Source organism: Cydia strobilella, chromosome 2 (genome assembly GCF_947568885.1).
Source record: "Cydia strobilella chromosome 2, ilCydStro3.1, whole genome shotgun sequence".
NCBI classification, from domain to species: Eukaryota; Metazoa; Arthropoda; class Insecta; order Lepidoptera; family Tortricidae; genus Cydia; species Cydia strobilella.
The window spans coordinates 19,234,460-19,352,395 of record NC_086042.1 but is presented as its reverse complement, the minus strand read 5'-3'; the positions used below and the strand labels follow the sequence as shown (position 1 = coordinate 19,352,395).

The 117,936-nt window shown below is 40.1% G+C and overlaps 10 protein-coding genes across 11 annotated transcripts; 4 read left to right on the top strand and 6 right to left on the bottom strand.

Annotated features, from left to right (window-relative positions):
• The first annotated feature begins 5,070 nt into the window (after nucleotides 1-5,070).
• LOC134753188 (GDP-L-fucose synthase) lies at nucleotides 5,071-21,986 on the top strand. The gene is made up of 8 exons (XM_063688992.1): nucleotides 5,071-5,219; nucleotides 6,958-7,109; nucleotides 13,789-13,903; nucleotides 15,902-16,030; nucleotides 16,625-16,698; nucleotides 17,085-17,224; nucleotides 18,362-18,490; nucleotides 21,556-21,986. The coding sequence occupies exons 1-8, from the start codon at nucleotides 5,217-5,219 to the stop codon at nucleotides 21,789-21,791; spliced, it is 978 nt and encodes a 325-aa protein (XP_063545062.1). The 5' UTR covers nucleotides 5,071-5,216; the 3' UTR covers nucleotides 21,792-21,986.
• Nucleotides 21,987-22,726: 740 nt separating this feature from the next.
• On the bottom strand, nucleotides 22,727-38,173 carry LOC134753179 (glutamate dehydrogenase, mitochondrial-like). The gene is made up of 11 exons (XM_063688980.1): nucleotides 37,846-38,173; nucleotides 37,280-37,403; nucleotides 36,293-36,400; nucleotides 35,872-35,964; nucleotides 35,661-35,747; nucleotides 31,720-31,886; nucleotides 31,270-31,407; nucleotides 30,897-31,058; nucleotides 25,408-25,612; nucleotides 24,806-24,948; nucleotides 22,727-22,914 (listed from the first exon to the last, which is right to left on the bottom strand). Exons 1-11 carry the CDS (start codon nucleotides 38,092-38,094, stop codon nucleotides 22,798-22,800), a joined length of 1,593 nt encoding a protein of 530 aa, XP_063545050.1. The 5' UTR covers nucleotides 38,095-38,173; the 3' UTR covers nucleotides 22,727-22,797.
• A 1,905-nt stretch (nucleotides 38,174-40,078) lies between these two features.
• LOC134753169 (phenylalanine--tRNA ligase alpha subunit) lies at nucleotides 40,079-49,395 on the bottom strand. Its single transcript, XM_063688969.1, has 6 exons — nucleotides 49,041-49,395; nucleotides 47,441-47,795; nucleotides 46,525-46,802; nucleotides 40,997-41,137; nucleotides 40,706-40,913; nucleotides 40,079-40,345 (listed from the first exon to the last, which is right to left on the bottom strand). The coding sequence occupies exons 1-6, from the start codon at nucleotides 49,311-49,313 to the stop codon at nucleotides 40,125-40,127; spliced, it is 1,476 nt and encodes a 491-aa protein (XP_063545039.1). The 5' UTR covers nucleotides 49,314-49,395; the 3' UTR covers nucleotides 40,079-40,124.
• A 1,205-nt stretch (nucleotides 49,396-50,600) lies between these two features.
• LOC134753745 (uncharacterized) lies at nucleotides 50,601-62,535 on the top strand. Its single transcript, XM_063689685.1, has 11 exons — nucleotides 50,601-50,710; nucleotides 52,853-53,197; nucleotides 53,280-53,696; nucleotides 54,218-54,572; nucleotides 54,690-56,417; nucleotides 56,497-56,573; nucleotides 56,667-56,837; nucleotides 56,908-57,040; nucleotides 57,429-57,625; nucleotides 61,806-61,925; nucleotides 62,325-62,535. The coding sequence occupies exons 1-11, from the start codon at nucleotides 50,621-50,623 to the stop codon at nucleotides 62,508-62,510; spliced, it is 3,819 nt and encodes a 1,272-aa protein (XP_063545755.1). The 5' UTR covers nucleotides 50,601-50,620; the 3' UTR covers nucleotides 62,511-62,535.
• Nucleotides 62,536-64,274: 1,739 nt separating this feature from the next.
• LOC134755468 (chymotrypsin-1-like) lies at nucleotides 64,275-65,618 on the bottom strand. Its single transcript, XM_063692023.1, has 5 exons — nucleotides 65,454-65,618; nucleotides 65,223-65,369; nucleotides 64,898-65,145; nucleotides 64,663-64,809; nucleotides 64,275-64,454 (listed from the first exon to the last, which is right to left on the bottom strand). Exons 1-5 carry the CDS (start codon nucleotides 65,512-65,514, stop codon nucleotides 64,308-64,310), a joined length of 750 nt encoding a protein of 249 aa, XP_063548093.1. The 5' UTR covers nucleotides 65,515-65,618; the 3' UTR covers nucleotides 64,275-64,307.
• A 3,145-nt stretch (nucleotides 65,619-68,763) lies between these two features.
• LOC134755467 (uncharacterized kinase-like protein D1044.1) lies at nucleotides 68,764-70,312 on the bottom strand. Its single transcript, XM_063692022.1, has 3 exons — nucleotides 69,522-70,312; nucleotides 69,203-69,433; nucleotides 68,764-68,951 (listed from the first exon to the last, which is right to left on the bottom strand). The coding sequence occupies exons 1-3, from the start codon at nucleotides 70,275-70,277 to the stop codon at nucleotides 68,769-68,771; spliced, it is 1,170 nt and encodes a 389-aa protein (XP_063548092.1). The 5' UTR covers nucleotides 70,278-70,312; the 3' UTR covers nucleotides 68,764-68,768.
• Nucleotides 70,313-87,840: 17,528 nt separating this feature from the next.
• Nucleotides 87,841-90,022, top strand: LOC134753160 (mitochondrial transcription rescue factor 1). The gene is made up of 4 exons (XM_063688957.1): nucleotides 87,841-88,169; nucleotides 89,150-89,292; nucleotides 89,438-89,510; nucleotides 89,603-90,022. The coding sequence occupies exons 1-4, from the start codon at nucleotides 87,969-87,971 to the stop codon at nucleotides 89,798-89,800; spliced, it is 615 nt and encodes a 204-aa protein (XP_063545027.1). The 5' UTR covers nucleotides 87,841-87,968; the 3' UTR covers nucleotides 89,801-90,022.
• Nucleotides 89,893-101,478, bottom strand: LOC134753145 (stimulator of interferon genes protein-like). 2 transcript variants are annotated; one of them, XM_063688945.1, is made up of 8 exons: nucleotides 101,266-101,478; nucleotides 101,019-101,069; nucleotides 100,697-100,932; nucleotides 100,409-100,500; nucleotides 99,316-99,481; nucleotides 97,863-98,031; nucleotides 96,969-97,082; nucleotides 89,893-90,785 (listed from the first exon to the last, which is right to left on the bottom strand). In XM_063688945.1, the coding sequence occupies exons 1-8, from the start codon at nucleotides 101,336-101,338 to the stop codon at nucleotides 90,763-90,765; spliced, it is 924 nt and encodes a 307-aa protein (XP_063545015.1). In that variant the 5' UTR covers nucleotides 101,339-101,478; the 3' UTR covers nucleotides 89,893-90,762. The 2 variants fall into 2 exon arrangements, with proteins under 2 accessions (XP_063545015.1, XP_063545007.1); XM_063688937.1 differs by lacking the exon at nucleotides 89,893-90,785 and adding an exon at nucleotides 96,319-96,537.
• Nucleotides 101,479-102,140: 662 nt separating this feature from the next.
• LOC134754204 (pre-mRNA-splicing factor 18) lies at nucleotides 102,141-106,757 on the bottom strand. The gene is made up of 7 exons (XM_063690368.1): nucleotides 106,575-106,757; nucleotides 106,353-106,482; nucleotides 105,950-106,125; nucleotides 105,786-105,866; nucleotides 104,374-104,508; nucleotides 103,250-103,462; nucleotides 102,141-102,405 (listed from the first exon to the last, which is right to left on the bottom strand). The coding sequence occupies exons 1-7, from the start codon at nucleotides 106,635-106,637 to the stop codon at nucleotides 102,163-102,165; spliced, it is 1,041 nt and encodes a 346-aa protein (XP_063546438.1). The 5' UTR covers nucleotides 106,638-106,757; the 3' UTR covers nucleotides 102,141-102,162.
• Nucleotides 106,758-108,584: 1,827 nt separating this feature from the next.
• LOC134754104 (E3 ubiquitin-protein ligase arc-1-like) lies at nucleotides 108,585-116,252 on the top strand. The gene is made up of 9 exons (XM_063690183.1): nucleotides 108,585-108,791; nucleotides 108,874-109,115; nucleotides 110,315-110,399; nucleotides 111,571-111,857; nucleotides 112,645-112,725; nucleotides 113,306-113,431; nucleotides 114,569-114,712; nucleotides 115,678-115,769; nucleotides 115,975-116,252. Exons 1-9 carry the CDS (start codon nucleotides 108,734-108,736, stop codon nucleotides 116,132-116,134), a joined length of 1,275 nt encoding a protein of 424 aa, XP_063546253.1. The 5' UTR covers nucleotides 108,585-108,733; the 3' UTR covers nucleotides 116,135-116,252.
• Nucleotides 116,253-117,936: the final 1,684 nt, after the last annotated feature.

The following is a 117,936-nucleotide window of genomic DNA, read 5'->3' as shown; positions in this document are numbered from 1 at the left end:
CCTATGAGGAAATTACATACATATATTAGGTTTCAAAACATTATTATTTTAAGCAAAGATCGATACGGACAAAGTGCCAAAAATATGTACCTAGTACTTCTGGCATTTTGTCCGTATCGATATTTTCAGACGTGACTGTAGTGACAAATTAAAAGTACCTACAACTCATAATTACGTACCTAATATATTTTCAAAGACAGCAGCAAACACCTAAAATGATACAATGAAAATCAAGTACAATATTTTTGTAGATTTTTCTGGTAACAAATTAGCTCTTACCCTATATATTATACTACTCTTTGCTCTTACCCCTTTGAACCAAATCTTCGGAAAAACACTATAAAGACTGATATCACTTATATTTATTATTATAAAGTTATTGATTTAAACTAAGTATTTACAAATCTATACACAGTACAGAACCGCATAATTATGCTTTGTGAAATATTTGTACAAAACTTTTAAATATAAACTTTTTAAAATGCATAGACAAGTATGGCTGCGTTTAAGAAGACCTAAAATATCAAAATAAAAATTAAATTTATAGCGGGTGTAGGTATAATAATAACCGGCACTGAAGTTAAACAGTTTATTATACTTAAAGAACACGGTTTATGATACAATACAGTCCACTATACGTTAAAATTACTAAAACTATTACAATTCAATGCTATGATACTCGTGATCGGTCGTAGGGTCGGATACGCGCACACGTCTATACACAAAGGTACCGGCTACCAAACTCAACTCGCGCGCAGCGCTGTTGCCTTCCGCGCGATACTCAAACATGGCCGCGCACGCGACTACTATAAATTGACCCGCGGCTTAGTCTGTTAATACGCGAGCCGGGGTCTACTTAGATTAGCTCTATTGGGAAGATGCCCACTAGGCGTGCTATCTCGTACTAACGCACGCTTAGGCATCCCGTCTCTGTCACACGCTATAGACTCCCCCTCGAGTTCATGAAGACGCCCACGTCCATGGACTCGCACAACACCCTGGTCTTGGCTACGTGGACGACCTCTATTTCGTTTAGGCACTGTGGGAGAAGGAAGCACATCATCTCTACCATTAAAACGAACGAGCTGAGAGGAGTGATACTTGCCCAGAACCTCACCGGCTGAGTTAGGATCAGCGACCAGGTAAGTTGTCGGACTAACCTTCTTAACAACCTGGTAAGGACCACCTCTTTTCGGCACAAACTTGGCCGAGGCGTTCTTTGCTGCATTGCTAAGAACAAGTGACTTAATGAGAACACTGTCCCCGAAGTCAAATACGTCACCTGGCTGACGAGACTCGTCAGCATGTTCCTTACGCCTGTTCTGCTGAGCTTCTACCCGATCTCGTACCGCTGACAGGGAACTAATAAGCGAGCGAAGATATGGCGTAACCTGAGGAACAATGCTTTCCGTGTCGAGGACGGCTCTTAAATCATAACTAACCTTTATAATATCCGCCAGCATCGTCTCTATTTCCGCTTGCATCACCTCCTTCGCAGGCGTGACACGGTAAGGCGGCGCCGCGATAGGCGCATGGTCGCCCGTGTCGATCCTGTGCTTAGCAAAAGGAGTTGGCCCTCCCCCTGGCTCAAACAGGTCCTTGTTTCCAGGGAGCAACTGGGCAAGCAACTCGTGTTGTTGCGCGTTGAGCAAAGTGGCTTCATTCTCCCGAAGCACCTCTAAAGCAGCAACACACAGAGCTGGAGGTGACGCGCTTTCAAACTGTAACCCATACTTTTGTTTACTATTCTCAGCGAAATACCAGAAATCGTCGCGAAAATCAATGATTAAACCGAAATCCTTAAGGAAATCTATTCCTAGGAGAGACTCGTTACTAACGGCATCAGGAAAAATCACAAAACTAGTTTTTCTTGTCTTGTGTTTCAGTGTCACCTCCACCTCCGCGGTGAGTACAGTCATATTCCTACTAACACCGTCTGCCAACCTAACACTCATTGTTGACGACACTAACGGGTGTCCTTTACTTCGCAGGAAAGCGTATAACGTGTGACCGGCAACACTAGCCTTAGCCGCAGGATCAACAAGCGCAGAGCCGCGCGCCCCAAGAATATTTAAAATCATAATAGGGCGGGGAGAAGCCTTGACATTGACCTGACAAACATCAATTTTATCACCACAAACTTGATTTTTATTACAAAATAAAGTTTGACTAACATTATTACAAGACAGACTTTGACTATCGTCATTACAAAACAAACTTTGATTTTCATCATTACAAAATAAAGCCTGTACGTAACTAAAATCACCCACGGCATGCGTAGGGTTACCTCCTCCACAGTGCGCAGGCGAAGGGTTAGCGGGCGGCGCGGCGGCGGTTGTCCCTGGCACGGGCGCATCGCCCGCTCCGTGCGCCGCTGTACCGTCGCCGGCGGCGTAAGTATCGCTCTCTCGCGAACACTCGTGAGCGCGCGCAGGACCTTCGCTGAGCCGTATGGCGGGAGTTTCGCCGTGCCGTACACGCACCTTCGTGGCGTCGGGCGGCGGTGGTGATGCATGTTGCGACGAGTCGTGTCCGCTCGACCCGCCCTGGCGCGGGTTAGCGGCGTCGTCGACGTGACAGGATACTACGTCGAGCGAATAAAACGACAGCCCCGATTTAGAGTTACAATTAGGACACTTAGACCGAATAACATTAGGGGCACCGCAACCGTAACACTTAACTTGATTAACTTCCTTAACGACTTTATTTTCTACGCACTTATCACTTCTCTCTAACCTTTCACAATTGTCTTTACTGTGCCCGCCGCGACGACAGTAAACGCAATATAAACGACGAGGTTTGACGTCAGCTTGATCGGAAGAACGCGGCGACGACGCACGCGACGTTGAAGCGCTGGCTTCGTCGGCGGCGCGTTGCGTAGCAACGCCGCTCGCACCGCTGGCGCGCGACCTTGCGCGATTCGGCGAAACGCTCGCTGCCGTAGTACTTTGACGATCGCTCGACTTCTTTGCCGCAACGGGTACATGATTCTCTTTGCGTGAATCTTCAATACTTTGACAATGTTTCAATAATGTATCAAACGTATCTATGTTTTCTCTTTTTAACCTTTTACGTATGCGGCGGTCTAAGAGCCCGAATACCATATCTATTTGGACTCGCTCGCTTAAGTCTTCTGGTGGCAACTTAGCTAACAATGCTCTGGCTTTTGAAACAAAAATCTCTGTATTTTGTTCACCTTGAACCAAAGAGAAAAGCTCTGTGTATATTACAAAAGGAGGGCGGCGCTCGCCGAAAGCACTTCGCAGCTTGTCGAGCGCATCTTCCCACGTCCTTACTTGTGATTTTACACCTTGCCACCAAACTCCTGCATCCTTAGTGAGTAGCAGCGACAGACCGCGTACAGCATTTTCGTCCGTAATATGCATGCATGACTTGTAACTTTCCATGTTATCAATGAAACTTTCTAGATGCTCTTCTTTGCTGCCGCTGTAACGAGCCGTACATTGAGCAAAGTTACCATTAACTGAAGCGAATGTAGCAGCCGCAGCGATGGCAGCAGCCGTGGCGTCGGCCTGTGACGGAGTTGAAGACCTCACCTCGCGAAGCAGTTGCTGACAAAACTCGTTTTGAGATTGTTGCAAGGTGGTCAACATCGTCGTCAGGGTTTCCTGGTTCATTGTGATGTTCTCGTTGACTGACTCGGTGCTCCCGTGTGAACCCAACGAGAGTCTACCACCACGACGCCGACTTTTTGGAGGCATTTTCTAGACAAGTCACGGCCGGTAGGTACTCTTGGTGAACGCGCGATCGAACGTTCCAGACCCAAAAACGTTGGGCGGCCAGAATATAGCGGGTGTAGGTATAATAATAACCGGCACTGAAGTTAAACAGTTTATTATACTTAAAGAACACGGTTTATGATACAATACAGTCCACTATACGTTAAAATTACTAAAACTATTACAATTCAATGCTATGATACTCGTGATCGGTCGTAGGGTCGGATACGCGCACACGTCTATACACAAAGGTACCGGCTACCAAACTCAACTCGCGCGCAGCGCTGTTGCCTTCCGCGCGATACTCAAACATGGCCGCGCACGCGACTACTATAAATTGACCCGCGGCTTAGTCTGTTAATACGCGAGCCGGGGTCTACTTAGATTAGCTCTATTGGGAAGATGCCCACTAGGCGTGCTATCTCGTACTAACGCACGCTTAGGCATCCCGTCTCTGTCACACGCTATAAATTATTATTAGAATACAAGAAAAGTAATTTAAGCTTTTTTTAAATATTCATTTAGGGGTAAAAGGGTTAAAAAGGGGTTGAAAGTTTGAATCCATTACAAATGCTTTCAAACTAAGTTTATATGTAGTACAAGTTTTCGTTTAAGCAAAGAACATGAAACTTGGTAAAAGGGCATTAAAATAGACGAAAACTGATTGCACCGTGTTTGAAAAGTTTGTATTAATAAAGTTTGCATCGGGAGCGAACATTTTTTTAAAATAGTGGACTTGAAAATCTAAGTGTTGACAGATTATATCAAGAACAATTTTCTTCAGTTAGGGGCTTGAAACTTCGTACTTTGTGAAAGACAAATTTCATGCGTTGTATAATTATTAACAAATAATTACCCCCCCTACTGATATCTTTTGCTGCATAATGTTCTATGTAAAATATATAACCACGAACATACAAATCCACGCGTACGAAGTAGCGGGCAACAGCTAGTTATTCATATGAATGTAAATTTTGATTTTCCTTATCAAGACATATTTTTAACCTCTCGTGCGTATGCACACGGGCCTGACACTCTTTGATAGAGAAAGATAGTCTTATTGCGATTCCTATAAGAGGAAAGAGCAAATAGTACCATGCTTTGTCCTTATCACCGACCGGGTTTTTTTTTTTTCATGGTCGGGTTATGGCAGCATAGGTAGGAGGCGATGGCGAAATACCGAAATTTATAAGAGTGAAAGAGAAAAAGGATGATGCTGCCATACATGAATATGTCTTTCTCTTACCCCTGGTCGCTTGGTTTCATGTGTATAACCTATAACTACTATACTATGGCTATGTGCGTATGGGGTCTAACTGTCACTTTGACATTGACATTGACAAGTTCAAGCACAAAATATTAAACCTTCAATCAAACTTATCAAACATTATAAATTTCTGCCGGTACAGCAGGTTATTATTTGATTTTCGCCACGTATGCAGGTTTTAGTGCAAACAAACATACTAGAACTTCATTATGGTAAGGAAGCTATTTTTATTTTTATATTGATAACTGATTCGGGTAGAATGGTAGATAATAATTAATAGCGTTAAAAGAAATCAGTTTCTTGTTTTTTTTTTATTATCACTAATTCAATAATATATAAAAGAAGTATTTAGTTTTAGATTTAAGTGTTAAATACTAGATTTAAAGACACATACATAATGCGTAGAGTGGGGTTTTCTGTCACAAGCATATCTAATGCTTAAAAGAAGATCCCATCCCATGTTGTAAACTACTTGTATGGAACCAATAAACATTTTTTCATTTTAATTTTTTTAATTTTTTCATAATAAAAAAAACCGGTAATTTTTATATGCCCACAGCCCGTTATCAATGGTGCTACGTGGTACATAATATGGCCACTGCCTTGTTTAGCCATACAGAGTAGTTTTAATGGTTAGTCACGGGCACTTCACATTTACACTTGCGTCACAATATGCACAATCTGGGCGCACTTGCTTGGCTCGCGTGGATGTCGTGGCTCGTAAGATTGACCATTGAATAAATATTTAATTTAATATAAAATACATTACTTTTGTACTATGAGGGTATCTTACCCTTAAATGTCATGTAAACTCCCTGTAGGGCAGTGGCCACATAGGAATCACGTGTTCCAGACGGGCAGAGGGTTCATATGAACCACAAACTTTTAGAGTCAATATTTTATCAGAAAACAATAACTAAATAAATAAATTATGACATTTATGACTTACTAAACTTACATTATCTAATAATCTACCAAAAAAATACAACATAAAATACTAAACAATATTTTTTTGGTGTGGCGAAATTTTATAGCGGGAGAAACATACAAAAAGTCCATTTATTGTCCATTTCAACTTAACAACTAAAATGGCTAAGAAATTTGTTTTGACTGACACTTCCTTTTTTTTACGTTTGGAAATCACCCAATTTATAGACTTCACACTATATACATAGTATATACAAGTACAGTGTAAACTCTGTATAACGTAACTCTCTATAACGATAAACTCCCTATAACGTAGAAGTGAGCACAATTTGGTTGGTTTAACTTAAAACCCATACATTGTTAAACTCTCTATAGCGCAACCGCCATTCTCTATTACGACGAAATGTGTTCATTTTTTGACACAGTAAATATTTATTGTTCATGTTTTCTTATCATTTAACAAAAGATGCCCACAAAACTTTTGAGGTTCCGAAACTTCTGAGGTCAGAAACAGCCGTCTTTCTTTTATTATTGTTAATTGCCTTAAACACGTGCATCATTACGTTCTGGAAATGATGGACCCAAACTAAACACACCAGGTACCTATCGTAACAAAATAAGTACTGGCGATCTGGCGTAGCAAAAAACATCAGGCAAAATTAACAGACTATAAGTATGTAATAAGAATAATGTAATTACCAATTTTATCAAATAGGTACATACTTTTTTTGTGAATTTGGTTGTGTTTTTCTTCACTCCATATAACGATAACTCTCTATAACAATAAAAAATGCTCGGTCCCTTGAGATTCGTTATAGAGAGTTTACTTTACACTGTAGTTATAGACGTGCCACCGAGCGACGGGGGGTAAGAGAAAGAATATTTATATAAAATTTGGGCAGCATAGGATTTTTCTCTTTCACTTATAAATTACGGTTACGGGTTAAAACAGCTCAAGCAATTAGAGCTATTAAATAAGTATGTTTTTTGTGTATCAGATGAGATTTTTAATTTTATCTTTAGATGGATGGGGAATCACACATTATTTTAGTAACAGGAGGTTCAGGGCTTGTTGGACAAGCCATCAAAGCAGTTGTCGAAGAGGAGAAACGGCAGGGAAAAGGACACCAAACTGAGACATGGAATTTTTGTGGCTCCAAGGATGGTGATCTTAGGCAAGTGTATATTGTACTTCATAACTACTTAACAAAGAACAAAGAATCATAGGTGTCAAGGGCTGGTTTTGCAGAATGCAGACCACGGACAAAAATGAAAGGTTAAGAAAATAAATGACTTTTAATGGTAATCAGTTTTGATGGTCTACAGATTTAACAAGAATGCAGCGCAGGAATTGTGGTTAAATCTAACTAGTAAATCTCTTATTGTGCCATAAAGGCCGTCTTGGACAATTGTGTCCCTTAGATTTTAAAAACTCCTGAGATAAATGTGTATGTGACCCCTCTGGGGTTGAAGGCGTCCATATGCTATGTCCGTATGCAAATTACAATGACCGCTTTCCAATTTAATAAAATCAAAATTAATAACCCACTACGTATTATTTATTTATTTATTATTTCAAATAACTAATTGCACCTTACAGCTAATGCCAAAGCGACACAAATTGAAATAGATTAACAACATAAAGCTAGTAGAACATAATAACATACAACTAAGACACAGGTATAAATCAATTATGATATGGTACTCTCACGCATCTCTCTTTCTAATATCCACTTGCATTGTATTCCATTATCACTCGCCCCATCGCACTCTCAAATAGTGATGTACTGTTACCGTAAATTGCAAGAACAAAGAGAATCGTTGGGGAAATTACGCCGTAACGTTCTCCGTACGGGTAATTATATTGGTAATTATCGAGAAAGTTGTCTAAGTTTTCATTTTATTTAACTTTTTTTTTACAGAATTGATTTTTATTTAGGTAATACAATCTGTACTGAAATTTTCAAAAAATCTGTCTACAGGAACTAGTTTATTACCAAAATTACCGTAAATTACGGGGAATCTTCCCCGCGAATGTTCTCGGGTAATTTTCCTAAGAGAAATTTTAACTTTAATCAATGATATAATTATATGTTCCAGATGAAATACACAATAATATTAAATTATTTTAATAATTTTAATAATATTTCATAAGTTTCATTCGATGTGGAATTTAAAGTGTTTTTAATGAAAGTATAGGTACTTGCCTAAGGAAAAATAAAGTGAGTTTTCTATTATTTCAGCTTAATTGTATAAAATCCATCCGATAATTAATAAATTTATTCTTTATCTAAACTTATTACGGTAATTTTAATAATAATTATTATGTTGTGTTACGAAAAGACCATAAATATTTCCTTAAGTCATATGTAGGCAAGCATTGATGTGTAAGGTAAAGTTTGATTTGTAATGGCTTACATTACAACAAGTGTGTTTTAAGATATTTTATTACATTTCGTGTTTATTTTAAGGCGCTAGTCGCTATTTTTGGCCGTAAACTCTTACTTTCTATAGTATATATCTGCTTAACGGTTCAACAAAAACTTATGAAAAAAATATATATTAATCTCCATTTTATGTACAATATTCCTAACGTTTGACTTCTTCCCTGTGACTTATAGTTTCTCCATAAAAGGAACATTACGACAGGTCGTTTTGCGACTAACTTTGCTTATATCTCCTAAACGGTTTATTCGATTAAAGTTATTTTTAACCTAAAATAAATGATTTAACAGGCACTATAAATGCAACGTTTCATAATGTTAAAAAATAATATTTTTTTAAAGAAATCGAATATTATTCAACATTTCGTGCGTATGCAGCTCGAAAAAAGCGTGGCCGGCAGTCGTGTTCTAGCTTTCAGATGAGGAGGCTGTGTCGCTCGTCGCTCCGTGCCTTCCTTGTACTCTGTATGCGTGTTCTGAGTCCAAGTGCAATAAAATTGGAGTTATTGTGGCCAAAGACTAAATAACTGCAGAAAGTTGATTTGGTTCTGACGCGCTTTAGCGCTCCTAACACGGTGTTTCGCAGCCTATTCTAACGAAAATAATGACAATATTTCCACTTATGTTTGAGAAAGCTTCATTTAAAATATAAAAATAAATGTTTTCTAACATGCGCGGACATATTGCCATTTTTACGTTTTGAATAAAGTTCGATTCCTAACAAAACAATAATTAATTGATTAATATAGGCGATCAATTTAAGTTGTATATAGATATTTATTTATTCATTTTTAAGTTTAAATTTTTTAATTGTGTTGGGAGATTGGGTAATCTCCAATTGATTGGTGGTGGTTGATGATGAAAACGAACAGTGACAAGTAAGAGTCAATTGATATTCTTTTATAAGCTAATCAGAAATAAAAAGTAGGCATAACCCAAATATAAACTATTTATAAATCATGACCCTTACAATTGATTAAGCCGTTTAGTAAAAACACCAAAACGGCCTGTCGTATTCTTTTGGCGAAACTATAAATTAAGGCGAAAGGAAAAAATCAAACGTACTACTTACCACCAGGGACCGGACAACCCTTTCCGCGATAAAACCCTTTCAATGGGTGACACTTAAACACGGCTAACACATTGAAAGACTTTCCCTTTTGAACTGCAAGCCTATTCATACCCTTACCTTTGACTAACCCTTACCGAAAAGCTAACCAAAAATAAGGCTAGCTCTTAATAAGGGTTACCCTTATCTTTAAGCGCTTTTTATAAAGGTTTCCCTTTGCGTGAAAGAGACAGGATTAGTATATATCTACGGTAGTGTATGAAAAGGAAAGAAAATACGTGCCTAGTCAAAGAACGCCGCCGTCGCCGCCGACGATCGCTCGGATTCGAAGTAATGTGTGCTTTATGAACAAGGTAGACGACTTAAATTAGCACGCTTATATGCTAAAAGGGAAGCCCTTTATAAGGCTAACCCTTATAAGCAATATGCAAGGTGTTGGTGAGCGGATGATAGGGGGTTTTGTAAGGGTATTTGGGCTACCGATTACTCAAATGTGGTAGCTTTATATAAGGGTTTTTAAAACCAAAACAAAGGGTTTCGTCTGGCAAAGGGTATGGTGAGTTAAGCCTTATGCAATACCCTGTCCCTGCTTACCACCGCAACGATAATACGAGTACCTATGCTATAGTGTAATAGTTAGTTCGTACTTTACAAATGTTTTCTTGTTCAGATACGAATAGACCTTGCATTTCGTGGAGGTGGTAAATTATTATAATGGTAAATAATACCTCTTTAATTCAGAAACTATATACTTACTTACTGTTACGGTCTAGAGCGTATTTCTTTTAAATGGGTAAAAAAAAATTATGAAAAAAATATATAGCTATGAGTCTTTATTTATTGTTCAACAATTGTAACATTTAATATTTTTCTTGAAATTTATAGTTTATATAAATAATACAATGGGCCATTTTGCGGCGAACTTTGGTTATTTCTACTTAACGGCTAAATAAATTAAAATTATTTTTAAACTAACAATAATGTTTTAAGAGCTGACGGTCTTTCCACCGCGATAGAACCGGCCGACGATTTGTTTTATTAACAATATCATCTAAATTCTAAACTACCATCTGACAAAGTATAATGAAATGGGATGCGATGACTGAAAAAAAAATGTTTTACATGTTCATGTGACCAGCTGACCTTCCACCGAGATACAACCAGCTGACGATTTTTTTATTCACATTAGCATCTAAACTATCATCTGACAAAGTATCATGCGGGAGGCGATGACAATTTTTTTTGCTTGTTTCGCTGGCTGCCATTCCTCAACCCACCAACGGAACGGCAGCTGACGTCCACGGGGGTTCATCATACATAGCCGTTAACCACTATATCGGAGTTATTGTGGCCAATAAATAAAAAACTGCAGAGCGCTGATTTGGTTGTGGCGCGCTTGTAATATAAATTTCCCACGAATAATATTCCCACGTAATGTTTGATAAAACTACGAACTTCAAAAAATACTAGTTTATCACTAGTTCCCAAAATTTTATATGTAGGTAGACTAGGTAGTAGGTAATTAATTTTATAAGTTAACTTTGAATGGCATTATTTATATTTATTTATTACGGATAAAAAATGACTATAAAATAAACACTGTACGCCTCAATTTAGTACATACCGTACCGTACAGGTATTTATTTGTAAGAAACAGATAAAACACAAATTAACTAATTGAGGCTTGCAAAGTATAATGCATAAGGGAATGTATTTTTATTATAATTTACGACCTCCACTAAACGCATGATCTACTCATACTCAAACGACAAAATATCTGCAAAAGATACACAAATACGAGTATAGCGCCAATCGCGCGCCTCTGAGCTGTAGCTGTATCTTATTCTTTGAACCTCGTTGTGGTAAATTCACGTACGATCGCAGTGAGCGGGGTGCGGGTACAGAGACGCTGAGACGCTCAAGGACACATCAGCGACTATCGTCTTAAGTTAAGCTGTTATATTTTAAACAGGTATAAGCGCTTATCAGCCGGGTTCGCAATGTACTAGTTACAGCAGGTAAAAAAACATGTGGTAAATGCATTTTTGGTACAGTTTAGGTACTAACGGATTAGAATGGTTCCTGATGGCCCTCAAGAATCTCAAGATCCTGCATTCATAGTGCTCGACTTTTCTATGTCCTGTTACTCGTCTTGAGGTAGAGGATCTTTCAGAGTGGTCCTTATTACATTACTGACAAATTAAAAGAAGGCTTAGATGGTCCGGCCACATAATGAAACGAGATGATAGTTTGCCATTTAAATCCGCCTTAAACATGCCTACAAAACACGAGGTCCGACAGACTGCAGCTATGGAGAAACCTTCCACTGCTTCACCTACACATACAGCAAGATACATATGACATATGGTCTACCATATGTTGAGGGGGGGTTGTATATGTAGATGAAGCAGTGGAAGGTTTAGCTCCAAAATCCGATCCGAGGTTTACGAAGACTTTCCAATGCTCAGAGCAGGCACGAATCGGATTCATAAACAAACTAATATCTTCGACAAAAGGTACAAAATACAATGATTTGAGAACGACAATTACGGAGGACTTAATACCCGTGAACTGAGAATCTTCACTGATGCGTACAAAACAGACAGTGGGTCGGGCTCTGGAACCTTCTCTGAAGACCCGAACGTGTCCATTACCATTCCGCTAGGAGCTCATAACTCAGTATTCCAAGCTGAGTGCATGGGCATCTTCAATGCGGCGGCTGCCATCACTGCAAGGAAAGTAGTAGGATCCCTCCATCCACATACTATCCGACAGTAGAGCACTCCTAATGGCCCTAAGCCATATAGTTACATCAAAACTCATACATGAAGCCACGAACGACTAATGGAGACCTCCATATGACAAACCTGTATGTCATAATATGAAGCTCACCCTTCAATGGATTAAGGGCCACAGTGGATCCTGGGCTTACGACGATGCGGACGAGCTTGCCAGACAAGGATCAGGTGCGGAGGCGATTGACCCGGAATCGATTCTCCCGATGCCCTTTAGCAAGGTACACTCACACAAGGGACACAAAGACACAAGTTGACACAACACACAGCACCCTAGCTAAACCAGGCTGGAGGCCGACAGGCCATGCCTGGCATCAATGAAAGGCTGACGAAGTCGCTCTTCCATGCAGGATCCAGCAGGTCGTCCTTCCTCTTGAGAGGTTGGGTTGGCTGGACTAAGCCCCACCCCCCGTCACGAAAAATAGACGCCCGTAGTCAAGTTACGGAAACATGCCCGTGCTACAATACAATATCCTCACAACATTCCTGGGAAGACGAAGACCTCCTACACCTGGTAGTTCAATGTCAAGAGGGAGATAAAAGCCCAGAACCTAACCCTTTGGCTCCGCCGTACAAGGAAGCCCACATAGAGCTGGGACTAAGATAAGGAGAAATAAGACCATAAATTATACCAATCAACCACGTGTCAGATAACATTACTACACTTAATAATAATAACGTAAAAAACGTTTAAATATTTTAAAACCACAAAACATGTAAGCAAAATTCAATCTTAATTTACTATACTTCATGGGTAAGTTACCGTAAATTCTCGGTAATTTACGGTAATTTTCACTAATGAGAATTACGGTAAGTGCGTAATTTCACGTCTCAAACAAATCGCACTGTGGCTGCGCCTCGAGCAGGGAGTTAAGCAACGCGTGCGCTCGCGCGACCGGCGCCTGCGTGCAGCGGTTGCCGCCGCGCGCGGGTGTACTGGTTAGGTACAAACAGGCGCACACAAACTTCGACAAGTTTTATACTATCAATTTTATTTCTAAAGATTGCTAATATAAAATAAAAACTTGTCTATGGAGAGCGACTTTCGCAACTGTAAGGAGTCATACCCTAGCTGACCCTGTAAGAATAAGGTAGGATACATGTACGGATAATAGACGTATATCCTCATGTACAAAGCCCTTAGGTACATTTTCTGGACCTGTTCCAAATGAGAATATATTTATTCTCATGCTGACTCCAGACTACAGAATTCGTCTCCAGTACACTCCGGACGAGTGCAGCATAGAGCACTCAAGTGGCGTATATGCTCAGGGACCCAGAGTTGCGCATAACGAATCCCAGCCTCTTGTACGCCGCATCAGTCACTGCCTGGACATGATCGCGAAATAAAGAGCGCAGGGTCGAAGAGCACACCCAGATCGCGGACGCGGGCCGAACGCGCTATACAAACATCACCGATGGCATACTCGTACTCAATAGGACCATGCGATCGCGAAAAGGTCATCATCATTAAAATGGTTTTGAAAAAAAAACATAATTAATCAACCAGCCTTTAAACAGTGTTTGTGTTTGTTAATATTTACAGAGATAAGCAGCAAACTGAGGCCCTATTCAAGAAGCACCAACCCACACATGTTATTCACCTGGCAGCCATGGTTGGTGGCCTGTTCCACAACATGGCACATAATTTAGATTTCTTCGTAAGTTCTACATAATTATATTATTTTCATCACTCATTTAAGGCTTGGCCAAACACAAGGCACGACGCAGCGCCGCGGACGCGCGGCGCGACCGCCGCCCATGCTAACAGGTTAGCGACGTCAAACAGATAGTCTAACCAGGGGGGGTGTCACTGCGCAGTTTATGTATATTTGGCCGGCGCACCGCCCGGGCAGGTGTATGGCAGTGGGCTGCCGCTCGGCTCGCACGACAGTCGTGTCACGTGGCGCTCGCGCAAAATTGAAAATAAGCAATGGCTTCGAAACCTAAATCGCGATCTAATCTGTATAAAACTTATATATATGTCTGAATAAACGGAAGAACAAGGAAGCAGAAAAAACATTTTTTTTTAAATTCCGGACTATATTGACCGACATATTTTCAAAGGAATAAGTACTTCTGTGGCATACCTACTTCCGTGAGAATCAGACATACTATTCCCGGCAAAAATTTTTATGTTTACAGAATCAACGTTGGTAATTCCTACATATTTATCTTAAAAATAATAAATCAGTAGGTATAGGTACAAAAACTTGTCAAGTGACAACCCCGTGCCGACACCGCATCTGCAGTACAGTTCCATAAGTCTCGTGAAATAGGTATTGAAGTAGAACTGTGTCACTTTGTAAAATTAAAAAAAAAAAATGTTAATGATATTATTTTCAAAATTGCTTTCTTGGGGTTAGACATGAGGATATCACGTATCATTTGTGGTATTTTGTACAAAAAAAACAGCCATATCGTGTCTGGAGGAGCCCAAACTTGGTATGATTCGAAAATTCTTTTTGTTTTAATTTAAAAAAAAATGCCCGACATGTAATGATGTGATATATTTTTAGAATCGCCTCAAAAAGCCCTTTCGTATGATACCACACACGATAGGTTTTGGAATTTTTTTTTTTTCCATACAAAAAAAAATGTTTTACCACTCTTCCCCAGCGAAATTTTTTTAGGAACTGCGGGTCAAAAATTTTGTTTTGACCTCTAGTATGCGTGTGCCAAATGGCTAACCTGTACATCGATTTGCGGTATTCCTTTGAAATTGGGGTCGAGCGGCTTCCGCTAAGACTGCGTCCCGCCGGCCCCTTGCGTCCACGCGGCGCGGACGCGGCGCTGCGTCAAGCCTTGTGTTTGGCCCAGGGACCGGACAACCCTTTCCGCGATAAAACCCTTTCAATGGGCGACACTTAAACACGGCTAACACATTAAAAGACTTTCCCTTTTGAACTGCAAGCCCATTCATACCCTTACCTTTGACTAACCCTTACCGAAAAGCTAACCAAATATAAGGCTAGCTCTTAATAAGGGTTACCCTTATCTTTAAGCGCTTTTTATAAAGGTTTCCCTTTGCGTGAAAGAGACAGGATTAGTATATATCTACGGTAGTGTATGTAAAGGAAAGAAAATACGTGCCTAGTCAAAGAACGCCGCCGTCGCCGCCGACGATCGCTCGGATTCGAAGTAATGTGTGCTTTATGAACAAGGTAGACGACTTAAATTAGCACGCTTATATGCTAAAAGGGAAGCCCTTTATAAGGCTAACCCTTATAAGCAATATGCAAGGTGTTGGTGAGCGGATGATAAGGGTTTTGTAAGGGTATTTGGGCTACCGATTACTCAAATGTGGTAGCTTTATATAAGGGTTTTTAAAACCAAAACAAAGGGTTTCGTCTGGCAAAGGGTATGGTGAGTTAAGCCTTATGCAATACCCTTATAAAACCCCGATAAGGGATAGCGGGCCGGTCCCTGGTTTGGCCAAGCCTTATGAAAGCAAGAAATCCGGATTGCAGCTTGCTTAGGCTTATATATAATATATTAGATCTGTTATATGAACTACTCTCATCTGTTATTGGATACAGACATGTTAAAAATAATATATATACTTATAAATTACGAAATTGCATTTGGGTTGGTATCCAGGAGTTGCAAGTTTGTGACAAACAATTTTTCCTTTATTTTTACCATAACAATACTTGCAGAGAGAAAACATGGCGATTAACGACAATGTCCTAGCTGCCTGCCACACCAACAATGTGAAGAAGGTGGTCTCGTGCCTATCTACGTGCATATTCCCAGACAAGACCACATATCCTATAGACGAAACTATGGTAAGTACTCAACCACTAACCACTAGCATGTGCTATGTTTGTATGATTACTACAGTCTGAGCACAAACTCCGTGCATTGTCGAGCTGAGAAAGCAGAAGGGACGGCCGTGCACCGAGCCCACCGAGCGTGTGTGTACAGCCAAGGGCATAAATATATAAACATTCCCAAAGTTTCAGAAATATCTGTACGCTCTTACACCTTAGACAATAAAGTCGTGTTCTTATATATTTTTGAGCCATTTGTCTTTTGTTTTTGCCTTCGACTGTACCCCTGCAGCCTGCAGTTCCTCAGTGTTTCATGCAACTTATGCCATTTTACGAGTTACGTTACATACATTATAATGTCAATAGGGTTATGCTGCCAATCAGCTACGAAACATTCATAGAACCTGGTTCTCAACAGCTTCTAAAGTAATAAGTATAAATAACACAGCAATACGGGTGCGGGTGGCAGTTTTCATACGTACGCAACGCAAATGACTAAAAAAATAATATTTAATGTCATCTACAACATTGACGATTCTTGCGGCTTGTGTGGGGGTTGTCGATCTTCTTTATTTACTAGACTGATGAAATGTTATCTAAATATTTCAGGTTCACAATGGACCGCCACACTCGTCGAATTACGGATACAGCTATGCGAAGAGAATGATCGATGTTCTAAATAGGTAACATATTTTATCGTAAATTATTATGATAGTTTATACAATGCTGGAACTACCTACCTACCTATGTGGGCGCGCTTGCTAGTCCGGTTAGTACTGTTATCATAAAAAATGTCCTCACGTCGTGTAATTCTCACAATCGTTGTTATTAAAAATTGATCTTATTGATATTGAGCGCTTTTAAATAGATCCTTCTTCCTTGAACATTTGAAAAGAAGAGAATTGAAGGAATGATTCTCGTTTGCGTCGGTCAAGTAAAGCGGGACCAGATAGGAAGATACCTACCATTTGATATTATCATAAACTCTATATTATAAGCATCATGCAATTGGACGGATGCCGTGGCCCCTGTGCTTAGTTTTCCTGTGCTGTAAAGAAGTATTTTCCAGAGGCTACCACGATCAGCACGGACGCGTGTTCACGTCGGTGATCCCGTGCAACGTGTTCGGCCCGAGGGACAACTACAGCCTGCAGTCCAGCCACGTCATTCCAGCGCTCGTTCGTAGGATGGACGACGCTATGAGAAACGGTGGGTTACTGCACTTTTTGCTTGGTGTATTTCGAATAAATCCGGTCCAGTCTCCGAATCATCCCCGAAGGTTCTTCAAATCACCCGTAAGTCCATCAAGTCAGAGTCCCGGAAAGAGAGTTTTGGAATTATCACACTATGGATGGATTGAATACTATGCATAAAATAAAAATATAACCGTTTACTTTAAAAATTACTTTTCTTGTATTCTAAATTATTCTAATAATATGCCTTTATACACTGAAGTCCTATACTCAATAAAATGTTTGATCTCCATACAAACTTTCAACCCCCTTTTCATTTTCACCACCTTGGGGGATGAATTTTAAAAACGCTGAAATCAGTTTTCTTGTTTTTTAATATAATACCTTTGTGCAAAGTTTCAAGTTCCTAGCTTATAATAAAATTTGAACCCCAAGACAAACTTTCATCCCCTTTTTAACCTCCGTAGGGATTACATTTCCAACAACGTCGAAATTATGTCTTTCTAAGCGGCTATTATGCCTTTCTAAGAAGTTTCAAAGCCTTTATAATGGTTTCAAATTTTCAACCCCGTTTTAACCCTTTTTGGGGATGAATTTTTAAAAACGCTGAAATTACTTTTCCTGTATTCTTATAATATGCCTATATACAAAGTTTTAAGTCCCGCATTAAATAAAATTTTTGATCTCCATACAAATTTGCTACCCCTTTTTCACCACCTTAGGGGATGAATTTTCAAAAACGCTGAAATTAGTTTTTGTGTTTTTTAATAATATATCTTTTTCCCAAGGTTCGAATTCATAGCTTAAAATAAAACTTGAACCCCACACTAACTTTGGACCCTCATTTCATCCCCTTAGGGGTTGAATTTTGAAAAACCCCTTCTTAGTGGATACTAACGTTATAGAAACTACCTATTGTGAAAAATTCAGCTCTCTAGGTCCGGTTTGGGCTGGGCGTTGATTTAAGTGAGTCAGTCAGTCAGTCAGGACTTTTACGTTTATATATATAGATATAGATAAAACCACTAACATACAAATCCACGCGAACAAATATCCCTGAGACACAAGGAGTTAACACAGAACTCAAACGACACTAAGGTCTCTATTAGTTTTAGTTTAGTTGATGTATCTAACGGTGTTATTTCGTTTGCAGGCGACTCAACATTCACGGTACTAGGCAGCGGGCGGCCCCTACGCCAGTTCATCTATTCGCCCGACTTAGCCCGCCTCTTCTTGTGGGTGCTGCGGAACTACGACAGCGTGGACCCTATAATCTTATCAGGTAATCAACGCTTTATTCCGTGATACATTGGCTTAGGGCAGTAATTCCCATATAGTGGGCCAAGCAAAGCAAACATATTGGAATGGGTCGATTGGAAGGGAAGCGTCTAAGTTACATAAATAGCATGACAAAACAGGCCAAGTGCGAGTCGGACTCGCGCACGAAGGGTTCCGTACCATTACGGAAAAAACATTAAAAAAAACACGTTTGTTGTATGGGAGCCCCATTTAAATATTTATATTATTCTGTTTTTAGTATTTTTTGTTATAGCGGCAACAAAAATACATCATCTGTGAAAATTTCAACTGTCTAGCTATCACGGTTCATGAGATACAGCCTGGTGACAGCGAAGTCCATGTAATAGGGTCCCGTTTTTACCCTTTGGGTACGGAACCCTAAAAACGGCCAAGAGCATGTCGAGCCATGCTCAGTGTAGGGATCCGTAGTTACCCGTCCGTCACAATAGGCTGCCTTGAACGAAATTAGGAAGTATTAAAGTGCATAACAAGCAAAAGGGAGTACCTTCCCAGCGCTTTGTATTTATTTATTTATTTTATTTATTTATTTATTTATTTATTTAATCTTTATTGCACAAAAGAAAACCTTACAGTACAAAAGGCGGACTTAATGCCATAAGGCATTCTCTACCAGTCAACCTTAAGGCTAAGCAGAGAAATTGTGGGCGGTGCTACAAATACAACAGCAAAAATAAAATAAAAATAACATATAATCACATATATACAAATATAATATACATATATACTATATATAATATATATATATATATATATATATATATATATATATATATATATATATAAATAACGACGAGACTCATTATGAAACTAATAAAAATACACTAAGAAACTTTCTTTCCGCTAGCATAGAAAGCACGTAAGGATTTTTTGAACGCGAACTTATTTGGCGCATTTTTTATGTTAAAAGGAAGTCCGTTCCAAAGGCGCGCCACCTGCACAGTGAACGAATACGACATGAACCCGGTTCGGTGAAAAGGGATGGACAGAGACATATTGCCAGAAGAGCGAAGTTGGCGGTCGCGAGAAATGCCGTAGTATTGAAATAAGGATTTGAGGTACTCAGGAGAGTGTGGATCGTTAAGCACAGAAAAGAGAGTGGAAAGCAAGCGAATATTGCGACGTTGTCGAATTGGAAGCCAGCCAAGCTGAGAGCGAAAGGAAGAAATGTGATCATATTTGCGGAGGCAAAAAATGAAGCGAATGCAGTTATTCATCAGGCGATCCAATTTGTCGAGAAGCTCTTCGTTTAAGTCCGGATAACAAACATCACCATAATCAATAATGGGCAGTATAAGGGTGTTCATTAATGCAACTTTAGTTTTGATCGGTAAAAAGTGTTTCAGTTTGTTGAGAGAATGAAGTGAGCCCATGACCTTACGGCTGATTTCAGTAACCTGTGCCCTCCAACTCAGGGTATTGTCAAAAAGAACACCCAAGTCTTTAACGCTCTGACTAAATCTTATTGGGGAGCCGTTAAAGCTGTATTGAACGTCTTTTTACTAAGAAGGGAAGACTTTTTGCAATAAGTCAAAAATGGCGTAACCGATAATGTTCGCTATAGTTTTCATTGAATGTCTTTATTAAGCTCTACTTTCAAAAAAAAAATCTTATTTTTTGGACCTAACTATGGTTCAAAACTTAGAAGAGGGCGGAGACTTTTTTTCCGAAAATCTTCACTTTATCGAAACATGGTTGTTGAAGACCACTATTCGTTTTGAAAGACCTATCCATTTACTATTCAATGACAAAATCGAAAAAAAACCGCAATACCCACCTTTACATGTAGGGGAGGCACCATAAAACAATACTTTTATTTTACCACTTTGTCGGAATGACTGATTTATACATCCATGCCAAATTGCAGCTTTCGAGTAAAGCCTCGGACGGACAGTCAGACAGACGGACATGGAAAAACTATAAGGGTTCCACCTGACTATGGAAATGAAAATGAAATGAAAGCATTTATTTCGGATACAAGTAATCCATATTATGTTATAGTTAGTAATAACTTATATTAGGTGTGTTAGTAGAAATTTAGAAAGTATAATTATAATTACAATTGACATGCACGGACATCCAGTGAGCTAAAATAGGGCTGTCCATCCTCTCAGCGATCACCTTCAGGAGAGTGTTGGTACTGCCCCGCGTCCCGCGCCCCGCACGCGCTCGCCCAGGGACGCCACCCGCTTGAGCAGAACGGCTTGTAAACCGTCGCTCCTCCACGCGGCGAACATTCCTGACGCGCTGCAAACGCCAGGGCAGCCTCAACAACCCCCTGAAGGCGTTTATGAAACCCTAAAATAGTTATTTGTGCAACAAGAGAGGAAAGTTGGTTTTTCTTGCGAGTGTTTATTTTGAGTCCCGAGAAAGCGAAAGATTCTATAATTGAATCACGAGCGAAGCGAGTGATTCTAAGGTAGAATCTTGAGCGTAGCGAGGGACTCAAAAACACGAGATGTAAAATAACTTTGCTCTCGTGTTGCACACATAATTTTTCACCTCAGCAGTGAGAACATATTAAAGGTTAAAATGTATTTCGAATTACACAGAATAAACAGAAAAAAAAGTATTATAATATGTACGATGCGATACGGGACCGGACCGGACCGGCACGGACCGTGCCGTACTGTACTGTACCGTACCGTACCGTACCATACCATAAAAAAAAATGTAATAAAAGTATGAAGTTCATGGCCTTCACTAAATTAAAAAGCTACATTGTTTCACTCCCTGGAGTGAGGAAAGTCGCACTTTCCTCACTCCAGGGAGTGACGAAAGTAGGCTTGTTCGAGCTGCTGAGGTGAAAAATCTATTTCTCCCTCGGGAATAAAATCATGGCCGGGCCATGGTGCCATCGTATGGTAGCAGCTGTAATTGCTAGTTGACCCGAGCTAATCCGTCCGCTCCTGGACGATGTAAATTCCCCACCCACTCTTAGAAACTTACATACTTACATTTTTCCCACTATTCGCTTCGAAGAAAAAGGCTACGTTATCTTAAATTGCCCTTTCTATTCTGACCTTCCAGTGGACGAAGAAGACGAGGTGCCCATAAGCGCGGTAGCCGAAGCCATCAAGAAAGCCCACGGGTTCCAAGGCACTTTGGTTTACGACACGAGCAGCGCCGACGGGCAGTACAAGAAGACTGCCTCTAACAATAAGCTTCGCGCACTTTACAAGGATTTCACGTTCACGCCCTTTGAGCAGGCCGTACGGGAGACCGTGCAGTGGTTCCGGGACAACAGAGAGGTGGCCAGAACGTAGCGGTAACCGGCTAAGACCAGCGTAACCAAAAAGCAATAACGTTATAGTTTATAACTCGTAAACGTTAAAGAAAACATAGGTACGTATTACTTAATCATTATATTTAATTGATTTCAGAATGCAATATTGTTGCGATGTATATTTTATGAAAATGTTATCATGTTTTAAGAAATGTAATAAACGATAAATCAATGATTTTATGGTTTCTCCAACTTTGATTTACAACTAAAGCTCTGAGTCTACGACCGGTACAAGTGCAGTGGATATCTACAAACATACTACAACGCGCGTTATATACAACCATATTACAAAAAAACAACTAGTTACAATAAAAATAACTAAAATAATAAGTAATTATAATTAATACTTTTACCATATTGACTATGTGCTCGACTGTGGAGTCCGCCTGGCGGCTAAACGCTATGAAAATCAGAATATGACGTTTCACGGCTGTTTTCAATATCAGCTCCCCACAACGACAACGACAACGCACTGCGCACATAGTCAATTAGGTACAACACATTTTTTACTTGGATCACATTACTTACGTAAAAAAAACTTAATAGAAAAATTAAGCAAAGGATAAAAAAAGTTATACACTACAAGAGTAACAAAAGCAAACGCGGATGAAATTATAAAACTTATAACCGTCACTGCGTAATATGTTTGGTGCCAACACCTTGTATTACAGTGTGGCGAAACTGGGTGTGTAATAACGTGGTAGTGTAATACTTTGTGCGGTACACTGTAGCGTAGCATAGACAAAAAACTATAGCACATATACCTACATAGTTGAAAATTGTAACGTGGAGTGGACAAACTAGTTTTTGGCAATTGAGTTACCGCGAAATATACGGCAGCCAAACAGCGCCATCTGTTATAGGTATCAACCGCCACAAAGTATATTCTTGAACGATATATAGTGTGTTATCCTCAGTTATTTTGTAATGCCCGTAGGTATACCAATCGGTTTATAGCAATGTGTAATGACCGTTAATGGTCCGAGTTAAATCGTGAGGCCTTGTTCGTCGTATGTTAGAAAGATCCTCTCGATGGCGGTGACATAGGCCGCCGTGCGCACGTCCAAACCGAGGTCGTATTGCTTCGCAGCGCGCATCACATTCTGCAAGGAACCAGTTCAAATATGATGGTCGTTGGTGTCTACGTGACACCGTGATAATGGAGATGGATGGCTATGACTAGACTGCATGATAAGCATTCAGCATTTTGTTAGGGACATGAAACAGATAGGTAATTGTAAAGAAATTAAGAGTCAACTACACAGAACAGAACCAATGTTTGAGAGCTAAATATGACGAATCATGCCGTTTCTCCATGAAGTACGAGGGTTGATCCGTATGCACCACCCCTAACCCTCTTACAATGAAACTACATTCAAGATTTATTTTTTATTTTTCTACATAGTCTCCCTCAACAATATTAGACTTATTCCATCGGTGCTCCAGCATTTCAATAGCCTCCTGAAGAAAAAAATGTCCGACCTCTGGAAACCACTCCTCCACAACAGATATCATTCCTCTACCTCATACCTCATATCATACCTCTTGATTATCCAAAAAAAAAACCACGTAAAAATTCCTTTAATTTTGGGAATAGCCTGTAGCCGCTGGGGGCCAAGTCAGGCGAATACGGTGGGTGCTCCACCAATTCGAAGCCTGCTTGGTGTATGGCAGCCTTAGCGACATAGGACGTATGGACGGTAGCATTGTCTTGGTGGAAGAGTACGCCACTTGTCAACTTGCCCCGGCGTTTCTCTTTAATAGCCTCTCGCAATTTTACAATTAAGTTTGCATAATAGGCCCCTGTAATAGTCTCTACCTTTTTCAAATAGTCAGCCAGGATTATTCCTTGAGCATCCCAGAATACAGACAGCATAACCTTTCCTGCAGACGATGCCACTTTAAATTTACGTGGTGGCGGAGAACCACTGTGTTCACTGCTTACTTTGAATTTTAGTTTCGGGATCATAGTGATGTACCCAAGACTCGTCCATGGTTACGTATCTATAGAGAAAATTATCTTTATTAGCTTGGTACATATCCAACAGACGCTGGCAAATCAATACTCTATGTCTTTTCTGATCAATGGTCAACATTCGTGGCACCCATCTTGCACTGATCTTGTTCATACCCAATTCTTTAGTAAGTATCTGTTGCACTACATGATATGACAAGCCAGTCTCTTCAACAATTTGTCTGATACGTATTCGCCGGTTTTGTAACACCATATCGTGAACTTTATTAATGTTTTCGTCTGGAGTGACCGTTACAGGTGGTCCACCGCCATGTTGGTTTTCACAACTTGATCTTCGGCACTTAAACTCTCGACACCAACGTTTCACTATGTAATAGGATACTGCACACTCCCCTACAGTTGCCACAATATCTTAATGGATTTGAGTTGGTGTAAAATATTTTTTTTGTAAATATTTTTTTACCGCCCACTGCTCAACAAAATCCATTTTCATACAAAAAAACCACGACTCAACAATTACAGTAAGCTGTAGCTCAATAATAGTTCGACATTTAAAAATGTTTTTTTTTAATAACCTCTAAATGTCTATAAACCTACAGCAAAAAGGTTTTAATAACCAAGTGACAGCAAAGAGGTCAGGGGTGGTGCATACGGATCAACCCTCGTATGACGCGTTCTGTTTCGACTTGCTAGGGTTGTTAAGCTTACCTACACGGCATCCACGTTGTCAAGTCAAGTCATACTTAAAGCGGCGTTTCTCTATAGGGTTATTAACGATTACTATAATGAGTGTACAGTGGTTTATAAGTACTGGATGCTTGAAGCAGCCCAAAAACCGAGCGCCAATGAGCTAACCTAGCCCGATCGTTGCAGTAAAGAAAGCTTAGTTGAAGTGATAAAGTAATAAGTCTTGGACTACTCGAGCCCCTCATGAGAGCATATCATGGCCGTGAAATTCGGTATTGGCTCGATTTTCTCTTTAGTGGCCTTCTAGAAACACTCAACAAGCAGAAACTTACATTGCAGGCCTTCGTCATCGAATACTCCAACCCTGAGTTGACGAGCAGCTCCTCGTTCGCGCCGCATATCATGGCTTGGAACATCGGCGTTGGCTCAATCGTCGCGCTGATGTTCGCTTTCTTAAGTGACTGCTCAACAGAATCTGCAAAATGTTGTGGCAAAATATAAACCTATTTTTTTTTTTTTTGAATGAATGCTACGAGAAATTTGGACAGGCTCTTGCTCTAATAGGAAAGACCTGCTGCATAGTGCGTACGTCAACATTTTGCGTCTGAAAACGAAAACTCATTTCTGGAAGCGCACGTGGTTAAGGTTCTTGGGGGCTTTCGAAATAAGGACTGTGTGTGGCGGTGAGGAGCTAGGATGGCCGGAAAGGAGATTCAGTAACACTGTCTAAAAAACCAATTATGAGATATCTGCCTACCTAACAACGCAGCCATGTTGGAATACTACCAGAATTTGATGTTGAGCTTCCCGAAACATAGTTGACAACTTTAAAGAAGTACATAGACGGTGACGCCATTTGTGTCGGTCAGCATCACGAGGGCGCTCTCGCGATCGGAGAACAACGCCTGTTACATAGTCTCAAAGCCTTGCCTACCTAACAACGCCGTATTGGAATCCTTCCAGAATTTGATGCTGAGCTTCCCATAGCTCACGTGGTTAATGTTCTTTAGGAACTCAAAGTAGGAGACTGTGACGCCCCCCGCGTTGGCTAAGAGGTCGGGCAGCACGAGGATCTTCTTTTCGCGGAGTATCGCATCGGCTGCCGGCGTCGTCGGTCCGTTCGCACCCTCGCCGATCATCTGCTCGAGATAACAAAAAAATATATATAATAAAAACTTTTATAAAAAAAAAGATAAACCGACTTCAAAAAGGATGAAATAAAATATGGTCCTTTTTAGGGTTCCGTGTTTAAGTATATGCGTTACCAACTGATATGTTTGAAGTCGGTGCCAAGCCAAATTTTGAACCATATATTCATAGTGATTTTGGTGCAATTCGATAAAGGCTGCGGCTATATAAGTATGTACGTTGGATTGCCTAACGCAGCGTACTACATTGGCGAACAACACGCGAACGCTAAGCAGCGCGGCACGGCGCCTTAATTAATCCTTTGATACCTATAGAAGTGTCCTACGTGGGCGATCTCTTTGCGAACGCGAACGCCTTGGGCCCGCCGCGCCGCGCCGTGTCGCTTCGCTTCGCGTTCGCGACTGTTCGCCTATGTAAGACGCAGCGTTACACGACGATAATAAACGAACTTTCTGTAGGTATTTAAGAACACACCTCAGAACAGAACACACGGTTGAACCTTCTTGACGCAGTTCGTACCATGCTTGTCGGTACATTAGTGTAAATCGAATGCGTTTATTTGTCGTCGTATTTTTTAAAGAGCATTTCTTACTAATTCTTGAACAGTCCATAGCACGCAAGTGTGGGATTGGGACTGAGTTATTTTCCAGAGGACTACATTTCAAAATATAAAACAATTCAAGGAACCTTCATGCCAAATTTCAGCTAAAGCGGTTCAGTTATTTAGCCATGAAAAGGTAACAAAGAGGCAGACAGAATTACTTTCACGTTTATAATATTTGTACAGTTGTAATTTATATACATAAAGCTCATTATTTTTGACTGGTATTGTTACTACTTGGCTTGGCACCGACTTCAAACATATCAGTTGGTAACGCATATACTTAAACACGGAACCCTAAAAAGGACCATATTTTATTTCATCCTTTTTGAAGTCGGTTTATCTTTTTTTTTATAAAAGTTTTTATTTTTCCATTTTTAGTTTTGACATTGTTAAGAGCGTGACGCGTGAATGAAAAACATAATCATGTTTAAATTCGTAAACTTTATTAAATAATCAGAATTTTCCTCGAGTCCGTCTGGGAAATCATTCCTGTCACTAAATCCATTCTCCGCCCCGCCACTGTCCCAATCCCTCAAACCCCCCGATCACTCAACCTCACAGCACATCAACCCCTGATCACTGAACCCCTCGACCCTAAACCACCAACCCCGAACCCCAGACCCCTTAACTCCTAACCCTAACCCACAATCCCTTAACTCCCAACCCCTCAGTCCCCGACCCATCAACTCACCTCCCCTCAACCCCCCAAATACTAATACCCGCTACCTTCACCTCTCATACCTACCCCTCACTTCTCAGTCTCTTTGGTTGTTTCCAATCCAACACTATCTACATCAAAAATCATCGTATGTGACGAGGGAAGTTCCACATTTCGTCCGTAGTCTTCATCATCAGTAGCCTTACCACGAGATTGACATTGATATATTCGCTATCGTGTGCGTAACTTACTGTTTATGCATGTCGCTCGTACTGGCATATTAGTGTACAAAGTTACGAAGACGCTAGCGAATATTTAGTGTCAAACTCGTGGTTAGGCTACAGTTGCACTACATCAAATTGGTGTTTTTTGGGAGGAAATGCTTGAGTTACTTTAGAAAACACCGAAATCACCATACACGTGCCTTTAAAAATTGAGGAGTTCCCTCAATTCCTCACGGATTCCATCATCAGATCAAAACAAAAAATGTTACGAAAACACCTTGGAGGTACTTCTTTCAAACAGAAAAAGAATTACTCAAATCGGATCATAGGTGCCGGAGTAATCGCTGAAATCATTATCATCAAAACAATCATCATCATCGGCTCCACTTCATCAAATTGGTGGTTTTCGAGAGAAAATGCTCGATTTGCTAAAGAAAACACCCAAATCACCATACATGTGCCTTCAAAAATTGAGGAGTTCCCTCAATTCCTCATGGATCCCATCATCAGAACAGCACCAGATTAATGTGGGACCACCTTGGAGGTAGTTCCTTTCAAACAAAAAAAGAATTGTTCAAGTCGGACCACGGGTGTCGGAGTAATCGCTGAACATCCTACATTAAAAAAATCATCATCACTATCATCAAAACAATCATCATCATCAGGTCCACTTCATCAAATTGGTCGTTTTCCAGAGAAAATGCTTAAGTTGCTTATGAAAACACCCAAATCACCATACATGTGCCTTTAAAAATTGAGGAGTTCCCTTAATTCCTCAGGGATCCCATCATCAGATCAGAACCAGATTAATATGGGACCAACTTGGAAGTAGCTCCTTTCGAACAAAAAAATAATTACTCAAATCGGACTACGGGTCTCGGAGTAATCGGTGCATACATAAAAAAAATATATATATATATATAGCCACAACCGAATACAGAACCTCCTCCTTCTATGAAATTGAAGTCGGTTAAAAATAACACACATGGATTGGTTGTACAAAAACAGCTACCTACTTGCTACTTAACGCCATAATCAGTGTGTTATTTTCAGTGAAACTTCGACTATTTTTTTTACTGGTCTGTAATGACAATGACTTTTACTTGACAGCAAAGAGGATACAATAGGATAGAGCGATACTGTCATAGTAAATTTTGTAGCCACAGTAAATTCACTGCCATCTATCGATACACGATTAAAACTAAAAATAAAAAACCGGCCAAGTGCGAGTCGGACTCGCGTTCCAAGGGTTCCGTACATTACACAATTTAAACAATGTATTTTTTATGTGAAACGTGAGTGAAATGTCTTTAAAAAACCCGTAGGGGTCGGATCAAAAAGTAAGTAATTAAGTCCGACACACGCTTGACTGCACATTTCTAATAGGTTTTCCTGTAATCTATAGATAAAAATTTATTTTGAGTATTTTTTTTCAAAATTTTAGACCCAGTAGTTTCGGAGATAAAGGGGGGAATGGTCACTTTTTGCCTATTTTCTTGAATAACTTCTGAACTGTTTATCCTAAAATTATAAAAAAATATATTTAAGATTCTCACAATGAGCTCTTTCATTTGATATGTTACACGATATAGTTTGAAAAACTTTATTTTTTAATTTTCTCATTTACCCCCGAAAGTGGCCCCCATGTTTATAATTCATTTGTTTACGTTACATGTCCGTCTTTGGGTCACAAACTTACATATGTATACCAAATTTCAACTTAATTGGTCCAGTAGTTTCGGAGAAAATAGGCTGTGACAGACGGACAGACAGACAGACAGATGCACGAGTGATCCTATAAGGGTTCCGTTTTTTCCTTTTGAGGTACGGAACCCTAAAAATAAAAATAAATGTATTTTTAATACAGTTGCTCAAAAAGTGCTACTTTACGTATCTGTTTAGCGTGCGGAAAGTTGGTTTTCGCGAACTAGTGCTTTTTTATTTCCAATTTTTTTAAATTTATTCTTGTTCCAATTCATGACTACTTATTGATGAGTATTAATATTAGTTTCCTTTAAACGTCGTAATCAACATAAAAACCTACTGTTAATGTAAGAATACGAAAAATATACATATTTCATATTTTATTACTTATCCTTTCATCATTATAACACGTCTATTTTTTTATATTGAATATTGAAAAACCGTTCTTAATAAGTTGTCTGAATGGAACGGAACGCCTGTCAAAGAAGAGGCGCTTTTTCTTTCTGCTTTAAGTTTCCAAAGACAACATTCGATATTGTTTTTATAAATGTACGATACATAAATAATCGTAATTAACGATATTTGGGTAATAATAGTACAATGTTTTAATATTTACAATTGTTTCTGTCTTATAGAACATGCATTTAAAAAAAAACATTCATTGAAGTGGGTTCAATAATAATAACACCCAGCTAAAAAAACACCTCTTCATAAAATAAAAAATAATAATAATAATAATAAAGTCAGCGGCAAGTCACCACCTGCCTCGATAACGTGTGTTAGCATTGTTATGGCAGGTGTCCGGACTTCTTTTCAATAGCCCAGTCTCATTGTCCACCCAAACTTCAATCCATAGACCGGTATACTGTTCACTTTTCCTACAATAGTCCCAATGCCTGTTGCAACCGGTTCATGGGTGTCTATTGTTGCACCTGTGAACGGGTTCCAGCAGGCGTTCTACATGACATTAAAGCTCTCCAAGGGGCCTCTACGTGTTGGATCTATATCCCCACGCAAGCCTATCAAAAGACCGGGATTTATAGGCCCGAGAAATCCGAGGAGATAAAAATAATAATAATAATAATATTGTCTTCGGTTACCGCGATAGTATACGCGATACAATCTGTTTTCATAGTTTTATTTCATGACCTATTCATAATGTCAAAGTCAATGATGTCACATAATTAATAATATAAAAGTTTCGAATTCCTTACTTGTTGTTTTTCTTATTTTTTCGCAACTGTATTAAAAAACGTCGTTCGATACATGCGCGGAAACGTCATTGTGTGTAATGACATACTTTCCGCACTAGCATCGAAATGTACTATTATATATGGATAAATGTTTTCTTTTTACTGCATTAATTATTTTTATATGATTTTGACCCATGTTCTTTCACTGATATGCGTTAAAATTGTTAAATAACAAACGAAACCGTCAACGCCATTTATCCGAGTAGGCCAAAGGTAGTGGCGCTATCTGATTGAGAATCAAATTTTCTTGATTTTCGAGGCACGTTTTTAGGGTTCCGTACCCAAAGGGTAAAAACGGGACCCTATTACTAAGACTTCGCTGTCTGTCTGTCTGTCCGTCTGTCACCAGGCTGTATCTCATGAACCGCGATAGCTAGACAGTTGAAATTTTCACAGATGATGTATTTCTGTTGCCGCTATAACAACAAATACTAAAAACAGAATAAAATAAATATTTAAGGGGGGCTTCCATCCATACAACAAACGTGATTTTTTTGCCGTTTTTTGCGTAGGTAATGGTACGGAACCCTTCGTGCGCGAGTCCGACTCGCAATTGGCCGGTTTTTTCTTAGACTGTATCCATCTATTACGGAGTTATATCTATCTTTGTTGACAGTATGATACGACCCTAAACTGCGTTTTTTTCGCGGTATCGGTTTTTGTAAACCTAAATGGGCTGCCCATGCAAACGTTCTCTGGTTGATTGTCTTATCCCATCACTGACCGACTCTTCCATGCAGTTACAGTGCTGCTACTACTGGCCCAGTTTATATAGTAAACACGAGTGAGTAAACCTATTTACTAGCTCAGTGGCATCGTTCTCATTCTCACCCGGCATTGGAGCTTGGCGGCGTTATCCTGGGTGATGGCCTTCTCTAGCGCGGCCAGAACCAGAATGTCGCACTTTTGGTACAGTAGTTCGGCGTCCGCTTCCTGCGCGCCAGGAAAACCTTTCGCGCTGCCCCGGTTGCTTTTCTTATATTTAATCAGCTCCTGAGGATATAGCAGAGTTAAATAGGTACCTAATTATTCCTAGCCATAGAAAGCCAAGCTAGCGTAAATAATGTTATACCAATCGCAAAACATTAATTTCTGTACCTAATTATGTGCTTAAAACTAAGCTGAAGTCCCTTCAGTTGATTAACTGAGCAAATAATTTATTTTACGAATCGATTTTTATAAGATAGGACCGTAGAACGCTTACCACAGGATCGATGCCCTCAGCTTTCGACAGATTGCAGTCGACCTCTACAACGCCTATGATTTTGACCCCTTGCTCGTGCAGGTATACCGCTGCGTAGCTGCCTACATTTCCGAAGCCTTGTATGATCGCAGTTTTATCCTGTTGTTGGAAATCGGTATCAAAATTGATCAAACGGATAGGACATAACAGTCAAAGTAATGCGGGAGTTTCGCGTTGCGATTGTTGCGAAATATATAGGCATGTACGCCGCATTGTGAATGAAGTTGTTGTTGGTCTGGTTGGTCATGCGCACGATACAGTCCTTCTACTTTGAAGCCAGCTGGAATGCCAATGAGCTGCATCCACGTCTCGGCGTGAATGAAGTGGTTGATAATCATGATTACGTTACAGCCCTTCGGCTCCCGCACCTATACAAGTAACCCTTGTAGCCAACGGACATGTTGCTTCTACCTTGAAGCCAGCCGGAATGCCAATAAGCTGCATCCACGCCTCGTCGTGAATGAATTGGTTGATGGTCATGAACACGCCGCGTCCCGTCGCCTCGACGCGCCCGTGAATGCCGCCGCCGTTGATCGGCTTGCCCGTCACGCAGGCAGCTGCGTTTATGTCTCGATAGCCTGCCAACCAATACGAAACTAACCAAAACAGTAAGGGTTTTATTTCCACTGAATAATGTAAGTCACTTAAGGGCGCATTAGAGAGTCGAGCAGCTACACTCTAACATAATAGTATAATGTATAAATATAATTCAGTTTTATAATAATACTAGCTGTTGTCCGCGACTTCGTACGCGTGGATTTGTATGTTGGTGGTTATATATTCTACATGAGCATAATATACCTATAGAACATTATGCAGCAAAATATATCAGTAGGGACGGTTAATAATTTGTTAATAATTATACAACGCATGAAATTTGTCTTTCACAAACTACGAAGTTTCAAGACCCTAGCTGAAAAAGATTGTTCCCGATATAATCCCTCTCGACCCTCTTAGAAGATTTACAAGTCCACTATTAAAAAAAAAACCGCTCCCGAAACTATTAATACAAACTTTTCAAAAACGGTGTGAGTAATCAATTTTCGTCTATTTTAATATAATGCCCTTTTTACCAAGTTTCAAGTTCCTAGCTTAAAAAAAAAAAATGTACCACATATAAACTTACATCCCCTTTTTAACCCCTTTAGGGGTTGAATTTTTAAGAACGTTAAAATAACTTTTTTGGAATCTTATACAATGCCTTTCTAAGAAGTTTCAAAGCATTTGTAATAGATTCACTTCGAACCCCTTTTTAACCCTTTTAGGGGATGAATATTTAAAAACGCTTAAATTACTTTTCTTGTATTTATACAAAGATTCAATTCCCGCACTCAAAAAAATATTTGATCTCCATACAAACTTTCAACCCCATTTTTACCACCTTGGGGGATGAATTTTCAATAATGCTGAAATAAGTTTTTTTCTCTTTTAATTATATATATTTCTATGAAGTTTCAAGTACCTAGCTTAAAATAAAATTAGGACCACGACAACATTTCAACCCCTTTTTAACCACTTTAGGGGATGAATTTTTAAACACGCTGAAATCACTTTTCTTGTATTCTAATAACATGCCTTTATGCAAAGTTTCAAGTCCCGCACTCAAAAAAATTTATGATCTCCATACAAACTTTCAACCCCTTTTTCACCACCTTAGGGGATGAATTTTGAAAAACCCCTTCTTAGTGGATACTAACGTCATAAAAACTATCTATTGTGAAAAATTCAGCTCTCTAGGTCCAACGGTTTGGGCTGGGCGTTGATTTAAGTGAGTCAGTCAGTTAGTCAGGACTTTTACGTTTATATATATAGACTAGCTGTTGTCCGCGACTTCGTATGCGTGGATTTGTATGTTGTTGGTTATATATTTTACATGAGCATAGAACATTATGCAGCAAAAGATATCAGTAGGGACGGTTAATCATTTGTTAATAATTATATACAACGCATGAAATTTGTCTTTCACAAAGTACGAAGTTTCAAGCCCCTAACTGAAAAAAATGTTCTCTATATAATCCCTCTCAACACTTAGATTTTTAAGACCACTATTTTAAAAAAAATGTTCGCTCCCGCTGCAAACTTTATTAATACAAACTTTTCAAACACGGTGCAATGAGTTTTCGTCTATTTTAATATAAGTAATGCCCTTTTACCAAGTTTCATGTTCCTAGCTAAAACGAAAACTTGTACTACATATAAACTTACATACACTTTTTAACACCCTTAGGGGTAGAATTATTAAGAACGTTGAAATAACTTTTTTTGTAATATTATACAATGCCTTTCTAAGAAGCCTTTCTTGAATATGCCTTTATACAAAGACCTAAACCTGTTCTGACCTGTTTAGTCCTGTACTCAAAAACAGGTTTGATCTCCATACAAATTTTCAACCTCTTTTTTACCACCTTGGGGGATGAATTTTCAAAAATGCTTAAATAAGTTTTCTTGCCTTCTAATTAAATACCTTTCTACGAAGTTTTAAGTACCTAGCTTTAAATAAAATTAGGACCCCTACAAATTTTCTACCCCTTTTTAACCACTTTACGTGATGAATTTTTAAAAACGCTGTAATACTTTTCTTGTATTCTAATAATATGCCTTTATACAAAGATTCAAGTGCCGCACTCAAAGAAATGTATGATCTCCATACAAACTTTTAGCCCCCTTTTTTATCACCTTGGGGGATGAATTTTCAAAAACGCTAAAATCAGTTTTCTACTCTTTTAATGATATACCTTTTTACGAAGTTTCTAATTCCTAGCTTAAAATAAAATTTGAACCCTATACAAACTTTCAAACCCTTTTCAACCCCTTTAAGGGGTGAATTTTTAAAATCGCTGAAATTACTTTTCTTCTATGCTAATAATATACCTTTATACAAAGATTCCAGTCCCGCACTCAATAAAATGTTTGATCTCCATACAAACTTTCAACCCCCTTTTCACCACCTTGGGGGATGAATTTTCAAAAACTCTGAAATTAGTTTTCTTGTATTTTAATAATATGCCTTTATAAGAAGTTTCAAGTCCCGCACTCAAAAAAATTTATGATCTCCATACAAACTTTCAACCCCTTTTTCACCACCTTAGGGGATGAATTTTGTAAAACCCAAGCTACCTATTGTGAAAAATTCAGCTCTCTAGGTCTAGCGGTTTGGGCTGGGCGTTGATTTAAGTGAGTCAGTCAGTCAGGACTTTTACGTTTATATATATAGATATTTCTACTCGTCGAGTATAATCTGTGTATTACAACTTCATATGCAACACTACAACCTTACTCTTTTCAACGTTGGATAGTCTATGGCACTTCCGACTCAAGCATAAGCATTTTATCGATACGGTTTAGTCAAGTATAAAAATTTTGAAAATAGAACTTCATACATTTCGATAAAATATTTATTGTTTAAGGAGACTCGATTCAATGCAAATTAGCCTACTTAAACACGCTACGTCGCATCTGCTTTGTGATTGGTTGGCCAACAAAAACATTTTATTTATGTTGGAGTAGAAACAATTGCTTCATAAGTCAGAAACGCGCATGTGACACCCTTCATATAGCAACATTCATACCCTACGAAAACAGTTTAGCGTTGCTTGTTAGTCTACGGTGGCCAAAATCGAGAAAAAAACTGTCTTAAAATTGAATTTAGCAAGGAGCAGGTATCAGGGCCTCATTAGTTACGAGGAGGTGTCGTTGACCAACCCGCCGGGGGCGCTAGGCCCGGCGGCCGGGGCGCGTACGAGTATGAAGGTATCGCGGGCTGCAGCAGCTCGCGTATAGCTGTATACTTTTGGTTTGTTTACCTATATGATTCTACTAGTTGAAAGTATTATTTTTTTGTCTCGTAGATAAAGTATTGTATACAATAGTGATATAATCAAGCTTTTCAATCTCGTACCTAACTTAAGCAACTCAGCAAGCTTCGTTGCTTAAACACGGTACTCGACTGAAAAGCTCTCTATTATATCACGATTGTATAAAATACTATTATAAGCAAGTCCATTACACGCAATAAGTCACATGTGGCCGTAATCGGCTAGTACTTCATAATCATCACCATATTGTAAGTAGGAAGTAGGTACATTATACCTATAGAAATACGCAGTCTTGGGTAAGTAGGTGTTTTTGTGTCAACACTACATCTTTAATATCTATGCCAAGGATCGGATACCGGTATTTTTTGTATAGGAACGAAACCGGTATTTTTTAGTTCTTTGTTAATTTTTTCATTTCTAATTGGATAATCTAAGAATACGAAGTCGTTGCCTAAAAACACAACTGAGTCCTACATTTGGAGTAGTTTTTGCAAAAAACAGGTTCCGATCCCTGATCTATGCACATAAGATTTGTACCCAACGTTTTGACATAAGTATCAACGATCCAGGACATCTCTCTGCCGGAGGTGTTTACATCAGGAGCGGGAACATCCACGCCTGCGCCTAAAACATTTCAATAATTTATTAATTAATAACGAAATCTTTCACCTACATATTGGTATAGGTAATAGTCTGATACTTCTGAGTAGGTAGGTACTCAAAAGTCTCAGACTGTCTAGTTACTCACCTATATAGTTCTTCTTGGCCAACTCCAATGTGTATCGACGGGTAATCCTCTGCAACTCAGCTATCGTATAACACTTCGGGTTGATACTCACTCCTGAAACAAGTTTCATGATAATACTTATTAACTCGTTAACTGTAGACTGTAGGTACTTACCAACTACCAATCTAAATTATTGTAATAGAGACCCATATGCGGGGCACAGAGAGTGAACGTGTTAAGTTGATAACTACCTATTAATCACGTTAGTCAAACTCAGGGCTGACCCTGAGGTCAACGTCGCGGTGTTGCAGCAAGAACCTCGATAGAAATACCTATAGAAATATGACTGACACTTTTTAGTCTTAACAGGCAAGGCGTGACTACGGGTTTCTATTTCTCTATCGCCGTGTAATGATTATTGGATAAAAATAACTGTACTCACCTCCTTTCGCCCCTCCAAATGGTATACTGGAGCACGCGCATTTATAGGTCATTAGCGCTGCTAGAGCTTTCACCTCTTCTAAGTTAACTTCATCCGAAAATCGGATCCCTATAGGGAAACATAATTAGCAATATCTGGGAGACCGAGCATTGCTCGGAAAACATATAAAAACTAAAAAATGCGCGTTTTCCCAGAGATAAGACCTAGCTAGATCGATTTTTCGCCCCCGAAAACCCCCAAATAGCAAATTTCATTGAAATCGTTAGAGCCGTTTTCGAGATCCCCGAAATATATATATGTATAATTGTATATACATATATACAAAGAATTGCTCGTTTAAAGGTATAAGATTAGCTATGGGTATCCATACCTATACCGATTTTATGTGCTTTCGGCAGATGCAAATCAATAAAAATGGATTCAAAAATCTCGGAAGTAGATGTTTTTATCAGGAAACCTAATCTCATCTGCTACACCCAGTTTGCAATAACAGGCCGACCGTGTTACAACTTAACACATTCAGTGCCAGTAACTCGCCAGGGGAGTTCTCTGTTCGTAGGCGCTTTACGCTACATACGGTTTTTCCCGTGTTATCGGCTACGCTCGTAGCTCGGGCTGGCACTGAATGTGTTAAGTACTTATTGCTCTTTGAGCCAGTAGGCCGAGCACATGATTGGAGCGACAGTATCTCGCCGCGAGATAGACTACCCGTCATTTACTAACTGTATGAATTAAAAAGGGACGGGTAGTATATGTCGCGGCGAGATACTCTCGCGCCAATCATGTGCTAGCCCGGCTGATCGAGGTTGCAAAGTTCTATACAATATCGTCTGAAGATGCCCAATTAATCTACAATGTGTCTAGCAGAAGACGTTAGAGTAGAGTACCTAAACCTAGGTCCTTCTCCGATACACTGAGACATTCCTTTGGTTCAATTCATCTTCATAAGTACCTAAGAGGTAGTTTAGTTAGAGGGACAAAACCGACCTCCTTTGCATGGCAAGCGGTGCACGCTGTGCTGGGAACGGTAACCCTTCACGATCTCGTAGTCTCCATTTTTGCGTTGAAGCGGGAACTCGAACTGAAGCGAGCTGTTGCACGAACCCATCACCTATTGAATTATGGGCCAAGAAAATAAAACACTGAACTTTGTCACAAAGTAGGACCCTATACAGATATACGAGAGCGAACCAGATCCTCGGCCTCACAAATGTCTCCGCACGGTTTCTTAACAGAGCGAGCACAAAGCCACCATTTGCCCGGGTATTCGGCTGTACTGGGCTGTACAGACTGCAGGTCGCAGGTTTAAGAATTATATGCATTTATTGATGATTAAATTTTTAGACTAGCCATTTGCGTTAGCCAGGTCTAGATATAGCTCAAAACTAGACCCACTGAGTCACTTAGAGTAAGTTCGTATATAATGGGAGATTGGTTTGAATAGTGTGTATTTGCAGTAGCGGCTACGGTACCTACGTAACCCAAACTGAACGTAGCTTGACGTGCAAAACACAGTACACACTGTGAAATCATTATTCTATAAGACATTGTACCTTTAAAATACCGGCCACTCGCTGCTTTCGTTTCTTCTCAGAAAGTTGTGGATGTTTCTTGAGGTACTCATTTAGAGCCGGCTCGACAACCTTCACGGCGTAGTGGTAGAAGTACTCCACCATTCTATAGAAACTTGGGTCCTTGGCCTTGCCCACTTCCACCAGCTCAGGGGGAATTTCGTAATTCCTCTTGCTCAACACCATTGGACTTGTGTATAATTTGTTGCGAAAAATTTGTCGAAATAACATGATTCGGATTATTTAAACGAGTTGTATTTACAAAAAAAAAATAGACAGTTTTACTTCACTGTCAATGTATATGACATTCCATAGCTTATCATAAGGTAACAAGATTTACAGAAATTAAAATAGACTTTAATGGCATAATATTAATAGTCAGAGTTTACACCTACGTGAATGTAAGAATTCTAGGTACCATTCAGATCAGACAATATTTAGCCAACTAGATTATCTTTCTGGTCTATCTATTCTATACATAATTATAATAATTACAGTGGTCCCGTAGTAGGTCATATGTCTCGGAAATCCATAGTGACTAGCGTAAAGTTTAGTTTTATGTTGTGCTAATAAATGCTTTTTCTTTCTTAAAGATTATCTACGGCAAATTATCAACTAAAAGCCATACCACCTGGACTATTTATATGTTTTAAATTATGTAATTGGGGTCAACGTGACCTCTTAATGTTACCAAGTTATTTACTACAACGAGTATTCACGGTAGCTTTTAAAAGTACGGACGGGGCTACATGGGGCCAATAACTTTATATACGTCGTATTTCCCATAAAGCGTAGTTATGGGATCATTGTATTTTGTTCGACCGGTCGTGCCCTACAAAAGGCTATAAGCTTGCTATAAACCCTCTACGAATTTCGTAGCACCCGCTACGAAAAGTTGTGCTTTTACCAATCTTGAATTATACTTTCTAACGATTTTTGTTTCTCTTCTGGTACTTTTTTTCACTGCACGTTTTTGAGGATGCACATATTTGAATTGTGGTGCGCTAACGATGGTTCATATATTGACAGGGCACGCAATATTTTCAAATACTTGTGCAACAGCTACCAGAAGAGGCTGAAAACGTTAATGTTAACAATCTACGTAGTCTTAATACTTTAAGTAGAAGTTTATCAACATTTTGGAAGAAAGAGAGTAAAACTAAGGTAACAGTTATTGCTAAATATAATGAGTGGTTAAATAGTGTAGAAGCCTGTTAAAGGTACAGTACCTATGTATAAGATACTCTATGGTTTACTAAAAAGGCTAGTGCTGCACTCGGGTGGCAGAACATTGCAGTAATATCCCCTATTTGTACGATATTAACATCTTTGTAAATATATAAATTTTAATTTTAAATATAGATTTTTTACATTGTAGGTATTATGATATTAAATATTGGTTTTATTATATTATTGAAGAATACGTTGTAATATATTTTTTTAATTGTATTTTTGTAGGGCTTTAAAATTGTATGTATTTCGAATACTTTTTTTGTTATCAGTTAGATTTTTTTAAGGGTAAAATATACAAAGTTAAACTTTTTATTACGGTTTTTTTTATTAGACCTTGAAACAAAAAAACACGAATATATTTATATTTTGAGCGTATCTGATACTTTCGGAGAATTTGTTTTATGATACTTTCTTCATACAAGCCGAACCACCGTGTAGTAGGCTGGGTAGGACAAAGCAAAAAGTTATATCTATATGAAAGCATGGAGCATGGGCATAGCTCAGCTCAGACCTCAGTCAGAGTAAGGGGCAGACACAGACCACAGTTTTGGACACTAAAAATAAGTACACAGTTCGCTAGAAGGTTTCTAGTTTGATAGTTTTGTGTATACCAAAAAGTTATTTATTAATCGCACAGTCAATAACTCTGCTCTGTACATATTGTACCTACCTATGGGAGCACGAGAATTTTTTTCGCCCAATATAATTTCCCAAATCCCAACCAACATATCGCAGAATGTTTACACCACACATGGTTTACCATAATATATATTCATAATTATTACACATAGTTTCATTTGGGCGAATTATTAGTTGACATAAGTTAGTAAGCCAAATAAACCCTTGGAAAAATACACCTATACAAAACGTATATGCCATTCATAGATGATTCGCCAAAATTAATTTATGGGTAATAAGGAATAGGTACATTATAACGTCTGCTTTGCTTACCATCTTTGCTCTGCTGGTATATGAGAAAAAGAAACAAGTTTTTTAATTTAAATAATTTAATTAATCAATTAAACAATTCACTTATTAAGCCTGCACATAGGGTTGGTGTGGACCATCTGCAGGTCGACGCGTGGCCCGACCAAATCGCGGATGTTGTTGAGCCCGTACTTGATCATGGTGGGCCGCTCCAGCGACAGTCCCCACGCGATCACATTCACGTCCTCGGGCAGACCCATGGGCAGAAGCATCTCGGGCCGGAAAACGCCGGAATTGCCGATTTCAATCCATTTGCCAAGACCTGGAATTATTTTTGATGATTTTAGAAATCGTTAATCATATTCTTAAAGTGAGATCCATTCAGACTTTATCTAACTATGGATTAGCCAGCGGCTTACCCATGTCCGAACAATGCGTTTTTTGTTTAGGTAATATTGCTGAAGCTGAGCCACCAGAACAATATTTTATATGTAATGTATGGAAAAATGCTGTGTTTGGTAGAGACTATGTGCAGAATGCAAACTTGGAACTACAGGAATTAGAAGCCAAGACGCTGAAAAGTGTCCAAAGGGGGATAAGTCCAAGGTCGCGCGATGCAACCATACAATGCTAGTCCGTAGTAGGCCACCATCGCGACCTTGTGTAGGTAACGATGACTTACCCTCATGGAACGCAAAGATCTCCATGCTGGGCTCTGTGTAGGGGTTGTAAGCAGGTTTGAACTGTAGACGGTTGAAGCCGAGGCGCTGGAAGAAGGCGTCCAGCACAGCGATTAGGTCAGCCAGCCCGAGGCCGCGCGCTGCGATCACGCCCTCCACCTGGTGGAACTCCGCTAAGTGTGTCGCGTCCAGAGTCTCGTTGCGGAACACCTGAACGCATTGCAATTAATTTAAAAAAAACTTTCAGAAAACATTAAAGAGTACACGTACTTTCATTTGATAATTTACCTTACCTTATCAATACTGAAGTACTTCTGTGGAGTGAACTCCTTTTGCTGTGCTAGATGGTACAGCATACGCGCGCTTACGGCGGTAGTATGGGTTCGCAGTAAGTTCTTCTGTGCCTCCTCTATCTTCCAGTCGTAACGGTAGCCCTAGTGAAACAAACAAATGACATGAGACAAGGCCTAAATAATAGGAAGCGTGGCCTAAATATAGAAGGAGCAGACCAGGAGCTCCCTGTTTTTTGGTACGAAGTCTAAATGTCACGTTTGAGTTTCCAACTTTGTCCGCAAGGTAGAGTCTTTAGAACGTGCAAGGGAGCGTACATGAACAGTAGAGGGAGGTAGGAGTAGGGCATGCTCTCGGGAAGTCCCAGTTCTCATATTCCCGGGAATTTTATAGCGTCGAAAGAACCGGTACTGAAGACCCGGTACCGGTACTTCCCGGTTGTCATCACCATTTTAATAGTAGTAATATTTTAGTACTTTAGTTCGGGACATTAAATAACATTTAATAATGTTGCTATCAAACGAGGAACCCAAATAACCCGATAACATACCCTAGTAAAGTATTAGGCATTCCAATCGATATTACGGATAATGGTAAATTGTAAAAATTCACCCAATTTTCAATTTATATTTATTATCTGAAACATCGTTCAGTACTTTTATGACGGTTAAATATAAAGGACCATGATTTTAGTAATCTATGTATGTTTGTGTCGTATGTCCCAATGAAGCATTAAAGCTACTAAACTACACCTATTAAGATGAATTAGGTGTCTACCTTATTTAAACATTTTTACCCGGGTGACTTCAGCTATATTTTTAAACAACTTTTTCATAAGTAGGATATCCGAATATTGTTCTTCTAGGAAGTTGGTTTTATATAAAAATATTCCGTTGTCAGGTTGAGTTTTGCCGTGCCGTCATAGTGCTTAGTGCATCGACTAACTACGGCTGTGTGGCTCGTACACCTTTCACAAGGCTCTAGTGTAGAGCCAATTAAGGTTTCGCGATAAAAGCGCGTGCAATCAATCCCTTAAAATTTGGTCAATATTTGTAGCGATTATGGGGCATTTCCAAAGGGGCGTAGCGGAGGCACAGAATAAATAATAGTTCTACGTACAGAGGGCTCATTGTAAAACAAAACCCCTGTTTAGGTAACCCCTATAGCAAACGGGATTAAACGTTGCCGATTGGACATATTATATATACTTATGTGTAGTCAGCATTTCTGTAATTTTTCCTGCAACCAGCTGCGATGCAGTGTTTACTTGCTTTAGAAATATTTGTATGCGACACCAGATCTGGTGACAGCCGCGCCGACGCGGAGTGACACACGCTTGGCGGAGGATGTACACAAAGAGCATATAATAACTACGTTCTACTGGATGTACATAAATTTCGGCGAGCATAGGCAAAGTCTCAAAATGTAGAGGGCCGTGTGCCGGTTAATTTCGTAAAATAGGTTGGAGCGCTAATAAAACTGTTTATTGATAAATTATATAAATTATTTATAAGAAAATAAGTCATTCCTAAAGACGTATTGTACGCTAACACAAACAATTTCTTAAAAATAATCATAAGACGCCTTGAGAACCGGGAATCCTGGTTCCAGCCATACCCAGAATCGGGAAATGAAATTCTTGGTACCGGGGCCGGTACTGCATTCCCTAGGTAGGAGGCATGACCTCCTTATAAGATTTAAGAGTTATTGATAATTTTTTGAATGTTATATGCATAGAAAGCTATCATTATTTCGTAGGCCAGCAAGCAGCAAAGCCATATGTAACTCCGTATAACATGAATAAAGTCTAAGGCCAGGATTACACTTGTAAGTTTTACTTACGTAAGTAGGGACACAGCTATACTACAGAATGAGATATTTTATTTTATTTTATTTTTATTTGAAAATATGTTACATGACTTTACAGAAATCCAATGCGCCATGAAACTTAAAATTAACATTAAACAAACAGGTTATTAAAAATAACAATCAGGTACAAACAAATATTTACAAATAACACAATTACAAATAACTATTACTAATTAAACTTTCACGGATGTAGGCCTCGCATCCATCACCTCACAGAATCTCAGGCATTCATTTCTCACAGACGCCCATCGCCACGCAAACAGGTCGCACTCGGGTGCTGATGCCAAGAGAGCATTCAACTGTGTGAGGGCACGGAGCAGCGGAGAGTTGAGGCGCGACACGGTGCGTCTCTCCGGCAAAGCCAACAGATCGCGTCGCCGCGGTCTGAGGGCTATCCTGGGGATGTACCGCACGAGTCGACTCACCAGTTCTGGGCAGTCTGAATCACCGCGCAGGGTCCGACACGCAAACGTCAATAAGCTAAGGTTACGTCTCACCTCCAAAGAGTTGTAACCTAAGGCCCCAAGAAGATACTTCGTCGGATAGAGAAACGGGTAATAGCCAAACATTTTCTTGTATAAAACCCTTAAAAAGGCTTTTTGTACCTTTTCAAGAAGCAAACTGTAGGTAGATTCGTAGGGATGCCAAACGATCGATGATGTCTCAAGCTTGCTTCTTACTAGCGCATTATAGACAAGCCTGATCGCAACAGGATCGTTAAATTGACGAAGGTTGCGTACAACGAAGCCCAGTCTTCGAAAGCAGTCGCTAGCAAGCGTCGAGATATGCTCGTGGAAAGTAAGCCGCGTATCGAAGACCACACCCAGATCTTTAATAGAGCACACGCGGTTTATAGGCTCGGACCCCAGCACATATTGTGCATGCAACGGCATATGAGCACGGCTGAAAGTGCAGACGCAACATTTAGCCGGGTTGAACAGCAACTTGTTTTCGGTGCTCCAGAGAAAAACCGAGTCGATGTCCCTTTGTAACGACTCACAGTCAGTACTCTGCTCCACTCCATATACCAACTTAAGGTCATCTGCATATAGGAGACACTGAGTCGATTGAAGGACTGATCTGAGGTCGTTTATCATGATCCCAAATAAGAAAGGACCTAATATGGAGCCTTGACTGACCCCAGACCGGGTATGATAAGGGGCCGAGACGAAGCATCCATGCTTGACATACTGCTGCCGATCGCGTAGATAACTAGCGAAGAATGACAACAATGCGGGAGAAAAGCCAATCCGATCCAGTTTCGCCAACAACACATCGTTATCCACGCGATCGAAAGCCTTACTGAAATCAAAATAAAGGACATCGACTTGGATACCTCTATCCAGGTGCTCAGATATGCTCTCAGCCAAAATTAATAGGTTGGTGTTAACCGAGCGACTATGTCTGAATCCATGTTGTGCGTCACATAAAAATGGCTTTACCTGTGCGCATAGAGTTCGGTGGACTATTGACTCAAAGAGCTTGGCCAGAGTGGAAAGGACGGCAATGGGCCTATAGTTTTCCACGATTGTGGCGTCATTTGCCTTTGGTATAGGTCTCACCCTCGAGAGTTTCCAGCGAAGAGGGTATGACCCAGTACAAAGTGCCAAATTAAAGATGAAGTGTAAAGGGACTTTAAGGTAATCCATACATCCCTTTACAACGTACGCTGGCAAGTTGTCCGGGCCCACCGCACACTTGGATTTAAGACGCTTTATCCCAGATACAACCTGTTCCATCGATACTGCATCTATATGGATGTTGTTGGCACTACGGTTAACATACTCAGTTCCCCGTACGTTAGGATCCAGAAGCGGGGTGTCAGGCAAAAATACCCCAGAGAAATAGCTCGCAAACGCATCAGCTACCTCAGCTCCAGTAAACAGCTTTCCATCTAACTTCACACTACTAGCGAACCCTCCCGTCGACTTCAGGCTGTCCAAGTGCTGCCAAAACGCCCTCGGATTATCCTTTACCTTGGTCTGAATTCTACCGATGTAGTCGTCGTAGGCTGAGGCTATTCGTCCTTTCAACTCAGACCTCAATTTTGCGAACACGTTATAAGACTCTTTGTTATTCGTGCGTTTCCATTCTCGGTGCAGGTCACTTTTTAGCCTCAGGTCATTAATGAGGTCTGCGGTGAACCAAACAGGATATCGTCTACTAGGCTTTCTCGGACAACTTCGTTTAGGAACGCAAGTGTCAAAGATTCCGTACAATATTTGGTAAAAGCTATTTACAGCACCGTCGACATTCCCAGCACTGAGAACTTCCTGCCAGTTCACCTCCGAGACTAATTTGTATATGAGCTTGTAATTACCTTTAGCGAAGTTCCAGTCCCGCTCCATTTCTACATTACTCGGAGCTAATCTTTCAGTCGAGGGACGGCGCGTCAAACTGTTTGTTGGAATTGAAATCTCCAAAGGAGGGTGATACGCGTCAGATCTCGGAACCAGACCACCTCCCGACAACTCACTCACGGTACTCGAGATGGTCTCCGACACCAGCACAACATCTAACTTGCCGCCATATGCATTCATCACCTCATTGGTCTCTTTTAAACCGCATACCGCTAAAAAATAACAATAGTAAGTTAAGACATTTTGGGATGTATATGCCGGATTCAAGTTTAAGTCACCGACTACCAGCACTACAGACTTTAATGTCTCAACCACTGACTCTACTTTCTGGAACCATCTCAAATAAGTTTCATCGTTTGCGTTAGGAGGAATGTACACCGCGCACAAATAGAATGTAACTTGGTCAATAACACACGAAGCCCATAAATCCTCTCCGCTTGGGGTTTCGAAGTCTCGACATCGCTGGAGAAGGACTCCTGGTCGCGCAGCGAGGAGCACGCCGCCGCCACGCGCGCCCGTGGCGCGGTCCCGGCGCAACACACTCCACCCGCCGCACATGAGTTCAGCATCGTTGACATATATGAATATCGTAATCTCATTCTAGCAAATAGTTTTGTCCCTACTTACGTAATTACACTTGTAAGTTTTACTTACGTAAGTAGCGACACAGCTATACTACAGATACTGTAGTACAGAATGAGATATGAATATCGTAATCTCATTCTAGCAAATAGTTTTGTCCCTACTTACGTAAGTAAAACTTATAAGTGTAATCCTGGCCTAAGGAAAAAACGTGCCTCGAAAATCAAGAAAAAGACATTCTTGAATAGATGGTGCCACACCTTTGGCCTATGCTCGGCTAGATGGCGTTGACGACACCGTTTGATATTTAATAATTTTAACACATATCAGTGAAAGAACCTGGATCATTCATATAGCGTTCTAAAAAAATAAAAATAAAAAATCATTTATATCCATATTGTATTGTATTGTATATATACTTATATACATTTTTTGATATTTTTATTTTCTTTCCTTTAGGCAACCCTATTTATTAATGTTCAGGAACATATTTTCTTTCATAAAACATAAGTTTCATCCATCAGACGTATCGGTGAAGGGCGACCATATATAACGTATTTAGGCTACTGGCTTTGGATCTGTTCAAGATATACAACAAAACTGCATATGCAGTTTGGCGAGTAATTTTGAAATTAATTATGAAAAAAAAAAAAAAAAAAGAAACATTGATACGGCTGTGGGTGCAATCAATAATGTGGTGCAAAACATAATAAACCCACCTGGGACCCATAGCCTCCTTCACTGTGCACCTTCTTAACTTTTTCCAAGTATTTCATAGGGAACTGAGTGCAGGTCGCCGGTGAAGACACGAAGAAGGTGTCATGCGCATCTCGCGCGGGATGCTGCTGCGGCTGGTACAGCGCGTCGAAGTTCCAGAACGAACTCTCCACATACTTGTTTGTTGGCATCTCTGTGAAACCCATCTCCAGGAAGATCTCACGGAATTCTGAACGCACTTTGAGGAGGGGATGAAGGTGGCCACATTCTGGGGGTTGACCTGAAAATGGCAATTCAAATGTTCTTTCTTTATCAAAATAAATTAAACATGTCGCCCCTATTGGCATTGGCAAACAAGACTTGAAAATTTGTATCTACTTTTTTCAATCATAGTTCTAATTGGTGATGTGAAACAAACCTAAATTTATTTTAAGTAGGGTAAACTAGCATTGTTTGGTGACACGCCTAATTCGGTGATACAAGCAATCAGTGTTTACCACTTTATTGACCTCTCCCTTGAGTAGGGAACTATGATAGCACCCATGAGGCTGACATGTTCACCTAGAGTGTCCAAAGCCTCCATAAAAACCAGATAAAAAAAAAAAAAAAAAAAAAGTTTTGAAGCATGACACCCAGGAAAGCTAGTGAATTAGGGCCTTTTAAATGGGACCTCACGACTTTACGGCTTCGGCGGCTTTTCCGCGAGGCCCATTTAAAACGAGAAAAATATACAAATGGCGGACTTAGTGCCAAATGACAAACAGACGTGAACTTTGGTGCAAACAAAAAAATAATTTCTAAGATAATGAATTTTAATACTACAATTATGATAGTTGTTAGTGTTGTTACAATTCAAACCTACCCAAAAAATATGTTTATTTAAATAATTTTCTAGTATAAGGAAGAGAAATATCTTACCAAGGGCATCAAAGTTGTAAGGCTTGAAATCCAAAGTCTTCCAAGATCCAGTCAAAAGCATTTCACTAGTTAAATCCGTCTCTAACTTTTTAATACTTGTGGCAAACTGTGGGCCTTTGGAGAGAAGGAAACTTTTAATGGTGATCTCCTGGAGCAGTTTACGTTTCTTATAATCATTCCGAACATTGTCTGGCAGTGTGTCTAGGCCTTTCTTCACTTCATTCAGGTGGTCTTGCACTATGTCTGTGATAGCATCAACTTTACGTTTCACAATCGGGGCACCTCCAGATTTATCTATTAGTATCCAGCCTGATGACATGGCTTTGCTGAAGCCAACTTTTGCATTTGGTGATGTCTGTAAATAAATATAATATAAAAGACCTCAAAAATACTCCAAATTTATCTATGTATTTAAATAAAAAGTACACACATTAAGCATCATTTTAAAAATAGGTATATACAGTGTTCATACAAACTATCTCCCCCTTCTATAAACCGTAATAGGTATACAGTATTCATACAAACTATCTCCCACTTCTATAAACTGCAATAGGTATACAGTATTCATACAAACTATCTCCCCCTTCTATAAACCGTAATAGGTATACAGTATTCATACAAACTATCTCCCACTTCTATAAACTGCAATAGGTATACAGTATTCATACAAACTATCTCCCCCTTCTATAAACCGCAATAGGTATACAGTATTCATACCAACTATCTCCCCCTTCTATAAACCGCAATAGGTATACAGTATTCATACAAACTATCTCCCCCTTCTAACCGCAATAGGTATACAGTGTTCATACAAACTATCTCCCCCTTCTATAAACCGCAATAGGTATACAGTATTCATACAAACTATCTCCCCCTTCTAACCACAATAGGTATACAGTATTCATACAAACTATCTCCCCCTTTCTATAAACCGCAATAGGTATACAGTATTCATACAAACTATCTCCCCCTTCTAACCGCAATAGGTATACACTGTTCATAAACACTTTCTCCCCCTTCTAACCGCAATAGGTATACACTGTTCATAAACACTATCTCCGCCTTCTAACAGCAATAGGGTAAATATTTCTAAAAATACGACATATTGTCAGTTATATCATAATACTACAATTTAATTGTCTCTACATTGAAGTAATCTATCCCAAATCCCAAAAAAGTATTCTAAAGCATCCTAATTCACAAATAATACAGACATTAAAAATATTTATGGTACAAGCTTTTATCACTTAAGTACTGTACTTTTCTTCCGGCAACTAATACTCACCGAGAGAATTCTAATAACCCCAAACACAATAAGTTCGAGTTGTTTTATCACAGTGGCCACCTCCTGTCTCAATCCTCAGATCAGCTCCATGTCATCATAATATTGATATGATTTACATATGTATGCAAAATCTCAGCTCAATCGGAAATCGGGAAGTGGGTCAAATTTAGCTTTCAAGATTGGACCCACACTAACAAAACAACTAACAGGACGAGTTAAATAAAAGCTTGTAAAAATATGGATGTATTCAATAGGTGCAGTGCAAAAAAATCTTATCAATGTTTGAACTAAGTGACCACTTCATTATCAACATACCTTCATTAACTCAGCTTGTGGTATGCCATTTTCAGGCACGCTTTTGTATAAAACTGCTTCATGGCTACCTTTATCAGCGACCAAATTCCCTTCCTCGGTCAGCTCCCATTTTGTACTTTTAGCTGCCTCGGAAATCACCATCTCTAAGGCTTCCAAACTCTTTACAGCACCTACTACTTTCTGATGATCCTCAGCAAACTCACTAGCTAACTTTAGAGTGTCCACTTTATCACCCTTCTCTAAGTAATGTAAAATCCTTTCGTTTAATTCCATTTTGTGTAATAATTTGTGATTTTAGGTTACGGGAAAAATTATCACTCCTCTCCCTCAGCCGGCGACTGCCAACAATGAACAGGCCAACATCACCCAACATGCGATATTCAATATACTAATATACATACATTATTCATGCATATTTGCATAATGTCATCATGACATTGACAGTAACAGACTACCGCACCGCAACCTTGGTGCGGTGTGGCGCACGTATCGATAGCGTGTAAGGTGGTCGCCTTACGTGCGTTAAGGACGCAGCTAGATAAGTTAGACCAAGAAAGAGATATTTTGACCAGACCAAGGTGGCGGTGCCGTGCGGTGGTCAGTTATGGCTTTAAGTTGTGTAACCTGTAGAGCCCTTAACGTTGGCCAAATGTGTACAAATGTGGCTTAAAGAACTTGTACTTAGGCTTTCGAGTCATATTAATAAGCTCCCTCCACACTCGTGCGCAAATTGCGGCACGAAGGCACAAACGTGAGTGTGGAGCCTAGGTCGCTAATCAGTGAAATCGACTCCACACTCGCGTTCGCGGCTTCGCGCCGCGAAGTCTGGAGCGAGCTATACCTATAGATCCATCCAAAATTCCGTCTTAACCGTTGTAATCCTTTAATGAGGGCTATCGTTTTTTTGCTCACCAGCTGGCCCTTCTGTTGATGGTGGTCCAAAAGCCTGAACAAGTTGAAGTGACAAGTGACATTTGACCATGAAGTTATACCGTAATTTGACATTTCGAACTATGGAAATATGGAAGTATGTATGGAAAAGACCACCATCCATGGAGACTATATAAAGGAGCCAAATCTCTTTGTATGAAAAGTGTCCATCAAAAAACAGTAATTAGGCGGCGCCACCATACACCGAAATACTACTAAAAACAACCTACGTAATTTGGTCGGGTTATTTTTTGCCTTATATGGTTCATGTTATACTCATGTGCCAGAGCCTAACTAGCGCCACCGGAGAGATTAGGAACTATTATTTAAAGCTGAAAGCGGTCACTTTTGCAACAATTCTGCCATAAGAGATGGGCATCCTTTCTTTACCATCCATACCACCATCTACACTAGCGCCCATAGCGGCGAATTCATACGCGTTAGCCCTCATTCCGTTTCCCCGTTTTACTCGTTTGGTTGGCTGCATGCGCCAGGAGCGCGATGCCATTAAATAAAAATAAAAAAATCTATCTATCTATCTATCGAAACCGTATACCGTATATAGAAATGAAAACAATTGAAGTATAATTTTATTTATTTGTGTTATCACCACAGACATTATAGTATATTATTAATTATTATAAGTTCAAATGACTTTAAAAAAACTACCTTTAGATCTTCAATCAAAGTTCCACGCTTCTACTCAGATAAGAAGTTTTAAAACAGCTGTGGAAGAATTGGTATGTATCTTTTATTCTTAGTAAAGATTATTTTATTCATAGAAAAAAAGACCTGTAATGATTGTAATTGTACATTCAATAATTGTAAGATACATATCGTCGGCCTAAATCGCAAACCTCGTAACTCAATTTGACCAAATTTTACAGGAGGCACAAAAAACTTCATTACCAAAAATTTTGCATGAAGACTTACTTAGTTTTTTTTTTTAGATAATGTTAAATTAAATTTAGCCATCAGATTGTTAAAACCTATTTTTTTTAAATCACCTGAACCTGGAAAATTTTAAGTTACAAGTTTTTCTTCAAAATTTCTAGAAAGCTAATCGGGAGTTAAGAGTTTTGCTATAAAAATCCGTAAAAATAGAGGATAAAGTGGGAGTACAGAATTGCAGCGAGTCGGTAGTAGGATCCCATGGTTTGGGTAGCCAGAATCATAGGGGGCAAATTTAATGCTTGTCAACTTCCACGAGAGAGGGGCTTTTCTTGATGAATTCGTTCTTCAACCATTCTAGGGCATTTATTTGTGTGATGAGCACAGAATAGATATTAAATTTGTTCCTGAGTCATGGGTGTTTTCTATGTATTTAAGTATTTATATATTATATATATCGTTGTCTGAGTACCCATAACACAAGCCTCCTTGGGCTTACCGTGGGACTTTGTCAATCTGTGTAAGATTGTCCTATAATATTTATTTATTTATTCAAGAAATAGCCCCAAAGGAACATGGAAGTGGACGTGATGGAGCCCAGATACTATGACAAAAAATGAGATCACAAAAAGCATATAATATTCAGAGACGTCTCAGTGATCAACAGGTTCAACACCGGTAGTGATCACCGACTTGTTAGAGGCTCTCTGAATACAACCATAAGCTCGAACGTGTCCGTTTGATAAGTCCAGACTCCGCCTTCTGACCTAGGCTACTCCAAACCATGGTAGGATCTAAAGCATTTCAGTCGAACCTGGAGAACCGATTCGCTGCCGTGGAAAGCACAAATGCCGTTGACATAAACCAGACCGTCAAAAATGTGGTTGGAATCCTCAGGAAAGAAGGTATGAGATCTTGCGAAGTACAGCGTAAAGCCGGGAGGTCGAAGCTTTCAGGGGAAACCCTCAGGCTCATAATGGAACGATGGAAAAGACCCACCTGCCAAGTTGCAGAAGAAGAAGGAAGGGAGGGAAGGTGGAAGAAGTCTTCACAGCGACGGGCTCTAAACAAGAAGATCGGCAACTAGTACGACGTGACTTCCGGTGCTCCATTACACGCTTCATTGAGCAAGCAATCGGGGGTCAAAAGTTTTTGTCCAGTCCCTTGGAAGAAGCCACCTGACGAAGCTGACCACAACTGATGGGGCTGTTGTATCCTCCCGGTCGGGGATTCTCTCTGAAATCAAAACCTTCTATAGCCTACGCTTCGCACGCATCTCAGTCAGATCCCGAAATGAGGATTCTAGAGCCAAATTGATCCACACACATTTTATGCGGCAAAGCTTCTGGTTTATGATGAGCGGTTCTCATCACGATGAGCCGATTTCGATTTCGTGGCTTGAAAAGCGATTTTTTTGTGTCCACAAGGTGCCTCCAGAGGCAAGCTCTTGAAACTAGTGACCAGCAGAAAACCACGTAACTAATCTTCATGAGTAAAGATCCAGGCGAAGCAAACCTCTTATGTCCATGGCACGCAACCAAAGGACATTTTCAATAGTCTAATGTGTTTAAATATGATAAATATCTATCAAGAATAAACAATCAGTAAAATCGTAGAACCTTATACACATACCTGTTATTCAGCACCCGTTTTCTTCCTAAATATTTACGCAAAACAGACGAGCAGTCACAACGCCATCGCAAACTGTACTGATGGGAGTGGCGGCGGGGGGAGATACGAGGTATTTCTTTTACAAAAATGCGAGTTGAGTCGGGAGTTGCGAGGTTTTCTATTTTGCTTTTTAAACGTAAACGGTTTATTTTTGGTATTTAAGAGTTTTGCCGTTAGATGCGTTCAGAATAGTACTATCTAAAAGTGTCAAAACATGATTTTCAAAAAAAATGGAGTTACGAGGTATGCGATTTAGGCCGACGATATATAATATATTTACGTGGGTCTAATTGCATATATTTGTTACAACTGTTACCTAGGTATATAATGCACTTGATGCTAGATCATCATCCATTGCTATAAGAGTTGATATTAAAGAAAATTACATACAAGTGGTTGATAATGGACATGGAGTGGCAAAAGATGATTTTAAGATACTTGGAGAAAGATATACTACAAGTAAATATGAAAAACCTAATGCATCTGAATCTGTTCAAATGTATGGTCGATATGGGCAATCACTGGCAAATCTAATAGAAATTACACAAAGTGTTAAAATAACTTCAAAACATTTGAATAATTCAGAAACTTGGATGAAGCATTTTTGTAATGGTAAAGAAAAAGCTTGCACTATCGTGACTGAAAGACCTTCAGTGGGAACTACAGTAAGTGTGTATACACATAAATTATGGTACCTATTATAAACCCATTTTAGTTTACTAATAACTTAAGCTTTATTAATTACAGGTAGAAATAAAGGGATTTCTTTACAATCTTACTATTCAGAAAAAAACAGTGAAAGCATTGCAAGAACTTCAAAGCATTAAAACTTTTTTAGAACAGATAGCTCTAATACATTGTAATACTTCTATTAGCTTAATAGATAACTCTTTGAGTGAAATTGTTGTACAAATTCCCAAGAACAGAGATATTGTCAAGACTTTTGCATCAGTTTTAAACATTTGTACGAACAATCTGCAAGAATTTCAAGTAGAGAAGAATGAGTACAAAGTTACTGGGTTTATGCAAATCAATATTGAAGAAGCAAAAGGTTATCAATGGATATATGTAAACGGAAGGATCATTGACAACTCAAATTTGCATAGAATAATTACTGAAAACCTATCGAAAAGTGCTCATATACGAAGAAACATTAAAATTAAGGTAATAGGCATGATGACAGTAATTAAAAATCACTAAAATATTATATTTATTTAATGAAACTTTAGTCGTAGAATACGAAAAACGCATTTATATTTTTATATTTGGTGAGATTGGTAAATGTTTTGTTAAAATAAAATTACAAAATACGTTCTGTTTATATGACCTTGACGTCACTAGGGACGCCATGACACTTACAAGCGTTTTGGAGCGAATTTAAAATCTAAAAATTAAAATGTAGTTTTTTCTTACTAAACCTTTATTAAATGCAGAAATATGTTATTCATAGTAAATAATTTATGTTTCTCAACATTATAGGACAGTTTTTCAAAATCTGTCATCATGCCTATTATAGGATTGATTTATTATGCTCATGCTTTCTTTAACATATTTTTTTTTGTGTAATACTAATACCTTGGTAGATTTTTTAGCTTCTTAAGATAGATTTAACCTTTCTAGTCAGCCAATCATAGCAGTGTACGAAGGTAATAGCCGTTTTAACAAAACAATAATTGAATTCCCAGAGTTACAACAATGAAGATGAAAAACCTTTTACCAAAAATAAGCTTCCAGACTATTTTATATTTATCAGATGTCCAAAAGATGATTATGACGTTATATCTAATTATAAACAATCAAGTCTAGAATTCAAAAATGTGGTTTACATAAAAAAACTGTTAGATAAACTCGTAAAATTTTACATGGGTGATTTTACTTTTGTGAAAGTGACAGCAACTAATAAAGAACCAATTAATACACTACAAAATAAAAAGGCACATGAAATGGATACAAGGAATAAAATCAAGAAAATTTTGCAACGAATATTAGGCTCTCAGCGGAAGAAAATGAATGGATCTAATTTACACAATGGTGTAAAAGGTAATTAACATTGTTATAAAGAATGTAAAGTTAAAGAATAGGTACCTGGCTAGTTTTAAATTTCTAATCAAGCATTAGGTTTAGCGGTAGTTAAAATACTATGATTTACACTTACAGGTAAAGTAATGAAACGGAAAGTTAAGAAAGAGCGTCATCCTCTGACCAAAGGCAAATTAAAGTTTAAAGATGCTAAGGACCAAAAAAATATATGCGAAACAAATGATTTATGCACACCTACAAATAAACACTTCATTAATAATGAAGCTGTTACACCCTGCCTGTTGTCAAGGAGCAAACCCATGACAAATAAAAACAAAGGAAATTCAATCCACCAACAAAAATACCGTAAGGACGAAAAACGGCCAAATGGAACAAAAAACATCCCAAAGAAATCAAATAACCATATCAATAACGAATCAGGTGAGTGCTTTTTAGAACCAACGAGTAAGCCCTTAACAAAGAAAAAAATTGCAAATGTAAACCATCTACCAAAACAAATCAAAGAAGCCCATTCGGTCCCAACAAAAATGATTCCAGGAAAAGTATATAACCGTAGAGACTCGGTTTTATCCAAATTTGAAAAAGAAACTGATGAAGTAAAAATTAGGTGTAATCGCTTAGCAAAACGGATTGATAACTTGCTCAAAGTTAAGAAAAGAAGACGATGCAAAATATTTACCCTTGAAACAGTACATTATAGCAATATTATTAAAAATAACAGAAGTATCTCTGTGCGCAAAAAAATAAATGAAATAATATTCCACGAATATGTACCTTTAGCGCAACGAAATATTGCAAAAAATAATGAGAATACAATCGTTAAGGATATTAAGAGGTCTAATGACCTTATGCGCCCTATTACGAATATAATTAATCATGAGAATGTTGAAGCTAATTTAAACCGCGCTAAGATAGTTCAGCCGCAGACAAAGTATTTTCACTTTATTGAAACACACTCAGATATTCCGGGGCCAACATATGAAAGCCATGGCTACCTGAAAGATACACATATACAACAACCGCAATGTGACTTACTCGAAAAAAATACAAAGAATCAATTTATTAGCAAAACATCACGAGATAATTTGGCATCACCAATTACTGAGAAAAAAGTGGTTAAGAAACAAAAAGTAACAAAAGAGCTAATACATAACAAAAAAGTAACCAATCTAGAACTCGCAGATGAGGAACGAACGCCGAAAACATCATATTCTATACACTTCACTAAATCTGATTCACAAATATGTCAAGCACATGAATCAGCATTAAACGCATCACATGTTACAACAGTCAATAATAATGATAAAATTAGTATTGGGAGTACTTATACTATTGCACACATAAACACTACTAGGAGTACTAGCGTTAAAAAACTTCTATCTCAAACGTGTACCTATGGGACAACTAATCTTTCTCCCTTATCTCCCATTATAAATACACATGATACTGCCGCTAATGATGAAAGATTTGACCACAACGTTGTATTTATTTCTAATTCCCAGTTAGTTAACACTGGAACACGTCTTATTGAACCAATTGAGCCAATCAGAATGTGTGAGGCTGTTATAGGCACCTATGATGATACACAAAACCATGAAGAAATTATAGAAAATACTTTTATGTTCCATTCTACCAATGCTATTATTGGAGGTAATACTGAAATTCAAACAGGAGAGATGTTCGAATCCGAAAAAGAATTAAGACGCAATTTCACTATAAATGAAGATAGTATTGATGAATGTTTAAATATTATTTCGAACAATAATATCACTCGTGAGCTTGATGATGTAAACTATGAGCCTAATAACTTTAATTTGAAGAACAGACGCCGATACATTCCCAAAGGTGACCATATATTATATATTTTTGCATATGAATTGATATACAATAGATGACTTCAACACATATGTTTAACATGTTTTAGGAATGTCACCGATATTAGAGCTTTGCAACTTGAAAAATGTTTATAACTATGAATTAAATGCAGATTATTTCAAAACAGTAAGTTTCTTTGATTGTTTATTTTTTAGTTTTATATTCTACAATTTATTCCAATTTATATTAACTTTCGTTATAATATTATTGTTGTTTTAGACAGTTTATAATAATTTTGCAAGAAATGTTCAGATACATTCAGAAATCTTTGAACCAAAAATTCAAAACTTAAGAAAAGCTGCTACAAGAGATATTCAAAGAGTAGATATCAAATTGCATAAAGACAATGCTTGCCTTACATTTAATGCAGAATCTTTACAAAACGCTAAGGTATTACTTTTCTACTTTTTTTTGCTAAATATAATACACTCGTATTTCTATTTATAGATATTATTTTTAGGTTCTGGGTCAAGTTGATAGAAAGTTTATTGTTACAATTTTGAATGGCAATTCTAATGATGCACATAGTTTTTTGGTCCTATTCGACCAGCATGCAGTGCATGAAAGAATAAGACTGGAGCAAAACATGACAGGTCAGTAAATAAAAACCTACGGATAGGTTATCCGTCTTCTGTTAGAAGGATTAGTATTATAACAGATGTGAACAACTTTTGATTGCAAAGTAGTTGTGTTTAAAGGACTTGATCATCAATCAGTCGGATCATCTAGAAACTATGGTTTTGTATTGTATCCTTGCCTCCTTAGCCTTAGTGCATATCAATAGACTGTAGCTAGAGCTGACTTCGGCTAGGTACTAAAGAACTTCTCGTATTTCGTATTGCAATTGCTTAAAAGATACATTTTCGTTTTGGGAATAGTATCTTGATCACAAAGTAAAAATACATAGCTTCCTATATGTAAATCGATATAGTTGACAAGTTGCTAAAGTCACACCTGTTTCCTTTGCATGTGCACGTGCAGATTATATATCCCAAGATCAATGGAAAAGCATTTCAGTAGACGGCTTTTCGTTAAAGCTGTGCAGGGACGAAATACTTTTTTTGCACAATTACCGGGACAAGTTCGAAAGGCTGGGCCTTCAGTGGTCCATCGCTAGTGATAATCAAGTGCTGGTCAACGCGATACCTGAAGCCATACTTGGCAAGCACCCAAGGCAGGTAAATGATCCCAGTTGGAAATTGTTTCATTAGTACGATTGGTACCATCTGTCCACCGGTCTGGTCCTGTGTTAAAATTATTTTCATAGCCTCAGTAATAGGTATAGTAGTTATGGTAGGTTATAACCGTTTTAAGTTGAATATTTGTGCATGTTTTATGGAATGATATCCGCTGGTACAGCCCAACGAGCAAAAAGCGGTTTTATAATTATCCTAAGACCAATTTTCAATAGACTTATAGCGAACTTATAAGCGCTTACAAGCCCGGAAAAGGGCCCACTTTATTAGTGTATTCAGTTTTACCCTCACGGAATTCAACTCACGACTGTAACAGCCGTGTAGCGGCATTTTGTAAAACCGTACACTCCTACGAAATCTATTATTAGTCTTATAAAACTAAACTAGATTGTTATGCACTTCACAATTCTTCTGCAAGTTCTTACTCGTTCATTTCGTTCAGCCGATCATTCAGTTCTTCGTGTAATAGTAAAAACTTTATTAAAATACTTAATAATATTTTGGACATTAATAAGGTAAGTTATATTATAATTTATCAGTGTTCGTTATTTCATGTTGTTAATCAAAAACATACAGGAAACTCGTATTTTTCATGCAACATACCAAGTTTCTGGTTAAAATTTTAAAGCGCCTCTTAATATAAGCAATTATACATTCGTATTCATTATTTTAAAATAACAAAATATTCCCCATTAGTCATTTTCAGTAGCCATTTTAGGCTAGCATTTCGAAGTGTTTTACAATACCACTATTGGCAAACTCGGTTCTATAATGTCCCATAGTCACTGCATTCACTCGCCATGTTGTTATCATGACTTATAATAACTTTGCCAACGAATCAATAAGTGTTTCTTTGACAACATAGCTCTTATAAAACCATTACGTTTATAATAGCATGCGGCAAGTATGTTATTGGAATAAATAGTATCATTAAGAGAGTTTATAAGCTTGCATAAAACTAGATTCAATTACGACTTACAAATGCTTTTATAAAACTATTTTTTAATACAGTTGCTCAAAAAGTGCTACTTTTCGTGGCTGTTTAGCGTGCGGAAAGTTGGTTTTCGCGAACTAGTGCTTTTTACTTTTCCAAATTTTTTCAATTTATATTTGTTCCAATTCATTTAAGAGAGGTATGGGCACTGTGAATGACATCTCGCTTTGTGTGGTAGGGCACAGGACAGCGGATGTCATTCCAGATCTAGAGCAGAGCCCAACTGGGGAAATACCTCCACCTTACAGAAAACCGCAGCCAAATAACACCAGACCCTACTCATAGTGTTGTGTTCCTGCCGGTAAGTAAGGTTGTCAGAGCTCAATGAGGGAGAGGAGTGTTAGGGTCGGCAACGCGCGTGTAAATCTCCGGTGTTGCAGGCGTCCATACCGTCCAGGGGTCGGTAACCGGCGGCCCGCGAGCCTCCGGGTTACATCAGTCCTACGTCACTAAAGTGATCGAGTGAAAAAGAAAAGTCTTTCATTTCAATTTAATTATTTGGAGTTGGGTTGGGTTTGCACAAGATCTACATTCAATGTGCTGGTCACTCAATATGCACAGACGTGCCAATATGAGTCTCTGCCTATCGCAATGTAAGAGCGCGCGAAGCACGCTGAATGTCGGGTTTCGCCCGATCTTTAAGTGTGGAGGTTTCGCTGGATGTCGGGCTTTGCCCGATCTTTAAGGGCGCCCTGCATGTAAAAGCGCGCATCGCTGAATATCGGGCTTGGCCTGACCTTCAAGTGTGAGAGGCACCGCAGGCGCCCTGTATGTAAGAGCGCGCGAAGGGCGCTGAATAACTGTGCGGGACGCCGCAGGCGCCCTGCATGTAAGAGCGCGCCAAGCGCGATGAATGTCGAGCTCTGCCCGACCTTTAAATGTGAGTGTATGAGCGCGCGAAGGGCGCTAAATAACTGTGAAGAACGCCGCAGGCGCCCTGCATGTAAGAGCGCGCGAAGCGCGCTGAATAAGTGTGAGGGACGCCGCAGGAGCCCTGCATGTAAGACGACGAGGGGCGCCCGGCCCTGTATGTAAGCACTCGCGAAGCGCGATCTGAATTTCGGCACTCTTTTGCATAAAAATGTATATTAAAAGAAGTCCTTTTTGACAAACGACAATGTTGTACCTTTTATTATTTATTTATTTATTTTAAACTTTATTGCACATAAAAAGTGTACCACAGGCGGACTTAATGCCATTATAGGCATTCTCTACCAGTCAACCATAGGGCTAAACAGAAAAGCGTCAAGGTGGGTGCACTGAGAGAAAAAAACCAATAAAGAAACGTAACTTTACTAATAAATTCACGAATTATTAACAGTGTGCGGCCCGCTGCAATTTTGCTAACCGCTATGTGGCCTTTGACTGCTAAAAGGTTGCCGACCCCTGGGCTACGGTAACTGCTTACCATCAGGCGGGCCGTATGCTTGATTGCCACCGACGTAGTATAAAAATAATAATAATATGACTACTTATTGATGATATGATATTAGTTTCCTTTAAACGTCGTAATCAACATAAAAACCTACTGTTAATGTAAGAATACGAAAAATATGCATATTTCATATTTTATTACTTACCTCTTCATCATTATAAGTTTTATTATACGTTTATTTTTTTAATGTTGAAAAACCGATCTTAATAAGTTATCTGAATGGAACGGAACGCCTGTCAAAGAAGAGGCGTTTTTTCTTACTTCAAGAATGTTTTAAGTTTCCAAAGGCAACATTCGATATTGTTTTTATAAATATACGATACACAAATAATCGTAAATAACGATATTTAGGTAATATTAGTACAATGTTTTATATTTAAAATTGTTTCTGTCTTATAGAACATGCATTTGAAAATTTACTTGTTGCTTTTCTTATTTTTTCGCAACTGTATTAAAAAACGTCGTTCGATACACGTGCGGAAATGTACTATTTTAATACAGTTGCTCAAAAAGTGCTACTTTACGTAGCTATTTAGCGTGCGAAAAGTTGGTTTTCGCGAACTAGTGCTTTTTACTTTTCCAATTTTTTTAAATTTATTCTTGTTCCAATTCATGACTACTTATTGATGAGTGTTAATATTAGTTTTCTTTAAACGTCGTAATCAACATAAAAACCTACTGTTAATGTAAGAATACGAAAATTATACATATTTCATATTTTATTACTTACCTCTTCATCATTATAACACGTATTTTTTTTGTATATTGAATATTGAAAAACCGTTCTTAATAAGTTGTCTGAATGGAACGGAACGCCTGTCAAAGAAGAGGCGTTTTTTCTTTCTGCTTCAAGTTTCCAAGGGCAACATTCGATATTGTTTTTATAAATGTACGATACACAGATAATCGTAATTAACGATATGTGGGTAATAATAGTACAGTGTTTTACATTTACAATTGTTTCTGTCTTATAGACAATGCATTTAAAAAAAAACATTGAAGTGGGTTCAATAATAATAACACCCAGCTAAAAAAAACACCTCTTCATAATGTCAATGTCAATGATGTCACAGAATTAATAATATAAAAGTTTCGAATTCCTTACTTGTTCTTTTTCTTATTTTTTCGCAACTGTATTAAAAAACGTCGTTCGATACACGTGCGGAAATGTCATTCTTCACTCGTCCCGAGTCTTGCCACTCGCCTGCGGCTCGTGGCTCGTGGCAAGATATCTCGGTACTCATGAAGTAATGACATACTTTCCGCACTAGCATCGAAATGTAGTATTATTTGTAACGGATTCAAATATTGTACTTATTAGCGCTTATAAAACTAAGTAACAAGTGTAAATGGAATCAAGTGTATTTACACTTATATAGGTAGACAGCTTTAATAGGAGATTCGGGTCTATAGTAGCCTAATAAGCAATCTTAAAAGCGCTTACAAGTGCTATTTATAAGAAGCTTCATTCTTAAGTCAGATTGCTCTTACTAAAAGCTTTTAAAACAGGGTGCGGCTTATAGTGGTTTATATATTTAGTTTTATAAGCGCTTAAAAGGCTAATTATCAGAGTAATCGTGATCAAATACTAAATAGCATTTTCTGAGACGCATATAAGAGTAATTGCGAACGCCAAAATCAATATAAGAATCTTATAAGTGTCTTATTCTTATAACATATGTGTTCTGAGACTATTTTGCTTGTTGGGAGCTTATTTTTTTACCGTTTCGCAGGTCGATGTTGTGTTAAAGGCAGTCCACAGCCTAATCAATGAAGAAATCAGCATAATTAAGGAACAAGGCGGTTGTGTTTCCTTGTATCCAAAATCTATAATGGATTTGGTTTTTAGTGAGGTAACTTCTATATCGCTTTTTGGGTGTAGTGTGTCTCGAAGTTTCGATGCCAAGCCCGCTATCGCTAGTATGCCTTGCCTGCCCTCAGGTTGTGGAGTCAGGTTGGCGAATGGACCTTAAGGATTTCAACAAAATGTTTACTTACCTACATGATATGATATGACAGCGTACTTATTCATTTTATTAAAATAAGTATATCTCTCCTTAAAATAAGCAATGCTCAAAAAAGGTAGGACGGGTGGACCGTCTTCTTTATGCTTACACCAGGTTGCAAATCAGCTGTTTTAATTATTTTATCGATGCTTTACGTTTACCTCACTAGATTATTTCTGGAACGCTCAATTGTTCAAAATAAAAGGAAAAACCAAAAATATTGCGCTCAAACAGCATTTACTTCAGGCTTGCAGATACGCGATAATGTTTGGAACTGCGCTACCCGTGCGTGAGTGCTCTACACTGATCGAGGCGCTGTCGCACTGCCGGACTCCTTTCATATGCGCGCACGGGCGCCCTGCCTTAGCCGTCCTTGTTGATGTCGCGCAGGAGTCGCGTCCCTACACGGTATTTCATACAATTTACTATTAATTAATCATGTATCTGCATTTATGAATTTACATGGGATCTTACCACTGGTAAGGTACCAGTGATCAGGTCAAATAAAAGTTAAAATCCCATGCATTAGTGTGGATACAACTGTGCCCATTCAAATAGATTCCTGTCCCTGCTCTAATCCCAAGGATTTGTGAATTGTGATGTATTTTAGTAATCACACTCCCATTGCGGTAGCTGCGGTACTTGTAAATATTATATGACTCAAATTCTCCGTCAGGTTGGGCACATACGAATTTTATTTATTTTGTTTCCAGGTAAATTTCACGAAAGTTAAGCAGTTCCAAAAAAATATACAAAAAGTAAATAAAAATATATTATAACAAATTGTGTGGAAAATAAACATTTATAATACCGGAACATTACAGTCTTGTTCATTATCATTATGCAACATGTGCATACCAGTATTTAATGAATGTCAATAATCTTACTTAACGTATAGTAATGTCACTAACTTGCTAGCTTAAAATAAATCTTGAACCCCATACAAACTTTCATCCCCTTTTTAACCCCCTTAGGGGTAAAATTTCTCAAATTTTTATAGCCTATTTTATAGCCTACCTGGCCGTGGATTTTTTTCGACAGATTAGTAAAGTTTGCATCAAAATCCGTTCAGCCGTTTTCATTAGTTGCGCGGTCAAATAAACAGGCAAACAGATAAACAGACAAAAATTCTAAAAACTGTTGGAATGTGTTCTGTTATCGATTCTAAGTATCCCCAGCCAATTTTTTTTCGAATATCTTCCATGTACAGACTTTCGACCCTCTTCCGCTTATATTAGATACAAATACTTAAATACATAGAAAAGATCCATGACTCAGGAATAGATAACTGTGCTCATCACACAAATAAATATCCTTACCGGGATTCGAACCCTGCAGGACCATCGGTTTCATAGGCAGGGTCACTACCCATTAATAGGCCAGACCAGTCGTCAAAAGTCGGTGGCTATTGAGACAGCGGGGTATTGGGGTTCAGAGGCTCGCTCCTTCTTCAGGGAATTAGGGCGTCGTTTGCGAGAGAGGGGCTGCGATCCTCGCTCTGGTTCAGCAGGTATCCATTGCAGTTCAGCGCAGCCAGGTACGATCCAGGGCAAATTATATAAGTTTTAATTCTATAATATTGATTAATGAAATTGTATATAGATTATTTTCATGTTTTAGAATCAATTGCTTATTGCAATTCTTAGTTTTTAGGTAGGTATTTATTATTAATCGTATAATTTTTGATTTTGACATTGTATTTCTGTGTTTTTGACCTGTAAGGTGTAATTATTTTGATTTAATAAGACGGACGTGTAACATCTACATATACATTTGCAACATAGGGGCCACTTTGGGGGGGGGGAGGTAAATGTGAAAATTAAAAAAAAAAACAATTTATCTCCGAAACTACTGGGTCTAATATAAAAAAAATACACAAAATAGTTCTTTACCTAAAGATGTTAGGATAACCTATTAGAAATATGGGGCATTTTCTATGAAAAGGGACCTTGTTGTCGATGGCGCTTACGCCGCACAGCGTCGCGGGGCATTGTATTTATTTCGGAGCATCGTTTATAATGGCATAAGCGCCATCGACAATAAGGTCCCTTTTTATAGAAAATACCACATATACAGTCAAGCGTGAGTCGGACTTAAGAACAAAAATGCGGTTAGGCTGTTTTAGGGACCGCCGCAATGCTTTACGTGAAATGCGGTGTTGTTATTGTGTGATGTACGGAACCCTTAAAACGCGAGTCCAACTCGCACTAGGCCGGTTTTTTTTTTCAATCAAAACTGTTTTATCTGTTCCTGAATCCAGTCAAAGAAAGGCGCAATTCGTGTGTGTACATCGGGAAACCCTACGGCACAGGGGATTCCCCATGAAACAAGGCCAACAAGTTTTTTATTCTTTACTAACGGTCCACCAGAGTCACCCTGGAAACAAACAATAATATAAATCAAAGTATCTCAGAAGCAAAAGTAAGGCCAACTACACGACATAATACATAGCACACCCCACACGGGCTGAAATTACCAGGCTATTAAGCACCGTAATCTCTATTATGGTCACTGAATATTGTATGGTGATATAGACAATACTCCGTGAGATTCTCGTGCTTAATTTCTCATATTTTTAACTTACATGGCAGGTTCCTTCACCGATTTTAGTAAATGTACAAAACATATTTTCATCTACTGCTCGAGTATAACGCATGGCATATTGACATGTTTCTTGGCTGAACACAGTCAGTTCTAGAACGTGCATTAAACGACTTGTTTCTCCATTGACCTAAAAAAATACAACATTAAAACATATTTTAATTGTAAAAAATTAACCAGATCAGCAAGAACAATAGCAACATATAATATATATCAACCTCTTGAGCGCCAAAGCCAGTTAAAGCGATTTCATCGTTTTCATTTAAGCTCATTTGATCTATCTCTATTATTTCAACGTCATTTGAATTAAAAGGCTTAGCCAATTTAATAATTGCTAAGTCATTGGCCCTATTGCTAAAATTAAAGTCATTGAAGATGCGTATAGATTCAAGATCGTATGAATTGCCTCCCTCATCCAGGTTCGTCGTCCCCACTACGGCTTTAATGTATTGTGGTTCAGCACTGAAACATGTAAAAATATTATTCCTGTAGGTATACCGTAGATAGACAAGCTTACATCATAACATTGTATCTAATTCCCTTGAACACAATGTGCCGCCGTCACGACGTGTCGGTCGGACACCACGGCGCCTCCACAAACATGGTGTCCGGTTAGGTTTTGTAGTGACGCGTGGAAATATCCGAACTTGGGAGGGGCCTCATCTCCTCCAATTATTCGCAGCGTCGACTCTGTTGTTAAAGTAAACTAGTTGATTACACTACAAGAAAAACTTTAACGGAATTTAACGCTTTTTTAACATTTGTAAAAATTACCTTGCGAATCCGTGATAAATAAGGCAGTGATCACCAAGTCATAAAGAAGCGACTTCCTCATTATAACACTGAACGAATTGCAACGTATTTAAATAATCAATCTGTGTTTACACGAGCGAACTAATTACCCACAATACTTCAATCTCGGCTATAATCTTACTGTGTTTTATCTTACCAAAGATAGATATCTATCTTTGATCTTACGTTACGATATGATATGATACCTACATTAAAGGATTTTTCTGTCAATCGATTGATAATCATGAATGATTATTAATACATTTTATAGACATATTAAATATATTAATAACGGGTCACTCACGTATTTTAAGTCGAAAAACGCTCGACATGTTTCACTCCGTACCGAGGAGTATCATCAGGAGCTTGCGTTGACGTTGCGTCGCGTTGTTGCGTTGCGTAGTTTATAGACGTGGATATACCTAATATTTAAATTGCACCTCTATCAATGACGCCAAACACGATCGCACCTGGTAAATTAACCATTATCTGTACACGTAAAAAAGGAGTTAGGAGAGGTGTAAGTATCATTCGGTATAATTAAGAACTAGAGCATAAATTTCGTTGTAAAATGTTACAGTAATGTTCCTACTACTTAAAGATTTATTTAATTTTTAGGGTTCCGTGCCTCAAAAGGAACAAACGGAACCCTTATAGGATCACTCGTGCGTCGTGCGCTGTCTGTCCGTCTGTCACAGCCTATTTTCTCTGAAACTACTGAACCAATTAAGTTGAAATTTGGTACAGATTTGTAAGTTTGTGACCCAAAGACGGACATGTAACGTAAACAAATGAATTTGAAACATGGGGGTAAATGAGAAAATTAGAAAATAAAGTTTTTCAAACTAAACTGTGTTACATTTACATTGTTGCGAACGCAACCCTTTATGTGTATAATGCAGTAGCAAAACGCAGCCGTCGGGCTCGCTTACTATGCGGAGGCTTATTTAAATGCACCAATAGGAGCGCTCCACATAACCTGTATCGCGGCCAATTAGAGGCACCTAAATTTAGACTACCATTTTTACATTCAAAATTAGCTTAACCACTTTCGCATCAGCCTCCATACTATTACCACCACTTCTACACCTTTAACCGTTTACGTCAACTGGACCTTGTAAAGCAACCAGCACCTATATGATTACACGTTTACTTCAAATCGAAGTCTTTTTATTTGTCGTCGAGACCTGCACGGCGGCTACATACATATCAATTATATCAAATGAAAGAGCTCATTGTGAGGATCTCAAATATTTTTTTTAATACAGTTGCTCAAAAAGTGCTACTTTTCGTGGCTGTTTAGCGTGCGGAAAGTTAGTTTTCGCGAACTAGTGCTTTTTACTTTTCCAATTTTTTAAAATTTTTACTTGTTCCAATTCATGATTACTTATTGATGAGTGTTAATATTAGTTTCCTTTAAACGTCGTAATCAACATAAAAGCCTACTGTTACTGTAAGAATACGAAAAATATGCATATTTCATATTTTATTACTTACCTCTTCATCATTATTATAACACGTTTATTTTTTAATGTTGAAAAACCGTTCTTAATAAGTTGTCTGAATGGAACGGAACGCCTGTCAAAGAAGAGGCGTATTTTCTTACTGCAAGAATGTTTTAAGTTTCCAAAGGCAACATTCCATATTGTTTTTTATAAATATACGATACACAAATAATCATAAATAACGATATTTAGGTACTAATAGTACAATGTTTTAATATTTACAATTGTTTCTGTCTTATAGAACATGCATTTGAAAAAAAAAACTCATTGAAGTGGGTTCAATAATAATAACAAAATCTATTCTAGTCGAATAAAAGCTAGAACTTCTTCATAATGTCAATGTCAATGATGTCACAGAATTAATAATATAAAAGTTTCGAATTCCATTCCTTACTTGTTGCTTTTCTTATTTTTTCGCAACTGTATTAAAAAACGTCGTTCGATGCACGTGCGGAAATGTCATTCTTCACTCGTCCCGAGTTTTGCCAAGATACCTATCTCGGTACTCGTGAAGTAATGACGTACTTTACGCACTAGCATCGAAATGTACTATTTTTATAATTTCAGGATAAACAGTTTACAGGTTATTCAAGGTTAGGCAAAACTACTGGGTCTAAAATTTTGAAAAAATACACAAAATAGTTCATTACCTATAGATGACAGGAAAACCTATTAGAAATATGCAGTCAAGCGTGAGTCGCACTTAATTACATACTTAATTTTTGATCCGACCCCTACGGGTTTTTTAACCCTTAAATGCATGATTTTTTGTATAACTTTTTAATAAATTGAAATAGATGTGTCATGTTGTATAGATTGAGGGAATAATATTTTGGATAGCTGCATATTGAGCCACGGACCATCAAATATATGATGCATATATACATCATTATGCATTTAAGGGTTAAAGACATTTCATTCACGTTTCACATAAAATAGCTATTTATGCAACAAGTGCGGAAAGTGTGTGATTTCCGACGAGTGGAATTTTATTCACGAGCGAGCAAAGCGAGCGAGTGTATAAAGGAATACGAGTCGGAAATCATCTTTACGCCCGTATATCATACAATGTTTTACTATGCATAAAAAACATATCATGGCAAATAAGTTTAATTATTAAAAAGAGTGTTTTAAATCGACACCAGTTGCGAATTACCTATTCGCACGTGTATCGTACAACGTTTTACAGTACATATGGCCCTTTAAACTTTCGACATATGCACGAAAAGTGCTCTTTCCCGCACTAGTGCGAGAAAGTAGCACCATATGTACTGTAAAAAAAAATTGAAAACAAAAAGCACTAGTGCGGAAAAGTAGTACTTCCCGCATGATATGGCTCCGTAGGAAACGCACTTTTCGAGCACATGCATTGTAAAGTACATTTTTTAAATTGTGTAATGTGCGGAACCCTTGTACCGCGAGTACGACTCGCATTTGGCCGGTTTTTTACATTTCATATATATTTATTAAAATGAAATTATGCCGAAAATGATGAAATGATCTGTCCTTTTTAATTGTTGACAGATAATAGTAGAGAATATTCACTAAAAATCGTAGCACAAAGCAAACTAGAGTATTACACGGATAAGGTACCCGAGTTCAAACAATAGCTCTCCCTTTGATAGTAGGTACGACCACAGATATGGTACGTCCAATAATTGGACAAATTATTTTAAACTAACAATAAGATGGTCTTGTTTGGACTTGTAAATTGAGCTACCGCCCATCCTGTATATATACTGGACATGACAGGTTAATGGTAAAAAAAAAACAGCCAGTGATGTGATATACTTCATTTAATTAGGATACCCCATGCCACGTAGTCACGAACTATTCCCGTTAGACGCGAACGAAGAGTCGCGTTGGGGCGAACTATTTCAGTCATTTCCTTTGCCTGCCCGGCTGCCACGGCTGCTTGATCTGCTAGTACTATCGGCAGGATCATCAGTGCAACGGTTAACCCGATCGGAAGCGCCTGTCGGAAAATAGATTAGTACTGAATCGAATCAGGCACACTTAGTTAAAATATTGTAATAGAAATGTGTTAATGTTGCTATTTCTTCAAATGCGCCAGGCAACTTAACAATAATAATAACAGAAGAAAATCTACTTACTTAGCAAAAGTTTTAATGTTTGAGTTTGTTTAAATTCTGAGGTAAAACACCGAATTAAGAACTTCCTCATTTTGAATATTTATTGGTCGGTTAAAAAACAGAAAATAGTGACCTGTTTCCAATCTTCCTCGAACATATCCTTGGGGTAGATGTCCTCGATGCGCATACGCAAACGACCAAGTGCGCGCTCCAACTCTGCATAGTAGTGGTCAAGAAGCCGACGCAGGTTATGCGCTCGAAACTTCTCGTCCGAACCCAACATGATCAGGTACACTAGATCAGTGGCAGGGCTGCTCGCGTGGATATTTTGGAAGTCCACCGTAGCCATCTCCAGGCGCCCCTCCTGCAAAAATTATACGTTAGGAGCCTGATGTCAATTTCATAGCGCCCATCCGACAACAATTACTTTATTTTTCAAGAAATAAACTAACATGGTAGCGGGTCATGAGGTTGTTGATCTTGTAGTCTCCGTGCGCCAGCACGCGTGGCGTGGCGCTTCGGTACAAGCACGAAAGCTCAGAGAAACGGTCTTTGCTCTCTAGATACTGCTGCGTTAACAGCTTTAGATCGGCCTCTCCTAGAACATCTATAGCCACCGGCACCGTCTGCTCATACCCCAACCTTCTCATAACTTGCGAATCAAACACGTGATACGGCTTGCTTTCTAGCATTTGAGTGAAACCAGCAGGACTTAGCACCCCATAAGCAAAGGAAAAAGCATGGAATTTTGCCAACTGCTCTACGGCTTTCGAAGCAAATTCCCAGTCGAAGGGCAATCGTTGGTCGACACTTACAAATCCGCTGTGACTCAAGTCCTCTAATATGATTGTCTCTTCTTTAGGTTTAGGTTCGCCACCATAACATTTGGACATCAGAAATCTGTCCTCTTCTGGAACATTATATTGATTTTCTAATTCTCTAAATATTTTTGCAATATCTGTGTAAAAATGTAACTCATCGGTAAATAATCTTATGTAGGACGTGTTCCTTAAGTCGTCCATAATGTTAGCTATTTTGGCGAACATTTTTAGGTCTCGGTTTTGTTCAGAGATCGTGATTTTGAAAGTAGCACTGGAGTAACCCATTCCGGTGACTTGCTGCACATCTACTTTATAACCAGCATGAAATTTCTGCTCTCCAGCAATTTTCTGCGACCACTTAAAGATTTTTTCTTTGAAATTCTCCATTTATTCTAAGGCACGAGTTACTCAGTCTGCATAAATCTGCAACCTATGGAAATTTACAAAAAATATTAAAATTATTCATAATCATATTTGTTTCTAAAACGAACGAGGCTACCTGATCTAAATGAGCTCTGCAATAGATTTAAACCACAAAATAAGAGTAAATATAATGGCGTTATAGAGCCGGTGTTAAAAGAAGGTAAAAGTGCCTTACATTATCTATAGATACATATAATAAAGTGGAAGAGGGTCGAAAGTCTGTACATGGAAGATATTCGAAAAAAAATTAGCTGGGGATACTTAGAATCGATAACAGAACACGTTCCAACAGTTTTAAGAATTTTTGTCTGTTTGTCTGTTTATCTGTTTGTCTGTTTATTTGACCGCGCAGCAGATGAAAACGGCTGAACGAGTTTTGATGCAAACTTTACTAATCTGTCGAAAAAATCCACGGCCAGGCTATAAAAATTTGAGAAATTTCAACCCTAAGGGGGTTAAAAAGGGGGTGTAAGTTTGTATGGGGTTCAAGATTTATTTTAAGCTAGCAATTTGAAACTTCGTCAAAAGATATATTATTAAAATACAAGAACACAATTTTCAGCGTTTTTGAAAATTCATCCCCTAAGGTGGTGAAAAAGAGGTTGAAAGTTTGTATGACGGTCAGTTTTTTTCGAGTGCGTTTTACTTGAAACTTTGTATATGGGCATATTATTATAAATACAGAAAAAGTGATTACAGCGTTTTCAAAAATTCGTCCCCTAACGGGGTTAAACGGGGGTTGAAAGTTTGAATCCAATACAAATGCTTTGAAACTTCTTAGGAAGGCATAATAGACGATTTAAAAAAAAGTAACATCAACGTTTTTTGGAAATTTAACCCCTCAGGGGGTTGAAAAGGGGATTAAAGTTTGTCTTGGGATGCTCATTTTATTTTAAGTTAGGAACTTGAAACTTTGCTAAAAGGTATTATATTAAAAATCAAGAAAACCACTTTCAGCGCTTTTGAAAATTCATCCCTTAAGGTGGTAAAAAAAGGTGTTGAAAGTTTCTATTCTATTCTATTCTATATGCGACACAAATGGGGATGGAAAGAGAGCCCGTTGTATGACTGCGGCCTTGAAGACCAAACTACCCAGCGCATTGTTGAACGATGCCAAAATAGACGTTTCCAAGGCAGCCCGGAGAGGTCCTATACTATACTATACCTACCAATCGGACACCTGACCAAAGAATATAATACGCACTAGGAGAAGAACGATAACTCCATTAAAAAAAATGTCCCATTCAAAAGTTATTTTATACGGGAACACCCAAATATTTCGAAATACGTTTTTCCGATTTTTATAACCACGATGGAATAAAATCACGAATGTGCTATTTCCGAAAACTTAAAATCCGATTGTCATTTGAATTAACCGAAAGCTTAAAGTTCCGATTATACACTTTTCCGAAAATATTTTTTCCGAATTCTTAAATTCCGAAAAATCTTTGTCCGATCGGAAGTAAAATAATTCGGTATTCAGAAATTCGGTCTTTTGTAAGGTCGGAAAAATGAAATTCGTGATATTCAAATAAAGACCCACGTTTTAGTAATTCGGTATTCAGAAATTCGTTTTTTTATAAGGGCGAAAAAATTCAATCCGTGATATTCAAAAGAAAACTCACGTTTTAGTAATTATTACGGGTGCCTGTCGTGCCGCATCATGTTAAATTCGGCATAAAATATTTTTGGCATTAAAATTCGGCATCAAAAAATTAGGCAGAACTGCGACCCTGCAAACCCGAACTGTTGCCAGAAGTGGGTTAGGTTAGGTTAGAACTGCACTCCCACATCAGCCCATTCCGTGGACTTTAAAAAATCCCAGGCGGAACTCAGTGCGGAAAAAGCGCGAAAAAGGCAATTACAGGCGGAAAAAGATCTAGCCGCCCCTAACGCCTTAGCGGAAACAGTGGCTCGAGAGCAAGCGGAACGCCTGATGACGCGACAAGTGCTCCCAGGCAGCCAACCTGATGAGCGAACTCTTGCTGCTCTAGACAAGGACGTACAAGATGCTATGAGCACAATACTTCATGTCACGAATACGTCGGGCCACCTAAAAGGCACATACCAGAGAGATTTAAAAGCATCTGTGGCTAAAATCGGAGCTGCTTTTGCGGAGGTTCGGTCCCGCACTGCCACAGAAGAAGTTGCTCGCCTAGAGGCAGCAAATGCACGGCTGTCCAGGCAGTTGACCGAACTAAGAAAACAGGTTGACGAGCTGCGAAACCAACCTACTGCGGTGGCTGAGCCTGACATTCGCCGTCTAATTGAAGAAGTCTCACACACCACGCGCGACCAACTCAGCAATATGCTGAACGCCCGACTAGAAGGCCTAGAGTGCCGCCTGCTGCCGGAACCTCGATTAAGGCATTTGAGGCCACCATTAGCAGCCGACCGAAAAGCAGCGGAAGCTGCTCGTGCCGTACCAGATGTCCAAGTGCCTAACACATCGACCGTCCAATCCCATACAGCAGCGAGTCCAACTACGTCTGCTGCTCCGGTCTCTACTGGCGGAAAACAAACTAAAGCCCAAAAAAGCAAAAAGGGCAAGCGTCCCAGCATGGCTGCGCAGGAAGCTGCCGCGGTGAGACAGGCCCCTGCGGTACCTACCGGTCAATCGAGCCTGAGTTCGGAGCCCACAAAACAAAAATGGAGTATCATAGCGGGCAAAAAAAGCCAAGGCAAGGCTGGCAGGCGGACAAGACGCCCAAGACGCGAAAAAATGCCTCTAAGACGACCCCGAGGAAAACCAAACTCAAGCCGCCTAGAACTGCTGCTATTACTCTAACGCTAAAGCCAGAGGCAGTGGAAAAAGGAGTAAAATACGAGACGGTCCTGGCCAAGGCTACAGGAAACATTAAATTGGAGGAAATTGGCATCTCTCAAGCAGTGTTGGCCGAACGCTAATGCCATTAACCATTAAAAATTAACAATTAAAAAGGTTAATGGCCATTAACCATTAGCCATTTAATTCGGATTAAAGTTAATTCGGATTAAATTTTTGAGACGTTAATGGCCATTGAAGTTAATTCGGATTAACTTTAATTCGGATTAACTTCAATGGCCATTAAAGTTTCAAAAAATTAATTAGAATTACTCTCAATTGCATTAACGTCTAATAAAATTACATTCGTGATATTTTAAAATGAGACAGCAAAATGACCCTGACTGAACCCTGGCAGTAGTAGCAGTACCTACCTACTACCTAGTAGAATTCTGGTTTGGTGCAACACAGACATACGCGGTTTTGGTCATTTAAATCGTCTTGATGAGCACTTCGGAGAGCCGTACCCATGATAGAGCTGATGCTGAACCCTGGCAGTACCTAATGGATCTAAGGTTTGGTGCAACATAGGCACACGCTGTTTTAGTCATCCGACTCGTCTTGATGAGCACTTCGGAGAGCCATACCCATGATAGAGCTGATGCTTAACCCTGGCAGTACCTAATGGATCTAAGGTTTGGTGCAACATAGGCACACGCTGTTTTAGTCATCCGACTCGTCTTGATGAGCACTTAGGAGAGCAGCACCCATGATAGAGCTGATGCTCAACCCTGGCACTACCTAGTGGATCTAAGGTTTGGTGCAACATAGGCACACGCTGTTTTAGTCACCCGATTCGTCTTGATGAGCACTTAGGAGAGCGGTACCCATGATAGAGCTGATGCTGAACCCTGGCAGTACCTAGTGGATCTAAGGTTTGGTGCAACATAGGCACACGCTGTTTTAGTCACCCGACTCGTCTTGATGAGCACTTAGGAGAGCAGTACCCATAATGGAGCTGATGCTGAACCCTGGCAGTACCTAGTGGATCTAAGGTTTGGTGCAACATAGGCACACGCTGTTTTAGTCACCCGACTCGTCTTGATGAGCACTTAGGAGAGCAGTACCCATGATAGAGCTGATGCTGAAACCTGGCAGTACCTAGTGGATCTAAGGTTTGGTGCAACATAGGCACACGCTGTTTTAGTCACCCGACTCGTCTTGATGAGCACTTAGGAGAGCGGTACCCATGATAGAGCTGATGCTGAACCCTGGCAGTACCTAGTGGATCTAAGGTTTGGTGCAACATAGGCACACGCTGTTTTAGTCACCCGACTCGTCTTGATGAGCACTTAGGAGAGCAGTACCCATGATAGAGCTGATGCTGAACCCTGGCACTACCTAGTGGATCTAAGGTTTGGTGCAACACAGGCACACGCTGTTTTAGTCATCCGACTCGTCTTGATGAGCACTTAGGAGAGCAGTACCCATGATAGAGCTGATGCTGAACCCTGGCAGTACCTAGTGGATCTAAGGTTTGGTGCAACATAGGCACACGCTGTTTTAGTCACCCGACTCGTCTTGATGAGCACTTAGGAGAGCGGTACCCATGATAGAGCTGATGCTGAACCCTGGCAGTACCTAGTGGATCTAAGGTTTGGTGCAACATAGGCACGCGCTGTTTAGGTCGTCCGACTCGTCTTGATGAGCACTTAGGAGAGCGGTACCCATGATAGAGCTGATGCTGAACCCTGGCAGTACCTAGTGGATCTAAGGTTTGGTGCAACATAGGCATCAAGACGAGTCTGGTGACTAAAACAGCGGGTGCCTATGTTGCACCAAACCTTAGACCCACTAGGTACTGCCAGGGTTCAGCATCAGCTTTATCATGGGTACTGCTCTCCTAAGTGCTCATCAAGACGAGTCGGATGACTAAAACAGCGTGTGCCTATGTTGCACCAAACCTTAGTTCCGCTAGGTACTGCCAGGGTTCAGCATCAGCTCCATTATGGGTACTGCTCTCCTAAGTGCTCATCAAGACGAGTCGGGTGACTAAAACAGCGTGTGCCTATATTGCACCAAACCTTAGATCCACTAGGTACTGCCAGGGTTCAGCATCAGCTCTATCATGGGTACTGCTCTCCTAAGTGCTCATCAAGACGAGTCGGATGACTAAAACAGCGTGTGCCTATGTTGCACCAAACCTTAGATCCATTAGGTACTGCCAGGGTTCAGCATCAGCTCTATCATGGGTATGGCTCTCCGAAGTGCTCATCAAGACGAGTCGGATGACTAAAACAGCGTGTGCCTATGTTGCACCAAACCTTAGATCCATTAGGTACTGCCAGGGTTCAGCATCAGCTCTATCATGGGTACGGCTCTCCGAAGTGCTCATCAAGACGATTTAAATGACCAAAACCGCGTATGTCTGTGTTGCACCAAACCAGAATTCTACTAGGTAGTAGGTAGGTACTGCTACTACTGCCAGGGTTCAGTCAGGGTCATTTTGCTGTCTCATTTTAAAATATCACGAATGTAATTTTATTAGACGTTAATGCAATTGAGAGTAATTCTAATTAATTTTTTGAAACTTTAATGGCCATTGAAGTTAATCCGAATTAAAGTTAATCCGAATTAACTTCAATGGCCATTAACGTCTCAAAAATTTAATCCGAATTAACTTTAATCCGAATTAACTTTAATGCAATTGGTTAATGGCGGAACTAATGGTTAATAAAATTGATCAATGGTTAATTAAAATTAACAATTACGGCCAACACTGCTCTCAAGTCCGCTTTAAAATTGCGGCAACGGGTGCTCGAATATTGGAAATTCCTCCGGAAACAGTAAACGCAGAGAAGGCAGCCGATGATCTGGCCGCAAAACTTAGGGAGGTTCTCGGCACCGATGTGCATGTTCAGCGACCCGTTAAATGCGCGGAAGTTCGCGTTACTGAACTGGACGACTCTGCAACCGCTGAGGAGGTAGTAGCCGCACTGGCGGCGGAGGGCGGCTGTGCCGTTGGCGCAAACAAGTCCGGCGTCATCTCTCGTAATCAGAGTGGATATGGGTCGCTCTGGCTAAGATGTCCGGTAGTAGTAGCTAAGAAAGTGGTTGAAGTGGGCCGTCGCAAAGTGGGATGGGTATCGGCGCGGGTGGTGCTACTGGAAGCTAGGCCACTAAGATGCTACCGTTGCCTCGAAGAAGGACACGTGGGTGCGAAATGTGACAGGGGTATAGACCGCAGTAGTATGTTTCCGCTGCGGACAACCCGGACACAAAGCTAGAGAATGCTCTGCTGCTGATCCGCATTGCGTTGTCTGTAAGGCTGCTGGAAATCCAGCGACACACTCGCTGGGTAGCAAAGGTTGCCGTGGTGGAAAGCCCCAAAAGGGCAAAAAAGTAGGTAAAACAACGACCGAAAGTGGATCTTCCCAGATACAACCTGCTGATCGGCCCAGCAACCAATCTCAACTGGACGAGGCGGAACGCATGGACACCACAAAATAAAATGGCTCTTAAGTGTCTGCAGGTGAATACTAACCACTGTGTCACGGCCCAGGACCTTTTGGTGCAAGCTATGGCGGAATGGCAAATAACTTCTTCCGCCGTATAACTTGGACGTGCAGCCCGCTACTCCGCTAGCTCGCTGCGCCGCCAAGATATACAGCGATACGGCATTTTAGGTGGAAAGCTTCGAGCTTCGCCTATCAGCGTTAAGCTTTTCATAGCCCGCTTCCCGCTAGCTAGCCGGGAAGCGGGCTGTGGTCTCGGAGCCCTACTTTATCCCCAACCGGGACGACTGGGCCTCGGACCGCAACGAAACAGTAGCCATCATAGCACCCGCTACAACTGGAACCCTTGAGAATGTTGTGAGAGGGAGGGGGTTCGTGCTTGCTGTTATAGGTGGCATCGCTTTCATTGGCATGTATTTCCCACCTAGCCTCACGCTCCTTGAGTTCGAGCAGGTGATCTCGGATGTCGGCGCTCTGGTCGGACAGATATCTCCCATCCCTGTGCTGGTCGCCGGAGATTTTAACGCCAAATCCACAGCGTGGGGATGTCCAGCGACAGACGTCAAAGGGGAAGTTCTGGAAGAGTGGGCGATATCATTAGGACTGGCTGTCCTCAACACCGGGTCGAAAAGCACGTGCGTGAGGCCACAAGGCGAGTCCATAGTAGACATAACTTTTGCGTCAAACGCATTGACACGCCGTGCTCAAAACTGGAGGGTGGTGGTTGATGCAGAGACGGCATCGGACCACCGATATATTCGTTTCGATGTTGTAACGCTTCCTGCTGCCATAATGGGAAACCGACCCGCTGCAGGGGACAACCCAAGGTGGAAGGTAACGATGAAGCTGGACAGATAGCTTGCAAAAGAAGCGGCCATAGTCGCAGTCGTCTTGGGGGCACAGTATTGGTCCAGCGGAAGTAAGAGTTGAGCATGAGGCCGAACGACTCGGCGCTGCAATGATCCGCGTGTGCGACGCAGCGATGCCGAGGGCTAAACCTTTCTCGCCGATGCGACGAATGTATTGGTGGCGACCGGAACTCCACCAACTGCGGAACGCTTGCGTGGCTGCGCGCCGTCGGTAGTCGGTAGTCGGTCCCTGATAGGTGGAAAATGGGCAAGCTGGTGCTCCTTCGGAAGGACGGGCGCCCACCTGATCAGCCGTCGGCCTACCGCCCCATAGTGCTGCTCGACGAGATGAGCAAACTTTTTGAGCGCATAATTGCAACTCGTCTCGTCAGGAGCATGCAGCCGGGTCTGAGCGACTGCCAATATGGCTTCCGGTCGCAGCGCTCGACACTGGACGCGATTGCCCGCGTAAGGGATTTTGCCAAGGAGGAGGTCTCTCAGGGTGGTGTTGTGATGTCCGTGTCACTGGACATTTCCAACGCATTCAACACCCTACCCTGGGAGACAATAAAAGCGGCACTCAAATATCACAACGTGCCCTATTATCTGCAAAAAACAGTGGCGGATTACTTTGCCGGGCGCGTTGTGGTATTCCCAACTAAGGATGGCTGGGGGAGGCGGGAGATGGCGTGCGGTGTTCCACAGGGGCTCGGTGCTGGGCCCGCTCCTGTGGAACATAGGTTATGATTGGGTCCTACGCGGGGCCACTCTACGGGGGGTCAGCATTACCTGCTACGCTGATGACACCCTCGTCTTGGCCTGCGGCAGGACCTACAGGGAGGCCACCTATATAGCCACAGCAGGGGTTGCACACGTGGTGCACAGGATTCGGGCGCTAGGTCTGGAGGTCGCACTGCACAATTCCGAGGTTCTGGTCTTCCACGGGCCTCGGAACAAACCACCGGTGGGAGCCCAAATTACCGTGGGAGGAATTTCCATCGCCGTCGGGTCGACGATGAAGTACCTAGGACTCGTTCTCGACAGTAGATGGAAGTTCGAGGAACATCTCAAGCATTAGGCTCCGAAATTGCTTTCTGCAGCCGGAGCGCTTGGGCGGATCCTCCCAAATCTGGGCGGACCAGGAGGAGCCTCCAGGCGGCTCTATATGAGCGTGGTGAGCTCAATGGCGCTTTACGGGACACCAATATGGGCGGGCACCCTGGGAACTCGAAGTGCGGCCCTATTACGTCGGCCGCAGCGGGCCATAGCTCTCAGGGTGGCCAGAGCGTATCGCGATAACTCGCACGCAGCAGCCGGCCTGCTAGCTGGGAGCCCGCCTTGGGACCTTGAAGCCAAGGTTCAGTCCGCGGTCTATTGGCGGGTGCTAGCAGCAAGGAGGGAGGAAAACTGGCCCGCCCCTCAAGAAGTTCGCAAGTGGCGGGAAGAAGTAGCACGAGAAGTGCTATATGAAAAATGGTCGGAGCGTTTGGAGATCCCGGGAGCTAGCCGGGACCTGGTGGCCGCTGTTCGGCCCGTTCTGAAAGAATGGGTCGAACGCAAGCACGGTGCACCCTCCTTCCACCTCACACAGCTCCTAACGGGGCACGGCTGCTTCGGCTGGTACCTCTGTGAGAGGGTGGGAAGAGAGCCGACGACAGCGTGCCACCACTGTGATGGAGGAGCCGTGGACACGGCTCAGCACACGAGCGAGGTGTGCCCTGCATGGGCAGAGCCTCGCGCTGCCCTGTCCGCGGCTGTGGGAGGAGACCTCTCACTGCCGGCGCTAATACGCCGTATGATCAGCGGTGAGGAGGCATGGGCGGCAGTGGCTTCCTTTAGCGTCACTGTTCTAACGCAACAGGAAGCCGCAGAGCGATCGCGCGAGGACGACGCGAACTCGCTCCCTCAGCGCCGAAGGAGACCAGGTAGGCGGCGAAGAGCCTTCGCATCAAGGTTGATGCCGCCTTAACGGGACCCAGCGGGTGATGGGTCGGGAGTTCCATCACCCGCATGAACAGGTTCGAGCTGGAAGGCCCTCGAGTGTTCCGAGGGGCCTTCAACGAAGTAAGCTGCTAGAGCAGCCGCAAAGAATGGGCTCGCAAGAGCAACGCCGACGGGGTATCGGAGGTCTACAATCGAGTTCCCGAAACCTCGTCAACAAAGCGCGCGGCGGAACACCCCAGGGGGTTTAGTCCGTGGGAGTCGGACATACCCACTAGGCTTCTCCCGGGCCAGTGGGATCCACAAAGGATTCCCCCTGGGTCATAAAAAAAAAAAGGGTAGAACGCCCCAAGCGCACGAACTGTTGCCAGAAGTGGGTTAGGTTAGGTTAGAACTGCGACCCCCAAGAAAACGAACCGTTGCCAGAAAAGTGGATTAGGTTAGGTTAGAACTGCGACCCTCAAGAAAACGATCTTTAACAATATATTCGGAATATTTAAAATAGGAATCACGTCAATTCGGAATAAGGGCAATTCAGAATTCGTGATTTGAAAATCGTAAATGTTAAATTCGGCGTTTGTCACTGTCGGAATTGTTATAATCGGAATTATGTGGTTCGGAATTGAAAATTTCGGAATAATGGCAATTCGGAATTCGTGACTTCAAAAATCGTAATCGTACCTAATGCCGAATTCATTTATGATATCAAAATGATACCATTCCGAAGTAAAAACCCAAAAAATATGAAAAAAAAATTACTTTACTTCAAGTTCCGCCTCCAGGGGAGAGGGAGAGAAATTAGGGGTGAATTAGCCGCTTACTGACACAGACCGAATTCCACGCGGGCGGAGCCGCGGGCACAGCTAGTATATTATATAGCATTGAAACCTCGCTAATGTTACGCCATCAGGGCCCATCACCTACAATATTTTATAAATTAATAATAAATAAATAAGTTTGTTGTGGTCACTCCACATATTATTATGCGTTTGAATTCCTTCGCAAATGTGTGCAGGTGTCCTCAGGATATTTTCATTCGCTGAAAAACAACTGGTTAATTACAAATGATATCTCGTCCATAAGCTTCGTGAAACTCATTGGTACGAGCTGCGGTTGCGGTTGGCCCGACGACCTCTAGTAGTTCCCGTTCAGCTACCTCCTAAATAAAGGTAGGTATAAAATATATACATATAAAATCATCACTGTAAACCAACCCCCGTATTCATAAAACTTAGCAAACCTTTGTTAAATTCTGTCCCTTTCTAATAAACACGAATGACGGATAAGGACAAACGATTTTCAAGGGCTTATGGCTTATTAGAGTTAACGTGCGTTTATAAATAACGCCATATTAGGACTACAAATTCAGTATAAAAAAATACAAACATTTATGTATCGCGTCTAATATAAACTACAGTATAAATGTGTGAAAGATAGTCCTCATTGATAATAAGTGATAAGCAGTGTTGCCAACTTGGCATAAATGGTGCCAGATCTGGCATAATTTCACACCCTTTGGCATCGAAGTTTTCCATTTGGCATCTGGCATAATTTTTAGCACAATTTAGTGAAGTATATAATACACAAATTTTATAAATACGAGAAATAGGGAATATTACGCGAAACTCTGCGTAGGTGGCGCCAGTACCACAATATGAGGGTCTATCGCGAAACAAGAAAATCGAAATTTCGTTATCTAACATCTCTGTCACTCTTGCATATTTGAACGATAAAAAGGCTGATAGCGAAATTTCCGATTCGTGTTTCCCGGTATGTATAAGTTTTGGTATGCAAGGTTTACAGTATGTATAAGTTAGTCTATGGTTTACTATAAAGGCTAGTGCTGCACTCTGGTGGCAGAACATTGCAGTAATATCCCCTATTATAAACCGTAACAGACTACCGCACCGCACCGCGACCTTAGTGCCAGGTGGTGCTAGGTGATAGCCAGCAGCAGTTATTTAAAATCACATGCCATTTGTTGTAAGGTCGGTACGTCGGTGCAGACTGATAGACCTTAACCACCAGACTTTTGTATTTTTGTGTACGTGGACCTTAATAGTGACACAGTCAGAAATTTGCTTAAAACGGTGAAATATTGTTATTATGTTGTAGTTGTAGTTTCTCGACGAGAAAATACAATTGTCACTTTCATAAGAAATTAAATTATAATACACAATGAGGGCTAACGCGCATGAATTCGCCGCTAGGGGCGCTAGTGTAGATGGTGGTCTTTTCCATAGTTCGAAATGTCAAATGTCACTTGTCACTTCAATGACTGACAGCTGTTCTTTAGTCTTTTGTATGGATGGTATAGAAAGGATGCCAATCTCTTATGGCAGAATTGTTGCAAAACTGACCGCTTTCAGCTTTAAATAATAGTTCCTAATCTCTCCGGTGGCGCTAGTTAGGCTCTAGGACATGAGTATAACATGAACCATATAAGGCAACCAATAAACCCGACCAAATTACGTAGGTTGTTTTTGGTAGTATTTCGGTGTATGGTGGCGGCGCCTAATTACTGTTTTTTGATGGACACTTTTCATACATAAAGATTTGGCTCCTTTATATAGTCTCCATGGTCTTTTGGACCACCATCAACAGAGGCGCCAACTGGTGAGCAATAAAACGATAGCCCTCATTACATAGTGAAACCGGCAAGACAATGTCCTTGCGTTTCTTTTTTTCATACGCGTTACCAATTAAATTGTCAATCTAAACAGATTGTGCGTAAAATTGTCTCGTCTAGACACTCACTAATCTGTTTTGTGTTATCTATGCTATGGTAATGCATCGACAGCTACAGTGTGGAGAGTCACTACAAACGTCACATTTCAAAGGGCCACTCCACAGTCGTGCGCGTGTGGAGGGGGCTAAAGAAATTTGGCATTAGCTAACCAAGTCGGGGCAAAGTTAGCTTGGTTTGACTGTGTAAAATTTTCAGAAACAGCATCGTTTGATTTATGTGGAAGATCCTCATTTTTAGGGTTCCGTACCCAAAGGGTAAAAACGGGACCCTATTACTAAGACTCCGCTGTCCGTCTGTCCGTCCGTCTGTCTGTCTGTCACCAGGCTGTATCTCATGAACCGTGATAGCTAGACAGTTGAAATTTATATTAGTATTTCTATTGCCGCTATAACAACAAATACTAAAAACAGAACAATATAAATATTTAAATGGGGCTCCCATACAACAAACGTGTTTTTTTTGCTGTTTTTTTTCGTAATGGTACGGAACCCTTCGTGCGCGAGTCCGACTCGCACTTGGCCGGTTTTTAATTGTTTAGTTACGTACCAATATATTGTTTAGCATCTTTTTTAGCACATTCCAAAATTATTTAGCATAATTCTGGCATAATTTAGACAAGTCTAGCATTTTTTCAAATTCCGAGTTGCCAACACTGGTGATAAGATTGTAACAGTGACGTATCTCTAACTAAGGTAACTACCTATTATACTTACTTTACTCTTTGGATAACTCTTTTAGAACTTTAAGTCATTACGATGTCATAACAAAGTACCTTTTTGGTACGGAACCCTTAAAAAAATGTAGGTATAATGTCAATAATTATAATATACTTAAACCATATACTTTCATTCCATTATAAACCTACCATGAAAGTGTCATGTATTGTAGGGCTGATTAGCGAACTAGGCTCCAGACTCACGTTCGCGGCTTCGCGCCGTGATTCGCGCATGAGTGTGGAGGGCCCTTCGTGTCACTCCCGAGCGTAGCGAGGGTGTCGAGGGATTCAAGCTCGACAAGACGAAAACAGCTTTATCCCAAAGGAGAATACTCTACTTTTCTCACCTTTTGGGAGACAATAAAAAGCAAGGCTATTATGTAAAAAAAAAACGTACAAATTATAATCTTTCAACTTCAATCTCCTGCTAATACTGCAACGTTTTGCAACACTCGCACTTGCTAGACTGAAACCGCAAGAAATTTATCACAGTGCGTTCTGCCTAAGTTAAAGGCCCCTCCACACTCGTGCGCGAATAGCGGCGCGAAGCCACGAACGCGAGTGTGGAGTCTAGTTCGCAATCAGCGAAATCGACTCCACACTCACGTTCGCGGCTTCGCGCCGCGTAGTCTGGAGCGAGCTTTAGGGTTGGCACAACTTGACGTCCCTTTGCGTGCACGACCACAGATAAGATAATGACTTGAATTTTGACAACCCTAAATAGCCGAAAGGGATAGTGCCATATATTAGAAAGGGACAGCATGATTCGACCCTGAGCCGCTGTCAAACTTCGGTTTTGTAGGAAGTTTCTTTCTGCTCGGTAGTACTATTAGGCCGCATTAGCAGGAGAGTGCGAATGGGCCTTATAGTTTGTCAAAGGACTGTCTCATTTCAAACATAGACAGAGAGAATCATACTATCTTTGTCTTACACTAGTACTAGCACCCAGAAGAAAAGGATGAGAATAGTTTTTTTGTTCTTATTTACTGCCAATTTGGTTTGACCAACTATACTTAATACGAAGCCGCGAACGCGAGTGTGTAGGCGATTTTGCTGATTATCGAACTAGACGCCACACTCGAGTTCGCGGCTTCGCGCCGCGATTCGCGCACGAGTGTGGAGGGAGCTTGTGGCTATACTGAAGTCAAAGCCGTAAGGGTATGCACGCACGAGCAACTTAGTCGCCAGGCGATTTATTTGTCTCTTTACGACAAATAAATCGCCTTGCGACTAAGTTGCTCGTGATGCGCGCACGAGAGCGACTTTCGTGTCCGCAACTATTGTGTCTCTCAAGGTGCTCTCAAGCCGCTTCAGACTACGCGGCGCGAAGACGCGAACGCGAGTGTGGAGTCGATTTCGCTGATTAGCGAACTAGACTCCACACTCGCGTTCCCGGCTTCGCGCCGCGATTCGTGCACGAGTGTGGAGGGCCCTTCACATCAAGCCTGGGTAAGTATGAAAGTGCCGACGAATTTACAAGTGCGACAGAGAACGATCGATCGAACAATCGAACGTGCTTCGCGGTAGGCCCTCTGGCCGACCGGCGACTTATTTGTCGATTGTGCGCGCACTTGCATTGAAACCAATAAGGCCCTCCAGACTATGTGCTATGTGAAAATACCCACTAATAGGGATAATAATGATAAACAAATAATATATATAATGCGGCGCGCACTTATACTAATTCCTTGTATCCTTAATTGAATGAATCAAATATACGAAGAAATATGATAAGGTCGGCCGACCATGAAAATATTGTGGAGTGTACCTTTGCAGACGTCATCCAATATATGAATGAAAATAATGCACAATAAATGGGAAAAATAAAAAAAAAAACAACTCAAGACTGTCGGTTAAATACTGAAGATATAATGGCTTAATTTAAAAAAAAATAAATATCGAGGTTAACTATGAATCACACTACTTGGGAGGTCTACACGTGAAAGGTGTCAAATGGTTGTTTACCTAAATTCCATTCCTTATATAGAGGAGAGTCATCTTACATGTCTTTCCGTATATGGATTACATTCCTAACCTAATATATGGTACCGCTAAGCTATATGATCCTTATGATCTAATTACATGTTATTCGAATCCTATAAATACCTAATATTCTATGCCTACACTTCAGTGCGAGAATCGCGGCGCGACTTCGCGGAGAGAACATGTCGCAACGTTGACGTATGACTCGCAAACTTCACGGCGATTTCGCAGTTTGGTTCTCGCCAAGATGGCGGAAAAGCATCAGCTGATCGAGCTTAACTGCTAGTTATCTATGGCATCATACGTGATTTATAGTTGGTCAAACCAATTTGTCAGTCAGCCAGGAAACTTATACTTATCCCTTTTTTTTGGGTGCTAGTACTAGTGTAAGACAAAGATAGTATGATTCTCTCTGTCTATGTTTGAAATGAGACATACCTTTGACAAACTATAGTTATTTTTCCACTTTGTTTTGTTGTAAAACCGTAAAATATCGCACGCGGCTTCGCGCACGAGTGTGGAGGAAGCTTAAGGGCTAGTGTGGAAGTGCGCACACGTAGCGACGTGGCTCCCGGGAGACTTGTCCGCGGGTTCGGTGACAAGCTCGCGACGGAACTGTCTCCTTCCCTATAGGGCCCTCCAAACTCATGCGCGAATCACGGCGCGAAGCCGCGAGTGTGGCATCGATTTCGCCGATTGTTCACGCCTTCGCGCCTAGTTCCCCGTTTTTTGACGGTTTATTAGCCCGCGTCAAAGGAGGCGCGAAGCGCGAACTGGCAAGACTCCACATTACACACTATTTTGACTCATATGTGGCAAGATAAATAATAATTATATTACATAAAGCGGCTATATTTTACGGTTTTACAACAAAACAAAGTGGAAAAATAACTATAGTTTGTCAAAGGTATGTCTCATTTCAACCATAGACAGAGAGAATCATACTATCTTTGTCTTACACTAGTACTAGCACCAAAAAGAAAGGGATAAGTATAAGTTTCCTGGCTGACTGACAAATTGGTTTGACCAACTATAAATCACGTATGATGCCATAGATAACTAGCAGTTAAGCTCGATCAGCTGATGCTTTTCCGCTATCTTGGCGAGAACCAAACTGCGAAATTGCCGTGAAGTTTGCGAGTCATACGTCAACGTCGCGACATGTTCTCTCCGCGAAGTCGGGCCGCGATTCTCGCACATAGTCTGGAGGGCCTTATTGGTTTCAATGCAAGTGCGCGCACAAGCGACAAATAAGTCGCCGGTCGGCCAGAGGGCCTACCGCGAAGCACGTTCGATTGTTCGATCGATCGTTCTCTGTCGCACTTGTAAATTCGTCGGCAGTTTCATACTTACCCAGGCTTGATGTGAAGGGCCCTCCACACTCGTGCGCGAATCGCGGCGCGAAGCCGGGAACGCGAGTGTGGAGTCTAGTTCGCTAATCAGCGAAATCGACTCCACACTCGCGTTCGCGGCTTCGCGCCGCGTAGTCTGAAGCGGCTTGAGAGCACCTTGAGAGACAAAATAGTTACGGACACGAAAGTCGCTCTCGTGCGCGCATCACGAGCAACTTAGTCGCAAGGCGATTTATTTGTCGTAAAGAGACAAATAAATCGCCTGGCGACTAAGTTGCTCGTGCGTGCATACCCTTACGGCTTTGACTTCAGTATAGCCACAAGCTCCCTCCACACTCGTGCGCGAATCGCGGCGCGAAGCCGCGAACTCGAGTGTGGCGTCTAGTTCGATAATCAGCAAAATCGCCTACACACTCGCGTTCGCGGCTTCGTATTAAGTATAGTTGGTCAAACCAAATTGGCAGTAAATAAGAACAAAAAAACTATTCTCATCCTTTTCTTCTGGGTGCTAGTACTAGTGTAAGACAAAGATAGTATGATTCTCTCTGTCTATGTTTGAAATGAGACAGTCCTTTGACAAACTATAAGGCCCATCGCACGAGAGCTTAAAAAGCGTTGCGCACACGCAACACGCAACGCTTTTTAAGCTCTCCTGCTACTGGGGCCTAATAGTACTACCGTGCACAAAGGAAACTTCCTACTTAACTTTGACAGCGGCTCAGGGTCGAATCATGCTGTCCCTTTCTAATATATGGCACTATCCCTTTCGGCTATTTAGGGTTGTCAAAATTCAAGTCATTATCTTATCTGTGGTCGTGCACGCAAAGGGACGTCAAGTTGTGCCAACCCTAAAGCTCGCTCCAGACTACGCGGCGCGAAGCCGCGAACGTGAGTGATCGCGTTCGTGGCTTCGCGCCGCTATTCGCGCACGAGTGTGGAGGGACCTTTAACTTAGGCAGAACGCACTGTGATAAATTTCTTGCGGTTTCAGTCTAGCAAGTGCGAGTGTTGCAAAACGTTCCAGTATTAGCAGGAGATTGAAGTTGAAAGATTATAATTTGTACGTTTTTTTTTTACATAATAGCCTTGCTTTTTATTGTCTCCCAAAAGGTGAGAAAAGTAGAGTATTCTCCTTTGGGATAAAGCTGTTTTCGTCTTGGGTGAGCTTGAATCCCTCGACACCCTCGCTACGCTCGGGAATGGCACGAAGGGCTCTTCACACTCATGCGCGAATCGCGGCGCGAAGCCGCAAACGCGCGTGTGGAGCTTAATTCGCTGATTAGCGAACTAGGCTCTAGACTCGTGTTCCACACTAGCCCTTAAGCTTCCTCCACACTCGTGCGCGAATCGCGGCTTCGCGTGGCGTAGTCTGGAGCGCGCCACTTGATGTGAGTGACAAAATAGTCGCGGCGACAAAAGTTGCTCGTGCGTGCATACCGTAATACACCATCGCACCTTGGTGCGGTGCAATGGTGTGTTACGCAATTACTGAACGCACCTTCCTCTTTTGACATTTAGGGCGCCCCACACTTGTGCGCGAAGGCGAATGTAGAGCAGCGTCGCACTCACGTCGCAGTCTCCTATATATTATACTACTCTTTGGTCGCAGATCTGCGAAATTGACTCCAGTGTGGAGAGCGCTTGAATCAGCTGTCTAGTCGCCAATGTCAAATTATCTAAATAACCTCAAGAACTCAAGGATACACTGAAAATCTTCGTATTAGAGTGCGAAGTAAACTAAATATAACCCTGCTGGGAAGAAACTTGTGTAGAAACATTAAGTTAACAATGTTTTTGAACAAAACTAACATGAATCCTTTATGGCGCTGTGTTGCAAAACCCGTATTAACGAATAATATAAGACGGGAAGTTTTAAATAAATTCATGAGTACAACTATCTGTTCAAAATATATAGGTACAACTTCGTTAGTGCCAACTCAATGCCAATACTATTCGCCTTATAATACGATTCGACATAAATCAAAAAAGGTTTGTATATTATAGGCTATTTGACTAATTTTTGAAAATGGTTTTAATTTATTGTTTATGACTTAATAATTACACTACATTGATATTTCCGTGAAATTTCCTGTATTAAATATAAAAAAACAATGTTAGTTTATTTATTTTGAACGCGCCTTAAACGCTGTAACGCTCATAACATAGCTCTTTCAGCATTAGTAGGTAGTTAGTAGCATACTTTTTCTTTCAAACTAAAGTGCAGTATGGAGATATTATTCTCGTCATCGTATATATATATATCGTCGTCGTATTCGTATCATCGAAATCGAAATGTTCTTAAAATAAACAATTTCTACGTATACTCACACAGCTGTTTTTACATTTCTAAGTTCCGCAGCATAGTAATCCGGATTATCTTTAAAGAAAAGTGCAACCATTAATGCGTCTGTCTGGTAGGTTGCGCTATCAGCTTTCACATATTTCGGCTCCATTTTGAGATTCTTATGAATATTTTGCTACTAGATATAACTGTGGAACAATAACTAAAATTAACTAAATACAAATAAAACAGTTAAAACACTCAAGGCAATCCAGAATTTTTACCCGCGTGTGACGTCATCCGAGCGTTGACCAATCACAGAGTGTTCACGTCCCTGATGAAATTTCAAAAAATATATAATTTTCTTTCGTTTATTTTCCAAAAAATAAACAATTTACATTCAAATATAGTGAAATATACTTTATTAGTTTATTATCTTTCAGGATGACAGCAATTCGTTATATATTTTTAATGTTGTCAAATACCCTATTGTCGCCAAAATATATATATATTTTTTTGTTTTTAAGTTTATTATTGTTGTATGTTTGTTAGTCAGTAAAGTACGAACCTTTTGTTTGGGTTGCCTTAAAATAAATTGATTTGACAAAAAATCATAAGATAATAGACATAGAGATAATAGAGATAGTAACTTGACATTGTAGATTATAGTAATGTTATTTAATTGTAGCAAAGGGCCGAGGAGTCAGATGATGAAGTAGATACATTTGATGATGACCCATCTTTGTCAAGAGATTCAAAAGTAGTGAAGTTCAACACCACATCATTACGGGCCGACTTGATACTAAAAACAGCATTAGGGGTTGCAAGAAAGTGAGTATGTAGCAACAACATTTTTTGTATCCTGTGATTTCGTATAATACTTAAACTTTTAAGATACACTTCATTAACTTCATATTAGCTTTGATAATTACCAAGAATGAAGGAAACAAAACTTAATCTTCAAATTTTTTTTCAGTAAAATAGAGCAATTATTCTATGAAAGCAAAATTAGAGTCAATGGAAAAAAAATAGTAAAGAAAAGTCTTTCTGTAAGTATTTAAGAAACTAAATCATTTATTATTATTATCTTGTAGAAGATACAAATAAAGTATTAAAACTAATTATTACCTATTTTTTTTAGGTAAAAATAGGAGATGAAATTGATATCATAAAGGCTGTAAGCCCCAAGAATCCTGATCATTTATACATTTCCCGTATTGAAGTGATGAATTTAGCTGCAAAAGAAGAAACCATTGTGGTTACAGCACGCAGATTTAAAACATTGCTCATTGAGAATTATGAAACTGATCCATACAAAGGCTCTACAAATGAAGAATAGATTATATAAAATAAAATATTTAAATAGGGTAGGGTAGGAAACAGTGGCTCGGAAAAAAAGCCGGATACAGTGGCTCACTCAACCTAATTCCAACATGAAAGAGGCGATATTTGGGCGACTGAGCCACTATTCGAGCTGAGCCACTGTTTCCTACCCTACCCTACTCTTAAACTTTAACTAAACTATGTTACTAGTTTCTGTAAATAAATTATGATGCTAATAGTTTTTATTTATTGAGCTTGAGCTACATATGATGGCTTGCAAAGATACAAGAACACAGTAGCGGTTTAAGGAATTAATTTTGTAATTTTTTTCATGTAATTATTCTCAGGTTTAGTACATTTCCTCATACACATTACAATTGTGATTGTTAAAAATATGTTTTACCACCACCAACATTACCATTATGCCATTATTATTATGTTTGGGTTATTAGTATTACGGTACATAATTATTCATATTCCTATCTCAACATTGATTTTGAATCATAGCTCTTTCATAATACCTAAACAGTGTTTTTTAAACTCCGTTAACTTCAGGGTATGGCTAAGTCAAGGGCCTGACACTCTTTGATAGAGAAAGATAGTCTTATTGCGATTTCTATAAGAGGAAAGAGAAAATAGTGCCATGCTTTGTCCTTATCACTGACCGGGTTTTTTTTTCATGGTCGGGTTATGGCAGCATAGGTAGGAGGCGATGGCGAAATACCGAAATTTATAAGAGTGAAAGATAATTAGTGACAATTAAATCACAAACTAAAAGTGACAAAAACAGTGCGTAAAAACGGAAAAGCGCAAAAACAAAAAACTAGAATAAACATAACTATACGTATCAATCAATCAATCAATCTTTGGGTATTATGGCTCCATCGATATTGTCGATGATTCCGCCAACGTCAAGGTTTAGGAAGGCACGTGCTTTATGAAGACAATTGGCCGGTGAATATCCACGACGCAGTTCACTCAGATGAGAATCGAATGTAGATCTACCAGGACAAAACAAACATATATTATTAAAACTAACTACTACAAATACAGGTTATTGTTTTTAATGTGTTTAGCTAAAACGTTCACAAAAGGGGAGGTAACTAATGTAAGGAGGAAATTAATGTTAACAGGACGGGGAATTTCAGGGGGGAGGATGTCATACATGGGGGTGACGAGACGATTACAATTTCAAAATACGTGTTCGAGAGTACCCTCCGCCAGACCACATTCACATAGAGAGTGGTCTCGAACACGCATTTTTTTCAAGCGAACAGGGGTGCAAACGTGGCCCAGTCGGAGGCGAACGATCGTTGAAGTAATGTTCTTTGGCAAGGACTTCCGAGTACCAGAGAACCACGGTTTATGGGGAATATTTGGTTGGATTCCGCGATAATGCTTAGCGATCTGTAGTTGAGTAGTATGCCATCGGGTGTTCCAGGTATCTCGCAAGTGGGTTAGAGCTTGGGCCTTAATGTCACGAGGAAAGCATCGATCATACCTGTAGCTGCCAATCGTTATTGCTTCCTTGGCGCACTGGTCGGCCATCTCATTACCTGATATTCCGCTATGACTCGGAATCCAAGCCAATATTACCTGAATATTCTCCAAATGCCATTGCTGAATGACAAGCAGGTCTTTGATTTTTAAAGTAATGCTGAAGTTTTCTTCAGCATGAAAAGGCCTTTTAACTATATCTTGTAAGCAGCTCAACGAATCAGTTAAAATAATTGATTTATTAAGGTGGTGAGAGTAAATGTAAGACACGGCCTCCAGCAATGCGACTGCTTCTCCAGAAAATACCGAATTACCAGGAGGAAGTTTAAAACTTAAAATAATTTTATATTTGGGAAACCACACTGCAGACCCTACTGGGCCGTCGTTATTTAATTTGGACGCATCAGTAAAAATGGCCAAATGATCTGGATATTGATTTGATATTACTGTATTAAAGATACTATCTGCTCCTATTTGGTCCTTATATATGCCTAAACTAAAAATGACATTGGGCTGGTATATGAGACTATCATAACTTGTTTCGAAAAGAGGATTTTTGTAATTTTGGAAAATTCGAGTCGGTAACTCTAAATACTTTTTATAACTGTTAACCAATAAAGGAGAATCTTTATGTGCCCAGTACCGAGAGGTGTCTACAAGTTGTTGTAATGATTCTAAAATTGGGAGAAGTGGATGGGACGCTGTTTGGAGCGTCTTGAATAAAAACCTGTCCGCCAAGAACTGTCTTCGTAAAGAGTAAGGAGGGTCCATGCATTCGACCTGAAGACCAATCGTCGGAGAAGATCTCATAGCCCCTGTAATTATCCTAAGACATCTTGCTTGTATACGGTCCAATTTACTTAATGCTTTCTTGTTGCAGGGTTCTAGGATAATGCTGCCGTAGTCAAAGTGACTCCTAATAATAGCGTTATATAAAAGTTTCTGGCAATAGGGGTGTGAACCCCACCTTACACCGGACAAACGACGAATGATATTAATATTTTTTTCCACTTTTTGACACAGGTAACGAAGATGGCTTACGCCCAGGAGCTTGGAATCAAGAATGATGCCTAGAAATTTTACCTCTTCTGCTATCCTGACATTTTCCTCGTCGATCACAATATTCACTACCGGCACATAGCGTTTTCTAGTGAATATAACCGCACTGCTTTTTTCCGCTGACAAGGAAAGACTATGATCGGACAACCACGTGCTTAGATAGAAGAGAGCAGAATTTATGGATTGCTCAGTTTCTGGAAATGCTTTAGAAGAAGCATAGAGGACAATGTCATCCACGTACTGTAGAATTTTGCAAAAACAGTTAACTGAGGTATCTAGATCTGAGGTGTAAAGACTATAGAGAAGAGGGCTCAGTCTTGGGGGAGACCCTTCCACACAAGATTTGCTGCAGACAACTTTCCATTTGCTCGTACAATGATGGAACGGCCCATATACATATTACATATGATGTTGATGATCCTCACAGGGATACTCAGATTGAGCATTTTCTGCCTGAGTATAGGAAGATCTACATTATCGTATGCAGCCGTGATGTCCAAAAACGCACCGATAACGTGCTTGCCCTGAGTGAGCGACAGGCGAATGTCTGAGGTGAGAACGCTCAGGCTGTCTGTGGTTCCCATACCCTTTCTGAATCCAAACTGGGTTTTTGATATAATATTTTTATTTTCTACGATCCACTCTAGTCTATTTTTAATAAGATGTTCCATTATTTTTGCTATCACTGATGACAGGGCGATGGGTCTGTATGAATTTGGATTAGCTGGATCTTTTCCGGGTTTTAGAATTGGTATTATAATCTGGGTTTTCCAGCTATCTGGGATATTTCCCGTTAAAAAAATGTTATTAAGTATTTCTAAAAAAATTACTTTTGTAGATTGCGAGTTTTGGATCAGAAAAGAGTATGGGATGCCGTCACACCCCGGAGCGGAGTCCCTGAGGTGATCAATCGCACAGCGAAGCTCATCAAAAGAAAAAGCCTCATTCATCCTCTCAGATGGAGTGGAAACTGAGCAGTAGCCACCAATACCTTCCCGGCTTGGAACATAAGGTGGAGCCATCCTAGATATAAAATCTTCAAGCCACATAGATTCATTAGTACTGACATTATTATTGGTTTGAGAGGAACGAAAAGCTTTAATCTTTTTCCATATCAATGTGCAGGGAGTTCTTGGGGACAGTGACTCACAAAAGGAACGCCAGCCCTGAAATTTCCTTTTGCTAAGGAATCTCCTTGTTTTGGCAGAAACACGCTTGAAATTGAGATAATTATCTAGGGAAAGATCTTGAGCAAAAAGCGACTCCGCCTGTTTACGCTCCTTTACCGCGGCAGAGCATTCAGAATTCCACCATGCTGGAGAAGATATTTTGTTGCGAGCTGAATTTTTCAAAGGGATAGAGTTATTAGCCGCTGAAAGAACTGCCTCAATAAATGAGTCATACATTTCCAGGATACTCATTTGACTAGTATTGAGAGTATTTGCTAAGGAGATGTCTAACTCAGATCTAAACTTAGGCCAATCTGCTCGACATGTGCTATATTTAAGAAGTGGTGTCTGAGGGGGCGTTGGAGCAATCAAGGAATCTTGCAGGATTGTTAAGATAGGAAGGTGGTCGCTCCCAAAAGAATTTGAACAAACTGTCCACACCAAAGATTGCATTAAGCTCGGTGATGCCATTGTTAGGTCAGGGACACTTGCATTTTGAGTGGGTGAGACTGAGACTCTACGCGTTGGGGATCCGTCGTTTAGAATGCATAAGTTAACATTGTCCATGAGATCCAAAACGTACCGGGAATTCGCGTCGTAAGCTCTTGAACCCCACAGGGGGTGGCGGCAATTAAAGTCTCCTTGTAAGACAATAGGAGCTGGCAATGACTGCAGAATAGAGTCAAGCTCTTCAATTATTTCTCGATTGGGGTGGGGGATATAAATAAAACAAAGGATATGTTGAGGCATCGCACTGCCATCATATTAAAATCAGGTGAATGGGGAGGGAGGGGAAGTTGAGAAAAGGTTATATTTCTTTTAACAAGAATAGCACAGCCAGCATGCCCGTCATTCCTGTCATCCCTGAGGCAGGAGTAGCCTGTCACCCTAAAGTGGGATTGAGGCCCCAACCATGTCTCCGAGATGGCAAGAATGACTGGGCTATATGAATTAATTATATTAATAATTTTATGTTTTTTATTTTTAACACTTCTAGCATTCCATTGAATCAGATTGTGTGAAGCCGTTTTGAATAGCTTTATTGATTGAAGAACAAATTTGAGCCTGGAAGGCTTCTAGAGCATTGTACGGTAAGATATCTGCAAATCTGTTTAGGAGGTCCTCGATGATCTTTGAGATACCAAAGCCTAGATTGTCATTTGGGGTCTCTGAGGACTGCTGTCCTAATGCACATCCGTTAGATTGAGAAGATCGAGGGGTGGATGTGATATTTCTGTGGGCCTCTACATCATAAGACTTACCAAGCGTGGGCTTGGGTCGCCTTTGAACTAAAATAGTTTTTCTGTATGACTGAGTTGGCGGTACATTCTGAGTTGATGTACACTCGGATGGACTTTTAGAAGGGATTTCGACATCCAAATTGCAGGGCTATTAAATATTTCCGTGATAAACACTCCCGTGTCCATTATCGCGCGCGAATATTATAAAAAAAATTGTTCTACGATTCACCGCCCGATGCGTACCGCCGCTCACGCCCGCCGCGCCGCTCCCCGTCGCCGCCGCTCGAGTAAATTCGCGCGAGTCGCCGCTGGCAGCGGCGGGTCGTGGCCTCTCTCTTCTTTCGCCTTATTTTGTAACATTCGCTTTTCGCTCCCCGCCGCCGCTGCCGCAGGTCGCGCAATGTCGTGGCCAGGCAGTAAGAACTACACGCTCGTAGAGGCCTTATCAGATAAAAATAAATCATTGAATATCTCCAAAATTGAGTTAATTAGAATACCGGTTACTTTGAATAAGTCATTTAATTTAAGCTCAGGAATGCACCCTTGAAATTAACGGACTTTAAAAAAAACACCGTGTAGATTTTTTTTGACCAGATAAAGAGATAATTATAAGAAAGAGAGCTGTGTCAATATTTGTGACGTTTTCAATCAAAAGGCACCCCATTATCGCTTACCATAAGGACGAAAATTGCTTGTATTTTTATACGAAAAACCTGTCAGAGCGTCCTTATGGCAAGCGACAACGTGGTACCTTTTGCTTGAAAACGACCCATTTTGTTACATTACCAAATTACATTGCCAAATAGTTTGAAATAAATGAATTGTAATTACGCTCCAACAGTTAATTTTGCGCATTTAGGTATAATTTCTTGATTTCATTATTATGAATATTATCATTTAAACTTTCATGATTTTACACATTATTACATCTGAGTTAATCGCGTCTACATACCTAATATCAGGGCGAATCAGGTCAGACTAAAAAAAATGTTGCTACTGAAAATATTGCTTATGAGTCTTAAGACAGGAGTCGCAGGCTAACATGCGCGGCTCATCACGGTCAATGTCACGCCTGAATTGTTGGAGGTAATTTTAAAATTAAAATGTGACTCGATTCTTGAAATAAAATACATATTAACAATTAAACAACGCCCCCTACGGTTCGAGCACGCTCCCTATATCTAGGTTAAGGTTTGTCAATTTGTTGACTAACCCCCTAAACTACCGCTCGTTTTTAGGATTCCGTACCCAAAGGGTAAAAACGGAATCCTATTACTAAGACTCCGCTGTCCGTCTGTCTGTCCGTCTGTCACCAGGCTGTATCTCATGAACCGTGATAGCTAGACAGTTGAAATTTTCACAGATGATGTATTTCTGTTGCCGCTATAACAACAAATACTAAAAACAGAATAATATAAATATTTAAATGGGGCTCCCATACAACAAACGTGATTTTATTTGCAGTTTTTTTTCGTAATGGTACTGAACCCTTCGTGCGCGAGTCCGACTCGCACTTGGCCGGTTTTTTTAAATTTTTTAACCGCCGAACTCTTGCGTTATCTAATGCTGGATCAAATCAATCAGTATCAAATATTTTATGTTTTACAATTACGATGGACTCGTGACTTATAAAACAAACAATTACATTTCGTAGACTCCTAGCATCGCTACCTAGCCTAGCTTAATATATTATATTTACTGGTCCCAGGAAAGGTTCTCATAGTTTGGCTCAATCTCCCGAATCTTCGCCAACAGTGTTTCGGCTAAATTTTCATTAGGATTTGTGTCTGTAAAAAAGGAAAAAAAAAAACATTTTTTTTGTCAATTGACTAGATGTACCAGAATGGTTTCTCTGAGAACGCAATCTAGTGGCTATCTTCGCTGCATTATTTCTTAATTTGTGACTTTCCATGTCAAAGGTATCATCTGGGAACAAAGGCACTTTTTGACATGGAAAACCACAATTATTTGATTTTACTACTTTACGGTTGTTTACGGTACGAACTTGCTAGTTGTGAACTTGTGAATAAGATTAAGAAATAACATATTTTTGGACCTATCCCTGTGGCCAGTTTCACGAAAGCTTAAGGCAGCAAAAAGTAAAGTTGAGGTTTCCACGTGTATCACAAATAAATCAAATTATAAGCTTTCGTGGAACGGGCCCCTTTGAGGTACCTATACACAGGGTGTGATGTGTCTATGGTGTTTCTGTTTTTACCGTCATAGTACACCAGGTCGCACTTGTCGCGCAGCTCGGGACTGTTGCGGATGATGCTCGGCAGCGTGGCGCAGAAAGACGCTGCGATTTCTTCCTCGTCCGCCTTCGCCATCGCTGCAAGACGGATACCAGACGGGTACGGGGTATTAGGGCAAACACATAGAACCTTTAAGCTTGTTTGTGCACGGTTGCAGTTGCATTGCAACATGCGTAGTGCGTAAAGGGAGTATGAAGAGGGCCTACCGCGAAAAACGAAATTTCGTTATCTGCCTCTATCGCTCAAAAATGCACGACGATGATAGAGAGGCAGATAACGAAATTTCGATTTTCGCGGTAGGCTCTCTGTAATGGGGAGGACAGGAACCACCATTTTAAAAACTTGAAGTTTAAATGTCAAGTCACTTATTAATTCGAATTTAAGGCTGCAAGATGGTAGAACTTCCAACGAGTATCATTAATAAAAGTCCATCCGAGCTAATTCTGCACCGAATTAGCAAGCGACAGAGCATGGAAGCGCTCAAACTCCTGTGAAAATATGACTTTTATAAGTAATGGCACTACCACACATTGTCGTTGCAATGGCGCCAAAGAATCAGCTTAAATGGATCCCATAAGACGCCTCGATTTACGATGCCTACTGACTACTGACGAAAACAATCCTGGCGCGTCGTTTCTGGACCACGTCTTATAAATTGCGCGGCTGCGCGACTGCTATAGGTTTGGGCGTAATTACTGTCCTATTACAATGCTTTATTATTTTCTTCAAATATAACAGATTTTTATTATATGTCTGTATTTTTAAAATTAGTTTTTACGGAAATTATATTGTGAAATTAAACCGAAAAACAAGTGGAAGAGGCATGAGGAAGCTTAGTTCACTATATCTGCACTTACGCGTGTAAACGGCTCGCTTCTGTAGCACCATCCACAGCGTGTTGATGGGAGTGGCGCAGACCACATGCACGGGCCGCGGGTCGGTCGGGTGCCGCCGGATCTTGTACACCGTGTTGCGGTACACGCGGTTACGCACGCCTGCCACGTCGCGACTGATATCAGGAAGGCTCTGCAAACAATAATAACATGAACATTAACAGCACACAATATACAACAATTGTAGGAGATGCTACATAACATGACATCACTATGCTCGGTGCACGTACACACTTTCGCCTCTTCAGCTCGGCCATTAGAGTTCGTACTCAGACTGTATCTTTCAACTTTGTAGGAAACTCTTTCACTGACTGCATAAGGCAAAGTGAAACAAGACTCTGTCAAAAATTTCATTTTTAATAACACACATGTTACCTATTGCCGACTGTAGTTAATGTCCTCAAAGAATCGGACTCGTCGAAACAAACCATATGCATGAGCCCAATCTCAAGGGGTCTACACTACAAGTAGACACCGAGAGTTCCATATTCATTATTCCATATCATTATTGTATTAATTTTAATAACAAAACTTCCGTGAGACACAGACATATTAAATATATTAATAACGGGTCACTCACGTGTTTTAAGTCGAAAACGCTCGACATGTTTCACTCCGTACCGAGGAGCGCCATCAGGAGCAAGCTCCTGCAAGCGGAGTGAAACATGTCGAGCGTTTTCGACTTGAGTGACCCGTTATTCATATATTTAACATTATTGTATTGATTGTCATGATGTCATCTGCATTTATTAGGGTTCCGTACCCAAAGGGTAAAAACGGGACCCTATTACTAAGACTCCTCTGTCCGTCGTCTGTCACCAGGCTGCATCTCATGAACCGTGATAGCTAGACAGTTGAAATTTTCAGATGATGTATTTCTGTTGCTGTTATAACAACAAATATTAAAAAGTACGGAACCCTCGGTGGGCGTGTCCGACTCGCACTTGTCAGGTTTTTATATGTTACTTGCAAAGTTTCAAATCAATATGGCTTACAATAGAAGTAAGTTAAAATCGACTTGCAAGATACATTGTTAGCTTGTTGGTAAGTTACATTACAAGTGAAGTTAATTATAAATGTGCTAAAGATAAACTGTTATGGGTGATGGTTGGTCGTCGGTCGTCGGTCGTGTGACTCACAGCTAGCATTGTACCAAGGAGAAGTTTCCCAAGTTGAGAAATTTCTATAGAAAAAGTTCGAAATTTAAATTTAGCAATCTATCAAATCATGTAAAGACCCTAATAGATACAGGATTTAATAGATATTTCCTCCGCCTGTCTAATCGATATGTGATATATAATATTCTTAATCTTAATTCTAAATGGAAACTTGCTTCAAATTCTCATGTAAATGTCCATCATCCTGTCCGAGTACGTAGTGAATGTTCAGCATCAGCAACTTGCACATAGCTACTCACAGTGCATTGCTCCAAGCGCGGCAGGCGTTCATCGTTCTTGTTGAAGGTTTCCAGGCTGCGCGGGCAGTGCAGGGAGCGCGGGAACACCACCAACAGCCGCCGCACTGGAAACACCGCGCGCCGGGACATCGCACCAGCCCTTATAGCTTCCACCAATCCCTCGTAGCTGATGACAAAACTATAAATTATTTTGTCCATAAGACATGCTATAGCTTTAATTCCCAGGTAAAAGCATGGGTCATTCCACGAACAAGTAAGGAGTAATATGGAATTACCCAATTGTCAACAAGAAGCAATTTTTTTTAAATGTTAAATCAAGAAACATCATGAAAAGACCTAATGTTCCCATTGCAATAGGCATTAATTAATTATTTTTATTATTTTAGTTCTTTGAGTTTCTCAGTACTCCAGGCAGAACTGGTGTAATGACATACACGGGCCGAAGCCAAGTGCATCTCATATTAATCGTCTGTAGAATTTTGATCGTTTTGGCCTAGGTTTTCTATTTGGGGTAGAGTAAGAGATGCTGTGATGATTGGTACACGTTGGTTATGTGTTTCAGGAAGTTGTAAATCTGTCTGTAGAAATTTTCTAACTATTCGACATGTGTTCAAAATTGCTGCTTTTTGCATTAGTATATATGATGATGATGGCAAGTCTAGAGTTTTAATTGAAGTGTGCAGTTGCTGTGGGATAACACCTATAGACCCTGTAGTAGACAAAACTATGGGAACTATAGTAACAGTTTTTAATTTCCATATCCTGGCTATTTCGTCTTTTAGATCAGTATATTTAGAAAGTTTTTCGGCTATAACTCATTGACACTTTGGGCCGATACTACATCCTCTGGGAGTTTGTTCCAAGCTTTGACCACTCTCTTGCTAAAGAAATGTCTATGAGGATAATTGTAGGACCTGCGAGACACCAGCTTATACTGATGACCTCTTAGACAGTTGTTACTATTGCGTTCTAGCATCTTATGGAAATCTTTGAGGTCATAGTGTGTGTGCATTTAATTCAACTTTAATAATTTGGCAAAGAACAAAACAATGCAACAACCGCGCATGCAAAGCGGCACTAAGAGCTCACCCACTCGCCACCAGGAGGAATCACTTGGAACAGGTAGCCTTCTGCGAAACTACACGCCAGCGCCTCACCATATGTTATTGTTGCCGGTTGGCACTTCTGGAACATAGTCACTATGTTTACGATTTATAAGATTCATAGCTAACAGAAACACAAATCAGTTACAGGCCTCCGTTTAGGTATGCAAGTGTCAGGCCCTCTTTGAATATTTTACACAAGCAGTCTATGGGTCAACTATACTCATAAGGCATACAACACCCTTTGAATCCAATATAACGAATTGTAAATATCTTACCAATTGTAAATATCTGACTGTAGCATAAGCAACCCATATCATCAGGAACTCTTCTCTTTGTAATGAGTGGCCACAGTACACTGTGATGGGTATAGTCAACAGCAGCACATACAGGGAGAGTTTGTACTTTTCCTTTAGCTTGAGCACAGGCAGCTTCTTACTCTTTACTGCAGTGCAAATGGCAATACAGGCTAGTTCAAAGCCCTGGCTTGCCAGTAGATTGGCTATTATGGAAGCTGCAAATTATAATGTTCATGAATGTTTCAAGATATCAATCAATTATTCCTACTCATAAAAATAAATTATGAGATCAAACACTCACCTATTATTTGTAAATACTTTTGAGCGAATGCAGAATCCATATTGTCGGTGTCTAAAACATGTACCAAGTTAGAATATGTCTGCAAAACCATCCAATACTAAATAACGTATAGGAATTCTAGGAACCAGACACTGGGTACCTGGAAACTTTGTATAATAATAATGCTTGGTCTGAATTTGCAGTCAGGAAAGTGTTATAATTTGGTATCAAAAAACGGCTCATTTGCTGTAATAATAATGAAACTTACGGTATCCTAGAATGAAGCAGCCAAGAAATAAAATCTGGCCGCCTAAAATACGTTCCAATTCCATTCTCTTCATACTTTATCATGCAATTCCGTCTCATTTTATTAAGGCCATATAGTTATGCTCTCCGACGTTTTAATAACAACGCGACCACGCGTAACGTAAGTGGATGGCATGGCATGGCATGGCTTCCAAACCAAAAATATTTTTTTGTTTACGTTTTACTTCCAAAGAGAATATAACCTCCTCACGGAGCTTTACGTCTAAATTGACATTGACATTATATGACATTATTGACAATTCCAACCTAGGGTTGTGCTTACCGTTTCATTTACCGGTTGTACCAATGCTACTGGTACATTCATCCATATAATAGTTATAGACGCGCCACCGAGCGACCGGGGGTAAGAGAAAGAATATTCATATAAAATTTGTGCAGCATAGGATTTTTTCTCTTTCACTCTTATAAATTACGGTATTTCGCCATCGCCTCCTACCTATGATGCCACCCGGTCGGTGATAAGGACAAAGCATGGCACTATTTTCTCTTTCCTCTTATAGGAATCGCAATAACACTATCTTTCTCTATCAAAGAGTGTCAGGCCCTTGCCATCCTGTGACAACGGCAAGAAGTAATGTGTGAGTCCAATGACATATGCTATTTACATTGAACATATGCTAATGCGGGCTGGGCTTCATTTTAGGCGAGGTAGGCTTCCCATCCCTTTCCAATGAAAATAGTTTCAAAAAACTAGTAGTCTGCGGTCCGCGCGAAATACTATCGCGCTGGACTCGTGTTAAGCATTGAACATATCTTTTATACAAAATATACAGTTATCACGTTATAGATAAATATAGGGAATAATAAAAGACGCCATATTTTCCCAACAGGTAGATATTTATTGTACTGTTGTGGTATACTCAACACATCTAGAAGGATCAGTTGGAAAATATTCTTGGCATTTAGTCATGAGTCTTTTGAGTGCTTGAATGTATTTCCGTTGAGTTTCGTCGTTCATGACGTGAGCCACATTCTTGGAGAAAATCTTCTCTCGTCCTGTACGGGCGTGAATACCGACCATAGTCACGCCGATGGGCCATGGAGCATTACCAATCGCCATCTGGAGGTACGCGTCACTCGCCTGGGAAAGAGGGAATAAGTTGTCAGTCATACATTTTTGGGCTATCCTGACTTGTTAGTACAGTATTTCTTCCTGTTTGCATACTGATTAATCAGGTAGTAGTACGTACTAATCATAGAGTAACTTATACTAGAGCGGTACTGTCATAGTAAATTTTGTAACCCCAGTAAATTCACTGCCATCTGTCGACACTTTAAAATTAAAATTGAAGATTTGTAAAAATACGATAAAATGTATTTAAATATATATAAATTATTTTTTTTATTTGCATTAATTATTTTGATGATTTTGACCCATGTTCTTTCACTGATATGCGTTTAAATTGTTAAATAACAAACGAAACCGTCAACGCCATCTATACGACTGTAGGCCAAAACTAGTAGCGCCCTCTGAACGAGAATCAAATTTTCTTGATTTTCGAGGCACGTTTTTTCCTTAGACTGTATCCATCTATTACGGAGTTATATTTATCTTTGGTACTAATATATCATCAATTAGGTTTTGTTATACTGTAGCATGGTCGTCCACAGCAAAACCACGATATTTTATTGTTACAATAAAGCAGGGAGTCTAAATGTATTCTATGCAGTAGCTTTTTTGGATGTTGTTTGCGGTAGGCCATAATGCGCCGCTAGCGCGCCATTTGATATAGGATTACTAACACTGATGCTCTCGAGCATTTCTTAGTGGGTTATTAGTACGCGATAAGCAACGTGTGTGCAGTGTGTGACCAGAGCATTCCTGTTTTAATATCATACATCCATAATGGGTTTTTACTTTTATAATACCTCAGAACTTCACATAATTACGAGTATGTAATCAGAAATATTAACAGCATACATACCATTAGGTAATTTCTCTCCAATAAGCACTTAGTGATTTCCATGAGACTGTCACAGATGTCTTCTGGTAGATTTTTCTTTTTGAGTTTGCGCATTAGGGGTTTGAGGTACACCTGTGTTTGGGTGTATGTTGCACGAGTCATTTTATGCTTTACTGTATTTTTCTCAGCTGCAGTTGCAGAATTGAGTTGCTGTCCCCACATTGTTAAAAGAAACTGAAAAAAAAAAAGCTTTTTGAAATAAATGGCAGAAGATAATATAATTATTAATAGAGATGCACCGGATATTCGGTTACTATCAGGTATCCGGCCCTTATTTTAATATCCGGCCGGATACCGGATAGTAACTTTGCTTGATTTCGGAGTAAACAAATTGGATTTCAGAAACAGTCAAGGTCATAATCGTATTCGTTAATTATTTTAAAACAATTTAAACATTCCCACTCACTTGCACGCGCACTCATTTCGAACCTAGAAATGAGTCCGCGCGAACGTTCACTACGAAACAGGTCAAAACCTGCACAATGCGCATCTGAAAAACTGAAATGTAGGTATAGTTCCGCCGGCCGGATACCGAATATTCGGCCGATGGCCAGGCCGAACATCCGGTATCCGGCCAAACAACTATCCGTTGCATATCTTATTAATTATAAACTAAACAGTCATGCTGTTTCTGATGATTAGAAAATTTGTTAAGCTTAAAAGTTGTTTTCGGGTTGGACTAAAGCAAAGGGGGTGCCGACAATTTTCATCGGAGTGATGGTATTATGACACCTATTTTTTATTGTGTTATCGTAGTGAATACGCTAAAATAAGCATGTTTTGTAGGAAAAACTTTTCTCTAAAATCAAAAATGTCCGAGATATTTGACCCGCAAGTTGAAACCAGTACTTGACAAATTAAAATCAATCGTCTCCACTAACAGAACATCAGTTGTGCAGAAGGAGTGAAACTCTTCTTTTCTGGTTGTGTCTGAGCAACATATGTATACAAATACTGGAATTCTAGCGCTATCACGGTCTTCTCAGCAATCAATTTTATGTTGGTCTTCCCCATATTGACCTTAATATAATAGCAATAAAGTAACTTTTATATTACTATTTTATACTTATAAGGTATATTTTTACCTGTAGCAGTGTCATGATAACATTCATATCATGATTCCTGTCTCCTTGACCCATGGTTTTGGCCATCTCTTGAATAAACTCATATGTGACAGAATCATCTAAGGCATCTTCTTTTAATGACTTCTCAGTATCACTCTAAAAAACAAAAGCAAATTATAACAACGTGCAACAATTTAATTTCACTTCTCAGCCTTCTTTACTTTGGTAAAAAAAAGCAAAACAATAAAATTGAAACAAATATAAATATTTTCATTATAATACTTTTTTTAGTCTATTTCATTAATAATTACTAAATTAATAATAATTATAATACTAATATAATACTAATTTGTTAATTGAAAGAAAAATACCACTGCGTAAAAACCGACCGACCGTCGACCAAATATCCGGTATCCGGCCGCCGAATATTCGACCGGCGGAACATTTTGAGTATTGCAGGTGCGCGTTGTGCAGGTTTTGACCAGTTTCGTAGTGAACGTTCGCGCGGACTCATTTCTAGGTTCGAAACGAGTTTTATCATTACGGAATAACTTCGATTAAAGTACACGTGTGCTCACGTATTTTGCTATAAACAAATAATACGTCGGATGTGTTACGCAAATGTTACACATGAATTTTTAAATTATCATTAACAACTTAGATTATAACCGAAACTGTTTTTTAGATTCAATTTGTGTACCCCAAAATCAAGCAAGTTACTATCCGGTATCCGGTCGGATATTACAATAAGGGCCGGATAGGCTGGATACCGGATAGTAACCAAACTCAAGGGAAAACTTTATAAAACAGCAATAAGACCCGCTATACTATATGGTACAGAGTGTTGGGCATCCAATAAACAGCAGCTGTCTAAGCTACACACGACAGAAATGCGCATGTTACGCTGGTCAGCGGGTGTCACACTGCTGGACAAAGTACGGAATATCCACATCAGAGGGAGTTATAAGATCGCGCCCATAATCGACAAGGTTAAAGAACGCCGCCTATGATGGTATGGACATGTACTCCGCCACCCTGAAGACCATATGGTACGAGCTGCCCTGAGCATACCCACGACAGCACGAGGCGCCGGAAGACGGCCCGCCACCTGGTTGACGACGGTCCAGAAGGACCTAAAAGAGATAGGAATAGACAACACCGTAGCCCAAAACCGGGAACAGTGGAAAATGCAGACAAGGAGAGCCGACCCCAGATGATGGGATAAGGCTTAGGACAAGAAGACCGGATAGTAACCGAATATCCGGTGCATCTCTTACTGGAGACCTTTCTCAATGAATATTTTCAATGTGATGCAGACAGACATTGCGCCTGAGCAGAGATTAACCATTGCGACTGACTGATAAAATTTGCCTCAAAAAAAATTACCATAGGGCCTGAAACATGTAAATGTAATACAAAAATAAAAAACTTACTTGTGTTCCAAGGGCTAATATTTCATTAAGGTAAGCTTCATCCACTTTGTCCATAGCTTCTTGAAAATCATTTCTAAAACCCTAAAAACAAAGCAGCAATTCATATATTTTATTTTTTTGCTTACAAGTTTAATATGTAAAAATCAGTTAGTGTGGCATGTTACCCTGTTGGCTTCAGGTTCTTGTATTTCAATTCTCCGCAATCTTCTGAATGCTTGTACTTCACTTTCACCATACAATAGTATTGGATGGCCCCTCTCTCTCAACCGTTTTATAACCTCTGATCTTGGTAGAGGTGCACTTTCTGTTTGCTCTGATTCATTGCTTTCTTGTCTCTTAGCTGAAATTTTGTATTACAAAAATTTTGGATACATGCAATTGGAATAACAGATTAAATAATTCAAGATGCTACAGCACAACTAATCATTTTAATGTTCAAGCTGAAGCATATCTTGTACACTACCATTCCTACAGATTGATACATGACTTGATGTTTTGGATACATGGCTTAAATAGGTACTTGTACTATGTATCTGAACTTCCACCACAGTTCGAAAATATAGGTACCTTTTTCCCGCTTTTCTACTGTGTGCTTATCTTCCTCGGCTTCTTTACTGGATTGACCATATTTCTTGAAATACTCCTCTTGTTCCTTTGCGAGAAGGTCTCCTCTTTTGAAATACTTTTTATTCGCATTCTGTAAAATTAAATATTATGTGATTAGGTGGTATTTACTAAGTAGTTGATATTGTAAAATATTGTTGTTGTGCTAGAGGTGTTAGAGCTTACCAAAATATTCTTTTCCTCGAGTAGCTTCCGTTTCTTAGCAATTTCTGCTTTTAAGATATCCATAAATTCGAGTTTCTAAAGTACCTACGTTTTTGACTGAATCTTATTGAATAAACATAAACTAATTGCTAAACAACGCCGTCAATATACAAAAATAGATGCACAAAACATATGCTCCACACCACTATGCTATCTGTTTGTGTTGACTAGTGTTGTGTCTGTCACTGTCATATTTAACCCCACTCTCGTGCCCGAAGTAGCGAACTATAGTTGGTCAAACCAAATTGGCAGTAAATAAGAACCAAAAAAGTCAACGTTTTTTTTTGGGTGCTAGTACTAGTGTAAGACAAAGATAGTATGATTATATCTGTCTATGTTTGAAATGAGACAGTGCTGTCTCGCTTGCACCAGTCTTTTTTTTTTTACTTGACTTGGGCTCTATTGCACTAGGGCAATTAGAGCGGCAGGACTGTGTGGGGGATGGTAGCCTGGGGAAAATCCAGGACCCTTCCGCATCACACGAGACGGTTTTCCTACCCTGGAATACTCCTAAAGAGTTTTCGCTCCAACGCAGATCGGTTGAGCGGTCTCAACCCATCTCAACCTGATCTGAGGGTGTAAAGGGAATCGAGCTAATGGGAGTTTTATCGCTGGTTTGCTACAACCTAGCCTAGCCGAGAAGACTCCAGCAAGAAACTCAGGTAGGCCCGACGACTGTCGGAGTGATGCTAACCGGTACGCGGCGGTACCGGGTTGATAAGGGACTTTGTAAGGGACTGAATGTGTCGATGTGGTCGCGTGGTGGACGTCCCCGCCGGCGGCACCAGTCATTACATACGGAAACCGAATGAAAATTCCGTGCGTTTATGCGCACGCTAAAAGTCGTACGGTTTTACAACAAAACAAAACAAAATGGAAAAATAGCTAAATCACGTATGATGCCATAGATAACATATTCTGGATATACCTTAACACACCATCGCAACGCACCCATAAGTAAGAGCGAGAAATAGTTATTTGTGCAACAAGAAAGGAAAATTGGTTTTTCTTGCGAGTGTTGATTTTGAGTCCCGAGTAAGCGAAAGATAAGTTAGAATTTTGAGCCTAGCGAGGGACTCAAAAACACGAGATGTAAAATAACTTTGCTCTCGGGTGACATATAATTTTTCACCCCAGTAGTGAGAACATAATAAAGGTTAAAATGTATTTCGAATTTGTAATAGACCCCGAAGTATAAAGTGGCAGTTCATGGCCTTCACTAAATTGAAAATCTACTTTGTTTCACTCCCTGGAGTGACGAAAGTCGCACTTTCCTCACTTCAGGGAGTGACGAAAGTGGGCTTGTTCGAGCTGCTGAGGTGAAAAAGATATCGCTTTCTCGCTCGTACTTATGGGTACGTCGCACAATGACCTTGGTGCGGTGCGATGGTGTGTTACGGCTTTTATATGTGCGTCGCATCGCACCGCGAGCTTGGTGCAGCAAAATGTCTCTTTCTCGCTCTAACTTGTAGTTGCATTCTTAACGCACGTACGGCGTCCGCCTTACTATAGTTGGTTAAGCAACTCTTGTCAGTAAATGAGAAAAAAAAAAAACTACATTCATCCCCTTCTTCTGGGCGCCAGCACCAGTGCAAGACAAAGACAGTATGACTCTCTCCGTCTAAGCCCGAAATGAGACAGTCCCTTGACAAACTATATCAAGGTCGTGGTGCGGTGCGGTAGTCTGTTACGTATTTATGTTTGAAAAAAAAAAAGGATTGACGAGTCTGACGGACAGCCCGTATCGTAAAGGTAGGGCCACACTCGTGTGCGAATCGCGGCGCGAACGCGAGTGTGGAGTCTAGTTCGCTAATCAGCGAAATCGACTCCACACTCGCGTTCGCGGCTTCGCGCTGCGTAGTCTGGAGGACGCTTTACACCGAAGCATTTTATATGCAATCGACAAAATTTTGGAACTAGCAACAGCAACACATTAAATGTCATTTGAATAAAAGTAAGTTTTTTTGTTCTTGGTTATTCTTATTCGCAAAAACCGAAACGGCTTTGTACGTATTTTGTCGTAATACATGATTCAAGGGTAGAAATCTGTGCCTAAGAATAACTTTTCGCGATAAGCATTAATATGACTACAAGAAGCTATATCTCATTATAGTGACAATATGGATGAGAAAATCATAAACTCGTGCCCTAACTGTTGTCAAACATACAGTTTGAAAAGTAAGTTGTTTATTTATCTAGAACAAAAAAAAACACAAATTCTTTTAAAATTATTTTATTACACGTTTTCATTTACCTGCAGGCTTGGCGCCGGAACCTAAATCGAACATTCCTCTTTTCATAAAATGTGGCCACTCCATATGCGAATGTTGCGTTCGCAACATTGTGAAGTCCGGCGAGCCGATAGAGTGCAAGATATGTTTGCGGACGATGGAGATCAAGACTACGGATATCGCGAAGCTGCTTCTGAATAAGATACAGTTGTACAGTCTGTTCCCCGTGAATGTGAATGTGCTGGGGGAGCTGGCACTCACGATGATTGTGGTAACTATTGTGGTAACACATTTTAATTTAAAAAAATGCTGCAATGTCAGCATTCTTGTGGAGCAGGTCAAGTTGAATTGTAGTGAAATCAAGTAGTAATAGTAAAACACTATTGCACAAAACAAGTACATGGCACAGTGTGAGTATAATAAAAGTGTTCAAAGGCGAACTTGTGTCTTCCAGCTAACCTTTAAGCAACTGACAGAGATAAATGAGATATGTCAAAATAAAGAAATCTCATAGTGATTATAGTTATTAGAGGTTCTCAAGAACTTTCTCTGTTTACTATAGGAAATATTCTCCAGGGAGAATATTCCCCATACAAAACGGAGAATGTTCTCAAGAATGGCACAACTCTAATAGTAATTCTTCAGAAAAAATATATCTGTGATCATTTGGGGCATTTTCTATGAAAAGGGACCTTATTGTCGATAATGCTTACGCCGCACAGCTCTGCGCGGCATTGTATTTATATTGGAGCATCGTTAATAATGGCGTAAGCGCCATCAACAATAAGGTCCCTTTTTATAGAAAATACCACATTTTTAGTTATGGTTATTTATTGATAGAAAACTGCACAAAAAAAATACTCAAAGAATTTCTTGGATAAAACCTAAAACTTTATAAATTTTTCTACCACATCGGTGGCAAACAAGCATAAGGCCCGCCTGATGGTAAAACTGCACAGTATGCAACCATTTAGGTTCTAGGGTGTGAGGATGAACACGGCCATTAGCATCATGTCAAACAATTCTTCAGAGCACAGCCCATTGTACGCAGTAAAACACACACAAGGAGGCAAAGTCTCAACTAAATTATAATAATTTAGCTCAAACAAATGGTTTGTGTACTTTGATAAACCTTATGAATATTTACTTTTGTATATTTTGAAGTTTTGTTAAAGTTTTACAGCATGTAAAGTTGAAGATGAATTCTATGCAGTAAACCAAATATTTGTAACCAAACAACTTCTTGCCAAATTAACAACTGCCTTCATGGAGCCTTTTTGCATTTTCAAATGGCTGGTCTCAATAACATGCTTGTTTAGAATTTTATAAAGGTTTCCTGATGTCAGGATATAAATGTTATAGCCATAGTATTTATTCATAAACAATACAGGAGTGTGTTCATAATTGTCTATATACCACTGAGCAATTTTGATTCTTCTCCTAACTATAAGCAGGAACTTTTTTTTAAAGGAAAAACCTGAAGTAGAAGAGAAGAAAGCAAAAGAATATTTTATAGATTTGCAAGCCATACTTGACAGCACTGACCAGACTCAAGGTATGGTGGTTTCACTCCTTCTTTCTTGATGTAATTTAATTACAAATTTGGAATTACACCTGTACAATGTCATTGTCTCTCATTAAGCAAAATGTGAGACAAAATACACATTGCACCAAGATATTGGACAGATGGAATACCACTCATATATAACTTACACATGCCAATATAATATAAAGATACTAGGATTTAAAAAAATGTATTTACTTAATTAAATGTATTAACCAGTGACCATGGTAATAGGTGCTTTTGTGCTTATTAAATTGAATTCCTGTGTAAACATATTATGAATTAGCAGGTGCTGAAAATGAATTGCATTAAAAAATTATATAATAAAACAAAATGCTTAAGTAGATATCAATTTTTTCAGATTTATCAATTTTTTTATTAGAAATTGTACAAAAAAGTAAATAAAATAAATATATTTATTACAAATACGTAAGTTCAATCTCTGCCAATCAAGACTTTAATTAATAATAATATTTTTTTCAAATTATCAATAATTACTGTTAATGTCTAAAAGTCTACGTCTTGTAGCTGTTGTGTACAGTCAAGAGCATAAATATATATACATTCCCAAAGTTTCAAAAATATGAGTACACTCTTACACTTTAGACAATCACATATTTTTGAGCCATTTGTCTGGATTGATATTTTTGCCTTCGACTGTACAGAGGTACACAACAGATTTGGTTAAGAGTTATAATGAAAAAACCTGTTTGTATTTGTCTAAAAATTTTGCTTTGCCATAGGTACTTTAAAAGATAAAATCAAAGATAATCAATTAATTTTTTTATTTTTTTTTATTTATTTACACAAAGGGTACATGCTTACAAACAAAATTTATGCATCGCCAAACTGTAACCAGTTTGTTGGCGATTGAAGCGCTCAATAACAAAATGGAATCATGCACCTGAACAAAATAATTAACAGCTGAGACAGTAATCCTTATATATAACATAAAAACTAACATGCACAAATACCTAATAAGTAAATAAATTTTCCCAATGTTCAATTTTCTAAAAGGTATGTTTATCATAGATGCTATTAATTTTCATACCAACTTCAATAACACACAGGGTTTAGGCACAGAAATAGAATATAAAGAATAATATAGTGTGAGACCAACAACATCGTCCATCATTTTATTGTTGTTTTTCTATGTTTACAGGCCAATGCTTAGAATGTGACAGTGCAACAACACAAATGTGCCAACAATGTGCCACTGTCATATGTGCCTCCTGCTTCGAGAAGTCGCACAAGAACTTTGTGGTGTTCAAGAACCATGTTCTGCAGAATATTCAACTACAAGTAACAGCTGATAACTGCAAAGTCCATTGTCAGAAATCGCTCAATTATTACTGTAAAGATTGTGCCAAGTCGGTTTGCATGGATTGTCTGATGGTCGGTTCTGAGAAGTCTTGCAAAAACCATGATGTTGTGTCTATTCTTGAAATTGTAAGTTTGCGTGTATGTCGAATTTTACAGTTTAATACATACTGACTGATTGGAAGTTGATTGGCAGTGAAAAAAATAGAATGATTTTGGTCTTTGTACAGTATAATTTAAATATACATAATATGAGTAGTTTATCATAACACTATGCACTAGTTTCCTGATCTACAATGTCAATATTTTGCATCAATTTAGTTTGAACCTTTATGGGTTCTCAACTTTTCAGTGAAAATATCTAACTTTGATCTACATTTCTGACTTTATAATATTTTATTGCAGTTGGTCCCATTTCGACACTTATTTACACATCTATAACATAAACTTCGTCAAATCTAACACGCCGTTGATAATTATTTATATTTGAGTTTACTAGAAGGAGACAAAATTAAACAAAGGTTTATCATCATCATCACATAACCTATTTGTGCTTTTTAGGGTTCCGTACTCAAAGGGTGAAAACGGGACCCTATTACTAAGACTCCACTGGACTCCACTGTCCGTCTGTCCGTCTGCCTGGCTGCATCTCATGAACCGTGATAGCTAGACAGTTGAAGTTTTCACAGATGATGTATTTCTGTTGCCGCTATAACAACAAATACTAAAAAGTACGTAACCCTCGGTGGGCGAGTCCGACACGCACTTGGCCGGTTTTTGTATCCATGTACAAGATATACATTAGACAGATTGAAACTTCCATAATTTGTAACACAGGATTGGCAAGTAATTCATATAATGAGCTGTAGGTACTAACAAAGTTTATATAATAAATCTTGTTTTTTTTTTGTTGTAGAATGAGAAGTTTTTATCAGACTTACGTGAAATACGTCCCCAAGTTGACGCTACATTCCGGAGGCTAACCAAAACCGCAGTTGTAAGTACTATTTTGTGTAGATCAAATTTATATCAAACTTTAAAAACATAATCAAAATATTGATGGCATAGTACCATCCTAATTTGAGAGATATATTTGTACATCTATTCTGACGACCCTGCCTGTGAAGCCGATGGTCCTAGATTCGAATCCCGGTAAGGGCATTTATTTGTGTGATATTTGTTCCTGAGTCATGGGTGTTTTCTATGTATATAAGTATGCATTTATCTATGTAAGTATGTATATTGTGGCCTAGCACCCTTATAACCTTTGCTTAGTTCGGGGCTAAGTTGATCTGTGTAAGATATGTCCCCTAATATTTATTTATTTATTCTATACCATAGTCAACAATTCTTTACATTCTTTGTATTCTTGGGATTGGTTGCCAAGCGCACCCCAGGCTCCCATGAGCCGTGGCAAAATGCCGGGACAACGCGAGGAAGATGATGAGTGATGAGTCAACAAATTTCTGATAATTTGTAAAGCTTATTGCACTACATATTATAAGGGTAACCTACCCCACTTCAGATATTTATGTTGCTGGAAGCAAGTCGTACCTAATCTTTTTAAACTAATGTAGGACATTGGTGACCAACTCATCAAGATAGACAAGGACAGCGGATCGCCCGAGCTCCTCCAGGTGACGGCGACAATCGAGCAGCATTTCTCCAAATTGCAGGCGGTAGTGCAGGTCCACCGGCAGGAGGTGCTTTTTTAAATTACAGTATTAACAATATGTTTGAAAAACTTTATCTCAACTGCGAGTATCATAAAAAGAACTTACTTTTCTTTCAAAGTTGGTTAAAATAGTTGACTGTTACTCGTTTCATAAAAATAAATCTATTGATGCATAATTCACCAATAATTAAGTAATAATTAATTATTAATTAATTAAGCAATAATTAATTATTAATTAATTAAGTAATGATTAATTATTTTAAGTATAAGTTTAGTTCTAAGATAGGTAGATTGTCTACCATAATTGTACGCCCTAGCAGGCAACTGTTGATACTTATTATTTTTAATTACCACCTTTGTACGTACACAGTTATACAATAAACATTATTCTATTCTATTCTATTCTATAATTGTTTGATATAAATTAAAGTGGAACAGTATGTCGTCACACAAACACACCCGCATACATAGACTGTTAAAATCATAAACCTTCTCTTTAGTCGGGTAAAAAGGTTAAATAGAATATAGTGAAACACAAATCAGCAAAACAGTTTTGCTAGATTGATTCTGCACCAAGGCACCATATGTTAAAATAAAGTTTGAATATGCAAATCAAAATACAATGAAATACAACATTACAAAAAAAAAACAGACAAGTGCGAGTCGAACTCTCCCGCGGAGGCGAGGGTTCCATACAAATTAAACTTATTTGTTTATTATTTTTTACAAATTTATAGTTTTCAGATTTTTCCCTGTACTTGTAATGTAAGACGATATTACTTGCCAAATTTATAGTTCTAGGTCAACGGTAAGTACCCTATAAATATGCGTTTTTTGCGGCTTAAACGGCCGTAACTTTTTTTTACGTTAACTTAGTAGTTTGATTTTTTTTTCAGCTTCAAAGGACTGAGGGCCTACCGCGAACCACGTTCGACGTGTTGTCTCCCTGTCACACTTACGTATGAATTCACAAGTGCGATAGAGAGGCAACACGTCGGACATGGTTCGCGGTAGGCTCTTTGTAGACATAAGTTTCTGGTTTTAATTTTAACTCGATACCTCCACGCGACAGACGGACGGACGGACAACAAAGTGATCCTATAAGAGTTCCGTTTTTCCTTTTGAGGTACGGAACCCTAAATATACAACGTAAAATTGGTCCTAGGTAATGGCGAACATCTCCCGGCTGCGGCGCATCGAACGCGAGTCGTTACTCGGCGTCAGAGATGAGGTGGCCATCGCTATCAAGCAGTCCAAGCAACTCATGAACGCATTGAAGTCAGCCCTGGAGTGTGAGAAGAACCAAACGGTAATTATAGTGGCAAAGAACTATTTGATTGAGAGAGAGGATTTATATTCATAGTTATTTATTATAATATCATTCTTATTACATGTCAATTCATTATTACATACAGTATTATAATTATTTAACCACGTCGTACGTTATTTATTGAATTTATATAATTTACGATATACTATGTATAGGTAGTATATTATATCTTCACATTTAAAAATTTATTAAAACTATAAAATGTGTGCTCGAGAAGCCATGCTTTTAGTTTAGTTTAAAAACATTGCAAGGATGGGGCTGAGGTGACTTCTTCCGGTAATTTATTGTTGACGGTCGGATTCATCACGTGAGTGACCTTTCCGGACTTCGCCAGTCGTCGCTTCACAGGGAGAAGCCTATTTGGGTGCCGCAAAGAGCGCGCCGAGTCTGAGCGTTTTTTAAATTCGCTCAAATTGGCGTAAGTATATATTGCTATCTGATAGATTCCTATCGACGGCAGAGTTAATTAATTCCTAGTTCTTTGAAATATGGTCTTACTGAGATTTCCTGTGCTACCTGGACCACAGATGTTACGGCTCCTTTTTGTAATCGGAACGCGCGCTGCCATTACATTTACTATGGCCATTACATATACATTTACATTTGCTATGGCGTACTTGATGTTAGAAAAACGGACGGACTACAAGTACTACAACTCAATGTCAAAAGTCAAGTGTTGACAACCAGATTTACCGCAAATTTACGGTCAAGGAATTTGATTTCTGTACCATATGGTACATTGTCACAGTATGAGATCCCTAGCCGCTTTCATATGATTATGTTATATTGTCACTGACAATGTATGAAATGGTACCTTGACTGTACGTGGCCGTACTGTACAGTGATATCTACTTCAGCTGTTTTTATGTTTTACTAGGCTGGTTCTTTAATATGTTACCCTGTTTTAGAAAATAATCACTGACCCTTTGTATTCTCTCCTCCAGACGAATCTGTCGACGCTCCTTGAAGAAGCTAAAAGCATAGTTGACAGACCCTGGTGTTTGACCAAAGAAGAATCCGACAAGGACAAACTGACGTATGTATAGTAGCAATGATTAACTATGACGCATTATAACTTATGACCTGAATCGAAAACATAAACTGGGCATTATTTGTAAACGCGCTAAGAACCTATCTTAATCTGTCATTTTGACTAAAAAAACATAAGTTAACTAATTGAGGCTTGTAAAGTTTTGTAAATAAGGGGGTAATAATAAAACTAATAGCGATGCTTGGTGCAGGGTGTGCGTGAGCGAGGAGCTGTGCCTGCTGGTGAGCGACTACGTGCAGCTGGTGGGCAACGCGCAGGCGCGCTACGGTCTGCGCTCCTCCCGCCAGCTGGCCGCCGTGCCGCCGCCGCCACCCCAGCCGGTCTTCCCTCCGACTAGAGGTACAGTCTGATGATAGCTGGGTGTGTGAGCGAGCTGTGCCGTGCCTGCTGGTGAGCGACTACGTGCAGCTGGTGGGCAACGCGCAGGAGCGCTACGGGCTGCGCTCCTCCCGCCAGCTGGCCGCTGTGCCACCGGCGCCACCCCAGCCGGTCTTCCCTCCGACTAGAGGTACAGTCTGATGATAGCTGGGTGTGTGAGCGAGCTGTGCCGTGCCTGCTGGTGAGCGACTACGTGCAGCTGGTGGGCAACGCGCAGGAGCGCTACGGGCTGCGCTCCTCCCGCCAGCTGGCCGCTGTGCCACCGGCGCCACCCCAGCCGGTCTTCCCTCCGACCAGACGTACACTCTGATGATAGCTGGGTGTGTGAGCGAGCTGTGCCGTGCCTGCTGGTGAGCGACTACGTGCAGCTGGTGGGCAACGCGCAGGAGCGCTACGGTCTGCGCTCCTCCCGCCAGCTGGCCGCCGTGCCGCCGCCGCCACCCCAGCCGGTCTTCCCTCCGACTAGAGGTACAGTCTGATGATAGCTGGGCGTGTGAGCGAGCTGTGCCGTGCCTGCTGGTGAGCGACTACGTGCAGCTGGTGGGCAACGCGCAGGAGCGCTACGGTCTGCGCTCCTCCCGCCAGCTGGCCGCCGTACCGCCGCCGCCACCCCAGCCGGTCTTCCCTCCGACTAGAGGTACAGTCCGATGATAGCTGGGCGTGTGAGCGAGCTGTGCCTTGCCTGCTGGTGAGCGACTACGTGCAGCTGGTGGGCAACGCGCAGGCGCGCTACGGGCTGCGCTCCTCCCGCCAGCTGGCCGCCGTGCCGCCGCCGCCACCCCAGCCGGTCTTCCCTCCGACTAGAGGTACAGTCTGATGATAGCTGGGTGTGTGAGCGAGCTGTGCCGTGCCTGCTGGTGAGCGACTACGTGCAGCTGGTGGGCAACGCGCAGGAGCGCTACGGTCTGCGCTCCTCCCGCCAGCTGGCCGCCGTGCCGCCGCCGCCACCCCAGCCGGTCTTCCCTCCGACTAGAGGTACAGTCTGATGATAGCTGGGCGTGTGAGCGAGCTGTGCCGTGCCTGCTGGTGAGCGACTACGTGCAGCTGGTGGGCAACGCGCAGGAGCGCTACGGTCTGCGCTCCTCCCGCCAGCTGGCCGCCGTGCCGCCGCCGCCACCCCAGCCGGTCTTCCCTCCGACTAGAGGTACAGTCCGATGATAGCTGGGCGTGTGAGCGAGCTGTGCCGTGCCTGCTGGTGAGCGACTACGTGCAGCTGGTGGGCAACGCGCAGGCGCGCTACGGGCTGCGCTCCTCCCGCCAGCTGGCCGCCGTGCCGCCGCCGCCACCCCAGCCGGTCTTCCCTCCGACTAGAGGTACAGTCTGATGATAGCTGGGCGTGTGAGCGAGCTGTGCCGTGCCTGCTGGTGAGCGACTACGTGCAGCTGGTGGGCAACGAGCAGGCACGCAAGTCGGTCTTCCCTCGAAATTTCTAGTCATCTTTGGACCGACGGATCTTGAAGCGCGAGCGAAACGTCTCTGTTTTAACTTTAGCAAAAATGATGTCATATGTCTGTCTCTTCTCCTCTACAGGTCGGTTTTCTTAAACGATTCTCGTGACGTGAACATTTTTAAGCAGGTTCCATAATTATATAGATTTTTTTTGTCAATTCAGCTTTTAGAAAATTTTCAAAACGAAGATTTGCGAGGTCGACAGCGCCACTAGTTTCATTACGGCTCTGTTAGCGCTTCTGGCAATTATTCCATAAAATCCGTGCACAATGGAGGGTCTGCCATCTTCTGGCTTAAATTGAAAACTTAAACTTCACATTGACAC

Excerpts from the sequence above, each read along its gene's own strand:
- LOC134753188 (XM_063688992.1), top strand. Across the intron at positions 7,110-13,788 it reads TCCAAGGATGGTGATCTTAG|AGATAAGCAGCAAACTGAGG; the intron begins GCAAGTGTATAT and ends TAATATTTACAG. Across the intron at positions 17,225-18,361 it reads GGACGACGCTATGAGAAACG|GCGACTCAACATTCACGGTA; the intron begins GTGGGTTACTGC and ends TTTCGTTTGCAG.
- LOC134753179 (XM_063688980.1), bottom strand. The coding sequence starts at position 38,094 with ATGTTATTTCGACAAATTTTTCGCAACAAATTATACACAAGTCCAATG. Across the intron at positions 35,748-35,871 it reads GGCCAAGAAGAACTATATAG|GCGCAGGCGTGGATGTTCCC; the intron begins GTGAGTAACTAG and ends GAAATGTTTTAG. Across the intron at positions 25,613-30,896 it reads CCGCCAAGCTCCAATGCCGG|ATGATCGGCGAGGGTGCGAA; the intron begins GTGAGAATGAGA and ends TATCTCGAGCAG.
- LOC134753169 (XM_063688969.1), bottom strand. The coding sequence starts at position 49,313 with ATGGAATTAAACGAAAGGATTTTACATTACTTAGAGAAGGGTGATAAA. Across the intron at positions 41,138-46,524 it reads AAGGAGGCTATGGGTCCCAG|GGCTACCGTTACGACTGGAA; the intron begins GTGGGTTTATTA and ends TTGTTTCACTAG. Across the intron at positions 40,346-40,705 it reads GATCTTTGCGTTCCATGAGG|GTCTTGGCAAATGGATTGAA; the intron begins GTAAGTCATCGT and ends AAATAATTCCAG.
- LOC134753745 (XM_063689685.1), top strand. The coding sequence starts at position 50,621 with ATGACTTTAAAAAAACTACCTTTAGATCTTCAATCAAAGTTCCACGCT. Across the intron at positions 54,573-54,689 it reads TTTACACAATGGTGTAAAAG|GTAAAGTAATGAAACGGAAA; the intron begins GTAATTAACATT and ends TTACACTTACAG. Across the intron at positions 57,626-61,805 it reads TTGGCAAGCACCCAAGGCAG|GTCGATGTTGTGTTAAAGGC; the intron begins GTAAATGATCCC and ends ACCGTTTCGCAG.
- LOC134755468 (XM_063692023.1), bottom strand. The coding sequence starts at position 65,514 with ATGAGGAAGTCGCTTCTTTATGACTTGGTGATCACTGCCTTATTTATC. Across the intron at positions 65,146-65,222 it reads GACGGCGGCACATTGTGTTC|TCAGTGCTGAACCACAATAC; the intron begins AAGGGAATTAGA and ends TTTTTACATGTT. Across the intron at positions 64,455-64,662 it reads TCGGTGAAGGAACCTGCCAT|GGTGACTCTGGTGGACCGTT; the intron begins GTAAGTTAAAAA and ends GTTTGTTTCCAG.
- LOC134755467 (XM_063692022.1), bottom strand. The coding sequence starts at position 70,277 with ATGGAGAATTTCAAAGAAAAAATCTTTAAGTGGTCGCAGAAAATTGCT. Across the intron at positions 69,434-69,521 it reads ACCTCATGACCCGCTACCAT|GAGGGGCGCCTGGAGATGGC; the intron begins GTTAGTTTATTT and ends TAATTTTTGCAG. Across the intron at positions 68,952-69,202 it reads TCGAGGAAGATTGGAAACAG|GCGCTTCCGATCGGGTTAAC; the intron begins GTCACTATTTTC and ends ATTTTCCGACAG.
- LOC134753160 (XM_063688957.1), top strand. The coding sequence starts at position 87,969 with ATGTTTTTGAACAAAACTAACATGAATCCTTTATGGCGCTGTGTTGCA. Across the intron at positions 89,293-89,437 it reads GCATTAGGGGTTGCAAGAAA|TAAAATAGAGCAATTATTCT; the intron begins GTGAGTATGTAG and ends ATTTTTTTTCAG. Across the intron at positions 89,511-89,602 it reads TAGTAAAGAAAAGTCTTTCT|GTAAAAATAGGAGATGAAAT; the intron begins GTAAGTATTTAA and ends TATTTTTTTTAG.
- LOC134753145 (XM_063688937.1), bottom strand. The coding sequence starts at position 101,338 with ATGAAGAGAATGGAATTGGAACGTATTTTAGGCGGCCAGATTTTATTT. Across the intron at positions 101,070-101,265 it reads CTGCTTCATTCTAGGATACC|ACACCGACAATATGGATTCT; the intron begins GTAAGTTTCATT and ends TACATGTTTTAG. Across the intron at positions 99,482-100,408 it reads GTGATTCCTCCTGGTGGCGA|CTACGAGGGATTGGTGGAAG; the intron begins GTGGGTGAGCTC and ends TTTTGTCATCAG.
- LOC134754204 (XM_063690368.1), bottom strand. The coding sequence starts at position 106,637 with ATGGATATCTTAAAAGCAGAAATTGCTAAGAAACGGAAGCTACTCGAG. Across the intron at positions 106,483-106,574 it reads TCGAGGAAAAGAATATTTTG|AATGCGAATAAAAAGTATTT; the intron begins GTAAGCTCTAAC and ends TTAATTTTACAG. Across the intron at positions 104,509-105,785 it reads TATTAGCCCTTGGAACACAA|AGTGATACTGAGAAGTCATT; the intron begins GTAAGTTTTTTA and ends TTTGTTTTTTAG.
- LOC134754104 (XM_063690183.1), top strand. The coding sequence starts at position 108,734 with ATGGATGAGAAAATCATAAACTCGTGCCCTAACTGTTGTCAAACATAC. Across the intron at positions 111,858-112,644 it reads TTGTGTCTATTCTTGAAATT|AATGAGAAGTTTTTATCAGA; the intron begins GTAAGTTTGCGT and ends TTTTTGTTGTAG. Across the intron at positions 113,432-114,568 it reads TGCAGGTCCACCGGCAGGAG|GTAATGGCGAACATCTCCCG; the intron begins GTGCTTTTTTAA and ends AATTGGTCCTAG.